Genomic DNA, 103,910 nt, shown 5'->3' on the forward strand with positions numbered 1-103,910 from the left:
ATCACAAGTTCAACAAAGAGCTCAAACCCAAAGCCCTAACCCAAGAATCTATAATCTCAAAAGCCAGTACTTGAATTTTAGTTTATGGAGAAGAGTAGATCATGGCACCGCAAGCTATTGCCAAAAAAGATAGGCAAGGTGGTCTCAATCAATAGAAAAGCATCCTACTGAAGCACTGACCACCCAAACAATCTATTACCACTCCATTGAAGGCCACTGGAGCCGAAGTAATTATTATAAATTTATTAAATATAAAATTTTTTGATAGAGTATAATTTTTTTATTTTACTCTTATGAGTAATTTAAGAAATAAAAAGATAAATTATATAAAATTTAATTAAATTCTACCTTTTAAATGTATCTACTAAATAATAAAACTTATTCTAAATAAATTTTATTTAAAATTTAATTAAATTTCATATAATTTTATATGATAGAATTGATCCAATGTTAATAGAAATTATAGAAAGATGATTTTTTTTTTTACCATAATGTTTGAGCATTTAAAATCCTTTGAAAGGACATATCACAGTAACAGCCTGTTTGGATAAATAATTGGGGAGAAAGAAAAATAAACAAAGGAAAATATATTTTATCTTTCACCCTTTGTTTTCATTCATATGTTTGGATGGATGGAAAATAAACTAAAAAGTGAGAAAATGATGATACCAATGAAATAATAATATTTTATTAAAATTATTATTCTGCCCTTATCACCTTTATAGAAGTTTTTTTAATAAAATCAAAAAATTCATACAATAAAAATTATTTAGAGGACTAAATTATTATAAAAGAATAATATATTTTCATACTCATCAAAATTTTATAAATTATTTTTTTATTTTATAACTAAAATAAAAAAATACTAAAAATTAACCATGTAATAATAACAATCATAAAATTTTTTTAAAATATTTCTTTTTATTTTTTAATAATGAAATTTTATAAATATTATGATCAGAATCCCCATACTAAAAAAAAACTATAAGTAAATCATAGATTTGAAGAAAAAAAAAGAGTTAAAGGATATGCATGTCATTTCACATATACTTTTCACTTCACTTTGATTTTCTTACTTTCTCTAAGAAAAAAAACCGATGGCTTATTTTCCTTAGTTTATTTTTCACCATCTTTCCAAACAATGAAAAGTAATTTTTATTCCTTCCTACTCAATGTGTATTTTCTTGTTTTCTAAATAAATGTCGTTAAAATGGAACCATTTACTTTCTAATTTTTAGTGGTGAAATGATGTTCATTGCCATAAGATGCATTTGAATTAATCGGTAACGATGTTGTACTTCTAAATTTTATGGTGGACTTAGCTTTAGAAATTTCAAAAAATTTAATCTTACCTATTTAGCAAAACAGTGCTGGTGACTGCTTTATAATCAGAATAGTTTATGGATCTGTCTATTTAAAGATCTCCTAGGCAAAGCAGTTCTTGGATGTAGCAAAACTTACTTACAGTGCTGGTGACTGCTTTTGATTCTGATCACTCTTTGAATTTGTCTAGCCATATATGAAAAAGTATTTGAACGGCTCAGGTCACACCTAAATTGTGTCTCTTTCTTTGGTGGTGTTTTCATAAGGCTTTACTTGTATTTTTCAATTTGTTTTATCGACATTTACTGTCTTTCTCTCTTTGTCCAGTGTGTCACTCTCAATCTTAGAACATTGAATATTTATTTTTCTTTTATAATTTATTTTAGAGCAGTTTGGTTTTTTTAATCCATTTGACTTATGTCTTTTACTGCTGGTTTTTCTGCTTTTGTTCAATGATGTGCGAATATGTTGAATTATCCACTTTTACATTCTTACTGCCTTTATCTCCTAATAGTGGTTATTGTCAAGTTGTGGCATATTTGGAAAGCAATGGATTGCAGCCTGATCCTCAGCGTTATCTCTCGCCATATCTCTTATGATCTCCTTTAATTTCAGTTTAGTGGTATTTTTTTTAATTGATCCTCTTCATCGGCTACCTCCTTTAGAGTGTCTTTGGGTCTGGTTTGGCATTCTCTCCTTCTAGTATTATCAAACTTAATTGCGACGTAATTTGAACTAATCAATTTTATTTGGCTGTTATAGTTGTTCTTGTATCTGACAATATGGGCACTAGTCTTTTTGAATTTACTAAAAAACTTTAGTGTTCATCTATTGTTGTCGGCGAAACTCGAACTGTTCTGGAGAACATCTTATAGGTATTGCATGTAAGTTATCGGGCCATTGAATGTGAGACAGATTCTTTTAATCTTCACGCAGCTCTTAGTGGTAATCATCATTCTCTTCCTTAGGACATTAATTCCTTGAGATATTAGTTTTACAATGAGATAGATTCTTCTAATTTTCACGTAATTCTTAGTGGTAATCATCATTCTTTTTTTTAAAATATTAGTTCTATGGTATTAGTTATTCTCCGTTTTCATTCTAAATTTCGGCATCTCAAATTTTTTAATATGCTTGTAGTTAATTTTTTTGTGGATTTAGCTGCTAAATTTTATGTACAAAATTTATACCTTCGGGCTAATTTCTATACCGTTTCTTAGAGTTGTCCCGCTTTTATAATCATAGCCATGTTTGACATTGTAAAGCATTGTTTGCATGGTAAAAAAAAAGGGGGCTTTTTGCAAAATTAGGGTCGGGTGAATATAATTTTACCGATTTGGGGTCGGCTAAAACTTATTTGCCGATTTGGGGTTCGCTTGCCACATGTTAGGCGAAAAGAGAACCTGGCGGCGCCTCTTTGACAGACGCCAGGCTGGCTTCTCAAAGGTGTCTGGCGCCTCGAAAAGCTTACTTTCTTTTCTTTTTTTTAAATTGTGGCCTGCGCCGCTTAAAGTGGCGCCAGACCATTATTTAGTTTTTTATTTTTAATTATTTATATATTATAATTAAATATTTATATTATATTAATTTAAAAATATTATATTTTTATAATAATAATTTTTTTTATAATTTTAATATTATAATATTTAATAGATTTTATTATTAATTTTTAAATAAAAATTACTGTTATTATATAATTTTAAAATTTAATTTTATTGTAATTAGATGTATAAAAATAATTCGATTGTTATTGGATGTATAAAAATAATTTATTGTATAATATATATTTATATAGTGATAAATTTTTTTATTATTTTAATAAATTAATATATTAAAACTGTGATTAAATAGTATGAGTAATTTTGTATACGTTTAATCACATGATAATATTATTCAATAACTCTCCAAAGTATTAAGACAAATTAAAAATAGTTATTATATTTTATAAAAATATTTTTAATATATAAGAGTTTAATAACAAAAGATTGCACATAAAAAATATTTACAATATAATATACAAGATCACTTTATTAAATTTTTTATAGTATACATTTATCCAATAATAAAATTTTTTATTATTTTAATAGATTAATACAGTAATTTTGTAATTAAATAGTATCGGTAATTTCGTACACATTTAATATTATTTTATAACTCTACAAAGTACTAAAATCAGTTATAAATAGTTATTATATTTTATAAAAATATTTTTTATATATAAGAATATTATAAAAGTTAATAATAAAGAAATGCATATAAAAATATTTAGAATTATAATATTAATCTGCTATTAAATTTATACAAAATTATTTAATTGAATTAATTACTTAATTTATTTATCTTTTTTAATAAATTATAAACAATTTATATAAAATATTTAAAATTATTATATTATTTTGCTATTAAAATATTTAATTAAATTTATCATCTTTGATAAATTATAAATAATTAGGTGATCACATATAACATTTAATCACAACACAATTTTATTCTATAATTCTAAATAACAGTCTAATAAAAAGTAAATTTAATTTTTATAATTTTAAATATTCATATTAATTAATTAATTTTTTTATTTTTTTATTAATTATTTAAATTACAGTATAATTTTATTTTATAATTTTAAATAAAAATGTAATAAAAAATAAATTTAATTTTTATAATTTTAAATATTTATATTAATTAATTAATTAATTTTTTTATTAATTATTTAATTTAATACTCTTATATATATATTTAATTATTAAATTGATATAATATAAATATTTTATTATAATATATTAATAATTAAAAAATAAAAATATTAAATCATGGCATGGCTCCACTTCCACAATTTAAAATAAAAAAAAAAAAAGAAAACAAGCTTCCCGAGGAAGCCAGACGCCTCTTTGAGAAGCGCCAGGTCTTCTTTTCGCCTGCCATGTCAAATCGGCAAATAAGTTTTAGCCGACCCCAAATCGGCAAAATTATATTCACCCGACCCTAATTTTGCAAAAAGCCCCATGAGGATCTTTTATTTTCTCAGTGAGTTAATAAACAGTTGGTCAGGCTTTGGTTAAAAGGCATAAAAAATAGAACATTGGTATAGATCATTCTAAACAAATTACAAGACAGCAACCTCTGCTGGTATTTCCATTTGGAAGCAGGTGCTCACCTCTAAGTCGCTCTGCTCCTCGCAAGCCTCGTGATCACCAACATCTGGGACATATCCAGCTCTCTTCGTATGCTCTGTAAGAATTTCCAATAGCAAATAGATCTCATTCCTCTCCAGGTGTTGCTTATCTTTCACCATGAAAACGTGGACCTGGCCCATTATCTCAATCCAGCTGCAACCGGGCTGCTTAATGACTCTTCGATGCCTCATCAATTTTCTTACTTTCACGGCATCCTTCCATCTGCCAAGCTCTGCATACATGTTGGATAGAAGAACATATGGTCCAGAATTTGTTGAGTCAATTTCTAATAGCTTCTCTGCAGCATACTCCCCCAAGGTAATGTTGTGATGAACCTTACAAGCAGCAAGCAAAGATCCCCAGACAACTACATCAGGCTGCATAGGCATTGCTTCTATCAAATTTTTGGCTTCATTGAGGCAACCAGCTCGACCAAGTAAATCAACCATGCATGTATAATGGTCCTTCAGTGGAACCACACCATATTCCTCAGTCATTGCAGAAAAATAATGTCGGCCCTCTTCTACAAGCCCTGCATGGCTACAAGCACATAGAGCACCAATCATAGTAACATGGTCTGGTTTCTCTCCACATGCCAACATATTCCTAAATAATTCAAGAGCCTCCATCCCGTAACCATTTTGTGCATAACCTACTATCATGGCATTCCATGAAACGTAATCCCTTTCCGCCATCTTTTCAAAAACCCGACACCCTTCCTCAACTGATCCACATTTCATGTACATGTCTATAAGAGCATTCCCTACAAAAACATCAGAACCTTCACTGGATTGAAACTGAAATCCGTGCTTCAATATATGAGTGTGTGCCTGTCTTCCAAGCTGCAGATCAGCAAGATTTGAACAGGCATTCAATAGGTTACCAAAGGTGTAGTGGGTAGGGCATACACCTTCTCTCTTTAGCATGCAGAAGAGTCCAAGTGCCTCTTCATTCTCCCCATTTTGAGTATATCCTGCAATGAGGGCATTCCAGGAGATTACATTTTTCTGCGTCATATTTGCAAACACCAATCTTGCAGCTTTAACACTTGCTGCCTTTGCATAACCACTCACCATGGAGGTTTCAGACACCACGTTCCTAAATGGCATTCTATCGAAAACACATCTAGCTTCGTTTATCCTACCACATTTTGCATACATATCAACCAATGCATTACTCAATATAAGATCATCCCTAAGTTTATCACATTTCACCACACATGCATGAATTTCTAGACCTTGTTTAACTGCTGCCAAGCTTGCACAAGCACTGATTACACTAGCCAATGTAATCTCATCCGGCTCAAACCCACTCTCCATCATCCTTTCAAAAACTTCAAAAGCTTCCCTAGCTGGACCATTTTGCTCGTAACACGTAATCAAGCTATTCCAAGAAACAACATTCCTTTCCCTCATCCCATCAAAAGCCCTTTGAGCACAATCCACAAACCCACATTTAGAATATATGTCAACAAGAGCAGAGCCCATATAAACATCCAATGAGAATTGAGATTTCAACATCAAGCCATGAATTTGGGTACCCATTTTCAGATCCTTTAACCCTGAACAAGCACTAAGTGCACTACCAAATGTATACTCATTGAGAACAAAACCCTCCTTATGCATCCTAACAAAAAAATCCAAAGCTTCTTTAAACCGATCATGCTGAGCAAAGGCAGCAATGATTGAGTTCCAAGAGCATTGATCAGGTTCAGGCATTGATGCAAACAACAAAGCGCCTTCATTGAGAAAGCCAGACTTCATCAACGTGCTCATAATCGAGTTCCAAGTAAAAGTGTTCTTCTCGGGCATTTTATCGAACAACTTGCTCGCATCGTCCAAACAACCGCACTTGCCATAAGCATCAATGAGCTTATTCTGTATATATACTTCAGACGCAAAGCGGGTTTTAATGATGCGTGCATGTATGCGACTCGTATCGCGGGCAGAGCGGGACTTGACGCATGAATCCAAGAGTTTTGCGAAGGGTGAGGAGTTGAAGAAGGAGAGGTCACCGATAATTTGTTTAAAGACACCATGTCTACTCATTCATTATCTTGGTAGATGACGAAGAGAACTAGCGTAGCCGTCGAATTCCTGCTCTGGCTGGCCAAGAACAAATCTTTCTACAATAAGTTTGTCTGCTCCAATAAACCTGGACGCTTCGACTCGGTGCGTTTTGGTTTTGTGCGTGTATTTTTCTTTTGAGATGGCTTCGCCTCAGTCTTAACCAGTTCAACTTTTTAGCCTAGCCTGCAGTAGTTGCGTTGGCCTAAGTCACTTCTTCCCATTTTTGAGATACGGGATCGAATTCCCCTCTCCTTACAGTTTGTTTAGATATGTGGAAAAGGGAGGATGAAAAATGAACCAAAGAAAACAGTAAGAAAACTTTTTTTTGGCTTTTTGCAAAATTAGAATCGGATGAATATAATTTTGTCGATTTGGGGTCGGCTAAAACTTATTTATCGATTTGGGGTTTACCGGCTATGTCACAGACGAAAAGAGAGCCTAGTGCCTGGTGCTTCTCAAAGAGTCGTCTGGCGCCTCGGGAAGCTTATTTTTTTTTTTATTTTAAATTGTGGCCTAGCGCCACTTTGCCGGCCATGATTTAATATTTTTATTTTTTAATTATTAATATATTATAATAAAATATTTATATTATATTAATTTAATAATTAAATATATATAAAATTATTAAATTAAATAATTAATAAAAAATTAATTAATTAATTAATTAATATAAATATTTAAAATTATAAAAATTAAATTTATTTTTTATTGCAATTTTATTTAAAATTATAAAATAAAAATATACTGTAATTTAAATAATTAATAAAAAATAAATTAATTAATTAATATAAATATTTAAAATTATAAAAATTAAATTTACTATTAAACTGTTATTTAGAATTATAAAATAAAATTATGTTGTGATTAAATGTTATATGTGATCACCTAATTATTTATAATTTATCAAAGATAATAAATTTAATTAAATATTTTAATAGCAAAATAATATAATAATTTTAAATATTTTATATAAAGTGTTTATAATTTATTAAAAAAGATAAATAAATTAAGTAATTAATTCAATTAAATAATTTTGTATAAATTTAATAGCAGATTGATATTATAATTCTAAATATTTTTATGTGCATTTCTTTATTATTAACTTTTATAATATTTAAAAATATTTTTATAAAATATAATAACTATTTATAACTAGTTTTAGTACTTTGCAGAATTATAAAATAATATTAAATGTGTACGAAATTACCGATACTATTTAATTACAGAATTATTGTATTAATCTATTAAAATAATAAAAAATTTTATTATTGGATAAATGTATACTATAAAAAATTTAATAAAGTGATCTTATATACGATAATATTATATTATAAATATTTTTTATGTGCAGTCTTTTATTATTAAACTTTTATATATTAAAAATATTTTTATAAAATATAATAATTATTTTTAATTTGTCTTAATACTTTAGAGAGTTGTTAAATAATATTATCATGTGATTAAACGTATACAAGATTACTCATACTATTTAATCACAGTTTTAATATATTAATTTATTAAAATAATGAAAAATTTTTTTATCATTATATAAATATATATTATACAATAAATTATTTTTATACCTCCAATCACAATCGAATTATTTTTATAAATCTAATTACAATAAAATTAAATTTTAAAATTATATAATATCAGTAATTTTTTATTTAAAAATTAATAATAAAATCTATTAAATATTACAATATTAAAATTATAAAAAAATTATTATTATAAAAATATAATATTTTTAAATTAATATAATATAAATATTTAATTATAATACGCCACAATTTAATAAAAAAAAAAGAAAATAAGCTTCCCGAAGCGCCCACAAATTTTTTCGCCTAACAGTGGCAGGCGAATCCCAAATCGACAAATAAGTTTTAACCGATCCCAAATCGGTAAAATTATATTCACCCGAGCCTAATTTTGCAAAAAGTCTCATTTTATGCTTGAAAGTTGCATGCTATGATAGAGCCCACAAATTTTTTTTAAGGGCAATCGTATTATTATTACACAAAGGCTGGGTGAAAAGGGAGTGAGCAGATTGGGTATAATACACAAAGGCTGGGTGAAAAGGGAGTGAGCAGATTGGGTATAATACACAAAGGCTGGGTGAAAAGGGAGTGAGCGTTGCCCTTTTCCCTTTAGATTGGGTCATGCTGTAATTACATTGTGTACGCTTTTTCCAAGTCTAGTATTATTACGTAGCTCTTACATACTGAAAAATAGTTTCCTCCACACCAAGAATGGGTGCAGCTTGTTACAACTAGCCCACAATCAATGCCTCACTTCTAACCCACAAAGTGTTCTTCAGTTTGAAAATTGTTTGTGGGGAAGTGGGAATGAAAAATTATGAGGATAAAGAAAGATTACATTTCTAGGCTTGTGCCCATTCATACAAGATAAATCCCCAGTCTGGCAGTAGCAGAAAATCGAGTTTCTGCTATTTTAAATAACGGGATGTAATCGACAATCCAGTCTCTTTAAGAATACCACAAAATCCAAGAGACATCATCTGGAAAGTACGAAGATTAATTTAAGAAGGCACCAAAATATACGAGGGAAATAACGCCCAACAACGGGAGAAAGCTGCATATCAGAACCCCATACAAGAAAATGTAGAGTCACAGTGATTCCTGAATCCAAATATCGACACAATTCCTCCAGCAGCAAAACAAAATCCTAACAGTAGCATCTCATAATAAGAGTAGAAATGAAAAATACAAAACTAAAATCACAAACCTAGAAAAGCAAGTCAAAGTATCTACCCGTAGGATGAAAATCGGTTCTTACAAACCTAATATTCCATTTTAACAATTGCATTAGAAGTCTCCATTGACAATGCCGATGGTGCATATTGGAGCCAATCCTTAGCACAAACAAGGGCTTCGAGTGTCACAGGTCGCAATGAACTCCGGTAGCTGTCTATCTTTTTACTTCCAGTGTCAAATACAGAATCAGGATCAACAGTAGAAATTGGTATTGACAAAATATCAGCAGCCATCTTGGATAGAGTCGGGTACTTCAGTTTGTTTAGTTTCCACCAACCCAACACATCAAACTCTTGTACCCTAGGCAAAAGAGACTCCTCCAGATACTGATCCAATTCTGATTTCAAGTGTTGGCTATTTGAAATCTCGGAGATATACACATCAAAATCTGAAAGCCCGTCTCCAATAGATAGCAGAGGTAAATCTTGATGGTGCCCTTCATAAGGCTGTATCTCTTGAGAGAGAGCGTGATGGTGCATCTCTTGGGAAAACTCTTGCTGGTGCATCTCTTGACTCATTGCTTCTTGACGAAGGCTCTCATGGGTCTGTGCTTCTTGAGAGTGAATACTGTGAATCTCTGTTTCTTGAATGTGCATTCCATGATCCTGTAATGCTTGAGAGTGAAAATCATTAGTCTGTACTTCTTGAGAGTGTACATCATGATTCTGGGCATCCTGAGAATGCATCTCATGGGTTTGTACTTCTTGAAGGTGCATTGCCTGGGGTCGTGGATCTGTAGTGTTTATCTCCTGGGTCTGTGATTCTGGAGGGTGCATCTCCTGGGCCAGTGATTCTGGAAGGTGCATCTCCTGGGTCTGTGATTCTGGAGGGTGCTGCAGTGTGTGTGATTCTGACATGTGCATCTCTTGAGACATCAGTTCTTGACTGTGCACTTCAGCCACCATTTCTGGGGGGTGCATCTCTTGGGCTGGTACTTCTTGAGAATGCATCACTTGAGAAAGATCTTCAACTTGCATTTCTTGAGGTGGTACTTCTTGAGTGTGCATCTCTTGTGCAGACACTTCTTGAGCATTCATCTCTTCAACAGACACTTCTTGAGCATTCATCTCTTCAACAGACACTTCTTGAGCATTCATCTCTTCAACAGACACTTCTTGAGCATTCATCTCTTCAGCAGACACTTCTTGAGCATTCATCTCTTCAGCAGACACCGCTTGAGTGTGTGTCTCTTGAGCAGAGACCTCTTCAGCAGGTACTTGAGGAGTGTCTGCATCTTGCAATGGTACTTCTTGTTGTACTGGTGCTTCTTGAGTGTGCATCTCCTGCACTGGTGCTTCCTGAGTGTGCACCTCCTGCACTGGTGCTTCCTGAGTGTGCACCTCCTGCACCAATTCTTCCTGGGTGTGCATCTCCTGCACGGGTGCTTCCTGAGTGTGCACCTCCTGCACCAATTCTTCCTGAGTGTGCATCTCCTGCACCTCCGACACTGGTGCTTCTTGAGTGTGCACCTCCTGCACTGGTGCTACTTGAGTGTGCACCTCCTGCAATGGTCCTTCATAAGTGTGCATCTCCTGCACTGGTGCTTCTTGAGTGTGCATCTCCTGCACTGATGCTTCTTGAGAGTGCATCTCCTGCACTGATGCTTCTTGAGAGTGCAGCTCCTGCACTGGCATTTCTTGAGTATTCATCTCCTGCACAGGAAGTTCCTGTGTCTGCATCTCTTGCATTGGTAATTCTTGGGCGTGCACCTCCTGTTGGGCTACTTCATTATGATGATGGTGTATCACTTGAGATGATGCATCTAGTGGAGATTCTTCTTTAGGGTGCACTTGGGGAGTAGCCACTTCAGGCTTTACATCTTTAAGGGCTGCTCCTTGGGACTGTTCCTGGGAAGGCACATCCACAGGGTGCACCACATGAAGGGATACTTCTTCAAAGCATGCTTCCTGGGGTGATAATTCTTGAGGAGGTACCTCTTGAAGAATCTCTGATCGGGAGATACCCATATCCTCTGCTTCCATAAAAGAAGTCGATAAAGAAAGATTTGGTGTGAGATATTCAAGAAAGAGTTCATGAATCCCATCATCAACAATCTTGATCCACATACCAGCATCCTCTCCAAAGATCCTAGAAAAACTGAACTCAACAAGCTTCATCTTAAATCTTGGATCCATTACCACAGCAATTGCCAAAACCAGAAAGCAGTCCCTCCAATATTGATCAAACTTCTCTTTCAAAGGTTTGGTCAGGTTGCTGACAAAGGGATCCTGACTAATGGCTGCATGTGTCAGCTCTAGCTGAATTTTGGACACTTCATGATAAAATGCATTAGCAGGAGGATATGTTGGGCCAGTTAAAATGCAAGCTGCATCATAGAAAAGCTTCAAATATGTGCAGAGAATTTCCACCTGCTTCCAATCATCCATTGATGGGTTTATCTTGTAAACAGGGTCAGAGGTATCCAAGCAAGCAAATACTTCCTTTAATTCACAGGCAGCTACCAGCATTTGGTAAGTAGTGTTCCATTTGGTTTGATCATCAATGATGAGCTCTTTTGTGCTAGGGACTTGAAGTTGTTGCCTGAGCTCCGAAAACTTTTCATCATGTGTATCTGAGGTTTTCACATACTTCACACTTTCACGGATTCTCCTGGTAACTTCCCCCATTGCACCAATTGCATCTTGTGCAAGACGACTTAAAACACGAGCATAGCAATTCCCTTTCAGCAATTGACCATTCAACACGAGTGGATTTCTGACAGATAGAAGGCCTCTGAGATTTCCTACCATAGTTTCATTTGAAAAGGACTGATCAAGGGTAAGGGTAAATAGCCTGCTCTCCAAATTCCAATCAGATATGCAAGACACTACAGCTTGATTGAAGGCATAATCTGAATCAGGAAAAGGAAGCATGACAACATTAAGGACCCGGCGATGTAAATTCCACTCATCATCAATGAAGTGTCCTGTTACAAAAGCATAGCCAATATTAAAGTTTGAGATCCCTAAATCCAATGTAAGGCTGACTCGTCCAGGTATCCCGCTGAAAAGATTCAACAGGTTTTGCTTTTCCCTTAGGTATATTGCCACACATTCCCCTTGAATGGTGTTGAAACTCACCATATTGAACTGGGGTTGAAGAGTTCGGACAAAATCAATGAAGCCAGGATGTTCCACTATGTGCAGAGGATATTCATGCTGTATAATCATCTTAGCTATCTCATGGTTGCAACGATCTTGATCAAAGGGAATGCTTCCAAGTCCAGGCGTTGCTCGATAGCGTCTTTTAGGTGGATCAGTTTTTACACCTGGCGTCACTTGGGATGCTTCATTTTTCTGACGGCTTACTGGACAGATCCCCAAGGCAATGTGTCGCTTAAGGTGGCTGGTTCCTGCTAGCTTTGAACCAGTTATATAAGCAAATGATTTCTTGCACTGCTTGCAACAGGCCCTCATACAACCAGCACCAACAGTTTCTATGGTGAAGTGTTCCCAAACAATCGACTTCTTTCTTCTGCGTTTATTGGGCTGCTCCTCGGAAATGGGAGCTTCATTGTTATCAGGAAGAATTACAGGAGTAATGGCCATAATAGGGGTTGAAGGGGAGTCAATGTCCATAGAAGTCATAATCCTACAACAGAAGATAAATATGGCAGTGAAAAGAGCAAGAATAACAAATAATACAACAGTTGAGGAGAATAGAAACAAATAATAACAAATAATAGAAACAGAATAGTTATTGTACGCCATTTACGAGTAGACAAACAAGCACACGAATTAAATTAATAATATGAACAGAAAATAACTTGCAAAAACCTTAATAAAAAGGATAATAATAACTGAACTGCAATATTAAATTGAACAAAGCTAACATGGGGATCTAAGTGAAACATAGCAACCAGAAGACCAACAGCCCGGCAAATCGATAGATCAAAGAGTAGCAAGCAGCACCAAAATCGCGAGAAAACGGAACAAATTACCAACAAACAAAAAATATTTCCAAGATCTGCATACAAAATCGGAAAAAAAATAAAAACTATAGACAATAAAACATACCTCAATTAACAGATCTCTAGCTGAGTAAATCAAACAAAGGACCGAGAAACCCCCGGCGAAACAAATCCAGAAATTTTTAATTTCCGAATTAAACCAGAAATTCGAATTTCTGCAACAGAAACGGGAGGTGGAAGACGAAGCTAATGGGCTTGAGCTTCAAAGTTTCGAGCTTGCTGTTCAAGTTTTGAGCTTCGAAATCAAAAACCCTAATTGGACCTAAAAGCTAGGGCTAGGTCTACAAAACTCCCAAGAGATTTCCAGGCCTTATATGGCGATAAGGAGAGTTCAGAGTTCTGTTATAAGAGGCGAAAAAGGGCAAAAGCGTCAAACAAAATAAAACGAGGTAAAAATATCGGTGCTGGATATGGCCTTGAGGTACATCAACGCTCATATGTGTGTATTAATATAACCGTCGATGATGGACTATGAACCTTGATCTGTGCGGTCGTACGTAGAACCCACCTAACTATCATTTAATCTATACCGTTGATTTTCATGGGGCATGCATAATAGTTGACGTGTGGTTTGGAAGAGTACAATTTTCAATCCAATAGGTGTTGGACACGTAGATATTGTGATAGTGATCCATTGTTTACCTAATTCACTAAATTAAAGCCTACAAAATTGTGCTTTTTTTCTAAAAAAAAGACCAAAAATTTTTGTTTTTAAAATGTTTAATTTTTTGATATTTTTGTTTAATTACTTAATGTAACTTTCTTAATATTTAATTATTATAGAATAACGTTTTTTTAATTAAATGCTTTTCTATTTTTCAATAAACATCGTTAATTATTTCCTCTCGCGCACCTCTTTTTTCAATATTAAATTTAAATCTTTCAATCATTTTAATTAATTATTAATAAAACATAAATTAATAAATAAAGTAAAATTACGCATTTTATATTATATCATACCAATTAAAATTAAATTATTATTTAATTATTTTTTATACACTTATAAATTTAATCTGATAATAAGTATATCTGACTAAATAAGATAAATTTTAAATTATATTTTTCTTTTTTATTTTAAAAAAAAATTCACTTTCCATAATAGAAAACTATCAAATAGAAAAGTTAAACACTTTGAAATTCAATTGAATGATTGAATCGATAAAAATTAATTAATAAATATAGTGTTAAGAGTTTAAAATTCAGTTAAAGTTGAATTGATATATAATTAATATATTATTAAATAAATATTATAATGAATATTTTTTATTATATAAATAATTATGAAAAGAAGTTTAGTTATAAGTTAAAATCCAAAATATTTATTAAAAATGTAAAAATTTGAATAATATTATTAATTATATATAACAGATAAAATATTTAAATTTAAAATTTTTAATAAAAAATGAAAAATAAATATTAATATGTTAACCTCATATAATAAAATAACTACAAAATTTTATGTGTTTTTTTTACTCTATAAAAAAGATAATAAAGCAATGCAAGTAGTTTACCTCACTAAATATTAATATTTATATTAATTTTTTTAAATTAAAGATTTTTTATGTATATCAAATCAAATTAAAATTTTATTTTCAATCAATCTAATTCAGTCTGATTTTTAATCATCATTATTTTGAATTTCAAATAATTTCCATAAAGTTTAAGTGTTATCATAATATAAAATATCAAAAATGATTTATTTGCACTTATTCAAGTTTAACTCACTAAAACCCTAATAGCACCTTTTAGAAATAACCCGACAGAAATGCTATCCAAACTGAAGAGGAATCATCATCATCGCTATATCAGCCCATCCCTATGGAAGACAGCTCATTCCTAAAGAAGACATAAAACCATCGGTAAGCACCATTGAGAACCAAGCATGAAGAGGTCACCATTACAACAATCTCATGGGATTAACTCTAATAAATAAATAAAATGTTGCCTTATTTTTTTATCATCGAGTAAAAAAAAATTATCTTAAAACCTACGACAATACACGCATAATACAAATAAAATTTAAAATAAAATATAATTTTTAAAAATTCAAACTTAATCCAGTTAACCTTATCATTTGGCTTTAAAGGTTTTAGCAGTATGATGTTTATTAAGTTAATTACCTTGTGACAGGTACTTTTCAGCCATTGTCTTTTGGTGGCTAATGGTGAAACAAATGAAGAATAAGTGAGGCTGTCGTTGATTGAGCGCTTTTACATCAGATATTTTCAGTGGACAAGGGCCTTGTACTGATATTTCATCTAATGACATATTTCCATCATATCCGATTCTCATTAGCTTCCTTGAATTCTTCTTTCTGATTTATCCATTTTCCCAAATCATTGAATGCTTCATGGTTCTGTAATTCAATTATGGTGGGAGTTGCTTTGTATAATAAATGAGAAAAAGAGAATTCATTGATTGAACGGGCAGCCCGTCTAGCTCAGTTGGTAGAGCGCAAGGCTCTTAACCTTGTGGTCGTGGGTTCGAGCCCCACGGTGGGCGCTTATCCGAGTTTCATTTCATGATTTTAGAAAATACCTACAAATAGAGTGAAATTTATTTTATTTTTTCAAAATTGTTAGAAATAAATCAATAAAAAAACCTGAACTCCCACAAAATTATTGTTATTTGTTATGATTTTCTATTTTCAGATGAACTTTTTCAGTTAAGATAATTTAAATTTTTACTTGTTTTCAAATATCAAAATTGACAGAAAAAATAATGAATTAATTTTTCATAAACAAAAAAATTTTATAAAAATTAATATTAATTAATTTTTTAGTTGTATTTATGCCTAAATATATAGTTGAGAATAACACCTTCTTGTAAATCATTTATGAATGATTTCGAATTCATACTAAATTATTCTTTTCAATTTTCAAATATAATATTAAATTGACTTTAATTTTGATTAAATAGATTTATGATATAAAAGAAGTACATAATATAAAATAAATTATCTCATAATTTCTTTTTGTAAAATATATTTTTTATAAAAAATATTATTCAAATATAAATTATTTTACGAGTTTTAATAAGTAATTACATATGCACTCCGAGGCTTAGCCTGTGGAAAGTGCATCCTTGTAGTCTTGAAAGGACTAATGTTCGACTATCTCAACCCCTATTTCAAAAAAAAAAAACAAAAGTAATTACATATATGTAATGAATCTCCAGGGGGTCATATTCTCGGAGGCGGGGCGGATCCATTTTCGACGGGACCAGGTCAAATACTATTTTTCAAGAGGGTCTAACCCGGCCCACTAATTGGAATTGGTGAACGAGCAGAGGACTGAAGAGAGTAAAAGGAACTAATAGAGATAAAATTCTGTACACTAACGAAAAACCTCGGAGAGCCCCCCTTCTCTGTCTCAACGGAGACACACAGAAATCAAATTCAATGATGAATATCTACGCTCACGATCTCTCTCTTCTCGATTTTGCTAATTTTTCAGAGGCAGTCATGGATCCCATCTCCATGTCTCACCATCATCGTCTCTACCGTTCATCTTCATCGTCCAATCCCTTCATCCATGGATATCATGATGAAGGTGAGGATGGTGATACTATTCCTGGAGATCAAATCAGTACTAAATCAGTGATTCCCCAGCCTAAGAGCCCGCCAAGGCACCGCCATGATGGTACCTCGCCTCTGCCTTTGGGGATGGACTGGAGTCTCCCTCCTCGCAAATGGGTATGATTTTAGTTTTGGATTTTATTTTTCCTGGTAGGTTTTTTAATAGTTCTGGTTCCCTTTTATCTATGGTTATGTGGATGGCTATGTTCGTTTGATTATTGCTGCTGTTAAGATGTAATTGGAGCAGATTGTTGTAGCTCAAACATTGTGGCGTTTATCGCTGATGTGACATTTGTGCGAATTCAGAAGTAACACTGTGATTTGCTCCTTAATACTGCGGTTTTTTAGAGGTGTATGGCAAAGTGCAAGTGGAAGAAATTTTTTTGGGTGATAACATGAACTTGTAATTAGTAATGCAGATATGTGCTTGGAACTTAATGCGAGTATTGGTTTAATATTGTATTCTTGGTTACCTGAAGCTTCTAGCGATTCAAAGAACTTCGTGAAGGAGGGATACTGATATGGTTTAGGGATAGGATAAGAAACTTGGCTATTGCTTATACATATCCACATAAGACAATATGTTGAATGATCTAGAAACATACACACGCACACACAGAATTTTAGCATAAATCTGTTTTCACTTTTGGGCTTTTATTCAGTTGGTCTTGTTTTATAATATTTCTAGCACTCAATGTAGGATGGACGGGACACTATTTGGCCACATGATCCTCATACTGGATGGAGTTACTGTGTTACTGTTCCTGCTTGGATTCTTCTACCAAAGTCAAGAGGTTCAGATCCTGTGGCGGTATGCTTTTTCTCAACATTTTATTCATTTGCTTGTTCTCAAATTAAACCCCTTAATAATTTTATCTGTAGTTTTCTCTTCGGAAGCTAAAATATTTCTTGGAAATTTCTCATGGGGATCCAATTCCCGAAACAGTAGACTAGGGCATTTGACTTTAAATGTTTGGTTTATTAAATGACAAAGTTAATTATGTTAGTCGGTGACATTGTATCTGTTGGTATCCTATTTTATTAAATCACTTTATGATGGCTATCTTCTGCAAATTTCTGTTGTAAGTTGCAACATTCATTAAGGACACTACAGTTTTACAGAGTCCAAGTTGGTATACAATCACCCGAAGGGATAACCACTACTCGAGGGATTTTGCGAAGATATAGTGATTTCTTAAACCTACTTTCTGAAGTGAGTGAAATTTCAAGTTTATGAAATTTTAAATTTGCGTTCATTTTTTGCTTTTTGAGGTGCTGTTTGGTGCAATTGTAGCATTCTCATCATGTGGTTATTTTGTTTTTACTTTTTTTTAAAGCTTAAAAAAGCATTTCCTGGGAAAGCTCTGCCTCCAGCTCCTCCAAAGAAGATTTTGAGTAGGAAAAATAGGACGTTGCTGGAAGAGGTAGGGTTTCTTCCCCCTTATTTTTCTTCATGTCTTGGTTGTTTATGTTATGTTGATATTCAGAATTTAGAATCTTAAAGTAGCCTAGTTTATTGTTATCAAATTTCAATATTAGCAATTGTTTATATGTGTAATTCTGGAAAAATTGGCTCTTTAAATAAAAACTAAAGATTTTTGTCCATGCATCTAAAGAAAATGTTGTGGTTTGAGTTGCTGAATATGTATCTAGCAGTTTGCATATTCTTCAATGCAAAAAATGACATCTTACATGATGTTTTTGCTGGCGTTGAGTAGTGTGCATATTCTCTTTTGAATCTAACATTGAAGTTTCCCTGTTAAATCATGATAATAATATTCTCAAAATTGTTAGTATCTTGCAGCGAAGATGTTCTTTGGAGGATTGGATGGAAAAGCTATTATCAGATATTGACATATCTAGAAGTGCTCCAGTTGGAACGTTTCTTGAACTAGAAGCTGCTGTTAGGTTATGTAGGTGTTTCTTGATATATCTTCAAAATGATGTCACATTATATTGTTGAAACTTGAATTTTCAATGTTTATGTGCATGTGTGTGTGTATCTAGTTCTTTTGACTTGCATTTTATATTATTTATAATCATTTTTAAGTACTCCTAATATAAATATTTTATATGTAGTTTCTTTGTATGTAATATAATATAATATCATTATAATTGAGCATTAAGCCATTTTGGTAGCATGAATAATAATGTTATTCTTTTATACTTCCAAAATAGTAGATTTTGTTGAGTCTAATTATTTATTATATTGTTATTTTTTTATAATATATCATTATTATTATTATTTATATATTGAACCTGGAAATTTTTTTTCTGGACCCTCAACTATAATCAAATACTAATTAGGAATATAAAGGTAACTAGAATTTCTAGATAAATTAAATACTTCCTAAATGATAATATATTTTCTATGTAATATAAAATTCCTGGTTAATAGTAATCAAAATTTCCTAATTTTAGGGTGGAAACATAAATTAAAATGCATATTCTTTCTTGACTGTATCACAAGTTCAACAATCTGGTTATGAATTCTTATCTTTTTTGCCTTTTTTGTACTCTTACCTTAATTCAAGTGACAATTTAAAGAGTATAATTAAATTCAAGTGATATTTTAAAGGTTATAATTAATTGATAATACTTTTCAAATTGAGATGTGCCTTGCATTCTTTTCAGTTTTTGATGATGCAAATCGGCAAAATTTAGATGCAAATTCTTCTGCTAGCAACATAGTTCCAGCAGCTCTATTACAAACCAACTCAGATGTTTCTACATTGGCTGGTAGTTTGTCAGTTGCATCAGATAATGGTAATGATTCTCCTGAGATATCAGTGTTAGGAACTCCTAGGGCTGCAAAAGACAGCAGTGTTGATTTTGGCATGGAGACTTCAACTTCTGAACAAAATGCAACTGATTCTATGGAAATGATATTTAATAAGAAGTCTATGGAGAACCTAGAGAATTTTTCATGTTGGAAAATGTATGCTGGAAGAGAGAAAAATATTGCAAGTAGAGATACACTTGCTGAGAATATACCTAGAGCTACATCTTTTCTTGGGGAAGGAAATGAGCCTTTGCATGGACTAGAATATCAGAGGTTCGATGGCTATGTCCGTAGACCATCAACAGAGAGTACTGGGAGTGACTTAAGTTCTCTAAAAGCTAGTGAGGTATTAAATTTTGGCGTGGGAAATCTGTCTGTTGATGACTGTCTTGACATTCCAGAGGGTTCTGAAACTCACAAGATAACTGATAGTCCTGTAAGCTTAAATTCAAAGTTCCCAAGGGAGGCGCTAGTTGCCTTTCTGTCAGATGACCGCCAGAAGTTGAATAGGGTTCTTGATACCATGCTACAGAGACTAGTGACAGCTAAAACAGACATGGAGGACCTTGTAGCCAGATTAAATCAAGAAGTTGCAGTTAGGCAATTTCTGAAAACAAAGGTATGCTTAATCTCTGTTTTCTTATCTTCATATGGAACATTGCTTTTTGTTTGTATGAGCATTGTGATATTGTTCATCTATGATGACCATGATTGCTAAAAGGTTAAATATAGGACACTGTGTTAGAGCAATAGCTCTAACAGGTTGAAATAAGGCAGAACAGAGAGAAATAGAGAGAATTAGAGAAGAAGAATAGAGAAGAAGAGACTGTTTGGATAGAGAAGGTTTTAGAGGGAAGCAGGTAAGCTGTACTTGTACTGATGAACTGGAATGCTCTTACATGTGTGCTGTGCTGAGATATATATACTATTTCTCAGTAACTAACTTGACAGCTGTACACTCATAGGTATAACAACCTCAATACTAGCTATAACAACCTATAACAGCCTATAATAGCTGTAATAGTCCCTGCTATACATTTAAATCCCTCTTATTTCTACATTTCTTCCTAGAATACGTGACACACTGCAGTTTCAAACTTTCATTATCATAGCTACTATGTTAAAAGGATCTCTTTTCCCATGAAGGTTAAAGATTTGGAAGTGGATCTTGAGACTACTAGGAATAATTGTAAAGAAAACATGCAGCAAGCTGTTTTGATTGAAAGGGAAAGATTTACACAGATGCAATGGGATGTGGAAGAACTTCGTAGGCAGTGTTTAGAGATGGAGATGAAACTGAAATCTGAACAGGTTTATTCTCGACTTGTGACATTTTCTTTTCTATATTTTTTATGATAAGTATTAGTGAATAATGTTCACGATTATTCCAGGATGAAAGGGCACATGCCGAGTCTGCAAAAGTTTCTATCACTCAGGAGAATGAAATGTTGTTGCAGCAGTTGAATGCTGCTAGAAAAGAGCTTGAAAACTTGCATAAGCATCATGAAGAGATGGAGCTGAAGTCAAAAGCAGATGTAAAGCTTCTTGTTAAGGAGGTGAAAACTCTTCGAAGTTCTCAGTCAGATCTGAAACAGGAACTTAGCCATTTGATGAAGGAAAAAATAGAAATAGAGGTATTTTGTCACTTTTCTTTTGCACTTCGTTGTTGTTTTAAATTGCAATAGCAGTCATCTTTAATGGACTTGCCACTATGGTTTTAAATTGCAATAGCAGTCATCTTTAATGGACATGAGGTCATCACAGCCTGTTTCTATTCTCTATGTCTCATTAAGAACTGCAGAATGCATTAAATGAGAGATATTTAAAGGAGATGACTAGAATTAGGAAAAGGAACTAACTCGTGACTAAAATCTACTCACCTCTTCTGAAGACCGCGAAAATGCCAAATTACTCTACTTGATTCTACCTTGTTACAAAATGAAATTAAATTTTCAATAGTAATGAGTTAGGGGTAAGTAAAATTCGTTCCAAATAAAAAACTAACCAAACCAATTTAATTCAGGAATTGAATTCATTTTTTCAGTAAATCAGATGGGATCAGTTTTTAATTTTAAGAAATTTGGTATATTCAGCTCGATTTGGTTTTGTTGAAAATCACAAGCCTAGGAGTGTAGATCATTATACAGACAGGCTTCCATGCTGTATTGGACTCCTCATCATGGTTTGGTTTGCCTTGAAATTATACACGATTTGCTTTTCTTGTACGCTGCCAATATGAGACTTGTTCTCGCAAGGCATATTCCAATAGGGTTTCTGAGGAAATAAGTCAATTGAACAAAGTCATTTTTTTAATTAATTGTTATTAGAACTTTAATTAGAGTGAAAAATAGAAAATATAATTGCAATTGGACATGTAATAGTTGCATGACCAAATAACATATCTACAGAAATTTCACCTGTACATCTTGGTGCTAATGGTAGGGGATTTTTAGATCTATTTTGTACTATGCAAGTATGCATGTACAAGGTTTGTGCTGTCCATGACATGTTTTAGGAAAATCATAATTATCAAATGAGAAGTCTAATGTTAGGAAAACAAGAGTATATGCAAAAAGAGAGCAGGAGCACTCCAGCAACTATTAGACAGCTGTAGTTCATGAGAGAGTCAACTTAATAGGTTTCTCTATAATATGAAACAGATTTAATTCATTTAGTCTAGCTGAGGCATCTTATTGCTGGTTGTTCAATTGGAATTAAATTTTCTTGCAAAATTTCTATAATTTCTTGATGTTGTTACACATCTTATTTCAGAGGGGTCTTCAAAGAGAAAAGCAAAGAGTGCAAGTTGTGGCTACTGCAAATGTTAAGTTGTTGCATGAGTGTGAAATTCTTCGCAGTAGGCTCGAAGAATGTAGTGTTAATTTCCTCATTGAAGAGGAAGATAAACTGATTGTAGACACTTCTTCGCCATCTGATGCCATAGATCTGTTGGCAACATCTGATAATCGAATTGGACTCCTCCTTGCAGAGGTAAATACCATTATTTTCCTTTTATCCAGAAATTTAGAAAGGGCACCTAGATTCTGTTTTGTTCATAACAATATATTTGGAAGCTTCTATAGAATTTTGTGCTTGTGCTGGTTTCGTTTGCTTTCCTTTTTCTTAAATGAATTTACTTGTGTGTCTATCCCTATAGGTGTTTTTATTTTTATCTAATATCTTTTGAATTTATACATGTCCATTCGCATGGTATATTAGATAATGGTCATATTCCCATTGGCTTGTACCATGGCATATCATTAATCTCCGTCTGTTTTTCATGCATTCTTTGCTTTTATGGTTGGGGAAGATGTATGCCATTAAAAACTTGCTAGTGGCCAATGGTAAGATGGAACATTTCATGCCCAGTTAAAGAGTGCTTCAATTTCAACTATTCTCCAATGCATTGGAATGGTTAACCTTTTGACAATCTTAATTTTAATTTCTGTCTATCTAAACATTTTTGTCTGAAAAATGAGGGGAATGGTCAGAGAGACATGTGGGTAATTCTTTATGAAAAACCAATAGCTAATTAACAAGGATCAAAGGTCAACGGTAAAATTTGAAATATTGCTTTCGTGAATGGGTTGATCCTCGTTCCTCCTTATGTGGTACTATGGGACTACTTGTTGGATGTATTTCTGCAGTTTCATGCACAGTCCTGTTCTTTTACCCTCCTTTTCTCAATATATTGGCATGCTTTAACTCCTATTTACATGTGTTCCATAAATATAAACAGGCACAGCTCCTTGCACAAGATGTAGAAAATTCTGTGGCTATATTGGATGAAACTTGCGATGCAAATGCCAGTGATAGAGTTGAGGATGAGTTGAGGAAGTTGCTTACAGAAGTTTTTGTTGACAATGCCAGATTGAGAATGCAAGTCAATTCAGTGATTCGTTGTGCTTTAAATGCACATCTGAAGTCAGATAAAGATGATGATGTTGAGGAGGAAAATCCCTTGAGAAAAACAGTTCTAAGCAAGTTTTTGGAAAGATAATAGGCAACTTCATGTATCCCACTCATGTTAGTATGAACTTGCAAAATTATGCCGTGTATTTGATAGTTCATACCCCATATTGTAAATGCCGCAGAGGTTGCCCATAATTTTGTATATTCATACATGTACCATGAGAATAAATTGATTTTTACATGTGTACATAGGTACGTAAAAAATTCTATGTGATATCTATGAGAGTAAATCTTTCGACTCTTGACCTTTATATTGAATTCCTTTATATAAAAGTCAGAATTCATATAACTCATGTAAAAAGGTTGGTGGTCAAATAATCATTCAGGCTAAACTCTTTAGATACACATTTCCACTACGTAACAATAGGAAAAAGAAGCATCCCTAGGGCATGGAAAACAACTTTGCATAGTCCCAGTCATATTATTTCATTAAATATTTGAGAATTTCCCAATCATGTTATGCTGATTCAAAGACCAGGCATAACATGATTTTGAACATCCACTGATTGCTCAGTCTATACTCTGGAATTTCGCCAGGGTTAAACCATCAAAGCTTTGGACATTCAACTCCATGACAACCCAATCTCTTCCGAACGAAATGAACTGGACGGTTGCGGAAGTCACAGAGCCAATATCATCGACTATATGATGGAATCGTAAATGTAACAATTCTCAACTTCCCAACAATGCAAATTCTAAACAATATACATCCACTGGAGCACTGACAAAAAAAGATATGTAATATTATGCTTGCAAATCTTAACCTTAATTTCCTAGAAATTTTTCATGCATTTGCTTCTCTCTCTCTCTCTCTCTCTCTCTCTCTCAACCCAATAGGTACAAAACAGGCAAAGTTTAACTGTCATCTATAATGTTAAAAGAAATTGCTACATCATGGAGAAAAAAAAAATTGCATCAACCTTTTAAGAATTATCTAGCCAAACAGTAAGTTTTTTTTAGCACTGGTAAGTTTTTTTTAGTACTGGTCCTCCCAAGCTCGTGCTTAATTTGAATCCAATTCAGCTCATCAATGCAGTTCCAGTAACTCTACTTGTCCCCACCTCCAAACATCCCCATCATGTCCTTGGTAGAACCCATTTGCTTCATCAAGTTTTGCAAGCCACCCATGCCGCCAATTTGCTTTAGCATCTGTGGAGGGAGGACTTTGCTCATGTGTTGTGCATTCATATTTCTGGACAAAGCACTCATTTCACCCTTCTTAGGAATCTTGAGCCCCTTCATTTTGCTCCAGATTTTGGCCAGACGCTTGTACTCTTCCAACATTTCTGTTACTTCTTTAACTTGGCGGCCAGAACCCCGTGCTATTCTCATGATACGTGATTCATTCATAAGTTTAGGATTAGAACTATCCAACTCTGCAACAAATATGTAAATGGATTAAGAATAAACAAACAATTTTAACAAGAATTTATACTTTTGCTACACTAGAGGTAACATAAAAACGTAAAGCATAAAAAAGCATTGATTTGCCTTCATTTGTCATTGAATCCATCATAGTCATATAACGCTTAATCTTTGCCTGGCTTTCCTTTTCACGACCTTTTGGCATTAATTCAGCACTAAATCCTGGTAGCATTGAAAATACCTACACCACATACCCAGGGAGTTTTCAACAGAAAGTCAACTGAAAACCAGTTGGAGTACTGCTATTACTGTCAGTTATTAATTTTTTTCTATCATATAAAACAATTTAACAAGCTCCAGACTTCAATCTAGCAGAATAGAAAGGTGAGAACCTGGCCAATGGGACCCATTTTGAGTATGTTCTGGAACTGCTCATACATAATCCTCAAGGTAAAGTTTCCTTCTGAGAGTTTTTGCAGAAGCTCAGGTTGTTGATCCATAGGAACAACCTCATGAATTTTGTCCATGAATCCAGACCAGTCACCCATTCCTAGATGGAAGTTTTAGGTTATTACTTATTACTTTTTTGGAAGTTAGAAGAACGTTGCTAGAGCAATACGTGTCAAAATGAAAAATACCTAACAGGCGACTAACAAAAGGTTTAACATCAAAAACTTCAAACTCATCCATATGCTCTCCTGTTCCAATAAATATAACAGGGCTCTTTGTTGCTGCAACACTGAAAACGATATGCAAAAAAGAAGTCAATATTATTAGAGTAGCTAAACAAGACAAAGATTATTTGATATACACCTTAAAATGGCTAGTAATTTTTAAAACCTACAATAGTCACAAGAATACTTACGCACTAAGAGCACCACCACCTTTTGCATGACCATCCATTTTGGTAACAATCACAGCTCCAACTGCAACACTTTGTTTAAATGCTTGAGCTTGATCAAATGCAGCTTGACCAATACTACTATCCATAACAAATATGACAAGATCTGGTTTCTGAAAAAAAAAAGATTTAACACCTACAATGCCTATTAAATAAAGCAGAAAATACCAGAAAGCCAAGAAAATACCGTTGCTTCAGAAACTTGACGCATTTCTTCAAACAGAGCAGCTTCCTGTTTATGGCGACCACTTGTATCAACAATTATAAGATCACAATTTTCCTTCTTGAATCTTTCTACTCCTTCCACAGCAATTTTCACAGGATCTGATTCCATATAACTGTGGGCAAAGGGCACACATATTTGAAATTGTAAAATGCAAATTTATTCACATTTATGATTTATGACTTGATTACACCTGCAACTCTATCAAGGTTTGCTATATTGATGGAAATTTGATGAAAACAAGTACCTTCCATAAAATGGAATTTTAGCTTTGGTAGCATTCTGTTTTAGTTGATCAAAAGCACCAGCCCTGAATGTATCAGCACAGACTAGAGCAGGTTTCCAACCTTTTTTCTGATGATAATATGCATACTTAGTACACGTAGTGGTTTTTCCAGACCCTGAAAAATTTTTAGAGTATTGCATAAATCGGATAAATAAAACTATTTGCTCCAATTTGCTATGAATTAGCATATCCATAAGAAGAACCAGCATGCATACCTTGTAAACCAACAAACATAACCACACTTGTTTTCCCTTTCTTCGGGGTAAAAGATGGCTTCCCAGGATCCAATATTTTGCACAGCTCGTTAAAAATTGCCTAAAATAATTTTTAAAAAAAGTACAAAATTTTCAATCAAAATCTGCAAGTGATCCCAAAACTGAAATTGAAAAAATAGGCTTCAAAATAAATTAGATATACCTGCTGGATGATCCTGCGCTTGTTGTGACCAGCAGCAAGATCATCAAGATTGACAATCTTCTTAATATTAGTCTGCATATCCCGGACAAGCTTGAATTGCACATCGGATTGAAGCAGAGCGCGGGTGATCTCATTGAGGCAGTCATTCAGAACTTTCTCATCAATGATTGTGGCATTGCTCATCTGCTGGATTGCCCGGGATATGCTCCCTCCCAACTGTGCCAACACCATTTTCGATGATCTTTACTAGATTCTCACAATTAGGGTTTCTGAGACCAAAAAAATGGGGATTAGGTTTTATGAGATTGATATATATGAATCGTAGAAGGGGGCAGAAATGCATAAATCCATTAAAAAAGTAAGCAATAAAAAGGGCGAACTGTTGGAATTGACATATCCATGACTAGGGATGGTACCGGTAGGACACCGGTGAAATTTTAAGTACCCGAACCCATTTACAAATGCAATACCCAAATCCATCCCATATGCGTCTAAAAATTGGTTATCACTATCTGTATCGGTCCCAAACCTGTTTGCCATTACCCATTTACCACCTGAAACTACCTGAACCCCATAAGCTCATAATCACAGCAACAAAAGAAAACAGAATTTCACACAACTCTCACATTAGCATTTCAGTAAAATTCAGAAACCCATTTCAATCTCACATAAACAACTCTGAGTTCATTCACAATAGTGTTTATTTCAACAAATTTTGCAATAAATCTCACAATTACAACCCTCGGAACATTTAAATAAAATCTTGGCATTTTCAAGAATTTCAGAAATCTCACATTAAAATTTCAATACAATTCAGAAACCCGTTTCAATAATCTCACTAAAACAACTCTCAATCCATTCATAATAGTCTTTATTTCAACAAATTTTCAAATAGATCTCACAACTACAACCCCAAGCGCCTTCACATAAATCATAACATTTCTACGAACTTCAGAGACCCACATCATAGATCTCACAAATTTTAAAAAGCACACATCTGACACCCCAATCTCAAACCCATTCAAACCTGCAGTGACTGAGAAAGCGGCGAGGAGCACGGCGGCGTGATTGAGGACGAGGACCAGCGGCGAGGAGCAGCACCGGAAGGCAGAAGGACTGGACCAGCAGAAGCAGCGACGAAGACCAGAGAAAGTGGCGGAGGAGAGCGACGAAGCAACCAGGACCACCGGACGCAGCAACGACGTTGACACGTGAAGAACTGAGGGACGATCGGCGCGCGGCGGTACCACAGGGAGAGGTGGAGAAACCGGAGGGGTTGCGACCGGTGACACAGTTGAGAGTGGAGAGAGAAACGTGGATTGGGATTTAATGGTTTTTTTTTTTTAATTAAATGATTTCGGGTGACGCATCAAATTTGCGGTAAGTTTAAAAAAAATTGAAGAATAGCCGATAGATAATTATATAAAACTTAAAATTAAAGTTTTTTTTAATTAGTTTGTATCTGTTTTAATTTTATCTTCCTTGTAATTTCTTAATTATAAATTTTTAAATTAAAATTTTATTAATATTTAAAATTACAATACATCAAATTAAACACATGTATAAGAATTAATTATATTTTAAAATTTTAATTATTATATATTGTATAATAAGTTAATACTTTTATTTATTTTATTAATATAATAAATTAATGTATACTTTCATTATTCATTTTCATGTTAATAGTGGCAGTTATATGCAATTTACAAAGTAAATATATCAATTTATACATAATTTATTAAATAAATATATCAATTAAAGCAAGTTATTGTATAATCAATTATCAATTATATCTAACCATTTATACATAATTTAATTTAATTTTTTAAATTATTATTTGTTAAAATAAATAATAATATAAAAAAATTATAATTTCTAATTACTTATTCAATGTACTACTTTTTGCGTTAAATTTTTTCATTTTTATTATAAGAAATCTGAAAACAATAAAATATATTAAACAATGACATAGTATTATATTAAATATATTATATGTATTACTATAAGGAATAGCTATAGATTTATATAGATTATTAATTAAAATAAGGATTTGAGGTTTTATAATGAAGAAATGTGGGGAGGAGAGAAACAAAAATGGAGTTTTCATTGTCTTTTTGGCAGTAAGAAGGACGATATTGATTGCGAATAGTCTTCCTTTCGTTGATGTTGGTTCATCTAAAAGATGCTTTCTGTGGCTTTAATGGTGATAGCTTAATTCGATTGGGGAGGATGTCATACTCCCTTTCTAGCTTTGGCTATAGTTTTTAGGCGTCAGCATCTTTTAGCTGTCATCTCATGAGTAGCCGTTTTGGAGTTCTTCCATAAAAAGCAAAGCTACATTTGTAAAGATTTTCCGAGTCTATGATGCGGTCACATAGATTATTGGATTTTTAGGTGTTTATAATAAACGGATTTGGATTAAACCCAAATCACAGAAAAAACTCTAGCTTAATCTAGATCATTGGAAAAAAAGAATTGTCATCACCGCCTGATCATCACCGTCGTTCAGGTCCTTTCATAGCCACAATCGGCGTAGAGGTTTCGAGAAAGAGAGAAATAAAAAAATCTAAAAATATAAGAAGCACGTTATTTCAAGTGGCAGGAGGAGTGTAACACTATGAAGATGTAATTCAGATACTCTAAAGTACCTGTAAAGAGGACACTGAGATGATTTCTCGGCATTCCAATCGCACCTTTCAAACTCATCAAGTCCTTTGATCTCACTGTCAGCCGATCTTTATTGGAGAAGACAGGATGAATGTGTTCTTTATTAGTCAGATGAATAATATCTATAATTTTTTTATATGTTTTCATTTAAAAATAAAAATTTAATTTTTTAAAAAAGATTAATTTTTTATAATGAAAATTATTAACAGCAGTTATAATTTTATATAAATTATTAATTAAAATATATAAAATTAAATAGGTTCATTATTATTCATATAATAATAATCAATTTAAAATATATTTGGTAGTTTAAGATAAATTATAAAATAATTGATAAAACTACACCATACTTTTTATGCTTTGATAAAATTTATTTAAAAATAATGAATTACAAACTCTATAATAAAAATAAATAAAATTATATGATATTTTTTATTTTTAATTAATAATTATAGTTTAAATGCTAATATTTTTATTTTTTGATAATATTAAAAAATTATCACTATTCACTAATGATATAATAATATACGTATAATTTTAAAATAAATTAAAATATAAATTATAAAATAAAAATAAATAAAATCACATTATATTTTTATATTTTTCTTTAAATTTTAATTTTTTTAAATAAATTTAAATAAATAATATATATCGAATTTAGATTCAGATTTTTTTTGCATTCCTATTTCTACGTAGTTGGTTATAGTTTTTTTTTTTTAATGATGGTTGTTTATATTTTGATTTGCGTAGGGGATGATGTATATATCATATATGCATGTTAGATTTTTTTTTGCATATATTTATTTAAGCAATCAAATTAATGTTTTTTGTTTGATTTGATTATGTTTTGTATGTATTTTTTTAGTTCAATTCTTGTAAATTTTAGTTAATGAATTGATTTTTTAAATATATAAGAATCGAACTAAATATATACAAAATATATGATGGCCAGATCAGATGTCTTAAACGCGGGAAGAAAATGATATCAATATAAATTTTCAAGTTGTAGAAATAAGAAATTGAATTTACAGCCAGTAAGATATTTCCATAATATAAGAGGCTGGGAGGGGATTTTGGATAAAAAAAAAATATGAAGATTTTAGGTAAACAGACAATGGCAGTGGCAGCCATGGCAGTGTCTAAGCTCTGCTACTCAAACTCCCCGAATCGAGACCTTTTGGTAAAGCCCACAAAAAAGAATCTCATGGGTTCTCCAAAGTTCTTCCTCAACGCCCCAAATCTCTCATCAAATGCGACGAGAAGGGTATCTTCTCCAATCCAAGCCTCCAATTCTCCAGAAGAAAGTTCGAGCACAAATAACAGCAATGGCATCTCTCAGGTCATCTCTCTCTCTCTCTCACACTGATTCTTGATTTTCTGCTGAGTTTTTTGTGTATAGAACTGGTTGTTACTAGTAATGAAAAGAAATACCCAAAGACTCCTGGTGAAGAAAGAGAAATTTTCTTTTTTTTTTGGTTGTGAACAGGAGGACTTGAAGTATTTGTGGAAACTAGGAGGTGGTTCTGTTGCTGGTGCAGCTCTAATAAAATATGGAAGCATCATTTTTCCTGAAATAACAAAACCCAATATCCTCCTAGCTTTGACAATGGTATTAACTCCTGTAATTCTTGCCATTGTGATTTTGATCAACAAAAGTCGTAAACAGTGATTGCATCTCATTGTCTTTTGTATAGGTAACAGAAATATCATGTGAAACATTTCTGCTGATTAGTTTGTAAGTTAATATTTTCATTCATAATGGGAAAATTTTGCAAATATGTCAGTGTACCAATGGGCTGGCATTTATATTTCAAGAAACAAGATTTTGCTATGTTTATAATTATAGTGTTGAGTTTATAATTGGCATTTATATCACATTGGCAGTTAAAAACTTAAAACCCCACGTGAGATTCCAAGATCCTATTAAGAAAAACATTTTTCCAGAGATTATTTAAAAACTCGAGTTGAAATTAACTATCATACAATATTTCCAACAAATTAATAATAGCAAACCTACTATTACTTTATGCTTTAAGACTCCAAAATTTCCAAAGCAAGTTGCTTTGCTACAAACTCACATGTCTTCTGTATATTATAAACAATGACAACTTCAAGGAAAAAGATATCAACATCTTCTTGCACTCCCATGCTTTTTAGATTTTAATACAGAAGAAAAACAACTACACATCAAGTACTTGGGACTTGGGAGGGATCTAGAAGTGGGATACCACTATTAAAAGAAATCATAAATAGAACTGATTTAGGTTTAGAATTCAATTCCTCTCAAGGGCTTGTTAATGGTAACATATATAATCAGGGAAAAAGGTTTATGAAAGTTTTGATTCTAACCTGAAGAGTTTTCAACTGTTGTTGATATTGAGATACCAACTGCTGCAACTCCCGATGTTTATCCTCAAATTCTTTCTGACGTTCATGCTGGAAAGCCACAGCTCTCTTCAGGATGGAGTTCTTTTGCATCAGTACTTCAACATGCTCTTTTAGCATCAGGTCTTCCTGAAATAGAAAAGCAATACTTATATATGCATGCAAAAATATGTCGTCCAATGGCACTGATAAAAGATTTTTCCTTTAAACATTTTTATAATCTAGTTCTTGTACAGTAATTTTGCATAACTAAGTACTCAAACAATAAAACTTGTGACAATTTACAGCTTTCAGTCAGCTAAATTTCTGTTAGTTCTAAATTAAACTGTTCACAAATGCACTAAAAGATTAAAAAAGATGTCAATAATATATGCAGATTCTCCTACTAAGGAGCAGGGAGTTCTTAGACAAAGAATATCTATCTATACAGGAACCACTAATTTCTAACAGTCAGTTAATGTGAATTTCCAAATAATTTTTCTATTATAACTTTTTTGTACATTATGAGTAGAAGGCCAAATTTAGCCCTCCAACTTCACCTTCAAAGTCAACTAAGATCTCATATTTCACATTGGCTCAATTATAACCTTGTAAAGTCCTAGGTTAAGCACTTGACCCTATTTTCCTTGCATCGAATGTGAAACTAACATATATTAGGTTAGTATAACATCTGTTGTCTCTATTATACATGTTAAAGGTGGAGAAAATAAAGACCCCTGTATTTTAAATATGAACCTCAATTTGAAAATTTTTATTTTTGTACCTTTAATGCATTATGAGCATTATATTAAGCTAACATCCATCCATTTCAAATGCCAAACATCTATTCGTTTGAAGAAAATGAGGCTTAATTGCTCAATATCGAATCCTGTAAGGATCTAACTGAGCCAAATTACAATATTATACTATAATTGACTCTAGGGGTAAAGTTGGAGCAATAATTTGAACATTTAGCCCGAGTAAAATCAATAAGCAACTGCTGACTTAAAAGGTCACTCTTTCCTAATTCCTCAATGCTTCTGCCTCAATCATATTGATAATGAAGCCATGCCATAATAAATATTTCACGCTAAGCAAAAGAAATATAATGGATTCACCTTTTAACTTTATTCAACAAGAAGAACTCTGCCATTACACTACTATTCTACCTTTTATTTTCAAACACAAAGATGAGAAGGTACAAGTATCCAACTGTAAAAAAGTTAATGCTGGCTAGAACTCTGCATGGGAAGGCAACTAGCGGCCAGGGGGCTGGGAGGATAACTCATGCATCCCTCCTTTTGATTTGTTGGAGAAAGGAGATGAGACAAAAATAATTCAATCCATGAAAAAGATAAGACCATCCAGATACCCCATAAACATTTCTCGAAGATGTTGGCGTTAACTAAATGTTGGAGAGGTCAAGAAATGGCAGGTTCACCTCCTTACATTTATACTATTATGCAGATAAAAATATAACCAACCTTAGCATCCTAGTAGTGTAACATCCACGACAAAGCATTGTGTCCATAAAAGAAACGTCTGTAACACAGATAGATACCTTCTGTAAACTCTGTGCTGTGTCTTCAGCAGCATGCTTACTGATAGAAATCTCCAAAATCTCCAGCAAACTTGTTGAGGCACAGACTGTGGCATCATCAACACTTGTAGCACTCATCATTTCCCTTACAAACAAGTCCATCCATTCTTCATCATTGACAGGAAGGTTGCTTTGCACTGATTTATTGTCAGCAGAAGCAGTAGCATCTCCATCATTAGGCAGCGGAACTGATAATTTCGCAACCAGCTCTGACATTCCTTGTTCATTTATTTGACATCAAATAAACTAAACAACAGAGCAGACACGGAATGTCATATCATCCACGACCATAATAAGCAACCATTTATTTCCAATGATAATGCCATTTCAAACTGTAAAGCCAAATGCAGCTCCTATCACAGCAAGAAACAGTTCTAGAGAATGCATCTTCACAAGCATGCCATAACTAAAATTGATCATGTCTGAACAAGCTAATCCGTTGATAGAGTGATGGTGGAAGAAAAATCATATATCTAAAAGTCTAAAATTCTTGGTGAAATTATATTCCACAAATAAGAAAAGATTGCTAGAATAAAATAAACCAGAATTACATTTGTAGAGAGCCGGAGAGATGTATACCTAAAAAAACATAGAATACACATACTTTGGATGGAGAATTAAAAACGGTTCGAACTAAATTTTACTATGAGGACGACTAAAAACATGTTATGTGAATAAAACAAACCCAGAATTTGAGAATAATTTAGTACCAAATGAACTAACACGTCCAAGTGATATCAATGAAAATGGAACTTCATATCAAACTACAAAACCATTCAAGAGAGCAAGAGAGAGAGAGAGAGTCTCTATTCATACTATTGGCACAGTTTTCTATCTACATGTTATGAATTAACATACCTTGCACCACATTTATGCTAGCTTCTTCAACAGAATCTGAATTTTGCTCTGCAGATTCTAAACAGTGGCTTTTGATGGCAGAGTCCAAATCATTACAAGATTCTTCCAGTGCTCCCTCAAGAAGCTGAACCATGACACTATTAGTGATGTGGATATTTTGCACCCAAAAGTGTCATAGTTGACTAAATATATACATGACAATAAGGGAGAAGGAAAACCATGTCTCACAGTGAAATCACCACCCCCCCCCCCCCCAAAAAAAAAAAAAAGAGAGCTAATTTAACAAAAAATTAATCTATCAAACAAAAGTGACCAATAAGATCAGATACACGTGCTGTTATCTCAAATTCCCAATAGTTGAAATTGCAACAACTACTTCTAAAATAGAGAGGTTGTATCAGTACCCAACCAATCACTGTATCTCAGAAGCCCACAGCAGTTAGAGTAAACCGCTGATTTGAACAAAACTTGTGCTATAGCTATAAATAAGTATGACGTCCAATACATTACAAAAGATATGTGATCAGATAACATAAAAGCTTGTGCAAATTAGAAGTGGAGTTAAATTTTAGACTCCAGAAGGGTAACCTACTGTCCAAGCAAGACCAGGCACTGACCTTGGATATATGCACAAGCTTTAATCGTCTAGATTTCCGTCAAATACATGAGATATTAGGAAACGGCAGACTTTAACTCGAGAGAAAATGAGAAATCCAACTTAATTTAAGGGACCAAAAAAGGTTTTCTACACGCAATTACAATAGAAATCGCCGAGTCAGCTAGAAGCCTAACAATGTTGCAAAATAAGTAGTGTCAATAAACTCTACCTATCTCATCGGCACAAACGCACTCTACTCGTGAGACTAGTGAAACAACAACAACAACAACAAAAACTGCATTGATCATCCAAAACACTCACGAAATCTATAGAGAGAGAGACCTGAGAATCGACGTGCGAAAAAAGAACTTTGAGCTGATGGAGAGGCGATGGAGGAGAAAAGCGAACAGGGGATGTAGAAGAAGGACTGCAGCAAAGCCTTTTGGAAAAGGGAGGCGAGGAAAGGTCCTCCAGAAACTACCGCTGACATTTTCCGGCGAATTCTAGTGTAGACTGATCGGTTTCGGCTTGAGGATTTGTTCTGCTAGTGGTGCTGTTCAGCACTTCCATTTTTGTTTGTACATATATTACGCTGATGACGGTGAGCAAGAAGAAAAGCGGTTGCCTGTTTTAAAAGGACAAGATGGGCGCGTGGTTGCGTTTCTCAGTTTCTGCTACCTTGGATTTACTAGGGAATGAAACGATATCGTTTTATGATGGACCTCATGTCACTACTCACTACACTAATAAATATTTCTTTTAAGTTACAATTTTAGGATTTGAATCCATAAAAAAACAAGTAAAGAGAGCATTTCTTCTTAGACTAAGATAAAATTCTATTTGACTCAGAGGAGAGTTCAGTGGGGCTTTTCATTCACAGAAAGCATTTGTTATACTCATAAGATTAACGTCAAGTTGACGATATAGTGAGCTTGTTAGCTCTTAGTCTTGGATTCACACCACATCCACCGTTCAACCACAGTCCAAGCCTTAGCTCAACATCTTCTATTTATGTTTCTTTGAATACTTTTGCAGTTTGAAATGCTTTGCAGATGTGACAATTTGTCATAGACATGTGATGTTGGTAAAATATGCAACTTGATTTAAGGGATACAACAGATACATCACAAATTATACTTACCAAAGTAAACATGAAACCCAAAGCCTAAATGCATATCATTTTCAAGAGGGAAGTGCATACACGAGTGAAAAACAAAACAAAACGAAACAGAAAATATGGTATCAGAAAGCTTGTGAGCTCTGTTCAAAGTGGTGGAGAGAACAGAGGAGCACATAATGAGGGTGTTTCAGCTGTAATTGCACAAATAATTCTGTAAAACTGGAGAAAGTGAATTTGTTAAGATGAACATGAATTATACTGGCTGCTGCAATTATCCAAAAAAAAAAATAGTGATTACTTTATTCAACTAAGCCTTGATCTTAATATTTTCAGCTTTTTGCATCAAGGAAACATGGACATATACCCAGATCAATATGTTCACTGACGCGGCTCCACAAGAATGTACAATGGCTTCCCATTTATCCTGAACTGTCCCTGCAAAAGAGAATCATCCATTTCAGTGAGTTCATGAAGAACGTTGCCTGCCATGGTTCTTGCAACAGAATGTATGATTAGACTTTTGAGAGTTGTGAGAGAACTCTTTTTCATCATTGTGAAACTTTATCCATGTAAACCAATATCTTTTCTAATTTCTTATGTCGTTTCTCTTTATTTAATATGCCATTGAGAGTACTTATGAGAGTAGTATCCTACGTTTGTTTCAATGGAAACCGTAAACTAGAAGAGGAAGAAAAGAAGAAGCCAAAGTTTCTGCGAGGAGAATGAAACGACATGCATGTAGAAAAGCTATTGCCATTACCTTAAGCTCAGGCAACCCGATGACGCATGCGCATTCAACAACTTCAGCTCCAACGCGTTCTTGAATATGGCAAATCGGAATACACAGATATCTGGTCAGGAACTAGAACACTAGCAGAAAAGTGACAATGTAGCTTCAGGGAACTTACCTAATAGTCTTATTGCTGCAGAGAGTGTTCCTCCAGTAGCAACCAAATCATCAATGATTATAGCACGTTCTCCCTTTTTAATAGCTCCAACGTGAATCTCAAGACAATCGTTTCCATATTCAAGTACATATTCTTCAGAAATGACTTCTCCTAGATATATTCAAATATCGAAGATCTAACACTGTTTTAATTTAATGATAAGCAGAATGTACTATGAAAAAGATTCTCTAACAAAGAAAGAAATAGGGAAAACATCTGCAAGAACTTCGACCACAGAGTTTGCTGTATCATCTAGTTGAATAGTACCAGATTCATGTAAGAGCTTACCAGGCAATTTGTTAGGTTTACGCAGAGGAACAAACTTAGCACCAATAGCCAATGCAATTGAAGGCCCAAACAGAAAGCCTCTAGCTTCTACTCCTGCAAAAACATCTTAACAACATTGTAATAACACATCAAGACATCCATTGTGTTAATTATATCGCTTTCATCAAGTTTTTTTCAGTCTTGTTGTGGACATAGATCTTATTGTTGAAACACATTATATTTCTTGTGTTTGTTTTAACAGATTGTAATATTCACAGTTCATTCAGAGAGAGAAAATACCAGCAACAACAGAGATACCCATATCTCTGTAACGATCAACAAAAATATCCAGAGTGTCTTTGAAAGCTTTGTGATCAAGTAACAGTGTTGTTATGTCTTGAAACATAATTCCTAACACAGAACAAGAACCCACAAATTAGAACAAGAAAAGAACAAAATGCTTTTGCATCTGCAAGTAACAGAGACAATACCTAGTTTAGGAAAATGAGGGACTACTCTTATGGCATCTGATATTGCCTTCAATCTCGGGTCTCCTTGCAAACCATTTTCTCCAGCAAACATTTTCTCTCTTTTTCTAGGATGTTTCTTCTGAATTTGTGTTAAGCAATAAGAGAGACCAAGGCACCTCTGAAGAAGATCCAAGTATTTATAGGCTCTCTGCACTAATTATTTGCTTGTTCATTATGTAATTTATCGTTTATATCAACTTTTATGAGACATATAGTAAATTTCTTTATAAAAATGCAATCATGCACTTCACTGTATTATAGAATATTTATAAAACAAAGAAAGTTAATAATTACTCTTATAAATATTTTATTTTGCTCCCACACTTATTAAAAATGTCCAATTTAGTCTATTTTTAAGTTTTTTAATCCCTGATTTAATCAATTTCCTGATTTTTGAATTAATTAAGCTTAAATTATATTTAAATTTAGACTAATTTTTTTAGATGATAATTTATTTATTAATTATTTTTTTAATAAGCCTCTATTTAATATTTATTAAAAAAATTATTAGCTTTAAGAATATACTCAAAAAGATAATATAAAATTTATTAATTTAAAGATATTAGCAATATCTTTTTAATATTTGAAATACTAAAAAAAAATAATTAATAAAAAATATTTTGATTGATAAAAAAAATTATGTAACAAATGGTTTAATGATGGAAATTACATATTTGCATAAAAAAATATTTATTTGTTTATTTTATATTTATAGCCGGAAAATGTTAAAGCATGAATACGAATTTATTTTTTCAAAGGATTGAAATGATGAAATAGAGTAGAACAAGGAACATCATAAAAATCCAAATAAAATTCCTGTCCGGTTCTATAATTGGGATGGCCCACAGAAGCAACGTACCCGATTTACTGTTGAACTGCACGCTTGTCGTACTCCTGGGCCCACAACACCTGCACACTTCCTTGATAGAAAAATCTCCATCGCTTGATTATCATCACCAGGAATCATATGGTTTTTTTTCTTAAATAACATTTTATAATATTTAACAGAAATGCATTCTGAATCAAAAGAATAAATTTTTGAGAAATTCTCTTATTATTTTTATTATTAATAAGGGATTCTATATATTTTTTAAAATTTATTAAAAAATATTTTTTTTTCAATCAACAAAATAATTTTTCTTATTTTTTTAAAAATAAATTAAAAAATTTTAAAATTTTAAAATATAACTATATGTATATTAATATTTTATTAAACTTTTAATATAAATCGATTATCATCCACTGATAGCAACAACTGTAAGCTATGCTTTTAATGTCATATGACTCAATTTTTACTAATTTTTTATTAAATAAAAAATAATTTATATATAAAAATCTATTATTTTTATAAAATAATAATGAATTGAAAATCAAAACCTGCCAATATTTAACTTAAAGCATTTAACGTCGAAATCTATTATTTTTATTCACGAAATAAATAGATTCTTAAATAAAAAAAATAAATTATCTTGCAAATATATTTAACAAAGCCATCACATTAAATTTCACTATTAAAAAATTAATTTTACGTAAAATGTTCATAATTAGGGCACAAAATCATGTGAAATAATTCTTGAAAGAATTGATGTCACACCATATATATATTTGGTTTTGGGAAATTGTTGAGTTTCTTACAAAGACAAAAACATGGGAGACATCATGCATTGCATGTCCTACAATATCAATTAAAGAAGATTACATCATGAAATTTATTAATGGATGTAATTAGATGTCCAATCACATGTGAATGTGTTCATGACTTAGATTCTCATTTCAAATTATAGAAGATAGGGTGGTTAGGATTCTTTTATTTTTTAAAAATATTCTAAATTTTATTGAATTCATATCCTTATAGTTTTAAGAATAATTTTAATACTAATAGTAAAATAATATTAATAATAATTGCAAGTGGTGGAACAACATAAATTATAAGGTGGTTGGAGTCCTTTTCACAATTTGTCAATCTTTTCTTGCACAAGCAACCATATTACAGTGAAATGGAATAGAATTTGGCATTTCAAATTAAAATATGCTCTCCATATATTTTTTTAATAATATTTATTTTTAATATTAAATTTGGGCCATGCCTAACTCACCCCAAAACTAGTTTAAAGGGGATAAATATTTATAACTCATATAAGGGACACATTACCCCTTTTCAAAACCAATGTGGAATTCAACACACCTCTGTGTGGCACATTTATGGGGCTTCCAGCATCGGATTGGGAGGCTCTAATACTATGTTAAATTTGGGTCAAACCTAACTCACTCAAAAGTTAGCTCAAGGGGAGGAGTGCCTATAGCCCATATAAGAGGCACATTACCCTTTCCACAACTGATATGGGATTAAACATTTAACATTTATTGTCTATAAAGATATCTATTAAAAATAATCACAGACTTAATATGGTGAAAAATATATTTAAGTACATCGGAGAGATTTCAGATTCTCTTTTCTAATCTTTAATTCTCGATTTCTCGATTTTCATTTTTAAAAAAAATATCTATTAAAAGACATATGTTATCATAAGAAAAGATTGTGTAAAGGAAAAGAACATCAAATAATTAATGCATAGAGATTCACTGGATTAGAGAGAGAGAGAGTGAAGTATTAGTTTTAACTTTAGCAATCAACACATCAAATCCTTTTTCATAATTTTGGGGACAATTATCAACATGAGGATTTTTGTAGGTCCATTAATCCACTTGATTCTCTGTTGTCTTTTAATCAAGTCTAGTTAAAACACAGTTTGGACATAATTAAGATACCTCCACATGTGTATTTTGGATTTGATTACTCAACTCAATTTTACTTTGTTGCTCATTAGATTTGAAATCTAAATTTTACTAGGGTTTAAAAAAATCCCAAATCTAATATGTTTAATGTATCATAGTGTGGATAATTTACTCGGAACTCTCATCTAACTGAATAACATAATGAGCACACGAGTCAGATCAATAAAATTGAATCTGTCATACAAGGACAAGACAATCAGATTGAGAATCACTTTGAAGGGATTCAATCTTGACAAACCCTAGTAAGGTCCGACCCGAAAAGCCGGACCAGAAGGCACGCAACGTCCATACGAAAGCTACTCAACAAGCTCAACCCAAACTAACTTGATGCTATGTTTGATAAGCCGTGATGAAATGTAATACAATCAAATTTTTTGATTAAATTTAATAGAAAAATTCATTGCACTGCGACCATTTCATTTACCACTATTTGGAACTACTTACACCTGATCCAACATAGATTCAAATCTCAAATGAGCATAACTGATCTTTGATTCATGTGTTGGAAACTTGAAACTTAACTGTGGTTGAGGATCATAATATATTTCTCAAAATGATAATTGACTCAAACTTGGTGGAAATTAGGGGCACAAAACTGAGAGGGGAAAAATGAAATACAGGAAGATGCAATTCTGTTGTTGATTCCTTTGGCGTACAGTTTGAAAAACAAAATGGTATCTACATTTATCTGTCTTGCAGTTTCAAGTGTTACAACTACATATTACAATTGAGAGCAAGAGAGTAAAAATTTTAACCTGCGTGTAATTCCATTAATCCACACAACTCTGCTTGTTTTACTTGGATTGTGATATAGATTCTCTTGAGTGCTCATTCTTGAATTTGTAGCACATTTCCCATGTCTTCTAGGCTCTCAACCATGCAACAAGGTCCTACCAGGTGCAGTGCCTGGACGCTTCGGTAACTTCTGTGTTGTTGCAAACTGATGGATTAAATCTTGAATTCCCACAAATGCCACCAACAATTCTGCAGCATCAGTTTGGCTTAACACCTTCTTTACCACCAATTCCAATGCCTTAAACCTGTGATATATTTAGCTGATGCATTTATATATTATGCAGTCTGTAGAAGTCATATTTTTCTGGTAGCAATTACAGTTAAAAGTTTATCTATAGCGCCTATATATAGGATGCATATGCAGATGTGCATGCTTATGGTAGATGCATACAAAATGAGCGAACATATATCTTATACTGGTGTTTGAACAAATACTTTTATATGTATTACTGCTGCATTCAGATATTCATGTGGAAAGATTTTGGGTTACATAACCAGTGGAAAAGAAAGTGGACCTGAGTTGTTGGGCCTTAGTGATGACTCTCTCAATCTTCTTGAACTCAGCTTGAACACAAGTCATTTTAGCAGTATGTGATAGATGATTGTTGAAAGGAGCAAAGGAAAGGTGGAAGATACATGTTGCTTGAATCTCAGCCATTTCCTCATCGATTACTGACTCCTCAATGCGTATTTCATTCATAACTTGAGAGAGGAGCCTTTCTGTGTCATTTGAACCCTTTAAGGATGATGCCCATGAGATTGATGGGGAGTGTACCAGGCCATGGAGGAGGTCCAGAATGGCAGAGGGACGCCACTCTCCAAGCCACGCAAGGGCTGCAAGTTCATGGGGTGGGGCCCATTTAGGCATGAGGGATTGAGAAACATCCTTGAGCCTGGTTGGGACCATCTCACGTTTGTAATTGGCACGGAACCTGTTCAGTTGTTCCTCAATTAGCTGTTCAAATTCGCACTTTGCCTTGAGTTGTTTCTGCAGTCTTGCTGCCTGAGCCTTTTGTTCTTGTCTCCATGAAGCATACTTCGCCAAGGAGAGCTTTTCACCTAATTACCAGGTTAACTGTCAGCTTGCTTATATATATATGTGTGTAATATGAACTCTGAGGTGAATTAAACCACCTGCATGCTGAAATTTTGTTAAAGAGAGTAAACTAGTTGCATAAATTAGAAATATGATTTTCATTTGATAAAAGGACAAAGTTCTGTTAGTTGTCTTTTTGTACCACCATGGCTGCAAGGAATAGGCATGAATATTGGTTACAGAAAAGGGCCCAAAGGGCCCCAATCAATACATTTGAGCAAAGGAACAACAAACATGCTTGAACAAATCGTGAATACAACTATAGTTAGAGAATGTTTCACTTGCATCTAATGAGTAGTCATGCTTAAGCCTTCACTAGCTACGTTCATTGAAAAAGGAAAGGAGGACCTAGTTTTACTTCACAGAGAAGGCTCTATTTCAATTGTGGATTACTAATTTACTATCATTGAAGAAGCATGAGCCAATTTCAGTAGGAATTAAACAACATCAAAAATCAACTTGAACAAGTCTTCCAGAATAATCTACACTGCATAAAAATTGCTGGGCATTTAAGCAAATCATCATCTCTGTTTGCATATTACAAATAATCGAACAAGAATAAAACAAATAAAAAGTTTCTGAGTTTAACATTATAATGTTCCTCCTTTCTTGAATACATTGAATAGAAAATTCAAAGATTTTTATCTCTACCAGAAAACCTACACATTTCACCATTTAAACTGAACAAAATACAAGAGAGGAAACTTCACCCCTTTTGTTTGTTTCTGGCCACAGGAGGGTCATGCACTGTACTTTCTCGGCCACACCATCCATCTGATCATCTTCACCTCCTTTTTCTTCGTTCTGTTCATATTCATTCTCTTCACATATAGTCCTAGGAAAAACACATTCGTTGAGGTTAGTGGAGCACAAAAAAAAAGGGGAAAAACAAGGACCAAATTTACTGCACATGAATTCATCTACTCATCAAGGAAGCGAGGGTAAAAATTGGGGATATAAAACCCAATTGGATGGTTACCCCTTTCCTCATTTTCCCAGCAACAAACCATACTGCAATTATTACTGGTACTTTTATGATACGAAAAAGAAAATGATGTGCAGCATTTCTGTTCTAAAACGCTACATCTTCATCTCCTTGGAAATTGAACATGGAGAAATTCACAGCCCGCGAATTTATTATAAGGGAATTTTTTTATGCTGTTTCGGGAACAACTAACTTATTCATTCTTTTCCCCATTTTCTCGGCAACCAAACATAAAGGAGCTTCACATTAGTAGAATCAACAACATAGAGAAAAGAAACTGGAATCTTTTTCAACTTTGTGGGATATGCACAGTTAACTTCAATACATTTTCTTTTCTTTTGTTTGTTTCTCAAGAAAAAACAATAAATAAAAGAAAGATGAGTCTGTACATTGTCTGGACGTTTATGAAGAAGAAAGAGGAGGAACATACGAGAGGGTTTGTGATGGTGTCATTTTCTTTGTTCTTTCTACGTTGATCATCGGTTCTTGATTTTCTTCAAACCGGGGAATGGCTGGACCAGAAATTCACGAGCAAATCCGGGCTACTTTGGTAATTTTAAGAGGACAACTTTCGTGTTTGGGCCTATTCGAGTTGAGTCGGTCGGAGACGTGGGTGGGCTACTGATTCCATTCTCGGTGAATGTTTTTACCGTTGATTTTGTTTATTTGATTTTAATTAAAATTTCAAATATAATACCTTAGAGCTTTAGAAGTTCAACAAGAGTATTACTGAATTAAAATTCATTTGGTCCTTCGGAAGCGGACATCGGTTATGAAGTGTGGGAACAAGTTTATATAGGATTAAAAATTTTATTAAAATTCACATGATTTTACAAAATTTTTAGTTTTATTATATTTATTTTTAAAAAATCCTACCTATATATAGCGACTAATTTCTTAAAAGCGCAATTAAGTTCTTGATTTCTTAAACGCACACAAATAACCGGCTTATAAAAGTAATATCTAAATTTTATTAAATTAGAGGGACTAAATTATATTTTAGCCATGATATTAGTGATATAAAATTCCATGTGTCAAATGAGATCAAATAGAAATGGGAAGTTAAGATAAATGGTATGGCAAGCGTGCAAGGTTCTCAACAATGACTATTCTCGTTAGAGCAATAATTCATAGAATTTAGAAGAAGATAAACATGGCATACCATGCGCCAGAGCAACAAGTACACAGGAACCAACCACCTTGAAGCAGACCAGAATCGAAGTTCAAATTTATACAACAAAGGGAGCCAAATGCATAAATTGAAATACTCTGCAATGTGGATTTACACAGAGCATATAAAAATATATGTATTTACTTCCATATTTACAGCTGAGTGGTACCATTTGCATTAAGTTAAACCAATGATGTTCTTGATCTTTGGCAGTTATTCTGGTTAACAGCCTGAGTGATTTTAGATGCTAGGAAACTTACTCATGGCTGGATAAAGGGTGACAGATTACCTAACAGTGGCAGTAGGAATGGCCTCTTTGAAGAGAATATTTGCAAATGGCGGTGGAAGCCAAGCTGCATTGTTACCACCTGAGCCATCCTGGCCGTTGCCTGATGTTTGGCGCTTTCTCAGTTTTGTGCTTACTCTTCGTCCGACAGAAATTGTAAGCTTCATGGCAGTAAATACACCTAATGCAATTGCAAGGGGTCTTACAGCCCAGTGAAAATCCTCAACGTGCTGATATTTCTGCACCACTCCAGGACAAGTATCAAAAGAAACTTGCTCCACTTCAGCTGGATCTGCTAGGAAGCTATTGGATTCATCTCCAAACACCAGCCTCCCTGGGAAGCCAACAACAAGACACCCGTTTGGGAGGATTTGTGAAATCCTCCCAGTGGCCCATCGTCCTCCTCTTTTACGAGGCCACTCGAATCGTGGAGCAGCCACATTAGCCTTCAGCGTCACAAACTGCCCTACACAATAAGCTTTAGCCATTTGAAGCTCGGAAGAACTTCCCATCCAGAGAGTCTCTAAACCTACAAACCCAACAGTCACACCGCCTCCCTCACGATCCACAAAGTGTATAATTCCCACAGGAGAATGCCTGCCATGTTCTTCCTTCAGTCGCACCCAATCTCCCGCTGCAAAGCCAGATGTGACTCTCTCAAGTGTTGACTCTTGTACCCTGAGAGGGTTGTGAATTCCAGCAATTTTAACCAGCACAAAACCATTTCTATCAGCATCACTACCCACATCAACCACAGTTCCGTTAGGTACATCTACGTTTTGAGGTTTACATGCATTCATGGGCTTTCTTGAACGAACTGTGTCGCCCACTTGGAGATGATCTTTGGAGAGATACCATGCAGTATAGCCACCAAAGCTTGATTTTTCTGCAAGGGCTCTGCTTTCGAGACCAACCCATCCTCCAGCACTGTAAACAACATTATGCAAGCTGCAAGTACAAAATGCAATCTAAATTACAACAAAAAGATGAGAGGGAGATAGAGATAGAGAGAGCAAAACAAGCAACTTAGGTTCCACCTTCCTAGTCTGATGCCTACTTACTGAAGCTATAAACTCTGATAAAATACTTTTGATTTCTGATGACAGTTTAAATCATATTCTATTGTTTCCCTCACTAATAAGAATGTAAAGATACCAAATAGTAGGTCAAGGGGCCCAGGTATTAGAGGCAAGTCTATTACACACAACCACCTAACAAATATGTGTAATGGTTGCAATCATATACCAATTTTTGAAACTTAGTTGAAACCCATGCACAAAAATTGATGCTTTGATCCAAACCATTCATAAATAGGTACAATTTGACGCAATACTACTGCTATTCAGAACTTAGTTTTGAGAGACCAGAAATCAATCCTTCAACCAGAAAAAAGGGGAAGAGCAAACCTCTTAGGGTCTATTTGGCATTGTTGATGGAGCTGCTGATGAGAAAATCATTTTCTTAAAAATACTATTTAGAAAATATTAAAAATTAATTTTGACATAAGTTAGTCATAAGAACAACAAAATAACAAAATAGGTTTCCCAAAGTGCTTTTTCCACAGCATCTAAAAGGGTGTATTTTCAAAAAAACATTTATTTTGAGCCTCTAAACTCAATGCCAAACACCCATTTATTCAAGTGCCTTTACAATTTTACAGTGCCTTTCAGAACCTGCTCGTCAACAATAGTACAGCAGAATTGTGCCATAAATTGATAGTTAGGGATATTTATTCAAAGTTAATGATCATTCAGGTTCAACTTTTAAACAATAACATAGCAATGCAGACCATACTTCTGTGTTAGTGCAAGAAATATTTCAATAATCAATTTCATGGAAGGAATACTACCCGATCTCTTGATATCTGATAAAACTATTTATGAGTTTAAAGTATTAAATAGAAACATAAACAAGTCCACTATCCAAACTATAATTAGCAAGTCTTCAAATGAAAATTTTTTCCTAATTTCCTTCACGATTGAGAAAATATAGAACAAATAAATAAAACAAAGACGATGCAAAATAGAGGTCACAAATAACAGGGGCAAACAATAATAGGCTTAGGTAAAGATAAACAAGTTAATACCCCTGATGTACCAAATTTAATGGCTGTGTGCCCTAAAATTGGAAATAATTTGCGGTTGAACAAGGTAAGATGAAGGAAAATGCAGGTTTGATCTTGGACATAGCAAAGTATTTAAAAGGAAGAGGCAATTGTCAATCATTCCTGAAGAAAATGCTCAAGGCATCTGATGAATTGTGAAGGGGATAAGAAATGTTAGTAATATGACATTTGACAAGACACGTGCTGCACAAAATCAAGGAAAAGAACAACACATCAATTCATCAGATCCTGTTACAAATTACAACAAAATCTAACTAAAAAATAAAACATTCACTCTAAGTAAATTGAAAGCAATAGCTAATAAAAGGAAATACCTTTGAAATGCAAATAGAATATCTTCCATGACAGGTCGGTTCCGGAGATCATACTCGAAACATCCCTTGATAACATTCTCCACAGCAAATGGAAGGCCGCTTGGAATCTGTGGTTTTTCCTGCTTGATCACAACAGATTGATATATTTCTTCAATTGATTTCCCAAACCAAGGCTGGATGCCAGTCAACATCTCCACTATGCTACACCCCAACCCCCATGAATCTGTCTCAAAAGACATAGGACCTCGCGCTTCCGGATCCCACTGTTCCGGGGCCATGTAATTTGGTGTTCCAAGTCTTAAAGCCATCTCTGAATTCATCAATGGAATGCCATGTAGTAGATAAGGTATACCAAAATCTCCAAGAACCACTCGATCATGATCATTAAATAGGAAGTTCGAAGGCTTAAGGTTCAGTACCAGCAACCCAATTGAGTGCAGCTCTTGGATCCCTTTTACCAAATCTATACCATACCTGTAAAACATCAACTTTTGAGGATTGGGAGGATAGGGATCATTCTAGGCATGCTAATTGTTGTATCTAATGCAAAAGAAATAAAAGCCCAAAACCATTACCTCAAAATATCTGAAAATTGAAGCTTGCCCCCTTTCAACCAGGCTATCCGATCAGCAACTGATCCTTCATAAAATTTCATTGCAATACAGATCTTGCACATCAAAAAAACAAAGCTAGTGTCTGAAAGCTGTTATTGAAAACCAGGAACTCGAAACTATAAAGGAAAACACCATTACTGAAATTCTAAATAGGTTACCAAAGAAAAAGACTAAATTTACAAGTGAGAAAATCACCTGCCCGTTCATAATTGAGACACCATGCAACCAACCAACACCTTGCATTTCTCGAGACCTCAAAAATATCCTTTCAAATCTGTCCACAAACATTTGTGTGAGGTCCTCTTTCAAGGGATGCAACACTTTAACAGCCACTTCATGATACTCCTCAAAATCATCAGCGAACTGATGATGTGTTGCTAACCAAACATCACCAAAGGTGCCACGTCCAATCCGGTGCTTTAGTTTCAATTCAGCTGCTTCAATCCATGGTGACATCTGGGTAGGTGTCGCAACAACTGTTCTTAGGTCGTCAGGATCTCCATCAAAAAGCATATACTCAAAGGAAACAGTCCGGTCAGGTATTATAATCTTTTCCGCCATTGCCCTGGCATTGAAATGACAATCAGGAATTTACTAATATTCTCAATAAACCACCCATACATAGCTGAAAATTATAAAAGGAAAGATCCTATAATGGTGATCTATATTTATCAATAATAAACTAGAAAGGAACAACTGAGACATGAATCTTAAGTAAGGCAAGCTTTAGTCCTGTTAAATGATTTCAAACTTTTCAAAGCTATATTCAACTAATGATATAATGACTGCTAGCGTGACCAAAAGTTCTTTAACACCCATTATCAAATAATTAAGCGATTCAGGCCAATTACAGAGGCAACACATCTGAAACTTGCCTCCCTTTACCCTGTTACCTTGATCATCATAACCGTAAAGTATCCAATTATATTAGTCTCAAATCCTAAATTCAAATACTCACACAAAAAGAGAAACTTTAGAAAACCTTAGCGTCTAGCCTTGTTGTTTACGATCTCTGTCAAAATTATCTTCAGAAACACCGATTGATAAAAAACATGTGCAAACAATAGATCCACATTTATATCCAAACAAATAAGTGGAATATTTATTCCATTCTGCCGGTCAGAGTACTAGTTGTGTTTCATGATTGCGTATAGTTTTGTATTGTCGTTGTCTAGGGTAGATGAAAATTCGATGCTTTTCTTATTTTTTTTTCAAAATCAAATTCATTATCTCACATCTCATGTACTAAGTACATGGAACATGATTGATCAAATTCTACCACTTCATAAAAAAATTTCTACATAACGAGGTACGTGTATTCTCAAACAACAAGCATATATAGAATAGAGTAATTTCCCCAGTTTGGCAAGCACGAAAAGAAGGAAGAAAATATCTAAGATCAAGAGAAGAACCTGAATCCAGGCTAAATAAATAATTTTCAATTCTTTTGTTTGATTTTCTTGGGAACCAAACAAAAGGGTATCAGCTTACCAGTGGAGAGAAAATTTCCGAGCCTGTTATAAATTCGAATTTCCGGACGCCCAATCGAAAATCCAAAAATTTTATACGAATTGACTAACTGACGTTAGGGAAGATGAAGATAGAAACTAGAAGGCTCCTTATGTCATTTGCGCGCCACGTCACCTGGGCCCATAAAGATCTAACGGCGGCAGGAACGCTGAAGACAATGACAGATGATCTTAGCCGTGCGTATTATGCACACTTACACAGTACGTTCACTACCGTTACACAAGAGCTTTCTTTTTTTTTTTTTTTAATTATTTTTTTGTAAATTTTATAATTTAGCAAAATATACACATTAATATTTATATTTTTGAAAATAATCTATTTAGTCTTTTTAATTTATAAAATTAATTATTTAATTTCTATTATAAAAATATATTTAAATTGTCATTATTTATTGTTTATTTAAAAACTAACTTTCTGATATATTTAGAATTTAGAAGTTAGTTTTCTTTCACTCAATTAAAATTATATAGATTAAATTTTAAATGAAATAAAAGAACTTTAACTATATTTCTCATATTAAAAAACTAACTTTCTAGTTTTTGTTTAATTATAATTATTAAATAATTTACTTTTAAAAATATAAGAGCTAATGTATATATTTCGTTAAATTACAAATACTAGTTATTTTTTCTTTTTTTCCCAAATTTATGTTAAATTTATAAATTAATTTAAAAAACATATTATTATTTTTTATAAGTTCCAAAAAAAATTAATAAAATGTTGATAAATTTTAATTTTAGTAGACACTTTCATCTCTCCATATATTTAGCGGTTAATAATTTAATAAAAATATTAAAATACTCTTTTAAAAGATGATGTTTGAATTTATTTTTTTAAAAAATGAATTGATCAGTGTTAAGAATGATGTAAGTTAATTTAAAAAAAAAGAAGAATATAAGTTGAGGATTAAATAATTAATTTGAAATAATTAAATATATTAAAATAAACTTAGCAAATAGATAAAATGACTAAAATTTCTTTAAAAATAAAAATTTAAAAATATTTTAGTAAGTTTTTAAAATTTTAAAGATGTATTTGTTATATTATTATTTTGATTTTTAATTAATTTATTTCGATTAAATTTAAATTTGAGATTATTTTTGGAACATTTTAACATTCAATTATAATACAAATATAACATTCAAAAAAAATAAATGGTTTAAAAATAAAATTACTAAAACTAAAAATTCTTAGTAAGATCGAGAAAGAAATGAATATATTAAAAAAAATTGCAATTGGGCTTATTGAATATATTCAAACGATGTCAAGTTATATTCAAGCTTAAAAACACATAATTCTCATTATTGCCAATACGTTTTTTTTTTCAAAGAAAATATTGTTAATATGGTGTTGCTCAAAATATTTACTATCTAAGTGTATTATTTAAAAATATTATTAATTCTTATTTGATACTTCAAAATAAAAATGAAAAAAAAAATCCCCAGAGCAAGTAATATTGTCACTTGGAGAATACAAAATCTATTAATTTTTCCTCTAAATTGGTAGCTTGACGCCACTGCCAACCGTAGATAATGACATAACCCGGGGCCTATGCGTAACTGCAAGTCCTTTCCAACCTTTGATGGCTACGTTCCTAATTTGTAGCCAACTGTTGACCATTAAATGTTCAGTTTTCATCAATCATACGCAGGAATACACAAGATTGCAAAGAAAAAATGGTCGGGTAGGAGCTAAAAGAATTTCAATGATAATATCTAATAAAAAATAATCCAATCAAACAAAACTTTCATCTGACTGATTCTGCCTAATCATTGCTGAATGCTATTAGTAAAGCTTATTATGTTACTCTGAGGGCATGATCGCAGGCAAGTCACAGTCAATGGTTTCTTTTGCAGAAGTGTTAGCCTTGAAGTTCTATCATCCTGGGTCCACCTCCTAAGCACTGAAGGGAAAACCTTGAAGGTCGACTTTGGCCTTGTGATCCTTTTCTTGATGCACCACGAATTCTAGAGTATGATAGCCACCCTCTCAAAAAGTGAGCTAATTTGAACTCTGGCATAGGATTATCATCATGATCATCACTGTGGTACCTGGAGTTGTAACCTTGGTTTGCATTCTGGTCAGTGGTATTCTGTTCTATCTCTACATCTCGGGCTTGTAGCCTTATAATGAAATTAAGCTATTAGTGTATGAACCATATTCATGAACATTTAGAAAAACAGTGTAAAATTATGTATTGGACGAATAGGAAGTGAAAAGAACTTGTTCTAATAGAAGGCAGTATGGAGACTAAGATGAATGGTTTTCATAAATATGGGCAACCAAAATCCAACATGAAAAAAGGTTTTATGCAGGTGTTTATATTAATCGTATTATCCTACATTTAACTGTTGAATACATATTCTTATAGTCTCATAGAGATCAAGGAGTTTATGAGCAGTGTTTATAAAAGCATTTAGTAGCATGATCCAACACTTCTAAGTTAATGCTAACTCTAAGCTTCCATGACAGCAGATAATACAAAAAAGAAAAGGGGAAAAGGACCCTGGTTATATAAAGAGATTCTGGTAAACACCAAGGACAAACCAAAAGATAGAATTTGCTGTTGAAGCATCTTGCAGGGTTTTGCTTCTGTTTCTATGTACCCAATGCCTCAACATACAAGTTCAGCTAACATTCCTTTACTTTCTGGTCACATCAAAACGGTTCCTTTCCCCCAACCTTTATTCAAAAAAAGAAAACAATGGGGATGGAGAAAGATAAGAAAGAAGAATCTTATTTTTCTGGTATACTTTACAGCTATGTGACTATTTAGGTGTACTGTGCTCAAATATATATACACGGTCTCATAAAAAATCTCTACAGCAAAAGAGGTTGGCAAAGGCAAAATCTAAGCAAGTGGTCCTCAACACATGTTTAGACTGATAGTAGCATGTCTAAGGAGCAGCTCTGTAACATGCCATGTGTAGGCTACACTCACATTCAACCACAACAAAGAAGAACATAGAAAAAGAACACTCACGTTGAGCATGGTTTGCGAGTAGCATTTTGATTCCTAAAATGTCTTTTTGAACTTGAATAGTGGATGGACATATGCCTAACAAATTGAAGCTGCATGAATCACAATAACAATGTTAGAAGCTAATGATAAGCTAAAAATAGAGAGAGAGAGAGAGAAAAAAAAAAAGATCCTAAAGTAAATACATCAATAGATCCTTTCTCCTTTTCCCCTTTCCCCCTTAGAAGAAAAAGAAAAAGAATGGTGGCACAACAATGCAGACATAGAAGGCCACAAATCACAACTGAACATACAAAAAAGGGGGCAAGTGTCTTTTCCTTTCTTCTTTTCCCCTTTCCCCCTTAGATAAGATTGAGAAATCAAATAACACCATTTCCAAATCATAGGACATCATCTAGAAAGCATATATCACCACTTAAGTTTTGCTCAGCATAAATACATGGGATCAGCATCAATTGAAACTAACTCTCCACCCTGTGGGGAAAAAATCTAATAATTATCATCTACTTCATCAGGTGGGTGATCATGATATGCAGGTTTGGTTAAAGAATGGACATGACTAGGAAGAACAAAACAAGAATGTGAAATAACCATGATCATAGATAAATATTGCTTTGTTCGAACAGAAATTGCGAAGGAATCCATATGTAAGTAATGAGTAATAACTCATTTAATGGAAATTTTATGCAATGGTGATGTGCTGATGATTAAGTTCATGATGTTGTTGGTTGACTGACTGAATCAAGACCTCTTAATCAGAACCATGAATCCAAATAAAATCAAATGCCACCAACAATATGTGAGCCTTCCAGCTCCAAGGGACAATTGCATCCCATATATATATCAACCAGCTTATTCGAAAACACAAATGTTACAAGCGTTCCAAAAATAAATAAATAATAAATATACAGACTCAAAGAACCTGATCATCATCCTTGATCCCAAAATTCCGAATACAAGCCTTGTCATTAACTAGCTTCCGACCCCCATAGCTCAAGCAAAAGTGCCCCCAGACATGTGACCTGAGTGCAAAATTAACAAGCTAATAACGCTCAACTACGAACCGACTTGACACCATATCAAATTCAAACCACAGACACAAATGTACATTAAAATCCCTCTAAAAAAACCAGGGATTGAAATTTACCAGGAAATCTCCCCCTGCCCTTCATTCGGTGACGAAGCAAAAACTTCCTCCACCGCACGTTTGAGTTCTGCCACCGTGGCATTTTTCCCAACGTGAACATCTATTAGAACCAGATAACAAACTATGAAATAAAAACACTGAAAGCCAATCCAATTAAATTGCAATTATCAACCTGAAACTACCTCCAAGGCATTGCAAAAAGGAACGAAAAAGTATTATTTAACTCACAATATTTTCGGGGGAAAAAGCGCAAAACAGTTAAAAAGACGGAAAAGAAACATTTCCGAAAATTGCTAGAGAGATTAATTAAAAAATGATTAATTACCGAATGAAGAACCGTCGAGCTTGAGTATATAGAGCTTGAGGAGTTGCTTTGGCAGCTTATGATATGAGTAAGATCGTGCAACAAGCCAATCATTATCATAAACGTAGTTGTCGCCGTCTCCGCTCAGTCTGAGTGGAGCCGAGCTCGGACTCTCAATCGGAGCCCTTACATTACCATTTTTATTGTTAAACAGACTACTGGCATTAGCATAATTCCTGTGTTCTCGACCAAAAATGCTTCGCATAATGAAATACAAGTTAATTCTAGCTGTTCTTTCCTAGGGTTAGCTTTGGTATAAAAACAGTACAGATTTTGCAGAGAGAAGAGAGAGGGAGAGAGAGAGAGGTTGTAGAAAGAGAGCGAGTGATCTTTGGGAGAAGAGAAGAGGAGAGAATATGGAGGGAGAGGAGACCGTTACTCATGCGATTTTTCTGTTTTGGGAATTTGGGAGCTTACTCGCAGGAAAATACTCGCTCTCACACATTGACATCTGGTAGGAGAGGCCATGGTATTTTCCTTTGTTTACCGCAGAATTCTCATTTTGTTTTTACTTTGAGCAGAATGGTAAGCAGATTAGAAGAACCGTTGATTTTTATGGGGTTCAAATTGCAATTTACGTTTTCTAATTAGCTATTGAATACAGGGCAAAATGAAAATAACAGTGAAGTGATTCATTTTTATGCGAGGATGACTAAATGTAAAGATCAATCTTTCACATTTTCAATTATAAGTTGGTACTTTTGTTTCAAAGGACAATACTTCTGTTACAAAGCTCCAAAAATAATTATATGAATCCCATAATTTATTTCATCAAGTGCAAGAAGAAATTTATAAAATAGAAATAAATAAATACAGGGAAAATGTTAACAGTAAAACGATTAGTAAAGTTTTTAAATATGTTTATAAATGAAATTTATTTTTTACTGTCGAAAGTTGAGAATATTCCTTTTAATTAGAAAATGATTTTCTTTTAAATTATTGCAGATGAACGCTTTTTTATTTTTTTAACAAAATGAAAACTAGTTTTTATTAGAAAATAAAAAATAGAAAAAAACAAGAAACAACACCTAAGCCTTTAGTTTCAGTTGAGAGAGGGTGAAAAAAACCGAGGGACAATAGAGAACTGCAAATCTTGCTATCTTTCTTATCCGTTTTAAGATTTATTTAGTTGGAATAATTTAATTAGAAATTTAAAATTTTAAAAAATATAAAAATTTTATTTATTTAATTATTATTTTTTTATTTTTTGAAAAATTAGATTGTTCTCTTACTTAATATAAGAAAAATAATTTATTTTTTCCTAATCTAATTAAATTATTTTTCAGAAAATTCACTTTTAAGAAAACAACTTTTTCAACTAAATCAGATTGTCAATTTTTCAAATCACTTTCATATATTTAAGCTTAAAATTAGTAATGAAAACCTTTTTTAATCTTATTGAATCAAGATGGGAGACAGAGAATGACAATAGGAGTTTTACAAAAGATTATCTTTAAGCTTACAACTAAGCTACATTTCTTTCGCATAAAATATTTTTTATATAATTTTTAGTATTTAAATATTAAAAATATAGTTAATAAAAAATTAATTTTTTAAAAGAAAATAGCAAAAAATTATTTTTATATTTTTAAAAATTTTATTAATACCATTATAAATAAATTTGTTAATATATTTTATTTTTAATTAAATTTAAACAATAAAAATTAATTAATTTTTTAAAAAAATACATTTCGCAGGTAAAGGAATTTCACAGATAATGGGAGTCTGAGAACTTATTAAACAGTGTAAAGACAAAAGAGAACGATATTGGAGTTTTTTTTCCAAAAAGTTGATTGTTGTGGATGATTACAAGCTCCGTAAGCCCTGATCTGAGGAAGCTCAAACAAACAAGGAGAGCAAGGCTTGAGTTCAATAAAGGTTCAATATGCCGCTCCAAGTCTCATACTGTTTGAAGATCTGTCCAGACAGATCGGATTAGGCGCTAAGATTGCCGAAGAAATCTTAGTTTCATGTTCCTAATTCTGTGTACCCATTAACCTTTAAATTAAATAATTACTTCACACGACGGTAGAGTGTACAGTTAGCATTCGATCGATTCGATTTAAAATTAAATTAAATTGAGTAAATTAAAAATTAAAATTTTAATATTTATAAAATCGAATTAAATTGATTTTAATTAGAAATTAAATCGAATCGAACCGATTTGATTTAATTCAGTTTGATTTGATCGATTTTAATTTTTAATAATTTTTTTATTTTTTAAAATTTAATTAAAATATTTTAATTTTAATATAATCTAATTTATTTATATTATTAAAAATAATATATTATTATCACTAATCGGTTTGATTTAATTTTTTTAATTTTTCTAATTAAAATCGAATTGAATCGAAATAATAAAAATTTTTAAAATTAAAAATTGAACTGAATTAAATTAAAATAAATAAAAAATCAAACTGAATTATTAAATTAATTTAATTTAATTATTTTTTTAATTTAAATCGAATACTGCTGATTCTAAATATATATATTATCATCGTAAATAAATAAAAAGTATGAATATAAATAATGATTATATGTGATAAAAAAATAAAAAAAAATATGAAAAGAAAAATAAAAATTAAGTAAAAAAATACACCCTTAAGTCTAGACCGATTTTTAGACATCAATTGTGGATATTCTCAATCTCAATGATCGCTTTCCCTACATCTGCTCTCTTTTTTCAGTACTTTTCCTTCATTAATTAGAAGCTAAAGATTTGAAAGAGGAAAAATGAAAGGGGCATAAGAGGAAATGGATAAGTCGTTGGAGAAAGAGAGGTGTGATTTAAATTAAAGAAAATATATTTTTATATTTTTGCCTTAAACTAATGACAACTTTGCTTTCTAATTAGATGGATGAGCTTAATTTTATTTTGTACAAATAATTCAATATTCCAAATCTATTAATTCACTTAATTAAAATTTATATCAAGTAAACCTTTAGCAAGTTTATTCAGGAATTAAATAATAAAATATTTGATAATTGAAATTAATATAAAAATTAATTAGTAAATTTTTTAATATAAAAGGTTTAATATATTTTTTAAAATTAAAAATTAATTAATAAACTTTTTCATAGAATAAAAAATAAAATTTCCTTTCAATAAAAAATAAAAATATAATGTTCAAAAAGCACCTAAGCATTACTAATAATAAAATTTAAAGGACCAAGTAGTAAGTTTCAGCGAAAATTTCAACGGCGGGTCGGGTCGGTTTAGTTCACCGCCACGCTTATCTCCAGCAGCGCTCTATCATTTTCTAATTCTCTCTACCCGCCCTCTTGTGGCCTAGACTACACTCTCTTGAGAGAGAGAGGCATAGAGGTTCTCGCTTCAATTCTCTAAAACCCTAACTGCCATTAAACTATTCAAGATTGACGGATAATCATACACAAGCTCACAAGTTGTATATACACGGATCTGCAACTTTCTTCGAAGAGGTTTTGAGGTTTTCAGTTGGATCGTGAACTGACCACTATGTGGAACAATAATGCGGAGGCGCATATCGTGCCACCGGGAACTGGCGGTCCCTCTATACCGCCACCTCCTGCTCCCGCACAGCCATCTTATACTGTGCTTGCTCCGCAAATACCTCCGACGCAGGCCGAGGCGGAGGCAAAGCTCGAAGAGAAGGCTCGTAAATGGCAGCAGCTTAATACGAAGAGGTATAGCGATAAGAGGAAGTTTGGGTTCGTCGAGACGCAGAAAGAGGACATGCCTCCTGAACATGTCAGAAAAATTATCAGGTGGGTTTCTATATGCGAGGGATGGTGAATTTTGTTGGTGTTGTTTTGCATCTGACTTTGTCCTTTTGTTTAGCCCTGTGTTTTTAGGCGGTCATTTTTATCTGATTTCTGTTTTTCTTGGCTTTGAACTTATTGGTGAGTTTTTTTTTTTTCTTCTTTTTGTTCCTCCATTTTTTTTAGTTTGTTGGTGGTGTTAGTAATATTATCTATCTATCTATCCATCTATATATTTATGTAATGCAAGTGTTTATGGCAACTTGCCCGTCTATTAGAAGATATTCCTTTTTTATTTTGTTGGAAAAAAAATTTGCTGGCAAATGGAGGAAGCTTCTTGTATTTAAGTTCTGTAAACAATCTTGTTGATTTTATATTGGTGATGAAACTTCGGAAATATTAGTTCAAAGATTAACTAATGCAACCGAGTTATATACGCTTTACATTTTATCTCCTGTTCGTTTAAAGTTCTTTTTATCTGAACTCCATGTGTTATGCCGAAGTTTTTGTATAAATATTTTTGAAGTGTATTTTGGTATTACGATTGTGAATTCAAGGAATAGATACACCTTTTTCTAGGCAGGGTAAGATGGAAAGAATTATATCCTTGTTACATGATTTATTAATTATTTCTGATATGCTTTTCAACAGAGACCATGGGGACATGTCCTCCAAGAAATTTCGACATGATAAGCGTGTGTATCTTGGAGCTCTTAAATTCATTCCACATGCTGTTTACAAGCTTCTTGAGAATATGCCAATGCCCTGGGAGCAGGTTCGTGATGTGAAGGTTCTTTACCATATCACTGGGGCTATCACTTTTGTGAATGAAATTCCCTGGGTTGTTGAACCCATTTACTTGGCTCAGGTATGCCATCCCTCTGTATGTGTGCATGCACATATGGGTCTACACTAGTGCATATCTTTACTTTAGGGGTCATTTGAATGTTTCTATATTGGTGTAAAAATTGTTGGTGATCGAGTTCTATTATTTCTGTGTAGTGGGGTACAATGTGGATCATGATGCGAAGAGAGAAGAGGGATCGGCGGCATTTTAAGCGAATGAGATTTCCACCATTTGATGATGAGGAACCTCCATTGGACTATGCTGATAATTTGTTAGATGTTGATCCTCTAGAGCCTATCCAATTGGAGATGGACGAAGAAGAAGATTCTGCCGTATACACTTGGTTCTATGACCATAAGCCCCTTGTCAAAACAAAGCTTATCAATGGTCCAAGTTATAGGAAGTGGCATCTCTCCCTTCCCATCATGGCAACTCTTCATCGGTTGGCTGGACAACTTTTATCTGATCTAATTGATCGCAATTATTTTTACTTGTTTGACATGGAGTCCTTCTTTACGGCTAAAGCATTGAACATGTGCATACCTGGTATGTGTGAATGTATACTTTTCAGCTTATAATTTATTTTTTAAAATTTATCTTTAGGATTGTGTGTATAGACTTTTGAGCACATATATATATATATATATATATGTTAAATCTTTAGGATTTGTGTGTGTGTGTGTGTGTGCGTGTCTATATCTCGAATATGGATGAAAATAATGATTATCTTAGTTTTGACTATGGTATAACTTATTGGGTAGAGGCCATGACATCCTCATAGATCTTGTCCTTGAAAGCGTTGAATGGTTGGTTTCCTTGGCTAGTTTATTATGCTGGATATGTCTTGGACCATATTTCTTTGCAGTGTTGTTTTATTTTATTTTTTTTCCCTGACTATGGTACTTCCCCCCTTATTCAGGTGGTCCTAAGTTTGAACCTCTGTATCGTGACATGGAGAAAGGGGATGAGGATTGGAATGAATTCAATGACATTAACAAGCTCATTATTCGGTCACCTCTCCGGACAGAATACAGAATTGCATTCCCACATCTTTATAACAATAGGCCCAGAAAAGTAAAGCTTGGTGTGTATCACACGCCCATGGTCATGTTCATTAAAGCCGAGGATCCTGATTTACCTGCTTTCTATTATGATCCATTGATACACCCTATAACATCCACTAACAAGGAACGACGAGAAAAGAAGGCTCATGATGATGATGAGGATGATGATTTCCTTTTACCGGAAGGAGTAGAACCTTTGCTGCAAGACACTCAGCTTTACACAGACACCACAGCTGCTGGCATTTCCCTGTTGTTTGCACCCCGGCCTTTTAACATGAGATCTGGCCGGATGCGACGAGCAGAGGATATACCCCTTGTGTCCGAGTGGTATAAGGAGCATTGGTGAGATTCTAATTTCTCTTCTGCTTTTCGCATGTGCAACTGATGAGTAAGTGCATACTTATGACTGATTTTTTTTTTTATTTGTTTTTTCAGTCCACCAACATATCCAGTGAAAGTTAGGGTTAGCTACCAGAAGTTGTTGAAATGTTTTGTTTTGAATGAGCTGCATCATAGACCACCCAAAGCACAGAAGAAGAAGCACTTGTTTCGGTCTCTGGCTGCAACCAAGTTCTTCCAAACAACAGAACTTGATTGGGCTGAAGCAGGCCTGCAAGTTTGTAAGCAGGGGTATAATATGCTGAACCTGTTGATACACAGGAAAAATTTAAATTACCTCCATCTTGATTATAATTTTAACTTGAAGCCTGTGAAAACCCTTACTACGAAGGAACGCAAGAAATCCCGATTTGGTAATGCTTTTCATCTCTGCCGTGAGATCTTGCGTTTGACAAAGCTTGTGGTTGATGCCAATATCCAGTTCCGACTGGGTAATGTTGATGCATTCCAACTAGCTGATGGTCTCCAATATACATTTTCCCATGTTGGCCAGTTGACTGGCATGTACCGATATAAGTACAGGCTGATGCGACAGATTCGAATGTGCAAAGACTTGAAACATTTGATATATTACCGCTTCAATACAGGTCCAGTTGGGAAAGGACCTGGCTGTGGATTCTGGGCGCCAATGTGGAGAGTGTGGTTGTTTTTCCTTCGTGGCATTGTGCCTCTTCTAGAACGGTGGTTAGGGAATCTCCTTGCGCGACAGTTTGAAGGGCGTCATTCAAAAGGAACGGCCAAGACTGTTACAAAGCAACGGGTGGAAAGTCACTTCGATTTGGAGCTTCGTGCTGCTGTCATGCACGATGTTCTTGATGCCATGCCAGGTTGTACATTCTCATATTAATGATTCCTTTTGGTGTTGATTTCCTCAGTTTACTTGTTTAGTTTCTGCTTTATCATTTCTTTGCCTAAGCCTAACTGTGTGATTCTAAAATTGTAGAGGGTATTAAGCAAAATAAAGCTAGAACCATATTGCAGCACCTCAGTGAGGCCTGGCGTTGTTGGAAAGCCAACATTCCCTGGAAGGTTCCTGGTTTGCCAGTGCCTATTGAGAACATGATCCTTCGTTACGTCAAGTCTAAAGCAGACTGGTGGACAAATGTTGCTCACTATAATCGAGAGCGTATAAGAAGAGGTGCAACTGTTGATAAGACAGTTTGTCGAAAAAATCTTGGAAGACTGACTCGCCTTTGGCTAAAGGCAGAGCAGGTAACTTCTTCTTCTTCTTCATCTTTTTTTTTTGTTTTTCTTTCTTTTTTATATAATATGGACAAATGGTTCTCATATTACATTCACACAAGTACTGTATTCTCCATTTCTTGTCTTTTGTGCATGTTGCCTGTTCTTTCGGTTCCCTGTAATTATTCTTTGCATTTTTGCACACTAGGAACGACAACACAATTATTTGAAAGATGGTCCATATGTCACTCCAGAAGAAGCAGTTGCCATTTATACAACAACTGTGCATTGGTTGGAGTCCAGAAAGTTCTCTCCCATTCCTTTCCCTCCACTTTCTTACAAGCATGACACCAAGCTATTAATTCTTGCTCTAGAAAGGTTGAAGGAATCATATAGTGTGGCTGTCAGATTGAACCAACTGCAGAGGGAAGAGCTGGGTCTCATTGAACAGGCTTATGATAACCCACACGAAGCTTTGTCGCGAATTAAACGTCACCTGCTTACTCAGCGTGCCTTCAAAGAAGTATGTTGATACAATAAGAATTAGTTGGCCTCACTTTTATGATTCTTCTTGGTATACTGCTGTGGGATTTGCACTGATGTACATTTTTTTTTTGTACTGTTATGCAGGTGGGCATAGAGTTCATGGATTTGTACAGTGCATTGATTCCGGTTTATGAAATTGAACCTCTTGAAAAAATAACAGATGCATATCTTGACCAATATTTGTGGTATGAAGGTGACAAGCGCCATCTATTTCCTAACTGGATTAAGCCTGCAGATTCTGAGCCACCACCACTGCTTGTTTATAAATGGTGTCAAGGTATAAACAATTTGCAGGGTATCTGGGATACGAGTGAGGGGCAGTGTGTAGTGATGCTACAAACAAAGTTTGAGAAGTTCTTTGAAAAGATTGATTTGACAATGTTAAATAGGTAAGCAAACCATAAGGTCTTGTCATGTAAGAAATTAGTTCCAAGTTCAGGATTTTGTATCTTATAAATTTGTATTTTTACAGGCTTCTTCGTTTGGTGCTTGACCACAACATTGCTGATTATGTCACTGCAAAGAATAATGTGGTGCTGTCCTACAAAGATATGAGCCACACAAATTCATATGGTTTGATACGTGGTTTGCAGTTTGCTTCTTTTGTTGTACAGTATTATGGTCTTGTGCTAGATCTCTTACTTCTTGGATTGACTCGAGCCAGTGAGATTGCTGGTCCACCACAAATGCCAAATGAATTCATCACTTATTGGGATACAAAAGTTGAGACAAGGCACCCAATTCGGTTATATTCTAGGTATATAGACAGGGTGCATATATTGTTCCGCTTCACTCATGAAGAGGCTCGAGATCTCATCCAGCGTTATCTTACTGAGCATCCTGATCCCAACAATGAAAACATGGTTGGGTACCAAAACAAGAAATGCTGGCCTAGAGATGCAAGAATGAGGCTCATGAAACATGATGGTATTTGTTCTCTATCTTGTCATCTTTCTTATAAGTCTTGATGAAGTGGCTATTTACTTAAATGACATTCTTGCTAAATTTCATTTTCAGTAAATCTTGGGAGGAGTGTATTTTGGGATATGAAGAATCGTCTCCCGCGAAGTATCACAACTTTGGAGTGGGAGAACAGCTTTGTTTCTGTTTACAGCAAGGACAATCCAAATTTGCTTTTCAGCATGTATGTTTTTATTATTGGCAGTTTGGCACTTTGCAAATTTAAATATCCATACCAGCTAGTTTTATTTGGAACACTTATTTCCATATTTGATACTGGAGCCTTAAAGGAACTAGCTTTTGTTTTCCCAATTTGAATTACAGTAGACTATTTGCAGGTGTGGACTTTTATTCTGATGAACCCTGATTGATCTTTTTCTTTCCCTTGGATAAAAGTTTATATATATACATGCACGCGCACACACACATATGGCCAATTAATCCTAGCTCTCGGAGAGAAAAAAATCCTAGCTATATGTGGGTATATGATGTTCTCAAATCAAGTGATGTTTTTTAATTTTTTTTTTAAGGCATTTGGCTTTAGCGAGGTATCATGTGCTTCTAATTTCCATTATCCTATTCCCTTACTATGGGATTTTTGTCTTCAAAAGAAACTTTTAAAAAAATAGACTGTTAGCTGCATCACTTGAAATTTTCATTAGGTTTTACCTGATACTTTCACAGAGAAATATAATTTACATGCTTTGATGCATCTTTTTTGCCACTAAAATAGTTGTACATTCTCATGTGTAGGTGTGGGTTTGAAGTTCGAATACTTCCTAAAATAAGGATGACTCAGGAAGCATTCAGCAATACCAGAGACGGCGTTTGGAATTTGCAGAATGAGCAGACTAAAGAGCGAACAGCCGTTGCTTTCCTACGGGTTGATGATGAGCACATGAAGGTGTTTGAGAACCGTGTGAGGCAGATTCTTATGTCTTCAGGGTCAACGACTTTCACAAAAATAGTCAATAAATGGAATACAGCCCTGATAGGTATGTAGTATCACTTTTTAATCTTCTTGGCCCTTTTTGCAAATAGTTTTCTGTTAGTTGAATTTTTGAAAATTTGCCTTGTTTCCTTCTTTTCTTGTAGGTTTGATGACTTATTTCCGTGAAGCAACTGTGCATACTCAAGAGCTATTAGATTTGCTGGTTAAATGTGAAAATAAAATCCAAACTCGTATCAAAATTGGTTTGAACTCAAAGATGCCAAGCCGGCAAGTCCTTATTCATGCATTGACTTTGATTTGGTTGCTGAATTAGTTGTGAGACCGAGTTTCTGATTTGAATTTACTTGCATTTCAGATTTCCTCCTGTCATCTTTTATACACCAAAAGAAATTGGAGGACTCGGCATGCTATCAATGGGTCACATATTGATCCCACAAAGTGACCTCCGATATAGCCAGCAGACAGATGTTGGTGTAACCCACTTCCGCAGTGGAATGAGTCATGAAGAGGACCAGCTGATTCCAAATCTCTATCGCTACATTCAGGCATGCTTAAAGATGCTGCCTTTTTTTTCGTATTTAGTTTTTTTTATTAGTACCTTATGATGCCATTTTTGGGGGTGTTTTCTGATTCCGTTACTGGTTTCTCAACAGCCATGGGAGAGTGAGTTCATAGATTCACAGCGTGTATGGGCAGAGTATGCCCTTAAGCGGCAGGAAGCACAGGCACAAAACAGGCGCTTAACCCTGGAAGACTTGGAAGTAAGTTTTCCTTATTTTGCATGTTAACCTACACCACCTCCTTTTTCTTCATCTCACCTCTTGTTTACTGCATCACACATGTTTTGAGCTATGGCCGTGATGCAATGTTTTGAGATGCTATTTCAATAGCTGATATTTTTGTGCAGCATGAAGCTGCTTTTTCTCTGTTCTTCCATGTGAAGTTAGTGAAGCTGCTTCAGCAAATGCAATTTATTCTAATTTTTTATCCTTACACTTTGACAGGATTCTTGGGACAGGGGAATTCCACGTATCAATACTTTATTTCAGAAAGATCGCCATACTCTTGCATATGACAAAGGATGGAGAGTGCGTACAGATTTCAAGCAATATCAAGTTCTAAAACAGAATCCTTTCTGGTGGACTCATCAGAGGCATGACGGGAAACTTTGGAACTTGAACAATTACAGAACAGATGTTATCCAAGCTCTAGGTGGTGTTGAGGGAATTCTTGAGCATACCTTGTTCAAAGGAACTTAGTAAGTAGTCATGTTTTGTAATATTACTGCCTTCCCTAGGAATATTATTCAAGAGAATTATCTTTTGTTAGTAAGATTGGGCTTATGGGAGTCTGCTGCATATTTTCCATTTAAAAATTATTTAGCAGATGAACTTTCGATAGAGTTGTGAATGAGTTGAGCTACTCAGATTCCGCTCTCAAAATATTTCATTTCTACCAAGTTCTAATGAGGTCACTATTTATATTTTAATGAAATTTTTGTTAGTTTGGTTTTGGGCAAGCTTGAATTAATTTTCTATGTAACTAGAAAATTAACAAGCATATTTCCCTAAATTTTATTTGTGATTGAGTTGAGTGCTCATTGAGTTGATTTAAGCATGAAAAAAAATGGAACTCTAGGGGAGCTGAGAGTTTCAAGTATTGGGTTTTCTAAGAGTCAAGTTTGAGTAGTATTGACAACTCGGATTGATTATAATGCTTGTATATGATATTCAAGTTATGTGCAGTTAAAATATGTTGAGAGTATTATTTGTTTTCCATTTTCTTGCAACTTTAGGGATAAGATTAGTATAGACTGTGTCTGCCTTTAAGTGGAAATTTGTTTTGGGAACACTTCACTTATCTGGAAAATTTTCAGTTTCCCGACTTGGGAAGGTCTCTTTTGGGAGAAGGCATCTGGGTTTGAAGAGTCAATGAAGTATAAGAAGCTCACTAATGCACAGAGATCTGGTCTAAATCAAATTCCCAATCGAAGATTTACTCTTTGGTGGTCACCCACAATAAATAGGGCCAATGTCTATGTGGGTTTCCAAGTGCAGTTGGATCTAACTGGCATCTTCATGCATGGAAAGATCCCAACCTTGAAAATTTCACTGATTCAGATATTCCGAGCTCATCTTTGGCAAAAGATTCATGAGAGTGTTGTCATGGATCTGTGCCAAGTCTTGGATCAGGAACTGGATGCTCTGGAAATTGAAACTGTTCAGAAGGAAACAATTCATCCAAGGAAGAGTTACAAGATGAACAGCTCCTGTGCAGACATTCTTCTCTTTGCTGCTCACAGGTGGCCTATGTCAAAGCCTAGTCTTGTTGCTGAGTCAAAAGATGTGTTTGATCAGAAAGCCAGTAACAAATATTGGATAGATGTACAGCTCAGATGGGGTGACTATGACTCCCATGATATTGAGCGTTACACAAGGGCCAAATTTATGGATTATACAACAGATAACATGTCTATATATCCATCTCCAACTGGTATGGTTCTCTCCTGTTTTTTGGTTCTCTAAATTCAAATGAAAAACTTCTGGTTTAATGTGTTCTTTTTTTTTATTCTTTGTAGGGGTGATGATTGGACTTGATCTGGCATACAATTTGCATTCTGCATTTGGTAACTGGTTTCCTGGATCAAAACCGCTTCTAGCTCAGGCAATGAACAAGATAATGAAGGTAAACTTTACTTGAATGATATAGGGCTTGATTTAACATCTCAATGTTATATGTGAATTTATTGACATATGATGGCTACAAACTCTGTTAATTTTTCATTCTGATGCAGTCAAACCCAGCTTTATATGTCTTGAGGGAACGGATAAGGAAAGGTTTGCAGTTGTATTCTTCTGAGCCTACAGAGCCGTATCTGTCATCTCAAAATTATGGTGAGATCTTCAGCAATCAGATCATATGGTTTGTTGATGACACCAATGTGTATCGTGTCACTATTCATAAGACATTTGAGGGCAACCTTACAACAAAACCCATTAATGGTGCAATATTTATATTCAATCCTAGAACTGGCCAGCTATTTCTGAAGGTTAGCTTTGTACTGGAAGTCTTGAATGCTATTTGTGGGACTTGTTCATCCCAAAATTAAAGATGCTGATGTGTTGTGATATTTTGTAGGTCATCCACACTAGCGTTTGGGCAGGACAGAAGCGTCTTGGTCAACTTGCTAAGTGGAAAACTGCTGAAGAAGTTGCAGCTCTTGTGCGGTCTCTGCCTGTTGAAGAACAACCAAAACAAATTATTGTAACTCGTAAAGGAATGCTTGATCCGTTAGAGGTTCACTTACTTGATTTCCCAAATATAGTTATTAAAGGAAGTGAATTGCAGTTGCCATTCCAGGCGTGCTTGAAGATAGAAAAATTTGGTGATTTGATTTTGAAGGCAACTGAGCCACAAATGGTTCTATTTAATATATATGATGATTGGCTGAAAAGTATTTCATCATACACTGCATTTTCCAGACTCATTTTGATCCTTCGTGCACTTCATGTGAATAACGAGAAGGCGAAGATGCTACTCAAGCCTGACAAAACAATCATTACTGAGCCTCACCACATCTGGCCTTCTCTCAATGATGATCAGTGGATGAAGGTTGAAGTTGCTTTAAGAGATCTCATACTTTCGGACTATGCCAAGAAAAACAATGTGAACACATCAGCACTGACGCAATCTGAGATCCGTGATATTATTCTTGGTGCTGAAATCACTCCTCCATCTCAACAGAGGCAACAGATAGCAGAGATTGAGAAACAGGTATCATGTTTGCCAACTGCATAACTGTGTACACCTTTGTCCTTGCTGGTTTTACCAAGTGTAATATTCCTTTTTTTCTTCCTAGGCCAAAGAAGCAAGTCAATTAACAGCAGTCACAACAAAGACAACAAATGTGCATGGTGATGAACTCATTGTCACCACCACTAGTCCCTATGAGCAGGCTGCATTTGGGTCCAAAACAGATTGGCGAGTCAGGGCAATATCAGCTACAAATCTATACCTTCGGGTCAACCACATATATGTGAATTCAGAAGATATCAAGGTACAAATTGACAATTCTTATTCTGGCTCAGTTAAATTTCGAACCCTTCAGGTCTGTGACGTAGTTTGCATGTGATTTTACAGGAAACTGGATATACCTATATCATGCCCAAAAATATTTTGAAGAAGTTTATCTGCATAGCAGATCTGCGGACTCAAATAGCAGGTTACCTGTATGGTATTAGTCCCCCAGATAACCCTCAGGTCAAGGAGATCCGCGGTATTGTCATGGTCCCACAGTGGGGGACTCATCAACAAGTTCATCTCCCATCAGCTCTTCCTGAGCATGATTTCCTCAATGATCTAGAGCCCCTGGGATGGATGCACACACAACCAAATGAGCTTCCTCAGTTGTCACCACAGGTTTGCCCTTCCTCTGAATCCTGAACTTTATGCCCTAGATTTCCCTAATTTAGGGATCCTGGCAGTAGAATATACCCATGATCTGGTGTTTGACCAAAACAATGTCTTATTGCAGGATCTTACAACTCATGCTCGGATTTTAGAGAACAACAAGCATTGGGATGGGGAAAAATGCATCATCTTGACTTGCAGTTTTACGCCAGGATCGTGCTCATTAACTGCATATAAACTCACCTCAAGTGGATATGAGTGGGGACGTGTCAACAAGGACACTGGAAGCAATCCTCATGGTTACTTGCCAACTCATTACGAGAAGGTTCAGATGCTATTGAGTGATCGTTTCCTTGGTTTTTATATGGTGAGTGAAGTTTTACTTCTGGACATCATGGTGCAGCATTCAGATATTGATTCTGTTCTACTCTTGCAGTTAATGTTATACTAGACTAATGCTGCTTTCTGATTTGGTGGTTATGTTCTTTGTTTGCAATGTAGACTCCTGACAATGGGCCATGGAATTACAATTTTATGGGAGTGAAGCATACAGTGAGCATGAAATATGGGCTGAAGCTGGGGACGCCACGGGAGTATTATCATGAGGATCATCGACCAACTCATTACCTGGAATTCAGCAACTTGGAGGAGGGTGAAACTGCAGAGGGAGACCGGGAGGATACCTTCACTTGATTTTCAAGTCCGAGTTTAGGCGCTGCCTTTAGTTGTGTAAACAATGCTTGATGAAAAGACTTTTGTGGTAATGCATGTATGCCACATGTTGATGTATATCAGTGACGTGTTCTTAATGAACTGTAAATACTAAATACGTATTCTAGAAATTGAAGCCTACAAATTGCAATTATACAATGAGCTCTTGGTCGTCTTTATTTTTCGTGAAAATTTGGGAGCCAATTCAAACCTGTGACCTCACACAAAGAAGATTAAGCTGAGCTTCGGTTTTGGTGCTTTTGACGTTTGTGCGAATAAGATGGGATGTATGATTGAAAATGTGTTTTTTTGAAACTGCAAATTTTGCATATGTTTAGGTTCAGTTTTATTTAAATAAATTTAAAAAATTTCAGATTTTACTCAATCAATTTTTCTGTTTTAAAAAAAAATGTTGAGGGAGAAACCTATATTAGTTTGATCTAAATCATTCCCTGATCAAACCATCAGTAATTCTGAGAAAGGCTTGACCGCTGCAAGAGATTCTTGGAATAAAGTCATGAATCCTCAATGAAAGGAAATGGATTGAAGATGATGAACCTTATTTGGATGTCAAACTGCGATAGATCACTTTCATTTGAGAGATGAACTGAAAATTCTTGCTAAATTTATTGCATTAAGAGTCGATTGGCTGTAACAATTTAGCGGTATTTTCGATTTGAAATAGCAATCTAGTGCGAAATATGTTGGCATTCAAATCAATCTTTTCTGATCTTGTACCAACTTGGGATCATTATACAGGGAAGAAGCAACTTTCCAACTGCCTGCATGGAAGAGTTGAAAACTAAAAAAAAATGGAAAAGAAAAGATTGATTAGCATTTATATGCACATACAAGTGAGTGAATATTTGTTGAGAGTAGTAGAGATCACCAAGATGAAAAGCTGGAATGCAAGAAGTGAGTTAAGCTTCATTGGATCTTCTAGTTGTGATCAAACAAGTCCAAATTTTAGCATGGGAATGAATATGATCAAACAAGTATCATATCTCTCTTATGCATAATATTTGGAGGTAATCTCTCTTTGCCACCTCAAAGAAGTTGATTTCTTGATGGCTGTGAAATTTATCAACGGTTTTACAGCAAAGTAAAATCTAATTGCACTTTTTTCTTTTAACTTCTCCAATTATATTTAAGAAATTCGAGTCAAGTATCCATAAAATATGTATTTTTTATTATTATTATTATTTGAAAACTAAAAAAAAAAAAAATACTGACGAGAATTACTTTTATCAGTGAAAAAAAATAAATTTTCACTAGTAGTTAAAACATTTATTATAGTGAAGCAACAGTACATGCTTCAACTGATAAAGACGCACCAGACATTGTAGAAGAAAAACCGAGATAAAACAAGATAAGAATAAAATGTTAAATATTAAGAGTCAAGACTATATAATTTAAATCAACAATGACATTGATAAACTATTCATTAATTGACAAAAATATAAAATACCTCTTCGAATCTAATGTTGCAGCAATTACCCGTTAATAAGTGAAACTCTATAACTGCAAATATTAGGTAAACAAGAAACTTGATTGTTAGTTGAGAGAAATAAGTCAAATATAAATTAAAAATCAATCTTAATTATCCAGCTTCATCTTTTATTAACAACAAATCATAAGAGGTGCACACCAGCAGAAACGTCTATCTCTGCAGGGGCAAATAGAATTTTACAGGTGTGCACCTGCATAAACATACTCATCTATTTTAATGTCTCTTGATTTTAATAATTTAAATTAATTTTATAAATTTTAAAATTCTTAATACACTTAAATTATAATTAATTAAGTTTTTATTATAAATTAAAATAAAAATAAAGATATCATTAATTTTCAGGTCCTAAAAGATCATGTAACCCTTACTTTTTTTAAAATTATGTTTTTCTTTCCAAAATTTTATAGAAAAAAATGATTAAATCGTTAAAAATATTTTTTATGAAAACATTTGTTGAAGGTCAGAAATTCATTTTATGTAATTTTGATCAATGTTTATTAAAAATTAGATTTCTAATTTTCTTGATAATTTAATGTTACAAAAATGAATATTTAATTAAAATTTAAGTGTTTTTAATTTTATTTTCTATATATATATATATATATATATTGTATTAATTGAATTTCTAAATGAGAACAAAACTTAAAAGAAGAAATCTTACATAAAACACAATAAACATCTTATTAGGATAACTTTTTTTTTTTAAAAAAAAAATCATTTAAAATTAACTGGAATTTAATAAAGTTTTTTTAATATTGGGTTTGGCCCTTTTACCCTTAATGAATTTCCTTTAAAAAAAAACCCAAAATTTTAATTAAAAAAAAAAAAAGAGAGAGAGAGAGATTGTTCAAAAAAAAAGAGAGAGAGATAATGGGCAGCACGTGTGGCCAAAGAGAAGCATTAAGATTTTCATGCGTCATCGTCCTTGTACTTAAGCGGATCGTGAGGTCCACTAGGCGCTGTGTGTTTGGTGAATAAATTTTATTCTTTACTTTTCTGATTATTTTCTCATTCTCTCCAGAAGAAACCCCACATCTTCAACGGCTCTAAATCATTCTATAATTGTTTACTTATAGAATAAAATTACTAAGAACCATTTTTTTTTTTCCTTGGATCCAAATTCAGGTGATTCTCTTTTTCAGAAAAGAAGTTCTTGTACGGGTTACGCCAATCGTTGGTTCAAATTCGAATTACAATCAATTATAAAAAAGAAAAAAGAAAAAACCATGGACGCCCTTTAACGCCTAGGTGCCTTCCCGAGCTCCTACGCCTATCAGGATCACTTGTCCAAAACTTTCTTTTTCTTAGCTCTTTGTCAACTCCGCCTCCCTCTTCTCTTTTCCATCTTCTATATATAATATGTGTACTCTTCTTTGCGTGCTCCTCTCCATCTCTTCCAATTCTCTGCCATGAATTCCTCCTCCTCCGCCGCTACCACCACCACCACTGCTGCACCTACCCCCCTTTACAATCGCAAAAATATCAAGGTCACCCCCATTGACGGCGTTGACATGGTCAAGAAGATTGGTAACAGTAATGGCGTTCCCCATGGCGTTTATGGGTTTGACCCTTCCTTTATGAAATGGACGCTGCGCGATGTGGTCAATGTAGCTAAACGTCATTGGTTACCATGCTTTTTAGGACTTGGGTTGCTGTTTTTTATGGGCGTGGAATACACGCTCCGCATGGTTCCAGCTTCATCTCCGCCATTTGATTTGGGGTTTGTTGCCACGCGCCGCTTACACCTGTTGCTTTCCTCGTGGCCGGAGCTCAACACTTTGCTGGCTGCTCTTAATACGGTAGGAATGTTTTACGTTTATACATTTCTCTCACTTTCGTTTTCAATTTCTTTTTGCAAAAAGGATAGGTCATAGATGTTGTTATTATTCAGGTGAATCAATGAGTCGATTGTCATCATTGATAGATTGGGATTTTGATGTGAACTTCTAAATTGATGGTTTTGCAGTAAAATTTGAGATGTTGCATTTGATTGAAATCCTGCAATTTCTAGCCTTGTTTTTATGTACAGTTGTTTATGCTTTTTCAAAACTCCAAGGCTATTTCAGTTTACCTGAAAAAGATTCAATCTTTTTCTTGTGTATCCCAATCTGAAATTTCCCCATTGCTCAGGTGTTTGTGGGTATGCAAACAGCATATATAATGTGGACATGGCTAATAGAAGGCAGGCCAAGAGCTACAATCTCTGCTCTATTTATGTTCACTTGCAGAGGGATTCTTGGCTACTCCACTCAGCTTCCAGTTCCTGAGGTTCTTGTCTAAGTTATGTTTCTGTCTCTTTGTTACAACTATAGAAAAATGCAATTACTGATTGTGTACTGTTGTTGGGGATTGATTAAAACAGGGATTTCTAGGCTCAGGAGTGGATTTCCCAGTAGGAAATGTGTCTTTCTTCCTGTTTTTCTCAGGCCATGTTGCTGGTTCTGTGATAGCATCGCTGGATATGAGAAGAATGGGTAGGTGGGAATTGGCATGGACATTTGACGTGCTTAATGTTCTACAAGCGGTGAGGCTGCTTGGCACTAGGGGTCACTACACCATTGATTTAGCAGCTGGTGTGGGTGCTGGTTTTCTGTTTGATTCACTTGCTGGGAAATATGAAGAGGGCAAGAGAAAGGAGGCCATTGGTTACTACAGCTAAAGAGGATTTCTTCAGTTCAAAGAAGGGGGAAAATTGCCATTGCAGTCTGTAAACATAATTTTGAAATATCAAAGGAATTGTGTAAAGAAAAGAAGGGCTTAAAGAACAGTTGTGTCTTTGTTTCTAGGTTATATACTCTTTACCAAAAGCAGAATTGGGGGGAAAAAATTTGTTTCTCTACAGAGTTGCTTGGAAACTTTCGGTTGAATAGTTGTGTCAGTGGGCGGTGTCAATGGAAAATGAGAACTTTGGAGACAAGTAACCATGTGGTGGGTTGGTGCTTCTCAATCTCATAAGTCATAATTGCACTTGCAGAATGAATACCTACCTCACAAATCTAGCCTATTTGTAATTTAGTCATGTATATAAATCTTATAACTAAAGTTTTAACAATGCTTCTATACTATTTTAAAATACTATTATGCATGACATCCCTGCATGTGCAGGACGGGACAAGCGTGTGGAGCCTCTGTCCTCTTAGGTCTACATCCATTTCCATTTCGCCTGCATGTGTTTCAGAAGGTTTTAGATTTATCTTTGGCTGTCGAGTGTCTGTTTTTTTTCGCCGTTGTAGGGTCACTTAAGGCTCACTAAGTCACTTCCGCACGTTTCTACCAATTCTTGCCGTTGCAGGGTCTCTTAAGGCTCACTAAGTCGTTTACTATCAAACGATTACCAAATTAATTCTTCTCCTTGCAATCGACTCAAAATTTGGTCATTGGACTAGAAAAGGTTTGTATAAGAATCATGCCATTTTGTTCTTTTTTTTTATAAGTAATCAATTGCCATGAAAAATTCGTTTTTATGCAAAATATTAATGGTGGGGTTGACAGAAAAATGGAAATTGGGAACTAATCTAAACCTCCAAGTCCAAATCAACTGCGCAGGATCCATCATCTACATTGGCAAGAGGGTCATACAAGTGGGAGCTTGGATCCATGCACCCTGGAACTAGATCAAGACTGCAGCGATCACCCTGAAAATCAATTTTCCATTTGAATTTAAAAGAGCATGATCTGAAACTAGAATTCCAGGAAAAATGAAAATGAAGAAACATAAACAAATGGATGGAAGAAGTCTGGAATTTACTTACTCCTTCAATGGACAGGTTACCAATCATGGCACATCTTGTGATCACAATGTTAGTGTCTGGAAATATGGCTTTTTCACATGCACCTTCTACACTCAACTCTTTTGACAGGCCCTGCCATATGGAAACAAGCTTGAATTGCTTTTTTTAAAGCAGCAATCAACTTAAAAACTCAGGCCTGCATGTCTTCAAGCATGCCACAACCGGCTTTCTTTTTTTTTTTAAAAAAAAAAAGACACTACAAATTTGCAAAAGATTTTCTAAATTCTAACCACCATAAACTCAATATCTAGCATTATTACCTCGTTAAAGAATTCAATTGGTCTGTTTTTCCAAGCCTTAGGAACTTGGAACTGCAGTCTGTAAGGACCATCCCAATCTATCCCATTTGTGAATGAGAATATCAAGTTCACCGCTGCAACAGGATCAACATTCACTAAAAGGGAATCTAAAATTCTGAGTATAAATCAACAAAAAAATTTTCAAATGCGACCAACCATGCTTAGGAACGCATATCTGGATGGTATATATCGGCGGATCAGCTTTGCCTCGAGTTTTCTTGAGCATTGCCCTTGGCACACCTCCACACATAATGGGCTGATTAAAACCTCCTGCAGGTGTATATCAGCATGTCAAAGGATAGAGTAGTTTGTTAAAATCCAGCAAGAACAAGGGCCGAAATTTTGCCCCTCATAATGTACTGCAAAAAAAAAAAGAAGCATACTATGGTTCTTCAACAATGAAATAACCCAGAATCAATATACAAAAAATGGAAAAACAAAATAAAAAATCACGGGATTTCTATCTAAATATTGTTTTACTGTGAGATGTAGAAACAACATTGCTCAAGTACTATTTTCACAGTAGAGATCAAGTTTGTTGAATATGGTGCATCAGAAAATACCATTGAAACCAATACCGAAATCTTCATTTGGAGCAAGTTTCGCAGCAGCCGGATTGTAGAAAAGCTTTAGTTTCTCGCCCTGTCAAGGATGATAAGGGCACTGTCATTACAAGACTCCTGACACAGAGACGAGAATCCAGTAAGCTTATACATTCAACTTACAGAAGCTGGAGGAAGACCATTCATTGTTTTCCAATATACAGGAGCCCTCCCAAGTTCAAATAAAGCCCAGCTAGGAAGCGAATATCTGCTAGGAACAAACAATCGGATTACTCAATGGTTGCAATTCAGCTTCCTAAAGTAAAGGACAAGAAAAAGAAAAAAAGTTGCATGCAGTAAAAGTTAGATAAAAATTCAGCAAGCTGTTCATGCAGAAATATCCATTCCAGAAAGAAGAATAGCATTACAAAGAAAAGGCCTAACAGTTTGCAAACAAAACTTTAAGGCTAGCATGCTTATTATAAAATGTAAAGTCATATCATGGAAGGAAGTTCAAATTCTTACTCAGTAATTTCTTCCAATGGAGATGTAGCAACAGCAGCTGCAGCTGTTATTTTCCTACTAATCTTGACTGTTCTGTTCTTTTTCATGGAGTTCATTTGTCGCGAAGCACCAATAAAAGTACTAGCTGCAATTTAAAAGATATTAAATCCCATGCTTTCGAAGTCTAATATATTAGTAATTGTTTGCTCTTCATTTTCAAACTGATTCTCAGAGAACACTTCCTCTATTTACAAAACAAATTTATAGAGAGAACAAAATAGAGCATGCATCAAAAGGAAAAGCTTGAGATTTAGATAGCTCTCTTCTCAGTACTCGGAAATTAACTCCTAAAAAAGAAAAAAAATAATGCAGAAGTTTGTTATCCATAATGCAGATTGGGATGTAACTCTTTGAACTCCAAACCATACCGCATCACGAAAGACAACCTTGAATAGTCTATATATCCTAAATCTTAGTCTTTATGTATTCTGCTATTCGACAGCTGCAAAATCGACTTCTCGAAGCTAAACTGGCGGAAAAATCAACATTTTTGGTTAGACCAACCATGATTTTGTCAACATAGCGAAGCCTTATGCCCTCAACAATCTACATGAGTTCATATCATAGAAATTCTTTTATTTGCCATTTTGTTCTTTCTTCTACCCCCTGGTGATCATCTGCAGTATTTTTAAAACGAACTTGCAGCAGAAAACTGTAACGTATCAGTTACAACTTTACTCTTTGATGTTTAATTAAACATGGTCACTGTCAAACACATCAACTTCAATACCTCCTTTGGACCATCATTTATGTAAGTCTGGAATCGCTTCTCAATTCCTTTTGCTTTCTATGAGGTTTGACAGAAAGCAAAAGTAAGAAACAAAGCTCAAGCATGGATTCATTCCTTAATCAAGTATAATCCTCTTCTCCAAACTAGCAACTGAAATTTACGCTCAGTTTCAACTAAATCAGTTCAATTCCATCACAGAAATCTTATAAACAAACGACTAGATACGAAAATTCTTCACAACTCCAGTTGAGATCATACCCAAATACATAGGTTACCATTTCTACTTATCAAACATAATCCAAAAACAGTTTGTAAATGAAGAAAGAATCCAAAAACACTCACCTAGAGAGTTTGAGACAGATGGGTTTACTTTGGTATTCGGAATTGATCTTACGGCAGAGAAAGGTTGCGTTTTAAAGAGTGAAGCACTTGTTGTTGCCATTATCAAACTAACTTCCCAGAGATAGAAAGAGAGAGTAGCAGCTTAATAGAATCTTCAGGGAACTAAAACTAGGTTACAGCATGACAAGGTAGAAGCGTCTGAGACGGAGCAATATAGGGAGAGGCAACCACAGGGTATAAGAAATATCTTCACCAAGTAGCCGATAAGAGACAAAGCACAAGATGAATTATCTTCTAAGGCCAGAAAAAATCTGGATCTCATTTCACCTGTCCAAATTCGAAATCTAAAGGCAAGGGCCCTATGCCCCACAAGGCCGCAACTACCTTATCTCTCCTGTCCACATTACTTTCGCTATAAATTTGCTTTTGTTCCGCAAATAGCAACGAAAGAAGCCATCAATACAAACCCCATGAAAAACCCAATTCCATAACAAAACAAAAGCAATTTTCTTTCAATGGCTCTAGTCACCTCTCCATTAACCAACTCTAAGCCCTACCCTTTTTTGCCTATTAATTGTGCGAAAGCATCATATAAGAAAGCATCATATGCATCATCTACAGTCCTAAATTCCGATCATTGCAATCCAAAATCGTTTCAGGTAAAAACAATCTCCAAAAGGGAAAGATCAAGTCTTTTCGCCGCTTCAAACAAAAAAGGGCGCAATGGGTCTGTTCTGGCGATGGCTAATACTAAAAGTCCAGCTTTTGAATCAGGACCAGAGCAAAAGAATGGTAGGAGAATTCTGTTATCAGACGTGGTGGTGACGAGAGGAAGGAACGTGTATTGGGGGAGGAAATGGAACTCATTGGATATAGGCACTGCTGGTGTCGTTTTAGCAATGCATTTGCTTAGTTTGTTTGCTCCCTTTTATTTCAGTTGGAGGGCATTTTGGGTTGCTTTTGGACTCTATGTTATTACAGGACTTTTGGGTATTACTCTTTCTTTTCATAGGAATCTTTCGCACAGGAGCTTTAAGCTTCCCAAATGGCTCGAATACCTTTTTGCATATTGTGGCGTTCAAGCACTTCAGGTCTGTAGGGGGTTTTATTCATTGTCATTTCAATGGCTTTAGTGCTCGGTGTGCTAATGAACTGGTTGATTGAATTTTGTGGTTACAGGGGAATCCCATTGATTGGGTTAGCACACATCGTTACCACCATCAGTTTTGTGATTCTGAGAGAGACCCTCATAGTCCCCTTGAAGGATTTTGGTATAGCCATATGAGTTGGCTCTTTGACACCAATTCCATCATTGAAAGGGTATGTCCATATCTCTTGCTCTCATACTTGTGCAGTCATTGTGAAATTATATTATTACTGATTTTGTAAATACTGGCAGTGTGGAGATCCCAGCAATGTTGGTGATTTGGAGAAGCAACCCTTTTACAAGTTCATCCAAAAAACTTACATTCTTCATCCAATTGCCTTGGGAATTCTGCTATATGCTGTTGGAGGATTCCCCTTCTTGATCTGGGGGATGGTATAATATTCTCCTAATTCATTTTGCTTTTCATAAATAACTCACATGTCTTCCTTCGAAAATGGATTAATAATGACTAAAAGAAAGTGTTTTTTCCTTGATTTAATGGTGCTTTACGAGTATGAACATGATCTGATATGGTGGGTAGGTGTTTTAGATGGTGGGTCTCCTCTTTTTGGAAGCCACAAATGGTCATGTACAACTCAACTTTGTGGCTTCCCTTGCGCAGCTCTGTGCAATTAGCTAGGAGTTTGTCAACATTAAGCGTATAGCCACAGAAGTTGAAAAGCCTTATCCTGCGAATCTGGGTATTTGGCCTTGTTTAAGTCTTCATGAATCCATGTCTGTCCATATTCTCTAAAGCACATGGCTTTTCTCAAGTTGCTTAAAAGTGAATGTTTTAATCTCTGCAGTCTTGTGATTTGATCCACTTGAAAGAGTTGAAACTCTTACTTGAACATGGTCCATGGTGGACCAAGACTCACCATAGACCATGTCCAGGGAAGATTTTTTGTCGGTTTGTTAACCGTTGAAAACCATTTCAGGGAGTGAGGATTATATGGGTTTTTCACATCACTTGGCTAGTAAACTCAGCTTGTCATGTGTGGGGAAAGCAAGCATGGAATACTGGTGATTTATCCAGGAACAACTGGTACTAACTCTTCCTCTTTCACAAAATTTAATCACTCAATCAAGCTCAACTGCTTATAAAAAATTCTCTAAAATTGCGAATCCAAAACGGCTCGCAGGTGGGTAGCAGTGCTTGCATTTGGAGAGGGGTGGCACAACAATCACCATGCATTTGAATACTCAGCCAGACATGGCCTGGAATGGTGGGAGATTGATATGACTTGGTATTTTGTGAGGTTTCTTCAAGCTATACGGTTGGCAACTGATGTGAAGGTACCCTCTGAGATGCAAAAGCAAAGGATGGCTTTCACAAATTGAAGCATATGGTCCATGTTTAAACACCACTCAACTTCATTTTGGTGGACTTCCATAAGAGCTGTTTAGGTCTTGCTTAGAATAGCTCATATGAGTCATGGGCATTGGCTATTGACATATGCATGTAATCATAGGGGCTGCCTCCAAAATATATAAATTATACACACAAAGTGAAATTTGTTCTTTCTTCCTTCACATTGCTTTCGTTTTTCTTGTAGTACACTGGCAACTTAGGCATGTTTCACATTTGATAGTAGTAGGCAGGCTGCTTACTTTTCCTAAGTTTAGTGGGCGAAGGAGCTCGTTTTCCTTGTGTTAAATCTATATGATAAGGCTTTTCCAGTCCATTTCAAGTATAAAGGAACCCCACAGAAAATTTCTAGACGTGATCCAGTTATATTCATCTGAAAAATAAGAATCTAAAATGATTTAGTTGAAAATAATATAAATTTGTCGTACTACCCCCTCCCTCCTTCTCTCGGCAGTAAGAATATGCCTTACCAAAATAAGGCTGCACCAGCTTTTATTGGGCTGGGCTACAATTTACTATGTTATTTTCTTAGACTGAAACCACTAAAAGAAAACATAAAAGTCGATTTTATTTGTTTACTACTAGAATGGAAATGAATTCTATTAGTATGGATTAATTAAATTTAAAGAGGATTCGAATTTAAAATATAAAGTCAGGATAGCATGCTTGAGTTTATATAATTATACTTCTTTTAAAATTGTTTATTTGTATTAAATTTAAATTTAAATTATTTTTTTATATTTTTATTCTTATTTTTAAATTATTACATTATTACCCACATAACCTAATTAATTCAAATTTTTATACCATCACGAATTCAATAATTACATAATAATATATTTAGTGAATTTCAACCTTAAACCTCTAAATGTGTCTTTTCTCTTTAATACTTTTGATATGCCATTTAGAAATTAATTAAAAATAATTTTTAATTAGAGTAAGTTAATTTTAATCCTTAAAGTTTTAAAAAATATATAATTTAGTTTATATATGTATAAATTTAGTTATAAAATTTTATTTTGTGATAAAATAATCCCATTAATTATAATTCATTCCTATATTTTTATAAAATTTAATCTTTAAATATTATAATTATTTATAAATAAATATTTATATTTTTTATAAATTAATCTCACATATTTATTAAATTTTATATAATTAGAAATAAATTAATAAAATAAAAATTAAATTAAGAATTTTAGCACAATATTTTTTTTAGTTCTCAATAATTGTTTTAATTAAGATAAAAAAATATATTATTCATTTAATTTTTATTTATTATTTTTTTACATATAAAATATTAAAATTTAATAAATAAAGAGATTAAATTTATAAATATTAAGACTTTTTAGTAATTATTTAAGGACCGATCTATAAAAATCAAAATCCTGCACGTAAAAAATTGTAGCAACAAGACTTTTGGTTGTTAATGTTGAAAAGGTTGTTCCAACATTTCACAGGCATTTTTCTTCTTGTAGGATTATATGGATTGAAAAGACTCACTGAGTTGGATCTCAAAAATTATAAATTCTCAGGCCAACTTCCTCAATGTCTCGGAAACATAAGCAATCTCCAGGATCTTGATCTCTCATCAAATCAGTTCAGCGGCAACATGGAATCCACCATTTCTAAACTCATCCTTCAAGTGTTTACTTCTCTCTGGAAATCAGTTTGAAGGCTTATTCTCATTCAGTGCTTTTGCTAACCACTCCAAGCTTGAGATATTGAAGTTTCGTCAGGAAGTAGTAAGCTGGAAGTGGACACAGAGAATCCTACATGGTTTCCTACGTTTCAACTGAAGCTGTTTCACTTGTCAAACTGCCACTTAAATGTCCGAACTAGAACAATTCCTAGTTTGATAGTAGTAGGCAGGCTGCTTACTTTTCCTAAGTTTAGTGGGCGAAGGAACTCCTTTTCCTTGCGTTAAATCTATATGACAAGGCTTTTCCAGTCCATTTGAAGTATACAGGAACCCCACAAAGAAAATTTCTAGACGTGATCCAGTCATATTCATCTGAAAAATAAGAATCTATAAAATGATTTAGTTGAAAATAATATAACTTTGTCGTACTATCCCTCCCTCCTCCATCCCTCGGCAGCAAGAATATGCCTTACCAAAATACTAGCCACGAAGGGAGTTTCTGAAAGCTGCATTAGGGTCTATCCAAGCTTTTTTTGGCTGTCTTTTGCAAGAGCAGGATTTGCTAAATTGTGGCACCAAATGGAGAGTTGGTAATGGTAATATGGTTAATGTCTAGAATGATCCTTGGATTTCTACAGCTCAGGATTTTCGGTTTCGGTTGGAAACACTTGTTATTAAGGAGTTACACGATTTTAAGGTTTGAGGTTTGATAAATGAGGATGGTGTTAAGGAGTATGTGAGTATCTCGACTCGAGCAATGAGTTCTTTTATCAAATTCATCAATAACCTCATTCATAGCTAAAAATAACTCATATTGCATCAATGCTAATGGGGTTCGAGATTAATTAACAATTAAATAAAATATAAAACATATTTGATATTATTAATGCTATCTTAAACATGCTAAAAGTTGGGAATTAATTAAGAAATGATAAGGGACAACAAGATAGAATGTCTTGTTCGGAATAACTATAAGCTATAGTATAATTAAGCACGGGAGCACCAAACCCCATGCAAATTAATCATTATTATCAACTCTACTACTAATTAATTAATTGTAATTAAAATATTCAAGCATTTGAAGCTTCATTACTCAAAAATGTGCTTGCGTCATTCTAAGGCCGCATGCATGCTTTCTAAACTGAAAATTATATTAAAAAATATATTAATTAATCTTTTTATTACTTTTAATCATTAAATATTATAAAAAAAAATTAAAATCATAATGAACCCAGGCTTGTGAAATGCAATAGAACAAACAATTCCTGGCTCGGAGTCATACACAGCTGACTCACTCTCATGTTGAGAAGTATTATCATCATGATAGATCCACACAAGACAAAATTTTAATCACTTACCCATTTTGCCACGTGTCTTCCTAGCTGTTACTGCCGAGCCTTGTTTACCGGGCGGCTTCTTTAACTCTTTCTTTCAGTCCCATAACCCATAAACATTTTTCTCGAGAAAGGAAGAAAAAGTCAGAGAAAAAGTGCAAGGGAAAAAAGGTTGCCCAAGAGGGAATGTTTGGGAGCATGGAAAAAAGAAAGTTGGAGGGTAAAAAAATAGCAGTGTCCTAATTTTTTTATTAGTGAAAAGGTTGTGTTTGATAATTTAGATTAATTTAATTATTAATTATTATTGTTTAATTTTGAAGGAAAGGGGTGTGAGGTGACTGACAAGTAACCGGCTGCAGGCAGTTGGTCGCTGGAAGTGAGTTTTTAACGCCGCACTAACCTGCTAAAACAGGCTGCACGCGAGGTGACCGGCTAATGGGACGGCAAGTCACCGATTCTTTCTCTGGCTTGGCTTCTGCAGCTTGGTCTGGGTGATGCCCCACATTCACCTCGATTTGGAGCCCTCGCTGCACGCCCTTCCTTTCTCCTTTTTTTTTTTCCCACTCTCCCTATTTGCACGTTAATTCAAGTCCTTGTTTGGAACTGAGGAAAACGAGGGAGGAAAGAAATTGCATAATAACAACAATAATTACACAAAAATATACAAATATTATCGACATTATTTAGTCATTATCTCAAATCATGCCTTAATTTTAAATAAAGAAAAAGAAGCAATCATTTTTTGAAAGTTGTTGCCACTCCAATAAATGTGAAAGCTTTTTTTTTTTAATATCAAGATATATAGAATCTAAACAATGAGTTCATTATTTATTAGCAAAAAAGTTATAGTTTTCCTTCACATGATATATGTATGTAATTGTATTTTTGATAATTTTAAAATAGTGAAAAAAAATGTAATTGGCGCGTGTATCACACATTTGATAGATTGAGAGTATGTTGGGAGTATATACAAATGATTTTTAAATTTTGGTCCAAGAGAAGAAGACATGCACCAGTTGCACCCTTTAAATAGAAGATCTAACTTCGTCTCCACCATTCGCAAAACCCTAAACCCTCGAGAAGCTGACACCAAAACCTTGGTGACAAATCTTTTAGCTTCTTAATTTGATCAATACATAATTAGCCACAACGGGTCTACCTGTGTGGATGCTTGGGTTGGGTGCGGATCGGTTGCGCGCCGATATGAACCGTCTACTTGCACTACTCTTCCACCAGGTGATGATCACCCACCACCACCACCTTTTGTTCTTTCTTAACTGGCTTATGCTCAACAAAAAATTATCAAAGGTTTAATTCTGATGAATTTTGTGCTGTGTTTTTGTAAAAATAGGGAGTGCTGGACGAGCAATTCTTGCAGCTTCAGCAGCTTCAGGATGAAAGCTCCCCGAACTTTGTATCAGAAGTTGTCAATATCTACTTCCATGAGTCGGAGAAGCTCCTGAGGAATCTCAGAGGATTACTGTAGTTAACTAGCTTTTTCTGTCTTCTTTCTTTCTTTCTTTCTTTCTTTTTTCCAATTATATAACTTGAGTTTTGGCTATGGGATTCTCCTCCTTTTTTTTTCACCTTTTCTTTTCCTTTTTCTCGGGGTTGCCTTCATTTTGCATGCGCACAAATAACACATCTTGGCTTTTGGTATTTTTGGCCCCATCTCCCAGTGTCCATTATTAAATTTTACTAGAAAATAAAGGGAAAAAACTTCAAACTAAATTGGGTTCTAGCCCAAGTTCAAAAACATAGTTCAATTCTCTCCCCCTCTATCATTTGAAAATTGAGTATAATGAGCATGAATCTGAAGTAAATAATGTTGGCAATGTGAATGGGGCAGGATGGATAGAGAGTTTTCGGACTACAAGAAAATGGGAATCCATTTAAATCAGTTTATGGGAAGCAGCTCTAGCATTGGTGCCAAAAGAGTCAGAAATGTATGTGTTGCCTTTCGAGCCGCTTCTGAGCAGAACAATCGTGCTGGGTAAAAAGCTTTTCTCTTTCTGATCTCTATGCTCTAGCTGGCTAGCTAGCTCATTTCACTTTCCTTCGTCTTTTTTTTATATAATTTTTTACCCTGCTAAAGTACACAAGACACTGAGAGAAATGTAGCTAACTAGGCGTTCTTTGACATGTTTTAATTTTCAGGTGCTTCAGAGCTTTGGAGCTGCTAGAGCACGAGTATTGCTACCTCAAGAACAAGATGCACGAACTGTTCCAGGTACGATTCCTCCACAGTCGCTTTTTTCCAACACTTCTCTATTGTCTTGTCTCCAGTTCTTTTTCTTGTCTCGTTTACAACTTTTTGTTTAGTATCTCATGCGCAAATATAGATAACACTTCAACTTTACTAATGCCTTTTCTCGTTCACTGCACACTGCAGCTTGAGCAGCAGAGACTACTGGCTGCTGGAGCGAGATACCCAATGCAGAACTGAACTAAAACTATTATTTCTTCATCCATGCATCCATTAGGATACTATCTTCACCTGGGTTTTTGCTAAAACCCAAGCTAATCTACCAGGGCCACTGTAGTATTCCTGTTACTTTGCTACGTATAGCGTGAAAAAAAAGGGGCAACATAGCCTCTGTTACTTGCCTTTAATGTAGAGTTCAACCTTTTTTTTTTTCTTTCTTTCTGCATAACTTTTTGTCAGATTGTAAGTTTGAAGGAAAAAGATTTCTAGTAGAAAATTGCAGTTCTGTTTTTTGATATCAAAGTTTTTTTTTTTTTTTGTTTACTTGTTGGTAAGCGTTATGATTTCAGCTTTTCATAGCTGTGTTATAATCAGAGCTTCTATTCATAGAACTGTTACCTTTAAAAGCTGGGAGTCTGTGACCTGTGGCTGTGTGCTCGTAGAATGTATATTATGAGTGTATCCAAATCAAGCAACAACTTTTTACTGTCTTAAATCAGTCACGTTCACATATTAGCAATCACTCATCAATTCACAGATGCATGCTCTGTAGGAGATTTGATGCTTCAATTTGGTTTTCTAGATTTCGAGATTTTGTCGTAGCCAAAAATCTGCATGCATGGTTTTCACCATTGAATGATTCCATTAACGCTTATTGGTTCAATTCTTATTAGCTTACATAATATTAGTAACCTAATAAGAATGAAATAAATAAATATATATCTTATATATATAAAAAAAAAGGAGGTATTTTAGAATACCTCTTTTTCTTCTTCTCTCTTCCTCTCCTTTACCAACCTTCGAACTCGGGACTTCGGTGTTTGATGATAGACCATCTCACCACCAAGCCAAGTAAGAAGGAGGTGGTGTACACTCTCATGTTTTTCTGAAAGCAGAGAAAAAAGTGGATTTTAGTTAATTTTATTTTGGACTATTACTGAATAAATTTCATAAGGTTTCTCCTAAATATAATTTTACTATTGATTTTTTGGTACATATAATATAATGAGTGGAGTTTCATAATATATCTGAAATTATAAAAATTGAAAAATTAAAATTCTTAAAAATAAATGTATGTATATAGTAAATTATATTTTTTATAATAATATAAGATTTTAACTGTTGAAATTCAACCTAGTTTAATTTGGTTAAGTGTAGGGGTGAGCAGTATTCGGTTCAAATTGAAAAAATCGACCGAATCGAATTGATTTAAAAATTTGATTCGGTTTTTTATATATTTCGGTTCGGTTCGGTTTTTAATTTTAAAAATTTCAGTGATTTCGGTTCGGTTCGATTTTGATCAGAAAAAAATCGATAAAATCAAACCGAACCGATTAGTAATAATAATATGTTTTTTCAATAATATAGAGAAATTAAATCATATTAAAATTAAAATATTTTAATTAAATTTTAAAATACTAAAAATAAAGTGTAAAAAATAAAAAAAAATTATTAAAATTCGAAACCGATCAAACCGAATCGAACCGAATCAGACCGGTTCGATTCTATTCGGTTTGGTTTCTGACCAAAATCGGTTCAGTTCGATTTTTATAAATACTAAAATTTCGGTTTTCGATTTATTCGGTTCGGTTCGGTTTTGAACCGAACCGACTGAATGCTCACCCCTAGTTAAGTGGCTAAAAGAAAAGAGGTTTAAGTTTGATTGTCCACACTCCAATCCCCTGCTAATCAAAATTATATAAACTTAATATATATGAGATTAATAATTATATAAAAGAGATATTTATATTGCTATTATATAAACAAAATTATTATTTAGTTTTAAGTATTGTTATTATTATTAATAAGTGAGTTTTGATATTTTTAAAATTTTAATAAAATATTTTTATATTTTTTTTATTAATAAAATAATTTTTTTATTTTTATATTAAAAATAGATGAAAAATAGAGAAAAAATTTTAAAATTTAATTTTGCTCTCAATATACACTCTTATTTAATTTCTAAATATTATTATTATTAATACGTTAATTTTTACATTTTCAAAAAAATATTAAAACGTCATTTATTTTTTCTATCAACGAAATAATCATTATTATCTTTCTTCTTTGTCTTTTTTTCCTCTTAAGGAAAAGGGTGATAATTTAGTTTTTTACTAAAGATAAAAATAAATAAAATTAAATAAAAAAATTATTTTATTAACAAAAAAAATATTTTAATAAATTTTTTAAAATTTAAAATTAATTTATTAATAATAATAATATTCGGTGATTAAATAACAAATTTATTTTATATAACTATAAATATTTTTAATTTATTAAATTAAAAATAAATTTGATTTATATTGAATCGATTCATTAAAAAAAATAAATCTAATAAATATTTATTTATCAAACTTTTATTTTATTTAAAAAAAATATCAAATCAATCATAACAACAATTATTAGTAGAGATATTTATATTATAAATGGATGTGCATATATGAAAATTAAAAATATAATTTCAAACCATAAATTCCAGATGAAAAGAAATTAAGAAGAAGAAAAGTAAAGAGAGTGGGGATTGTCCTGTCCCACAAGATCACAAATGGCATTAACAGTTGAACAAATCTTTGTTCCTCTTTCAATCTATGTATCTATTAAAGAAAATGGTATATAGTGTCGGTGATGAAATTGACTTTAGAGTTTGTTTATTTGCTCTCAATAAATCTCTATTTTGGGGAGGTGGGGGTTAGCCTTGGTGGATTTTTATGGGCATACATGGCCATGGCATGGGCGTATGTATTGGCGGCTTCTTCTCTTTCGCATAAAATTTTAGTCTTTTTCACCAACCCAAAGCCATTTCACATTTCTTCCTAAGACTTAACTCTATAAAATTAATATTCATATAATTATATAAATATATAAAAAATATATCTCATATTTATTTATAATTCTATTAATATAAAATAGTTTAATTAACTTAATTTAGTTTCTCAAGACCTTGAAGTGAGGTAGGAAAGCTGCCTTTTGATTTAGTGGAAATTCAACGTTTTTATTGTTTAAATTTTGTTTATATATCGTGAGAAAAATATTTAAAGATCGCATTTCATTTGTTTTACAAAATGACACCGTTTCATACCTAAGTGATGACCTTCTCAATCAGTAATCACAGCAATTAGATTCTTTGCATTTGTTCATGAAATTGGGAATGTTTCTTTTCAATATCAATCGGATGAGGAATTCAGAATTAAATCGACCCGACATATGACCCATTCCAATTTTATACAGAAATCATATTATAAAATTTTATTAATAATAAAATTCCTAATAAACTATATATAATTTTATTTCAAATGTTATTTTTTTTAAATAGAAAAAGTTATATAATTATATATAATAATTTGCATACTAGTATAAGTCAAAAAATAATAATTACTGATTTTCTTTTTCAAAAACAATTTTATTTCTTATGAATTTGTCTTTGAATTACATCCATAGAATCATCGATTCACCTAATAATTTCCCCAACGCCGAAACCAAAATTTTAGAGAGAGAAACAGTGACCAGAGATTTTTTAAACTCACCCACCGCACATGAGAATTAAACCTCAAGTTCAATACGCGTCACTTTCTGGCTCGCTCGCTCTTAGAGTACTATATATCTGCGCTTCAAAGCTAAACGTTCGTTTTTCTCCAGGGGAACACCAACGCCACAAACAAAGAGTTTTGCTTCGTTTCATTTCCTTCATTTCTCATAGCCCAAATCGAAGAACAGAGGAAAGAATGAAAGGAGGATTGGTTGTTGATAGGGGATTTATATACGAAGAGGAGAAGCATCTCACAGTGCTTAAAACCTCTTTGTTCTTTGCTAATGATGGCTTCACCGTCTACGATTGCAAAGGCCAGTTAGTCTTCCGAGTTGATTCTTACGGCCCTGATACCCGTGACATCGGTGAAGTCGTTCTCATGGACGCCCACGGCCGTTGTCTTCTCACCGTGAGAAAAAAGGTACAATCTCCCTATCCCACTCACCGAGTCACACAAATGGAACTCAATGAGATTCCCTGAGCATGGGCTTAACTTGCAATTTAGATTTGTAGGTATATAAAAAAATACTTAGTTTTTGTCATTTTAGTTTCTGGGTTTGGATTATTTTCCATTTTTATGGTGAAATCAAGTGAGTAAAATCGGTGAAATTTTGGAACAGAGGCCGAGTCTACATCAACGGTGGGAAGGCTATCTAGGAGAAAGAACAGAGGGTCAGAAACCAGTCTTCAGCGTGAGAAGATCATCAATAATCCGACGGTGCAGCGTGGCCGTAGAAGTGTATAGGAATCCAGGGGAAGAGTACCAGATAGAAGGGTCCTTCGCCAGTAGATGTTGCACAATCTTGAACGCAGAGAAGGAATCAGTGGCTGAAATCAGACGCAAAGTGGATGTTTCCACAAACGTGGTGCTGGGCAAGGACGTTTTCTCACTCTGCCTAAAGCCTGGGTTTGATGGGGCGTTTGCGATGGGATTAGTTCTTGTCCTTGATCAGATCAACGGTGATGATTATGTAGAGTATGGAGCTGAAGTGTACCCGACAGCAGATGAATAGTGGATTCATGATTGTGGAGGGTGATCTTTGGGTTGGCGGACTTATCTGTTGATGGGGAAATCACTTTTGTTTTATTATAATTTTTTTTTTATGTAAATCTATATAAAGAAACCCTGAAAAGAAATTAGAGAAATTTTCTACAACTTGTATGTTAATATGGAAATAATTAATGATCCCCTCTCGTTGAGCATGCATGAAGTTTTTTTTTTTTTTTTGTAAAATAATAAAATATAAATTAAGATTGATGGTGATTTTATTTAATAATAATTAAGATTTGAAAAAGTAGTTTAACTTGCCATGGATCATATTGGTGAGCTAATATGGAGAAAAAAGACTGAAGAGGCTGTAATTCGTTGGCAGTCTCAAGCAAACGTTGCTTCTTGATCAGCTCACGTCATCCTCCATCACCTATACTACTAAGCAAAAATAGAGTTGTCCAAACTTAGTACGAGGAATTCAGGGAAAAAAAATTTGAAAGTGTGAAAATTTAAATAGGGAGATCACGTATGTTTTTTTTTTTTTTTATAGTCTAGTGATGTATAATTGTTATTCTGTTACGGTGTCATTTATTTTTGTTATGCAAGTCTGCATGTACGAACGTGCCTATTTGTTTTTTCTCACCAGACAGTTATTTAATTTTTTTTTAATTTTTCTTTAGCACACATACTGATAGGACTATGACGTAGTCGGATCTGCTTTTCTACTTCTCGTCACATCACAGGTGCTAGACTCTGCTAATGAGTTTGAGCCTTTGATCAGTCTGATCTGTTTTAATTACGGGCTGATGACGCGCTGATGGATTGATCTGCTTAGTAAATTCTGTTGAGTTTTGAATTTATTTTCTTTATTAGAATGCGATATCGACCTGAATAACAGAAGTCTGGCGGTTATAGGTTGTTTTTGACATGAATTACTGATGAGGGATAACTTTCTAATATTTCATCAATCATGAAGTATCTCCTCAAATCTTAAATTAAATCTGTTTCAAATTGTTGCTTTACCCCTTTCATATTATGCCGGCTGTTTGCTTTCTGAGAAAAAGAAAAAGGAAAATCCCTTAGTGATTAGTCTATATAGGCAGCAACTTTGTTTTTCTTTTCCTCCAAACAGTTGCATGGCTTGCATCGCTGGGGTCAAAGAACAAAAAGCTGGAAATTTTATTCTACACCTTCTTTGTTGACCTTTCATTTATGTTGTCATTAATATTATTTAAAAAAATTTTTCCCTTCCCACTCAATAAATTTAGGTTCTAACAATAATTTTTGTATTAAATTAATAAATAACATTAACATTTGAATCTAATATATTCATAATCGATCAGTGCCTTGCCCCTCAATCATACTGTGGTTTTTCCACTGATTATGAGACAATAATTTCATATATTATTTTTTTATTAAGAAAAAAAAATATTGTATTAGATATCTTAAATTTACCAATTTGATCTATATCAATAATAATAAATCAATATTATTTAGATAATTAAGATTATCACGAGAAAAAAAAAAAAGAGTTATTCTTATTCAGCCAAAATTATAAAAGCAGACCATAGGAAAAGAGCAAAGTAAAAATTTATAAAGAGCAATGGTAATACAAATTAAGCTGTCGGCAAATGTTTTCAAAGTATTCTAATATTTGTTTTTTTTATACCCTTTGTTAGACATTCATTTTATAATAAAACAAATTTAAATAAATTCTTTATAATTTCATTTCATTTAAAAGTATAAATTTTATAAATTAAAAAATGAATTTTTTTATTTAAAATAAAAAAATAATAAAAAAGGATTAAATTTTTATAAAATTTTTTATTTCAAACCAGAATTTCTTTTGAAATTCCTTCATCAATGATTGACTGAAAATGGTCCACTCTGCAACTCAATATGTGCATGCAAAAGCTATAGAAATCTTTATATTTTGACAATGGGAACAGCTTTTTAGCTTCTATACGTGCATGCATGCGTCACTTCCACCCAAAATTTATAACGCAACAAAGGAGAGAGGTCAGAAAGAGATCAAACATTCCATACTACTTTTGCAGGAAAAGAAAAAAAAAAGGTTCCAACTTGTGAAACATGTTACTATTTACTCATTATAAATCAAATAAGCTGCATCTCTGATATCAAATTTTTCGCTTATTTAGTTAGATGAAATTATCATTCAGTCAGTGTATTGGTAAAACTTACTATATGCACTTTTTGAGATAAATACTTAAAAATTTAGAAAAAATAGCTATGAAAAGATTAATTTTATATATATTAATTTTTCAGGATTTCATATGGGTTATGAATTGATATGCTCATATTTATATATCAATAAAGAGTTTTGATAAAATTATTATAATTTTGATTTGGATATATATAAGTTTTATTTTAAAAAAAAAAAAAACTCTCGAAGTTAGTGTTTTGGTGGAAAAAAAGCTTAAAAGAAAACTAAAGAAAAGGAAAGAATATATCTGTGAATAATAATAATAAAGGGACGAATTGTTATTGTTGATAGACAAAACACACCAATGTAAATGAAAATAGAGGGCAGCCATGCAGTTTATTGTGTTGTAATCATGACATCTTCATATGATTTGCTTAAACTAATCATAATTATTAGGATAATTATGTTGATTGATTGGATGAGTGGAAATTTGGTACCAAGTCTCAGTCAGAGTTGGATGAATCAAATCTCGATTTCTTGCATTTTTTTTTTATCAAATATTTAATTTAATTGAATATTAATTGAGTGAAAAAGATTACTTCTAACTTTACTAACCATATGTTATTTATAACAATTATTTTATAATTTATTAATAATATTTAATTTCTCCTTTGAAATGATTATGATGTATTTACTTTATTTTATGACATCAATAAATTCTTTAAAGGGAAAAAAAAAAAGTCATAATGAATCACAGAAGTTTTCCTACAATAACAAGCCCATTATAACAGCCAACATGGAAACCCAAATACCAGCTAGGATTTCAGAAGATGAAGATCCTGGTGAAGGAGGAGTGTTAGGGCCCATTGCTCGGGGAGTTGAAGGGCTTGTGGGGGCACCTGCTGGGGCATCTGGCGGGCAAATGGCTGGGGTGTTTTTGGGTGAAGGAGTGGTTGGTGGTGGGGAAAGCCTTGGGGTGGTGGAGGGCGGTGTTCCTCCTGATGATGAGACAGTAATGGCTAGTTTCTGGCCTAGTTGACAATGCTGAGAAAATGTACACATGAAATAATTCTCGCCAGCAGCGTCCAGGGTGATGTTCACTGGACCGGTGGTGATTACATCTCCGATAGGATTTGAGGAAGAGCAAGCATCGAATGATGCCTTCTGGACTTGGAGTACGTCGTGCTCGTTGGTCTTGAAATTGAAAGCTGAAAATCCATTAATTAACAAGCTTAATTACTTGCAAATATAATATTATAACTCAAGTTTTTGCAATCCTCCTTTGTAAAATAATTAAAAAAGCAACTAGGAGAAAATTTTGCTAGCGAAAGATGAGGCAAATACTTACTCAGAACATCCCCAACAACGAAATTCTTGCCATTAGCCCAGTCAGTGTAAGCTTGAGCACCACCAGTTAGAATGCCCCAACCTAAGTTATCCCCCACCACATGCACCGTCTGTGCCGCCGCACATTGCAACAAAACCACCACCACAAACCCAAAAGCCACACTACTAAACCTTGCCATTTTTCTTTCTGTAAAACCTTCTCTTATCTCTGCAATGAAGTAGCTAGCTCAATGAGGATGCCAAGATGAGATGTCTTTTGGCCTATATATACATGCAGAATGGAGGAGTGGCTGTGTTGAATTGGTAATAACTAGACGCTGTGAGGTCCACCGCCGGAGATTTTTATGCAAAGGGCCTTTAATGCTTAATAGCGTGGACGTAGAAATTTCCACTACGAGGCCAGTCTAGCCTCCGCCTCCCCTCTGGGCTGGACATTGTTCTCTAATGCCCCGACTTGGACTTGGCTTCAAGTTTGCAACTTGCAAGAGTTTTTTTATTTTTTAATTTATCGATTAACATTCTAAAAAACTATCACCTAATAATTGTTTAAAAAACTTTGATATATAAAACTATAATTATATATGATATCATAATGATGTCATTTTTATTATGCTACTTTTCTAATGTAACAGCTAAAATAATGTTATATTAAGTTAAATGGATTAAATTTTAATATCTCAATTTTTTATTTTTTATTTTTTATTTTATAATACAAAATTAAAAAATAAAGTTAATAATTAATGGTATTTTTTATATTAAATCAAATATAATAAAAGAAATTTTATTTTAAGGGTGAATTATTATTCTATAAAAAAATTACCATTAACTTTATTTTATTAATTCTATATCAAATCTATCCTAAATTTAAATTTAAATTTAAATAGATTAATTTTCTTTATTGTTTGAGTCCGTTTTTAATATGAGTGGAACTATAATTTCAAACATCTTTGGAAGTGGGGTTGCTCTCCGAAAGTCAATAAATAACACTAATAAAAGATTCAAACAGAACTTTCAGAATTGTAGGAGTTTGAATATTTCTACCAAAAAAACCCAAGAAAATATAACTTATACAGTAAAAAATTATTTTTTAATCCTTAAAATTTAAAATAATTAATACTTTTGCTTTTCTATTTTTGCGACTCAATACTTAAGTTTCTCATTTCTTTTCTATATAAATTTATAGTCCTTCCGCCTAAAATAGCCGTTTGTGACACATGAATCGACGAAATTGACCCTCACTGAAAGTTTGGCTATTTCAAAATCGAAATCCAAATCCAATCCCTCAAATCATTGATCTCTCACTTCCCATGTCAGCTTCTTCACCATAACTTCTATCCCTTCCGCAACAAATCTTTCTCTCTTTCTGCAAGAGCTCACTCTATCATCTTTCTATTGACCCTCCAAAAACAAGATCTTGCAACTCTCAAATAATATTTGAGGAATTCCAAGACTTGGAATCTCACCTTATGAATGGTGGTCTGAATCCCTCTATGGATTTGCCACTAATGGTCTTGGTGCGTCCTTTAAAAGTGAACCTGTTTCTTCATATGTTGGATAAGCGGTTGATGTTTTGGACTCCTAATATTAATGTTTTTAGGGAATCCAGATGGATAGAGGCTAAGAAATTCTTGAGGAAGATCCTATATTGGCTTCTGCTTATACTATTAAATACGTAAGGGTTTTCAAGGTGGGGATTGGAAGATCGGTGGTGGTGGTGCTAATCGAGAAGTGGTGATGGATTTGGAGAGAGAAGGGTGTTGAGAGAAGTTGACTATGGACTTATAGTGTCTGCTCCTTGCAAATATTTTACTACTTATGACTTGGAGAAATAAGATAATTTTAGAAGATATAAAAGAGAAAAAAGATGGAGAGGTTTCGGTTGAAGGGATTTTAACAAATTTATTAAGGGTATTTTTGAAAAAAAATTCTCACTCTCATTTTTAACTCTTTGACCAAACGACTTTCGATATTTTGGACGGAAGGACCACGAATTTGGATGAAGAGAAACTGATAGACTTAAGTGTTGGATCACAAAAATAGAGGAATATAAATATTAATTACGTTAAATTTCAGAAATTAAAAAGTAATTTTTCCAATTAAAATATCACTCTTGTATTTAGCAAGTCACTAAAAAAATTAACTCATAAATAAATATAATTATTAAAAATAATTGTTTAATAGGTAATTTTTAGGATTTATTTTTTTTTAAATTATATTTTATCTATATATTTAAATTTCAGTGAATTGTTATTAATTCCTTGTGACTGTACCACTTGTTCACCTTAAAATTTCTCCATATATACGATCATGTGGCTTTGAACGATAAATCATTGTGAAGGTAAGTGTGAAAATTTTTATTTAAAAATGTAAATTATTAGGTTTAAATGATAAATGATAGGGAGTTTTCCTGGCATCTATAGTGATTTTCTTCCTCGATACTTTCCTGGATCAGGAAGCAGGGCAAGCGGCCTTAGCCAGCCCAGTGAAATCCAAATATATAAATCCAGCCATTGATTTAGCAGTTTAACATCCCAAATCAAGTATTCATCAAATACGACTCCTTTACATATAATGAAAAGCTAATATTTTATTGATCCAATGAAATGAAATGGCAAGTTTATCACAATAGCTTCTCCTTCAGTTTCATTTACAAGACTATGGTCCTTTGCATTGCTGAAAATAATTGAAAACACAATCAGCAATGTTTCTGTGATCAATTTGATTGAACAATGAATTGTCAGTCCAGGAACAACAAAGAAGTTGAAATGGCTTCTGTCACCAATTATGAAGCTAAAACTAATAGCAGAATTGCCATGCAGGTTGCAAAAACTAATGAATGAAAACTGCCCTGTAAGCCAAATAGAAAAAGCAAATCAGGCAGGAAGAAAAATAGACAAGTTTCAGGAAAAATCAGTGCATTCAGGAGAATTCTTACCTTGAAAGAAACAAGAGATGAAACTGCAGATGATTCTTTAAGTCCAGTGAATCCAATATCATATGATATGCTCCCATCAGGTTTGAACAATCCAAAGTTTCTCTCAGAAGTTGGCCCAGGCTTCAAATTCTCATTGAACAATGCAAAAACATAAGCTCTCACTACAGTCTTAGGCCTGTAGGGAGTCCCTTTCTTTTTAGCCAGCAGTTTCCGCAGATTATAATTGTAAATTCTTGCATTCTGCTTTGTAGCTCCAGCTTCATTTGCATCTCCATTAGAAGCCCACCCAGTTTCAGAAACTATGACTTCCATCTTTGGGAACCCAGCTTTTTCTAGTGCAGCATAAGCTGCATCAATCTGAGCTTCAAACATATTATCATAGTGCAGATGAGTTTTTGCATCTACAATTCCAGGATTTGATTTGAAAAGAGCATAGTTAATGTCTATGTGCTCGGGATCACTCTTGTAGGCTAGAAATGGGTATGCATTTATGTAGAAAGGGGAACCAATCTTTGAAAAGAATTGCAACAATGGCTTCATATAAATAAACACATCTTCCCTGAAAATACATGCAGATGGTGGATATGAATTGGCAAAAACAGCCTCTGAATGTGGACTAGTGACCTGAACAGATTTCTGCAAACCCAACCGTCGAAGAGCAGCATAAACATTTTTCACAGAAGGCAGCAAAACTTCCCAGAGTTCATGATCATCACCCCCCAAGATTTCATTTCCTACAGCAATTCCAACAATTTTAGTTCCAGGAAGGAATGGCTGCACATTTGTTTTGATCCAATTCATTGCAGAATCCTCGCCTATGCTCATCTCTTTCAAATATTCATTTCCAAGTCCAATTATTATTTCAATGCCAGAACCTTTGAAGGCTTTGAGGACTTCATGATCAGCATCGTAGATTCTAGTATTTTTAATCTTTGCAGCTCTGAGAAGCGTCACCACACTATGTGGTGAAGGCAAATTATCTGCTATTTTACCATAGTTTACACCATATGTTCCTGTGAATGCATTCCCTGTAACAACTGCAGGACAAAGATATTAAAACATCAGCTGACAAAACTGAAGGGCAGACAATATTATTAACATATAACAAAAAAAGAGAACGTACCATTTGAAAATATGACGGAAAAGATGAGGAGAAGCCAAGGAGAGAAACCCATATGTCTGGTGGGCAAATTAATGAAGAAAATGCTTTTCATTTGTAGAAAAGCAGAGAGTATGGTCCAATCTTTTGTAACTCAAAAGAGCAAGAACATTAGCCCTTTGGATGATAATCGAATTCTTGTTCTTGATGCACGCCATAACACTGCTCAAGAAACTAGACAAGAAGATTCTTAACCTTAATCTAAAAATCTTGGAATGAAGATTCTTTACCTTTGCCCCCAAAGATGAAAGAAACTATAAAGAAGGCTTGGTATAGATTCTAAACTTTACTCTCAAAAAAAGTTGCCTTTTTCCCCACCTTTATACTCTTGAATTATTATGGGAACTCCTCCCTGGAAATGGATTCTCTAGATGAACTCTTGCGCTGCATATATATGCATATTTGCTTTTCTTAGGACTGGATTGGAGTTCTTGATGAGTGATGGAAGAGACAGAATCTCTAGAGACTCGTAAGGAGTATTGCATTTTATTTTGCTCTTCTGATTTTGCATAATCATATGGTTGATGTAAACTTTCTGGGGGTAGCTGAAACAAGGGCCAATATCAGAAAAAGTAATGATTTGCGGATGTTATTGTCATTTCATGACTCCAATGAATTTATGCTGATTTGCAACTTCAGTCTCTACCTTCTTGCCTGCGGACTCGACATATAAAATCTCAGGGAGATCAACAAAGTAAAGCAGCTTAAAAGCAAATAATGTTTAGTTACGAGCTAACTATAGCAGTTAAGAACAGTTCAAAATTCTACAATCTTGAGATCCAGAACAATGTAATAAAAGCTGCAGCAACTACGACCTAATCTGAGGTGATACATAATTTACCTACATACATTAAAATCTAGTATTGACATACAATGACATCTAGCAATGACAATGCTAATGTTACAGTCATCCACAGAATCCAAAAAGTCACCACAACCAAATATAGGCAGAGCTATGAGAAGAGAACTACAGATCGTGGACAGTAGTGTAGTACAATCAGCAGCTCACAGGAGGAGCTGCATTTTGTGGGGCATCATTTTGCCCAGTTTGGCTATCCTTGCCATTTTCCTTGACTTCCCCATCTGTTGTATTGATTTTTCCATCTACAGCGATGCTATGTTTTGCATCATTCTCCTGTATATCTGGTTTCTCTTTAACCCCTCCCTCGGATGCAGGGACAGTTCCATTAGCATTCTCTTTCTCCGCTCCCTCATTTGCTTCCTTGATATCCTTCTTGTCGCCAGAAACAGTCTCTTTCTCAACCTCAGTTTGTGACTCCTTTCCTGAGCCTTCACCAGAACCAACCTCTTCAGCAGGTCTGTTCTTCAATACTGCCTCTGCATTTTCATGCTCTTGAACTTCCGTCACATGCTGGGTATTTTCAACTCCTTCCTTATCATTCTTTGTTTCCTTTCCTTCACCAGCATCCTCTTGGATCTTCGTAACCTTATCAGCTTCCTCCTCTTGAGTAGCTTCTTCTATTTTAGTATCAACATCCTTTGTCTGGGCAGATTCTCCTTTATCTCCTTCCTGGACCTGATTTTCCTTGGCGACATCATTCTCTTTCCCTGCCTCTTTATTTTCCTTCCCAGCTTCCTCAGCATCTTGCATTTGGACTTCTTTCTCACCTTCGCCTTTTTCAGGGGTAGACTCTATTTCCTTGCCATCCTTCTTTGAACCTGACGATTTCCGGCCTCGCTTTTTTGGGGGCTCCTTATCTGGAGTTGGAGTTGCCTTGGCCTTCTCACTGATTCTTACTGATCTCCTGGGTGTCTCACCAGTTCCCCAATCAAACTCTGATATTGCAGGATTACCAGGGTGTGATTTTAGGTACTGCTCCAACTGTTTCCTGTTATTGATCTCTTCCCCAGTTGGAGCAATAAACATGATTTCACTCTTCCTTGGTGTACCTGCTCTCTTCGGCAAGTACTGTAAAAGATCAAAGAAAAGATACTTGTCAGAAAAAGAAGGTAAAGGCATAGTTACAACATTATTTATCTAATCCGTAGCTTTCTGTACATACATCCGAGTATGCATGAAACCATGAGACTTACAAAACAATCAATTTCTGCCTAAATTCCAGTAACGTAATCTAGCACCACAGACAACATTAACTATCTCTAATTCCTAATATCCTATCCTAGCTCACAGAACTGAGACTTCATATTAAGTTTTCTAGAGTGCTCATTCTTATCCTAATTATTTATTTCTGTTGATTTGTATATCTATCCGCTTGTCTGGATGCTCTACAGCATTGATTGCACGAGTATCTTATTAATTCCCAACAACCTTAAACTTAGGCATCATCAGCAATTCTTCATGATGGTTTCATGTCCTCCCATTGGAAGTAAATTGTTGACCAGGAAGTCTTCAGGCTTTCAAAGAAAGTTTAAGAAAGTTGGCAATGCATCAAATTAAAGCAGAAACAACAGTCTCTCCAAAACAAAAGTTCCAGTCAAAAGACGGAAAACATCTAAACCCCATTCTACAGTACACAGGTTGATAGAACATAGATTAGATATACAAAGTTTAGGAGTCGTCAAATAAACCCCCAGACAGTGAGCAACTAATCATTCAACTGGTTAACCTTGAGAAAACAGCAGATAGAACACCCATTTGAATCCCCACAGTATTTGCAGAACCATCAATTGCAAAAAGGTCAGACCTCACAGCAACTTTTGGGTGTTTCTAACACAGGTTAGTTAATGAAAGCTCGAGCTTAGCGTCTCCAATATACAAAAGACCAGTCTAATAGCCAGAACATGAGGCAAAAGCCAAATAGACCAGCAAAAGAAAGTATGTACTGCACAAAAATGGATGCATTTTGCCAAGAAACCTCATGAATATTTCCTAAACTTACTTTCAAGCAACCTCATATGGTATTTATTGATGCATATGATATGACATGAGCTTTCAATTCACAAGGGCTGGGATAACTCAGATGTTTCTTATGCATCAAACATATATATAATGTAATCTTTGCATAGAGCTTAACTTTTTTAAGAAAAATGTCAGGATATCTTAGCTATTGCATACAAGGAAAATTTACCAAATAGATTTGGTATATTTGATATTTTAAGGACAAAGATAAAGGTGGAGAAGGAAAAATGGCAGGAAAGAGATAGAGGGGGATAGTGTCATTAGCTAAAATTAAGAGCTTTCAAAACAACAAAAAGCTGAATCTACTCTCCAAAGGCCCTAAAATTAGAAAAATATTCAGACTTAGTCAAGGGCAAATAGTCCAAGCTAGTAGACAAATCCAAGGTACTAAAGTAGTGAAACACATAAGCCACTGTATTAAAGTGCCAGTTAAATTGTCCCAAAGCTATATTAGCCAAGTGGTCAAAGCAGTGCACTGAGTATTCCATTCCGCTCTACAGCGTTATCCTTCAACACTCACTTTTTTTTTTATGGTAGTTTCACTTGACTCTATATCTTTGTATCCAACATTTGTTGAACCAGATATGTCATAATAGAGTTGTTAATTTGTTATTCAAATGTGTGAAATGGTAAGAATCAGGGAAAATAAATGTGCATGCACAAAAGCAAAAAAATGTTAGCAGTTAGCCTTCCTGTTTCAAATCAAATGAACAAAATGCTTATTTTGATGGATGACTCTCATGAAATTATTGCGAACAAAACAATTGGGTAGCACACCTATGAACTAGAATAACAGATGATGATGAAATTAAACAGTAGAGAAGCTTATGCTGGAATAACAAAAAATTAGAAGAACTTCAAATCAATTATTCCATTCCAGCCATTGGATTCTTGTTAGAATTTGGGCTCTCAAAATTACCTAGGAAAAGAAGAAAAACATATAACAAGAAAGGGAATTCACAAGTGTCAATTGGCCTCTCTATTAAATACCCTGGAATCTGTGCACAAACCAAGAGATCTTTCCTCACTTAAATTATAAGGCCATTCACCTTCTTATAGTTCCCCTTTCATATAGAAACTAACTTCCTCTTCTGAGATATGAAGCCCACCAGAATCTATTTACCTTGGTACTTAAGGCTAGACATTAGAACATGCCTCTTTGTTTTTCAATTCTCACATTCCCAGCTTTTCCTTCTCTTCTACTGCCTCTAAGGTTTTAATTACATCAAACATATCACAACTTGAATTTTTCAGTTGAATGAAATGGGACAACAGTCAATAGTAACACTAATCAGTATCGAGGTGCAACACTGAACGCTAATTCTTCCTCATTTATTTCACCAAACATATAGACAACAAATTCCCCAAAAACATGAATAGAAACATACTACTAAGAGTAGTTTCACTCAAGTAGTAATCAAGCAAGAAAAAACAGGACTCCACCCTTTCAATACTAAGATTTGAAATAGAAACTGCACAAAAGTAGTTTGTGTCCCTGAAAATTGGGAGAATCATCTCCTCCTTATGAACAATATAAATGACCTATTATGCACTATTTGTTGCGTGTTAGAAGTCATCACCTTGTTCCATAATTTGTTACTGTCCATAATAATAATAATAAAAAGTTGTCTTCACCATAATCTTGACAAAGACTCTGCCTTAATCTTGACAAAGACTCTGCTTGTCTGGAACATTAAGCATCTTAATTACAAAGTGAAAGCAAAAATGCAGTGGACTTCACAAGGAATCCAACAAAGGCAAGACCTTTCAACAATCTAGTTCAACTGTAGAAATGCAGGCATACAAATGAAAAATCCCCCTTATATTGCAGGCGAATAGCCTTTTTACCAAAATGAAAGATGCAGAAAGGAAACCTTATCCTAATGCTGAAAAACTATTGGGAATTGTATTTACCATCTGAAAATCAAAGCTAACCTAAAAGAGTCAGCTAAAGCAAAAATGGGAATTTTGTTTACCATATGGAATTCATAACAATCTAGCAAAACCCTAAGTTTTGCAGAGAGGGAACAAAAAATAAAATTGGGAAGTATAACCCTAATTACAACAACTACAGCACCCCCAGCAAGATAATAACAAGTCCCAAAAACCCTAAAAAGGGAAATTACTGCCAGAGACTACCAATTTGCACAAAATCCTAATCACAAAAAATTCAAAGCCCCAAATAATAACAGTTACCCAATTCATAAACAACTCCATAAAGAACATAACAAATAGCAAACCTACTTTTTGTTCCCAAAAAAAAAAAGTCTACAGTAACAAAAGCCAAATTAATCCCACAAGCAAAAAGCAAACAAGAAAATATAAGCTGTGCATACAAAAGAAAGAAAGTTAAAAACTTTAGAGAGAGAGAGAAAGAGAAAAACAAACCATTTTCTTCCAAGCAGGAGGAGCAGGGAGCTCAACAGAAATAACTTCCTCTTTAGCTTCCATTTTTCACCTGCAAAAACCAAGCCAGACCCTTAAAAAAGGAAACAATTTTCTCTCTAAAGACTCCGCCTTTGTTTCTCTCTCTATCTCTCTCTGGTATTTATGTGTGCGTTCTTCTCGTGTGTGTGCGTGTGTGTGGCGAAGAGAAAGGCACAACACAAACCGTTTGAGTCTCTGAGATATGTTTCTTGTCGTTGGTTAATGTCTCTCTCTCACTTTGTCTCCTTTTTTTCTTTTTTTTTTTTTAATAATTTTCCTCTAAAAAACTGTCACGTAATCCATAAGAGCATTGATAAGCTCACCTGTATGGTCCCAAAAATATAATAATTACATTTGTCTCGTAAAAGCTGATTTGCTTCGTAATTACAACATTATTATTTTCTGTTATTAAAAAAAAAGTAAATTATTTTCTTTATTAATTTATGTTTACTTGTAATGCTAGTCTATTTTCTCACGTGCAAATCTTTCAGTGGATAATATTGCCAAACTGAAAATCCTACTACTGGTTTCCGTGCTCCCAGCAACATGGAATTTATTTTCTTTTTTTTTTCAGACAACAAAAACAATCTAGTTATTAGATTTGCTCCATTATTCCCATGTGAATTTTACTAAAAAACATGCGGTTGTTGAGATGTAAATTAAGGATTTTTGTAATAATAATTATAATTATAATTATAATTAAAGTGAATCCAGCATAAAAGTTTTGGAGGGGATCATAGGAAGCATTTGCTCTATATTAGATTAAAATGAAATTATTTATCATTTTAATATATATTTAAATAGTAAAATTTATTTTTAAGTAAATAAAGTATATAAGAAAATACTCCATGTGAATTTTCGTATTATTTGTATATGAGAAAATGTTAAAAATTTCAAATTCAAACAAAAAAATTGTAAAGGCAAAGCTTTGTGCACAGAGAATTAAAGATAAGGTGACACGTCTAATGATGACAACTGGAAAATAATTAATGCATATTTTCCCCAAAAAAAAAAAGAAACTAGTGGCTAGCCAAGTCACGCGCTATTGTTAGAGTGAGAAGAACGCAGTTCGGAGAAAAGGATGCGTGAGTATTGGATGGACCTTGATCCGACGTAAAAAGGACGCGCTAAGTGAGGAGAGTAGGAGGGAGCAAAAAAAAAAATGAAATGGAAAGTGGAATTGAGGTCCGAGAGAGGAGGAGGCGCATGTGAAGGCACCGCCACTGAAGCTGACGAGTCATCGCTTATCAGTCATTTCAGGACTTCTCTGCTCTTCCCGGTCAATATCTCCTTTGTACTTCAGCCTCATTACTGGTCAGACAGTCGGCACACCTTTCCGATCTATCCACTTACTGTTTTACTGCTGTTTTTAACCGCAGTCACGGTAAATTTTTTACTTTTTCACCTTTATCCTTTTATGGGATGCATGGAAAATAATAGGGTTGGTGGGTAGTAATTTAAGTTCGCATATCATGTTTGGATACATACGAATTTAATACGAACACAACTAAATATCAATACATTATATATATTACACGATATTATATAATTAATTTAATCGTATTGAGTTAATATGATACGACATGAATAAATTTATTATATTTATTCACATGATAAATTTATTAATATAATATGATATCAATCAATACATTTAATATATTTTGATACAACTCAATATTACTTATTTAATACATTTTAATATAAATTTAATATTTTAAATTTTTTAAAATAATATGTTATATAAAATTTATCTATTTATTTTTAATATTTATAAATTTAATAATATATTAAAATATAAAGTTTAATTATTTAATATTAAAAGTGAATATTTAATATTTAATAAATTAATATTTTAACAAAAAATTTACAAGGTAAATAATATTATATGAAAACATATATTAAATTAAGTTTTTTATAAATAAAATAAAAATAATTGATAAATTACACTTTACTCACTAGTTTTAACATAATTAACATATCAATATTT

At 33.8% G+C, this 103,910-nt stretch overlaps 19 protein-coding genes and 1 non-coding gene across 31 annotated transcripts; 8 read left to right on the top strand and 12 right to left on the bottom strand.

Moving 5' to 3' along the window:
• Positions 1-4,309: 4,309 nt before the first annotated feature.
• Positions 4,310-6,891, bottom strand: LOC122723485 (pentatricopeptide repeat-containing protein At2g13600-like). The gene has a single exon (XM_043955690.1). The coding sequence runs from the start codon at positions 6,542-6,544 to the stop codon at positions 4,427-4,429; it is 2,118 nt and encodes a 705-aa protein (XP_043811625.1). The 5' UTR covers positions 6,545-6,891; the 3' UTR covers positions 4,310-4,426.
• A 2,232-nt stretch (positions 6,892-9,123) lies between these two features.
• Positions 9,124-13,637, bottom strand: LOC110614106 (zinc finger BED domain-containing protein RICESLEEPER 2). Of its 2 annotated transcripts, XM_043955880.1 has the most exons (3): positions 13,356-13,637; positions 10,650-12,930; positions 9,124-10,619 (listed from the first exon to the last, which is right to left on the bottom strand). In XM_043955880.1, exons 2-3 carry the CDS (start codon positions 12,924-12,926, stop codon positions 9,366-9,368), a joined length of 3,531 nt encoding a protein of 1,176 aa, XP_043811815.1. In that variant the 5' UTR covers positions 12,927-12,930; positions 13,356-13,637; the 3' UTR covers positions 9,124-9,365. The 2 variants fall into 2 exon arrangements, with proteins under 2 accessions (XP_043811815.1, XP_021611276.1); XM_021755584.2 differs by having other exon boundaries at positions 9,124-12,930.
• A 2,101-nt stretch (positions 13,638-15,738) lies between these two features.
• TRNAK-CUU lies at positions 15,739-15,811 on the top strand. Its single transcript has one exon. It is a non-coding gene; the product is annotated as a tRNA-Lys (tRNA).
• An 816-nt stretch (positions 15,812-16,627) lies between these two features.
• Positions 16,628-23,891, top strand: LOC110612891 (PX domain-containing protein EREX). 2 transcript variants are annotated; one of them, XM_021753731.2, is made up of 10 exons: positions 16,628-17,003; positions 17,587-17,697; positions 18,001-18,099; positions 18,224-18,310; positions 18,691-18,799; positions 19,521-20,287; positions 20,815-20,979; positions 21,060-21,302; positions 22,441-22,659; positions 23,408-23,891. In XM_021753731.2, the coding sequence occupies exons 1-10, from the start codon at positions 16,710-16,712 to the stop codon at positions 23,666-23,668; spliced, it is 2,355 nt and encodes a 784-aa protein (XP_021609423.1). In that variant the 5' UTR covers positions 16,628-16,709; the 3' UTR covers positions 23,669-23,891. The 2 variants fall into 2 exon arrangements, with proteins under 2 accessions (XP_021609423.1, XP_021609424.1); XM_021753732.1 differs by having other exon boundaries at positions 16,641-17,003; positions 18,009-18,099.
• Positions 23,892-24,362: 471 nt separating this feature from the next.
• Positions 24,363-28,201, bottom strand: LOC110612892 (signal recognition particle 54 kDa protein 2). Its single transcript, XM_021753733.2, has 10 exons — positions 27,860-28,201; positions 26,833-27,101; positions 26,631-26,730; positions 26,377-26,530; positions 26,094-26,244; positions 25,871-26,019; positions 25,644-25,744; positions 25,398-25,555; positions 25,132-25,246; positions 24,363-25,016 (listed from the first exon to the last, which is right to left on the bottom strand). The coding sequence occupies exons 2-10, from the start codon at positions 27,061-27,063 to the stop codon at positions 24,688-24,690; spliced, it is 1,488 nt and encodes a 495-aa protein (XP_021609425.1). The 5' UTR covers positions 27,064-27,101; positions 27,860-28,201; the 3' UTR covers positions 24,363-24,687.
• A 2,333-nt stretch (positions 28,202-30,534) lies between these two features.
• LOC110612766 lies at positions 30,535-31,277 on the top strand. 2 transcript variants are annotated; one of them, XM_021753551.2, is made up of 3 exons: positions 30,535-30,838; positions 30,986-31,108; positions 31,194-31,277. In XM_021753551.2, exons 1-3 carry the CDS (start codon positions 30,590-30,592, stop codon positions 31,236-31,238), a joined length of 417 nt encoding a protein of 138 aa, XP_021609243.1. In that variant the 5' UTR covers positions 30,535-30,589; the 3' UTR covers positions 31,239-31,277. The 2 variants fall into 2 exon arrangements, with proteins under 2 accessions (XP_021609243.1, XP_021609242.1); XM_021753550.2 differs by having other exon boundaries at positions 30,537-30,838; positions 30,986-31,277.
• A 220-nt stretch (positions 31,278-31,497) lies between these two features.
• LOC110612765 lies at positions 31,498-35,848 on the bottom strand. 2 transcript variants are annotated; one of them, XM_021753549.2, is made up of 4 exons: positions 35,262-35,848; positions 34,322-34,445; positions 33,425-33,709; positions 31,498-32,013 (listed from the first exon to the last, which is right to left on the bottom strand). In XM_021753549.2, exons 3-4 carry the CDS (start codon positions 33,677-33,679, stop codon positions 31,813-31,815), a joined length of 456 nt encoding a protein of 151 aa, XP_021609241.1. In that variant the 5' UTR covers positions 33,680-33,709; positions 34,322-34,445; positions 35,262-35,848; the 3' UTR covers positions 31,498-31,812. The 2 variants fall into 2 exon arrangements, with proteins under 2 accessions (XP_021609241.1, XP_043812086.1); XM_043956151.1 differs by having other exon boundaries at positions 33,425-33,795.
• Positions 35,849-35,998: 150 nt separating this feature from the next.
• On the bottom strand, positions 35,999-37,945 carry LOC110612764 (adenine phosphoribosyltransferase 5). 3 transcript variants are annotated; one of them, XM_043956149.1, is made up of 6 exons: positions 37,745-37,944; positions 37,554-37,664; positions 37,275-37,379; positions 36,948-37,097; positions 36,800-36,858; positions 35,999-36,474 (listed from the first exon to the last, which is right to left on the bottom strand). In XM_043956149.1, exons 1-6 carry the CDS (start codon positions 37,833-37,835, stop codon positions 36,418-36,420), a joined length of 573 nt encoding a protein of 190 aa, XP_043812084.1. In that variant the 5' UTR covers positions 37,836-37,944; the 3' UTR covers positions 35,999-36,417. The 3 variants fall into 3 exon arrangements, with proteins under 3 accessions (XP_043812084.1, XP_021609238.1, XP_043812085.1); XM_021753546.2 differs by having other exon boundaries at positions 37,275-37,367; positions 37,745-37,941; XM_043956150.1 differs by lacking the exons at positions 35,999-36,474; positions 36,800-36,858 and having other exon boundaries at positions 36,948-37,122; positions 37,275-37,367; positions 37,745-37,945.
• A 3,231-nt stretch (positions 37,946-41,176) lies between these two features.
• Positions 41,177-44,020, bottom strand: LOC110613184. Of its 5 annotated transcripts, none has more exons than XM_021754194.2 (4): positions 43,845-44,020; positions 43,181-43,305; positions 41,890-42,433; positions 41,177-41,619 (listed from the first exon to the last, which is right to left on the bottom strand). In XM_021754194.2, coding segments are annotated over exons 1-4 (840 nt in total). In that variant the 5' UTR covers positions 43,847-44,020; the 3' UTR covers positions 41,177-41,450. The 5 variants fall into 5 exon arrangements, with proteins under 5 accessions (XP_021609886.1, XP_021609883.1, XP_021609884.1 ...); XM_021754191.2 differs by having other exon boundaries at positions 43,886-44,016; XM_021754192.2 differs by lacking the exon at positions 43,845-44,020 and adding an exon at positions 43,649-43,838.
• A 525-nt stretch (positions 44,021-44,545) lies between these two features.
• Positions 44,546-49,570, bottom strand: LOC110613570 (E3 ubiquitin-protein ligase KEG). Of its 2 annotated transcripts, none has more exons than XM_021754774.2 (5): positions 49,457-49,570; positions 48,161-48,530; positions 47,927-48,018; positions 47,352-47,825; positions 44,546-45,860 (listed from the first exon to the last, which is right to left on the bottom strand). In XM_021754774.2, exons 2-5 carry the CDS (start codon positions 48,524-48,526, stop codon positions 44,912-44,914), a joined length of 1,881 nt encoding a protein of 626 aa, XP_021610466.1. In that variant the 5' UTR covers positions 48,527-48,530; positions 49,457-49,570; the 3' UTR covers positions 44,546-44,911. The 2 variants fall into 2 exon arrangements, with proteins under 2 accessions (XP_021610466.1, XP_021610467.1); XM_021754775.2 differs by having other exon boundaries at positions 49,378-49,495.
• A 1,590-nt stretch (positions 49,571-51,160) lies between these two features.
• LOC110613351 lies at positions 51,161-54,494 on the bottom strand. Its single transcript, XM_021754431.2, has 5 exons — positions 53,948-54,494; positions 53,623-53,722; positions 53,398-53,497; positions 52,479-52,567; positions 51,161-51,618 (listed from the first exon to the last, which is right to left on the bottom strand). The coding sequence occupies exons 1-5, from the start codon at positions 54,189-54,191 to the stop codon at positions 51,357-51,359; spliced, it is 795 nt and encodes a 264-aa protein (XP_021610123.1). The 5' UTR covers positions 54,192-54,494; the 3' UTR covers positions 51,161-51,356.
• A 2,745-nt stretch (positions 54,495-57,239) lies between these two features.
• LOC110613310 (pre-mRNA-processing-splicing factor 8A) lies at positions 57,240-68,952 on the top strand. Its single transcript, XM_021754366.2, has 23 exons — positions 57,240-57,733; positions 58,379-58,595; positions 58,730-59,120; positions 59,494-59,980; positions 60,074-60,864; positions 60,981-61,249; positions 61,428-61,742; positions 61,850-62,154; positions 62,238-62,692; positions 62,783-62,909; positions 63,479-63,720; positions 63,821-63,944; positions 64,033-64,222; positions 64,331-64,438; positions 64,682-64,935; positions 65,554-66,170; positions 66,256-66,362; positions 66,472-66,726; positions 66,816-67,451; positions 67,537-67,734; positions 67,818-68,096; positions 68,212-68,454; positions 68,589-68,952. Exons 1-23 carry the CDS (start codon positions 57,465-57,467, stop codon positions 68,778-68,780), a joined length of 7,071 nt encoding a protein of 2,356 aa, XP_021610058.1. The 5' UTR covers positions 57,240-57,464; the 3' UTR covers positions 68,781-68,952.
• A 2,449-nt stretch (positions 68,953-71,401) lies between these two features.
• LOC110613370 (phosphatidylcholine:diacylglycerol cholinephosphotransferase 1) lies at positions 71,402-73,360 on the top strand. The gene is made up of 3 exons (XM_021754453.2): positions 71,402-72,107; positions 72,439-72,576; positions 72,671-73,360. Exons 1-3 carry the CDS (start codon positions 71,718-71,720, stop codon positions 72,965-72,967), a joined length of 825 nt encoding a protein of 274 aa, XP_021610145.1. The 5' UTR covers positions 71,402-71,717; the 3' UTR covers positions 72,968-73,360.
• A 325-nt stretch (positions 73,361-73,685) lies between these two features.
• On the bottom strand, positions 73,686-76,869 carry LOC110613369 (protein POST-ILLUMINATION CHLOROPHYLL FLUORESCENCE INCREASE, chloroplastic). Its single transcript, XM_021754451.2, has 8 exons — positions 76,577-76,869; positions 75,466-75,589; positions 75,124-75,208; positions 74,962-75,040; positions 74,555-74,668; positions 74,360-74,472; positions 74,061-74,171; positions 73,686-73,943 (listed from the first exon to the last, which is right to left on the bottom strand). The coding sequence occupies exons 1-8, from the start codon at positions 76,674-76,676 to the stop codon at positions 73,824-73,826; spliced, it is 846 nt and encodes a 281-aa protein (XP_021610143.1). The 5' UTR covers positions 76,677-76,869; the 3' UTR covers positions 73,686-73,823.
• Positions 76,870-77,091: 222 nt separating this feature from the next.
• LOC110613368 (palmitoyl-monogalactosyldiacylglycerol delta-7 desaturase, chloroplastic) lies at positions 77,092-79,256 on the top strand. The gene is made up of 5 exons (XM_021754450.2): positions 77,092-77,667; positions 77,756-77,896; positions 77,976-78,116; positions 78,662-78,768; positions 78,866-79,256. Exons 1-5 carry the CDS (start codon positions 77,092-77,094, stop codon positions 79,062-79,064), a joined length of 1,164 nt encoding a protein of 387 aa, XP_021610142.1. The 3' UTR covers positions 79,065-79,256.
• A 3,885-nt stretch (positions 79,257-83,141) lies between these two features.
• Positions 83,142-84,770, top strand: LOC110612508 (pseudo histidine-containing phosphotransfer protein 6-like). The gene is made up of 5 exons (XM_021753278.2): positions 83,142-83,304; positions 83,420-83,550; positions 83,918-84,061; positions 84,226-84,298; positions 84,461-84,770. The coding sequence occupies exons 1-5, from the start codon at positions 83,236-83,238 to the stop codon at positions 84,512-84,514; spliced, it is 471 nt and encodes a 156-aa protein (XP_021608970.1). The 5' UTR covers positions 83,142-83,235; the 3' UTR covers positions 84,515-84,770.
• A 3,335-nt stretch (positions 84,771-88,105) lies between these two features.
• Positions 88,106-89,222, top strand: LOC110613099 (protein LURP-one-related 5). Its single transcript, XM_021754038.2, has 2 exons — positions 88,106-88,440; positions 88,640-89,222. The coding sequence occupies exons 1-2, from the start codon at positions 88,216-88,218 to the stop codon at positions 89,030-89,032; spliced, it is 618 nt and encodes a 205-aa protein (XP_021609730.2). The 5' UTR covers positions 88,106-88,215; the 3' UTR covers positions 89,033-89,222.
• A 2,717-nt stretch (positions 89,223-91,939) lies between these two features.
• LOC110612660 (cucumber peeling cupredoxin) lies at positions 91,940-93,080 on the bottom strand. The gene is made up of 2 exons (XM_021753437.2): positions 92,523-93,080; positions 91,940-92,382 (listed from the first exon to the last, which is right to left on the bottom strand). Exons 1-2 carry the CDS (start codon positions 92,698-92,700, stop codon positions 91,940-91,942), a joined length of 621 nt encoding a protein of 206 aa, XP_021609129.1. The 5' UTR covers positions 92,701-93,080.
• Positions 93,081-95,162: 2,082 nt separating this feature from the next.
• Positions 95,163-97,169, bottom strand: LOC110613710 (glucan endo-1,3-beta-glucosidase 14). The gene is made up of 3 exons (XM_021754958.2): positions 96,580-97,169; positions 95,457-96,493; positions 95,163-95,369 (listed from the first exon to the last, which is right to left on the bottom strand). Exons 1-3 carry the CDS (start codon positions 96,668-96,670, stop codon positions 95,304-95,306), a joined length of 1,194 nt encoding a protein of 397 aa, XP_021610650.1. The 5' UTR covers positions 96,671-97,169; the 3' UTR covers positions 95,163-95,303.
• Positions 97,170-97,319: 150 nt separating this feature from the next.
• On the bottom strand, positions 97,320-102,177 carry LOC110613711 (methyl-CpG-binding domain-containing protein 11). Its single transcript, XM_021754959.2, has 3 exons — positions 102,108-102,177; positions 101,885-101,954; positions 97,320-98,545 (listed from the first exon to the last, which is right to left on the bottom strand). Exons 2-3 carry the CDS (start codon positions 101,945-101,947, stop codon positions 97,613-97,615), a joined length of 996 nt encoding a protein of 331 aa, XP_021610651.1. The 5' UTR covers positions 101,948-101,954; positions 102,108-102,177; the 3' UTR covers positions 97,320-97,612.
• Positions 102,178-103,910: the final 1,733 nt, after the last annotated feature.

This window comes from Manihot esculenta, chromosome 4 (assembly GCF_001659605.2).
Source record: "Manihot esculenta cultivar AM560-2 chromosome 4, M.esculenta_v8, whole genome shotgun sequence".
Lineage (NCBI taxonomy): Eukaryota > Viridiplantae > Streptophyta > Magnoliopsida > Malpighiales > Euphorbiaceae > Manihot > Manihot esculenta.

Coding starts and splice junctions, on each gene's coding strand:
- LOC110613310 (XM_021754366.2), top strand. CDS start 57,465: ATGTGGAACAATAATGCGGAGGCGCATATCGTGCCACCGGGAACTGGC. Junction 66,363..66,471: donor CAATGAACAAGATAATGAAG/GTAAACTTTACT, acceptor ATTCTGATGCAG/TCAAACCCAGCTTTATATGT. Junction 67,735..67,817: donor TGAATTCAGAAGATATCAAG/GTACAAATTGAC, acceptor GTGATTTTACAG/GAAACTGGATATACCTATAT.
- LOC110612891 (XM_021753731.2), top strand. CDS start 16,710: ATGATGAATATCTACGCTCACGATCTCTCTCTTCTCGATTTTGCTAAT. Junction 17,698..18,000: donor GAGGTTCAGATCCTGTGGCG/GTATGCTTTTTC, acceptor AGGACACTACAG/TTTTACAGAGTCCAAGTTGG. Junction 18,100..18,223: donor TCTTAAACCTACTTTCTGAA/GTGAGTGAAATT, acceptor TTTTTTTTAAAG/CTTAAAAAAGCATTTCCTGG.
- LOC110613711 (XM_021754959.2), bottom strand. CDS start 101,947: ATGGAAGCTAAAGAGGAAGTTATTTCTGTTGAGCTCCCTGCTCCTCCT. Junction 98,546..101,884: donor CTCCTGCTTGGAAGAAAATG/GTTTGTTTTTCT, acceptor GATCTTTTACAG/TACTTGCCGAAGAGAGCAGG.
- LOC110613351 (XM_021754431.2), bottom strand. CDS start 54,191: ATGCGAAGCATTTTTGGTCGAGAACACAGGAATTATGCTAATGCCAGT. Junction 52,568..53,397: donor GGATCAAGGATGATGATCAG/GTTCTTTGAGTC, acceptor TGATTCATGCAG/CTTCAATTTGTTAGGCATAT. Junction 51,619..52,478: donor ACTCGCAAACCATGCTCAAC/GTGAGTGTTCTT, acceptor TTTCATTATAAG/GCTACAAGCCCGAGATGTAG.
- LOC110613710 (XM_021754958.2), bottom strand. CDS start 96,670: ATGAAAAGCATTTTCTTCATTAATTTGCCCACCAGACATATGGGTTTC. Junction 96,494..96,579: donor TTCCGTCATATTTTCAAATG/GTACGTTCTCTT, acceptor TTTGTCCTGCAG/TTGTTACAGGGAATGCATTC. Junction 95,370..95,456: donor CATCTCTTGTTTCTTTCAAG/GTAAGAATTCTC, acceptor TTTGGCTTACAG/GGCAGTTTTCATTCATTAGT.
- LOC110613369 (XM_021754451.2), bottom strand. CDS start 76,676: ATGGCAACAACAAGTGCTTCACTCTTTAAAACGCAACCTTTCTCTGCC. Junction 75,209..75,465: donor CCATTGGAAGAAATTACTGA/GTAAGAATTTGA, acceptor TGTTCCTAGCAG/ATATTCGCTTCCTAGCTGGG. Junction 74,473..74,554: donor GATATGCGTTCCTAAGCATG/GTTGGTCGCATT, acceptor ATCCTGTTGCAG/CGGTGAACTTGATATTCTCA.
- LOC110612660 (XM_021753437.2), bottom strand. CDS start 92,700: ATGGCAAGGTTTAGTAGTGTGGCTTTTGGGTTTGTGGTGGTGGTTTTG. Junction 92,383..92,522: donor CGTTGTTGGGGATGTTCTGA/GTAAGTATTTGC, acceptor ATGGATTTTCAG/CTTTCAATTTCAAGACCAAC.
- LOC110612765 (XM_021753549.2), bottom strand. CDS start 33,679: ATGTCAGAGCTGGTTGCGAAATTATCAGTTCCGCTGCCTAATGATGGA. Junction 32,014..33,424: donor CAGCACAGAGTTTACAGAAG/GTATCTATCTGT, acceptor TTTCTATTTCAG/GAAGACCTGATGCTAAAAGA.
- LOC110613099 (XM_021754038.2), top strand. CDS start 88,216: ATGAAAGGAGGATTGGTTGTTGATAGGGGATTTATATACGAAGAGGAG. Junction 88,441..88,639: donor TTCTCACCGTGAGAAAAAAG/GTACAATCTCCC, acceptor ATTTTGGAACAG/AGGCCGAGTCTACATCAACG.
- LOC110613370 (XM_021754453.2), top strand. CDS start 71,718: ATGAATTCCTCCTCCTCCGCCGCTACCACCACCACCACTGCTGCACCT. Junction 72,108..72,438: donor TGCTGGCTGCTCTTAATACG/GTAGGAATGTTT, acceptor CCCATTGCTCAG/GTGTTTGTGGGTATGCAAAC. Junction 72,577..72,670: donor CTCAGCTTCCAGTTCCTGAG/GTTCTTGTCTAA, acceptor TGATTAAAACAG/GGATTTCTAGGCTCAGGAGT.
- LOC110612508 (XM_021753278.2), top strand. CDS start 83,236: ATGCTTGGGTTGGGTGCGGATCGGTTGCGCGCCGATATGAACCGTCTA. Junction 83,551..83,917: donor AGGAATCTCAGAGGATTACT/GTAGTTAACTAG, acceptor TGAATGGGGCAG/GATGGATAGAGAGTTTTCGG. Junction 84,299..84,460: donor AGATGCACGAACTGTTCCAG/GTACGATTCCTC, acceptor TGCACACTGCAG/CTTGAGCAGCAGAGACTACT.
- LOC110612892 (XM_021753733.2), bottom strand. CDS start 27,063: ATGGTGTTGGCACAGTTGGGAGGGAGCATATCCCGGGCAATCCAGCAG. Junction 26,531..26,630: donor TATGTTTGTTGGTTTACAAG/GTATGCATGCTG, acceptor AAAATTTTTCAG/GGTCTGGAAAAACCACTACG. Junction 26,020..26,093: donor GTCAAGTTTCTGAAGCAACG/GTATTTTCTTGG, acceptor TTTTTTTTTCAG/AAACCAGATCTTGTCATATT.
- LOC110612764 (XM_043956149.1), bottom strand. CDS start 37,835: ATGTTTGCTGGAGAAAATGGTTTGCAAGGAGACCCGAGATTGAAGGCA. Junction 37,098..37,274: donor TAAACCTAACAAATTGCCTG/GTAAGCTCTTAC, acceptor GAATATATCTAG/GAGAAGTCATTTCTGAAGAA. Junction 36,475..36,799: donor TCGGGTTGCCTGAGCTTAAG/GTAATGGCAATA, acceptor TCTCTTTTGCAG/GGACAGTTCAGGATAAATGG.
- LOC122723485 (XM_043955690.1), bottom strand. CDS start 6,544: ATGAGTAGACATGGTGTCTTTAAACAAATTATCGGTGACCTCTCCTTC.
- LOC110613570 (XM_021754774.2), bottom strand. CDS start 48,526: ATGGCGGAAAAGATTATAATACCTGACCGGACTGTTTCCTTTGAGTAT. Junction 47,826..47,926: donor CAATTTTCAGATATTTTGAG/GTAATGGTTTTG, acceptor GATGTTTTACAG/GTATGGTATAGATTTGGTAA. Junction 45,861..47,351: donor ATTCTATTTGCATTTCAAAG/GTATTTCCTTTT, acceptor TTGTACTTGCAG/CTTGCATAATGTTGTTTACA.
- LOC110612766 (XM_021753550.2), top strand. CDS start 30,590: ATGAAGATTTTAGGTAAACAGACAATGGCAGTGGCAGCCATGGCAGTG. Junction 30,839..30,985: donor ACAGCAATGGCATCTCTCAG/GTCATCTCTCTC, acceptor GGTTGTGAACAG/GAGGACTTGAAGTATTTGTG.
- LOC110613184 (XM_021754190.2), bottom strand. CDS start 43,382: ATGTGCAGTAAATTTGGTCCTTGTTTTTCCCCTTTTTTTTTGTGCTCC. Junction 42,434..43,180: donor GCCAGAAACAAACAAAAGGG/GTGAAGTTTCCT, acceptor CCTGGTAATTAG/GTGAAAAGCTCTCCTTGGCG. Junction 41,620..41,889: donor ACTAAGGCCCAACAACTCAG/GTCCACTTTCTT, acceptor AATATATCACAG/GTTTAAGGCATTGGAATTGG.
- LOC110613368 (XM_021754450.2), top strand. CDS start 77,092: ATGGCTCTAGTCACCTCTCCATTAACCAACTCTAAGCCCTACCCTTTT. Junction 77,897..77,975: donor CCAATTCCATCATTGAAAGG/GTATGTCCATAT, acceptor AAATACTGGCAG/TGTGGAGATCCCAGCAATGT. Junction 78,769..78,865: donor GATTTATCCAGGAACAACTG/GTACTAACTCTT, acceptor AACGGCTCGCAG/GTGGGTAGCAGTGCTTGCAT.
- LOC110614106 (XM_021755584.2), bottom strand. CDS start 12,926: ATGACTTCTATGGACATTGACTCCCCTTCAACCCCTATTATGGCCATT.